Below are 144,179 nucleotides of genomic sequence, written 5' to 3'. Positions count from 1 at the left end.
TTCATTGTTTTATATGAGGCTGGACAGTGAAATGAAAGCTCTTCCTGATCCTATGCAGAAACATTTGTCTGTTGAGCATGGCATTGTCCCAACTCCCTTGGAAATGGCTAAGGGACTGAAAAATTGTCGATGTGTTGCATAATTACCTGCACCTGTCTACAGAAGAACATCTTATGCGGTGATTATGGATCTGGTGCAAACCATCATGCGTGGGGCTTTATTGTGCTTCAATTTCCCCTCATATCTCAATCTGGTCCCAGGGCTACCTTTTGGCTTATGAGAACCTCCATTCAGCACAAAATAAATTGGTTCCACTCGTGACAATTAAAAATAGTGGGAAATGTAATTCTCCCTTATTTTTGGCAACAGTGTACATTATTCTAAAGAAGCCGAAAATGCACAATAGAATGAAGGAAATGGGTCTTTCAACAAAGTTGAGTGTCTGTTAGTTAACTGGCTTGACACTGACTTTAGAAACCTTTCCCTGATTCTGTTTTTTTTTTTCTTTCTGGTGCTGCAGAGATAAGGTTGGGAGAAACATCAGTGGAAGACTTAGGCTCTCCTCTTGGCAGTAACTCTTTGCTTTCAATTGCAGAACAGAACAAGCAAGTTCAAAATCTCAGGCATTGTGACAAAGGAGAAGAGAGAATGTTCCAAGTAGAGTTGAAGCCTCTGCTTCCTAGCTTCTGCATGCTCCATCTGCCTCTTCTGAGAGCTCCCATCTCCCACTGTGTGCAGCTGAGATTCAAGCACTCCTGGCGGCATAATGACAGAGACAAAGATATTTCCTCCCATTGTCAGTGGCGCTCCTGTCCTGAAACTGTCCCAGGAATCTCATCCAACTCTTCCTCCTTCTATCCTGAATTTTTTTTTTTTTTTGTGAAAAGGAGGGAGTGCTTCATCACACTTCTCATCCAGCAACTTCTTAGTTGTAAGGACTTGGGTATTTAAACCTAAAATAATATTTTGTTTTTAAAATATGGGGCCTTTGGAAGATCTTGTCTATTGGAGCATATAACTATTCTTGTAGCCAGAAGAGGAGCTTGCTACCCAGAGGAAGAGCCATACTGCTGTGTCTGGATACTTAAAAAGACATTTGGAGGGGAGAGCATCTGCAAATGTTGATGAAAATGGGTTTGGAACATCTCCTTTGATCAGGAAATAGGTGGACCATAAAATGTCTGATGCATGATGCTGCCTGTAGCAAACCCACATTCTGAGATCCAGTCATCACATTATTCTAGAAAGCACCAGTAGCAAAAGGAGCCGGATTAGAAAGATTCCATACTTTCTAATTGCAATTGATGCACAAGTTGGTGTTAACCAAAAGTTATCACAATATTGCTCTGTAAAAAAAAGTTTCATTTTACATTTCATATTCTGAAAAGAAACCTTTATCAACAACAATGTTCAAAATACATCCTTATATCAAGAGACAAAAGTTTGTTTGGGAAATGTGCTTTATGTAATTGTGGATTTCCAAATAACAGGGAGTACCCATCAGGCTTCTTCTTGCACATAAAACCCATTCTTGTTTAATGATGGAGGTAATGTGAGCATCTCATCAATAGCAGAATCCTGGTACTACAAGGGAAATTTCAACATCTACTTTTTTTCACTTGGGTTTAGTCTCGGATTATCTATTTTAGGACCCAAACTTGACAAGTGAGAAGCCTTAACAATAGTTTTAAGATGTGAATTTGTTTTCATGATACTTCCACTAATGTGTAATGATGATGACAGTAACATAATGTGAACATTTTAATAAAACAAATATCTTGGTAGAAATCTGAAAAGGGTGGTGTGCTTATAAAGGAACAAATATCAGGTTGGAGTCAACCCTTGAGGTAGTCTTCTCATCGTAGTCATGTCTGGATAGATATCAGGGCCAGAGAAACTCTATGGGGAGTCAACTAGTCGGAGGAATATCAGAATGTGTTTGAATATCAGAATGGTACCTAGATATAAGGATAGGAAAAAAGTGCCACAAAATCAACTCATCAGGGGCTAATCTTATCAATAAGAATGTAGACAAAAGTCAGGCAGTTGTGCATCTGTTTCTATGCATAAGAATTGGCCTTCTCGCCCCACCTACAAGTGGTGGAACAGTGCTACACGTGCTACAAGTGTCCCTCTTTCTGTCCCTTGTTTTCTTCATATATATCTTTCTTTCTTTCTTTCTTTTTGTTTCTATAAGGGATGGAAATAAAGAGAGGAAGGGAGAGAGAGAGAGAGAAAGAAAGAGTGAAAGAAGGAAAGGGAAGAAGGGAGGAATGGAGAGTAGAATTCTTTGAGGAAATCTAGGTTTTCAGTCAACCCATAGTGAATAAAGTTATGTTTTCCTGATGTATATTTGCATAGAAGGCAACAAATATATAACTTCCAGACTCATGCTTGCTGAACATATTTTTAATTCTGAGACCCCAAAATTTGGAAATAGAGTGCAAAATGATTCCAAGGACCTGTCACTATGGAAAATAAGACAAAATACACACAAGTGGTTAGTTTATAGATATTTTTCCTTTTGTAAATTCTCTGGGACCTTAAAAAATTCAGAACTGTTTGTTTACTAATGTTCAGCATATATGATTATGCAAACTTTTCTCAGTGGTAACTCTACATTCTATTTTGTTAGCACAATTTCACAGCTTGGTCTACATTAGGGATTTTTTTTGGTTATATCCAAGCACATCAGAGCTCAAATTTCCTCATAAAGGGGTTCATATATTTTCTTAAAGAGAAAATCATTGCTTTTAAAAGAGTTCCAATGTAATATACAAAGGAAATCTTGCTATTATCCAACATGAGTTGGAAGCCTGAAAAAATAGAATGAGACATCAAGTTTGTCACACAGCCTAGATTCTAGAGCTGAAATTCTGAACAGACATCAATATAGAAAGAGATGGAACACTTCTTATTTTCCTTACAAAGTAAATAAGCAACATCCATTGAAGTGTCTCTTTTCATTTTCCTTACCCCATTTGAAACATGTCAGATAAAATATACAAATCAATACACAAATACAATTAACTTACAGAACAATTAGCAGATGAAAAGAAAAAAATACTTTCATTAAAATCAAATTTAATGAAGAAACATAGTTTAAAATAATAAAATAATGAAAATAAGTAGAAGCAATTTCAAGTCTTTTGGTACTCTGTAACATTGAAAACTATAAAACATTGATGAAGAAACTTGAAAAGGACATAAATAAATAAGAAGAGACCTCATGCTTATCGGCCTGAAAAGTTAGAGCTGTTCAAATTTTCATTTTAGTCAAGGTGATCAACAAGCTACACACAAAACCATAAAACTATAAAGGTGTTTTTTCCACAGAATTAGTTAAAACCATTCTAAAATTGGTGTGGAACCACAAAAGACACTAAATAGCTAAAACAATATTGAAAAAGAGCATGACTGGAAGCAACTGACTCCCTAACTCTAAAATATATTATAAAATTTTAGTTATCAAAATAATGTATAGTATTGGCACTAAAAATATACACATAGACTATGTAATAGGACAGAAACCACTACATATGTGGCCAGCTAATCTTTGACAAGAGAATCAAATATAAGTAATGATTAAAAGATAATTTCTCTAATTCATACCATTAAGAAACTTTTTTCACAAGCTAAAGATTAAATTGGAGCCTTATTTTGCACCATACATAAATGTTAACTTGAAAAGAATTAAAGTCTTATATGTAAGACAAAACCTGTAGTATTCCTAGAACAAAAATGTTAGAGGAGCTCCTTAGTACTGGTCTTGACAATGACTTTATAAAATAATTCGATAAAGAATAGGAAAGCTATCAGGGGAGGGGAGGGGATATAGAGATCAGGTGGTGGGAATTGTGTGGAGTTGTACCCCTCCTATCCTACAATTTTGTTAATGTCTCCTTTTTAAAATAAATAAATACAATAAAAAATTCATCATATAATTCATTTCTGTTTCCCTTTTAAAAGACTAGTTATTTGTTTATGAGATAAGCATATACTAAGAGAGTAAAGTACTGCTCTGCATATGTAGTACTGGGAAATGAACCTGGAACTTTCAGCTTCCCTAAAGAATGTTATGTTAACTCTCTTTTATGTTAACTGGTATGTTAACTCTCTTTTCAGTCACCAGGTTCCAGATGTCATCAGGATGCCGGCCAGGCTTCCTTGGACTGAAGACCCCACCAATGTGTTCTGGAGCTCCGCTTCCCCAGAGACTCACCCTACTAGGGAAAGAAAGAGGCAGACTGGGAGTATGGACCGACTAGTCAACGCCCATGTTCAGCGGGGAAGCAATTACAGAAGCCAGACCTTCTACCTTCTGCAACCCACAATGACCCTGAGGGATAGAGAATGGGAAAGCTATCAGGGGAGGGGGTGGGATATGGAGAATGGGTGGTGGGAATTGTGTGGAATTGTACCCCTCTTACCCTATGGTTTTGTTAATTAATACTTTCTTAAATAAAAAAAAGAGACTAATTAAAATTGATATGAAGATCAAGCATGCATACTTATTAGACAGCCATATAAAAAGAAGTTCTACCACTTGCAATAACATAGATGAAACTGGAAGAAACAAAGGTAAATGAAATAAGCTGAACACAGAAAAACATACAATATATGGTCTCATTTATATATAGAACCCAGTAAATTGGACTACAGAAACAAAGACTAAAAATGTTGGTTTCTAGAAGCTGGAGAGAGTTAGGGAAATGCCTATCAATGGGGACAAACTTTCAATTATAACATGTGTAAGTTCTGAGGATGTAATACACAGTGTAGTAACTACAGTCAATAATATCATACTGTACACATAAAGGAGTTAAAAGAGTAGATCTTAGTTTTACTATACACAGAAAGGGTAAGGTAATTGATGCTTAGTTAACTTGATTATGGTATTATCTCTCAATATGTACATATACTAAAAAATTTCATTGTACATCTTTTTAAAGTAAAAAATAACAACCAAAAAACCTTTTTCTGCAGACCACAAAAAACACAAACGGATGTATGACTATCTTCTTGGGGTTAGGGATCATTTTATTTCCACTACATCCAATTGAATCACTTTTAAGCATTCTATTTTCAAATGTGTCTATGAATACAGAGCATTTGTTTTTAATGATTTTGAGGTCTTATGTGTCAATCATAATATTAGCAGGTCAAAGTTATAGAAGTGGTAGGACTAGTGGCATTGATTCTCTTATTGCTGTATTATCTTATTTATGCTCAAAATGAGTATATTTTTTGTTCTTGTTTTATAGGCTAGTGTTCCAATAAAAGATTGTTGTCCATTTGATATTTTTCAAATGGTAATATTAATTAAATTTCTACCACTTACAGAAATATAATAATCTGTAATTCAGTTTGATGCATGTCATGGTCTTTTAAAGATGAAGAGGAAGTAAATATATCACTGAGCTCAAGAATACTAGCAGAGATTCATCCACCATTTCATTATATTTTTTTGAAAAACCATCCACACATCATTGCTTGGTGATACAGATAAGTTAGACTGCTCAAAAGAAAAAAAAATTCTTAAGAAATATTACATTACAAATTCAAACAGATTGGGAAATCTGAGATTGCTCAGTATGTATTGATAATATTAGATTATATCTCTGCATGCTGAGTAATTAGATTTTAGTTTGTGAAAGGGAATGAAAAATTATATACCATTTATTTGTTTATTATTCAAACTAGTTAGTGATTTATATTACTTTCAAGAAAGTAGGAGTAAGAAAAACTTTCTGAAGATAAGCAATATAGAGATAGGCCTTTAAACATGCAACTACCAGAAAAGAAATGCTGGAATATAATATGGAATTTGTAAAGAACTGGTCACAGCTATGGAAAGAGAGATAGAGATAGAGGAAGAGAGAGAGAGGGAGGGAGGGAAGGGGAGAGGGAGAGAGAGAAGATGCTGTGTCTCATAGCATGATCTGCTTAGCACAGAATTCTCTATACCAATATAATTTCTTTTTTTAAAAAATGTTTATTTAAGAAAGGATTAATGAACAAAAACATAAGGTAGGAGGGGTACAACTCCACACAATTCCCACCACCCAATCTCCATAACCCACCCCCTCCCATGGTAGCTTTCCCATTCTCTAGCCCTCTGGGAGCATGGACCCAGGGTCATTGAGTATTGCAGAAGGTAGAAGGTCTGGCTTCTGTAATTGCTTCCCCACTGAACATGGGCGTTGACTGGTCGGTCCATACTCCCAGTCTGCCTTTCTCTTTCCCTAGTAAGGTGTGTCTCTGGGGAAGCTGAGCTCCAGGACACATTGGTGGGGTCTTCAATCCAGGGAAGCCTGGCCAGCATCCTGGTGGCATCTGGAACCTGGTGATTGAAAAGAGAGTTAACATACGAAGCCAAACAAATTGTTGAGCAATCATGGACCCAAAGCTTGGAATAGTGGAGAGGAAGTGTTAGGGAGGTACTCACTGCAAACTCTAGTGTACTTCTGCTTTCAGGTATATATTTTGCAGTAGTTTATGGATACGTGAGCACATAAGCTCTCTCTCACAGAAACTGGTGTATATCTAGGTTATGCGGCTTTGTTAGAAAGTGAACTACCTGAGATGAAATTAGAGTGTACTATAAAAGGAAAGGTCTCACCTGAGTAATGAAGCTGAAGGGTTGTCATACCAATATAATTTCTTTGTGATCAACTCGATGGTCTGAAACTGCTTATGCATGCCTGGAAATATCTAATGTAGGATTCTTTTGAAGAAAAATCTAATACAGTTTGACCTCCAAAGAAATCAGAACTGGTCCTCATAGTTTACAATGCTTTCAGTGTCTAAGGGCTGAGTGAAAAGTTCATTAACAAAAATTACCCTGCAATTAAATCATTGCCCATTAGCTACTGAACTCACAATACTATATAATCATAGTTGGCTCTTGAACTCAATCTTAGAACCTTAATCTTCCCTGTGGTCAGAGGTCTGGGGTCAAAAGCTCCAACCCTCGATTACTTAACTGGTTCCTTTGACAATTAGTCCTTACTCTAAGTACTTGTGAAACTCACCCGTTGACATATCACTATACACCAAGATAGTTCTCAGTACTTAGGAATTTCCAAGATTTGGGGAAGTTATGAGTCAGGGACTGTGAGTGAAGACCAAATATATATCTATGAAAAATACATTTTATCTGTTTACATTTTTGGAGGGAGGACAAGAAATAACCTTTAGAAAGAAGAGGGGAGAAAGGGAGATGTCAGAAGAAAGATAGTGTCCTTTCCAGAGTACAGCTGGTGAGTTTGAAAAAAAAAATACACACACACACACACACACACACACACACACACAGTCATAGACATCAATTCAGTGCAATAAACTCTGACAGCACTTTTAAGTATAATAGCAAATCCAGTAACAAATGCTATCTAACAAAATGGTTCCATACAGCAACAACAAATAGCATACAAAAAAAACTACAGCTTGGGAGTCCAGCGTTAGCGCAGCGGTTTAAGTACACATGGCTCAAAGGGCAAGGATCAGCTTAAGGAACCTGGTTGGAGCCCCTGGCTCCCCACCTGCAGGGGAGTCGCTTCACAGGCGGTAAAGCAGGTTTGCAGGTGTCTACCTTTCTCTCCCCCTCTCTGTCTTCGCCTCCTCTCACCATTTCTCTCTGTCCTATCCAACAACGATGACATCAATAACAATAATAATAACCACAACAATGATAAAACAACAAGGGCAACAAAAGGGGAAAAAATGGTCTCCAGGAGCAGTGGATTCGTGGTGCAAGCACAGAGCCCCCGGTAATAACCCTGGAGGCAAAACAAAACAAAACTACAGGTTCTTTTTCTTTTTCTTTCCTGCATGCACCACGAATCCACTGCTCCTGGAAAGAGAAATTGAGAGAGGAAGGGAAGATAGAGTGGAAGAGAAAGATAGACATCTGCAAACCTGCTCCACCCCTATGAAGCGACCTCCCAACCCCACTGAGGGTGGAAAGCTGGAGGCTCTAACCTCTAATGGGGATCTTTGTGCTGGTCCTTACACTTGGTACTTTGTGTGCTTAACCCGGTGCACTACTGCCTGCCCCCAAAGTATTTCTATTATTATTTTCTTTAACCAGAGTGGTGAACCTCTGGTTGCTGGTGAGACTGGAGTTTGAACCTGAAGTTCTACTGCCTCAGGCTTGAGAGCCCTTGTGCAGAGCCACTACACTAGGTCAACACCCTGCTTGTTTTTATAATAATGGTTAAAGAGCAAACAAATAAAAACTATCTCCTGGCTATAATGGAACAGTTTGTAATTAACCACACTGCTCTGGAAATGACTATAAAAGCTACTGTTTGAGGCTGGAAAATAGCATAATGGTTATGTAAAAAGCTTTAATGCCTGAGGCTCTGAAGTCCTGCTTTTAACCCTTAACCTTAAACCAGAATTGAACAATAATTTGGTTAAGTAATAATAATAATAATAATAGAAAATAAAACAAACAAAAGCTAGAAAACAAGTTACATTTCAGAGGCAACAGAAAGTAGAGAAGGCACAAAAGACTTGAAAGGTCACAGTTTAGAGGGATTGAAAAGGGGTGGAAGATGTATAAAGTGAGCCCCAAACTGTATTCCTCAAGGCATTTTTGGAGCCCTGTTTTTACATTTCAAATTCCATGCATAAGACAACTACTGAGAAACTAAGATGTGTAATTTGTGGTTTACATAGTATGGTCTCAGTTCACATCCTAAATTTTAACTGGGAATTTTAGAGGTCTATACTTTAAGAGTAAAGGTAAATCAAAAAGGATCAACCTTCAAAATACCTAAAGCCTCACACTTATTGGATCAAAATGACATACTCTTACATCAGCTTCTTGTTATAAGAAAAATCAACTCCATCTTGGGAAGGTAGTCATCACCCAGATCCTCTACACTTTTTCTTGTGTACAAGTGTAAGTTGAAATAAAATACTGCATATATAAATAAAATCTTAAAATTACCTAGCAATTTCAAAAGTGAAAATAAGACTACAGCTGATCTTTTTTTTTTTCCTTTCTAGTGTTTATTTATATAAGAGATAGAGGATGAGGAAGAGAACAGCACCATTCTCCATCTGAAAAAGTTGGCCTTTTGTGAAAGCAATAGAGTTGTGATGAAAATAAAAAATAAATAATAAATAAACAGACATTCTTATCATCTAGTATTGGACTATGTGGAAGAATTTTATCATACCGAATACACTTGTTTGGATTATATTTAAAACATGTTCATCTTTAAATACATAGAAAAGGAAAAATGGGGCCATAAAATGTATCTTTACCATTTTTTTCCTAGGCTTGGTGGCTACAGTTTGCACAAGCTGTTGATTTTAAAAATAGAAAGCAAAATACAGCCATTTGTATTTTAATTTAATAAAATATTAAAGTCATATTAATATTAACACATTCAACTGTGCATGAAATTAGTACTGAGCTAGAATTTCCTTGGGAATTCTAATCCATGGCAAATTTCACCTGGAAACGGATATGCTTAGATAAGTTGGAAAGTTGACTATATCATAGTTATAAAGTGATAATTAGCAGATTAGATTTTTGTACCAATTATTTGCATCTAAACTTGTATCCTTGTGCTAAAGAGTGTATAATTGTCCTTGACTGTCTCCACTATGAAGGACTAAAATGAAGCAGATGTAGGCAACCATATACACTGACATATATACCTAAGTCATAGTGTCAACCTAAGACATTTGTTCTTGGAAACAGAGGGAGTACATTTTCTATTCCTTTTGAAAATTAGTGAGACTTGTATGCTTTTTAAAAAATATTTTGAATTTTTTGTATGAAAACATGAGTACTTTTTCTTTATCCATCATTTTTCTTTGATGTAGAAAGCCTTCATTAAGCAGTGTATGGACTGAAGAAGAAAACATATCTTAAACAGGTACTTTGTGATTACGAATTTATTACCTTCATAATAAAATGTAGTGTATTTATAAATCAGATATAAGTTTGTTTAAAAAAAAACTGCTTCTGGTCTCCCTGGTCTAAGGTTGCAGAAGATTTAATCGTTCAAAAAAAGTTATTATTAGAAATGCAAATACAACGTAAGCCTGGTGTGGAAATTCAGTCAGTTTATTAATTTGAAACCTTAAGTGCTTAGGCCAAAGTAATATATATGCAGAGCTGAATTCTATGCATTACATACTCAATCTATTTTCCCCTCTCATATTGATTAGTGATTTATAAGACTAAAAGTTAATAGGAGTATGTGTGTGTCTCTATCCCCTACAGTAGAGCTGAAAATCTACTCTCCCATCCCGTCAAAGTTTTTTACTTTGGTGAAATACTCTACACTTAGTCAAATTCTGCTTTGAGTTTCCCTTTCTGTTCTTTCTCGATTTCTGTTTATGAGTGGGACCTTCCCATACTCATCTTTCTCTTTCTGTCTAATCTCACTTAACATAATTCCTTCTAGCTCTGTCTAAAATGAGTCTGAGAAGGTGGGTTCATTCTTCCTAATAGCTGAGTAGTATTCCATTATATATATCAGAACTTTCCCAGACATTCATCTGTTTTGGGGCACCTAGGTTCTGATCTTTATAGTATATAATGTAGTTATTTATAAATAGCTTTAAATGACATAAATCATGGTAAGGTCTTGTATGGAAACCTGGGGGCTTTGCTTGTTTTCCTGTATGCTTCTTATGATCCATACCATTCGATACTTCATCTGTTGATATCAACCAAGTCAGTGCAACCAGTGCCACTTCAACATGATTCACTTCAGACAGTATCCAGAGATGCCAGACTTGGGGCATCTATCCTCTAGCTCCAATACTCGGGTAAGACCTTTCATAGCTCATAGGGTTCCTTAGTTCCATTTTGGGTAGTACACCTCCTAACAAAGTTATAGAACCTAGATTTAGACGAGGGTCCATGAGATAGGGCACATGTGCACATACATGTATCCATAAGTTTGGAGAAAATATGTATCTTAAAGTAAAAGGGCATAATAATCTACTGAGACCCAGTAAATTGAGAAAGTAGAAATATCTTTTTATAAAGGACAACATAAAGTACATAATCATATATTTTCTACCTAGATATAGATACCCTCCTCACCTACTCCCTATTTTACTTCATTCAATCACTCTAAACCTAACTCTGGTAGAGAAAGTCAGGGCTATAAAAGCTGGATAAGGACAAGAGACCTGCACACTCTAATGGTTCTTTTGGTCACCGCCAGGCCACCCCATAATCTGGGGCCATAGTCAGGGAACCCTGGGATTCCCACACAGATATGATCTCTAACAGGTCCCTCTCTACATCATCACTGGTCATATCCCACAGGAATGACATCATAAACCCTCTTGTGGGGCTCTACAGAACCTTGTGCTCAATGTAGAGTAACAGTGGTAGAAATTGCTCTACTCTCCTCAAGGGAGGCTTGAGGAACAATTTCTCCCAAAATGTGTGCAGTTTAGAATATTCCTAGCTATGACAACAGAATGTGAGCTCGGACCAAGAGGGATGCAGAGGTTACACAGGCTCCTGTGCTAAATATGAATAGGCATGGGCCCTGGGTAAGATTGAAGGGGTGTATAGTTAACAGTATTCATATACTTTTCCCATATTTGGGAGTTACTGTCTGCCCTGATCCAACTTTTTAGTCCTATTCACAACTCTGAAACAATCCTCCCCACAATACTTTTAGCCCATCTGCATGCTAGCTGTCCAGCCCAGGCAAAAATAGTAAAGTCATGGGCCTATCAGAACATACCTAAAATAGACTTCCTGGCTTCTTACAACATGAAGAACCCAAATCTCATCTGCTCTATTCTTACCTTTAGGTTCCTGATTATTAAACAATTTTTTTCTGCTTCATATCTAAATACTTTTCAGCCACCAGGTCAAAGATGTTACCATGATGACAACCTGAATTCCTTGGGCAGATGACCTCACCAATGTGTCCTAGAACCTTACCTCCCCAGAGTCCTACACCACTAGGGAAAGACAGAAGCAAGTTGGGAGTATGGATTGACCTGCCAATGCCCATGTTCAGTGGAGAAGCAATTACACAAGCCAGACCTCCCACCTTCTGCACCCCATGAAGATCTTTGCTCCACCCTCCCAGAGAGATCAAGAATAGAGTAGCTTCTAGTGGAAGGGATGGGATACAGAACTCCAGTGCTGAGAATTAAATTCATTGTACCCCTCTTACCTCATAATTTTGTCATTCATTATTAAGTCACTAATAAAATAGATTAAGAAAAATTGTGTTACCTGTGAAAAATATTCTACAGCTTAAATTTCTGTATCAGTGTAAAATGTCAAGGATTTCATGCTTGTTACCTCAGGTAGCCAGCCATGGGCATTTCAAATTCAAATAAAAATAATGTTTTATAGGTATGCCTACTTATTTATAATAAAGACATTTGCAAGCAAGTTGAGAGAGAAATTGATTATGTCCTAGGACCACCATTTTACTCTTGAGAGGGTTTGTTCTCAATGCCTTCTTCAAAAGAATTACAGGAGTCTCTGTGATTAGGTATGTCAGATACAAACTTTTTTATTACGAAGATGTGATGTAAAAGTTATGCAAAAACAATATTAGAGTGTAATGGGAAACTCCTGGTGACAGATCCTGAAGGGTCATGGAGAGTGTATAATGGCCCCCCTATGGGCCTTTCCTTCTCTTATATCTTTGATCTATATCACACATGAGACTTAGTTTCCCATTGGTCCATTGAGATCACCTGTCTTTCCTATTGGGGTTCAGTTTCTCAGATGCAGTTACTATTCTAAACTTCCTTCTTCTAAGTAAAGGTGCTTCCTTTATGCTTTCAGAAAATCGTTTTACCAGTTCCTGATGAAACCTTTCTTTCCCATTGGTATGGGGAAACATGTGATAACATGAAACAAAGTGACATGTCCTAGCTATCTGAGATTCCAGGTGTCCAGTTCCTCATTACTGTCCCTAACAAGGAGTTGAATCACTGTCTAGAATGCACATCTTAATATGAATGGGGTCCTGGGATTGATCCTTGGCACCACATGGAAAGACCACGGACATCATGAACAGAATTCCATGGATGGTGGAGAGATACATTTGTCTTCTTTCCTCTCTTATCTCTTTGTATCTCTTTCTCTGTGTCAAAAAAACAGAGATTAACAAATTGGGCTAGGAAGACTGCTCAAAGGCATCACACAGATATGAGGCCTTGGGTTTGTTCTCCAGCATTGTGTTAAAAACAAACAGAACAAAATAATGGTGATACTTCTGTGGATAAATTGCTTTACTTTGGGAATCCGGTGGTGGCGCAGTAGGTTAAGCGCACGTGGAGCAAAGCGCATGGACCAGCTTAAGGATCCTGGTCCCAGTCCCTGGCTCCCCACCTGCAGGAGAGTCACTTCACAAGCAGTGAAGCAGGTCTGCAGGTGTCTGTCTTTCTCTCCTCCTGTCTGTCTTCCCCTCCTCTCTCCTATCCAACAATGACTATATCAATAACAATAATAACCATAAGAATGTTAAACAGCAAGGAGAACAAAAGGGAAAATAAATATTTAAAAAATTGCTTTACTTTGTCTTCAGAAAGAGAATAATAAAGTTATGAAGCAGGAGTCAGGTGCTAGCGCAGAGGTTTAAGCACACGTGGCCCAAAGCGCAAGGAATCCCGGTTAGAGTCCCCAGATCCCCAACTGCAGGGGAATCGCCCCCAGATCCCCAACTGCAGGGTAGTTGCTTTGTAAGCTGTGAAGCAGGTATATAGGTGTCTTTCTCTCCCCCTCTCTTTTTTCCTCTCCTCTCTCCATTTCTCTCTGTCCTATCCGACAACAACAACATCAATAACCACAACAACGTTAAACCACAAAGGCAACAAAAGGGAAAATAAATAAATATGAAAAGAAATTTAAAAAAATAAAGTTATCAAGCATTGTCTACTTTCTGGAAAGCTTTTCTCATTTGGAAAATGAGTCTGGTACTGATATACTGACAAATAATAGTCCTGCCCTTGTTGAGTTTACACTACAATGGAGAAGAAAAGAAAATAAAGAAGAAAAACATACATTAATGCAATATAATCTAAGTAATAATAAATTCTCTTAACAGTAAGATTTTAGTTAGAACATTATCTAAGGGTGGAGGAGATAACATAAAGGTTATGCAAAAAAGCTTATGCCTGTGGCTCCAAAGTTCCAGTGTCTTTCCCAGGCATGACCATAAACCAGAGCTGACCTCTGGTCAATCTCTCTCAGTCTTTCAGTAAAATCAAGCTAATAATATATATTTTAAAAATAATAAAAAATAAAATGACATAATCTAAGGCAAAAAGTCAATGGCTATGTATTTTGAGAATCTAACAAAATATATTTAAGTTGAGAAAATTTGAACAATGCAAGAAATTATCTGAACAGAGCATTCCTAAGATATAATCAGAGATGTATAACTGAGAAATCGTAACATCAAGAGGCAATCATTTGCTTTGTATCTTTAACATGAACTCTGAGGAAAACCTCAACCTTAACAATGACTGAAGATAGAGTCACCCTCCCAATAAACATTTTCTAGTATGACAGACACGCTAACCCATTCTATACATCCCTGTATTTCACAATCACACTGGAATTTTGAGGAAAGATCAGACTGTGAAGTGAGTTTCGTTTAACTGGAGCCATACTGGCTCATTTGCTCAGACTCAGCCCGGCTTCTCAAGCGTGCCAAGGGAATTAATAAGTGATGGATGATCAGACCTGCTCAAAGTGGTGGTAATCATTTGCTACTTAAACCACCACATTTTGGCAAATAAAAAGCTGCACTGTTGCCAAATCTGTAATTACTTTACTTAACGGTGATGACATGTGTGCATGTTCCGCAAGATCCCATACTGATGCTTCTGTTACTGGCTGCAAACCACCCTGTACTTGAGATAATAACCCTGTTTCTACATCTGTCTCTCTGCAGGATGGGTTTTTAAAAGTTCTTTTCTCTTTTTTATTTTGTTTTGTTCTTTACAAGTTAAGAGTAAGACTTTGTAATGTTTTTGAGGGCTTTGTGTGAACAACTTCATCTTCTTTTCAAATACAGCTAGGGAAAAAATTGCCTGTGTAGCAACTTTAAAGTTAACAGTTAGTCTATGGACATTAAAGAGCACATACATGCAAATTCCTGAGACCCGGGGTAAGTATGGCAGAAACTAAGTTAGAAGTAGCCAATCAACAGTGGTGCCCTGCTGTGTTCAGTGAAGAAGTCTAAATATCTGGAAGCCTAAATTACAAGGAGGGAGACAGTTGGGTCATAGAATTAGTGCCAGTGAGTAAAGTCTCAAACAGAAATGTCATCACTGAGGAAAAGTCCAGACAAATTTTTATAAAACACAGAGAAGATGCTTTGCAACTGATGAAAGTGTTCACTATATATATATTTTTTATTTTCTGAGTTACTTTCTTAGGATGAAGTGACCATACTTCATTGGATCTTTATATAGCAACCTTAGGCTCTTTTAGCAAATATTTGTAAAATATGATAAAAGAATAATATGGGCGGTGGCATGCTTGGTTAAGTGTAGATATTACGGTGTCCAAGGGCAAGGGCCTGCGGTCAAGGCCTCAGTCCCCACCTACAGGTAGGGAGAGGGGAAAGCTTCATAACCCTTGAAGCAAGTCTGCAAAAGTCTTTCTCTCTCCCTCTCTACCTCTTCCTCTGCTCTCAATTTCTCTCTGTCCTATCTAATAATAAAATAGAAAGAAAAATAAATTTAAAAAAGGCTTACTGAGAAACCTATACTTTGTATTTATTTAAATGTCTAATATTTTATCAGTTCTTTATCTTTTTATTTAAATATCCATCAGGGTTATTCTTTCTTTCTTTCTTTCTTTTTTTTTTTTTTTTGCCTCCAGGGTTATCACTGGGACTCTGTGCCTGCACTATAAATTCACTGCTCCTAGAGGGTATTTTTCCCTTTTGTTGTTCATCTTTGTCATTGTTATTATTATCATTGTTGTTGTTGCTGTCCTTGTTGTTGGATAGGACAGAGAGAAATTGAGAGAGGAGGGGAGACAGAGATGGGGAGAGAAAGATAGACAACTGCAGACCTGCTTCACCATCTGTGAAGTGACCACCCTGCAGATGGGGAGCTGCTGGAACTGGGATCCTTATGCTGGTCCTTGCATTTTGGGCCATGTGTGCTTAATCCACGGTGCTACCGCACGCTGGTCTCCCTAGGGTTATTTTTTCATTCCCTCAGCATTTTTTATAGTATAGATTCATTGGGGATTACTTGTCTTTGTTTTCTGTGTGTCCACAAATTTTATTCTACCTTTAAAAATGTTTTTTAATTATCTTTATTTGTTTATTAGATAGAGACAGCCAGAAATCAAGAGATAAGGAGGTGGTAGAGAGGGAGAGAGACAGAGAGAGACCTGCAACACTGCTTCACCGCTCACAAAGCTCTCCCCCTGCAGGCAGGGATGGGGGCTCAGACTTGGGTCCTTGTACATTGTAACGTGCACTTAACCGGGTGTGCCATTAAGTGTCTCCTTAAAAACTATCTTTTAAAAGAATTTATCATTTACTAGTGAGATAGATAGAGGCATTGACAGAGAAAGAACTTCTTCTTCTAGCGTTTGCCCTTCTTCCGTAGCCAGTTAACAGTGTCAGGTTGAGCCTGATGTAAAGAGAAAGAACTAAAGCTGGGAATCAGGCGGTAGCACCGCAGGTTAAGCTCAGGTGAAGCAAAGTGCAAAGACTGGCACAAGGATCCCGGTTTGAGCCCCCTGGCTCCCCACCTGCAGGGGAGTCGCTTCAGGAGCGGTGAAGCAGGTCTGCAGGTGTCTATCTTTTTCCCTCCCTCTCTGTCTTCCCCTCCTCTCTCCATTTCTCTTTGTCCTATCCAACAACGATGACATCAGAAACAACAACAATAATAGCCACAACAATAAAACAACAAGGGCAACAAAAGGGAATCAATATTAAAATAGAAGAAGAAGGAGGAGGAGGAGGAAGAGGAGGAGGAGGAGGAGGAGGGGAACTACTAATGCAACACTCTGGTGCATGTGCTGCAGTCATTGGACTTGGGACTCATGGTTGGGTGTCCAGTGCTTTATCTGCTGTGTTACCTACTAGACCACACTTATCAGAATTCTATGGTACCCAGTAATGAAGTCAAGGTCTTAGAGCTGATCATACTGCTGATTTGCTTTCTGATCTATAATTACTTTTTTAAGTTCTACATTTCATTAGAGAGGAGAGAGAGAGGAAGTAAGAAGGCTCCCCACATGCAGGGGAGAGTCACTTTACAGGCGGTGAAGCAGGTCTGCAGGTATCTATCTTTTTCTCCCCATCTCTGGCTCACCTCCTTTCTCCATTTCTCTCTGTCCTAACCAACAACAAGAACAACAATAATAACTACTACAATAAAAACAACAAGGGCAACAAAATGGAATAAATAAATAATTTTTTAAAAAAGATAATATTTTGTGCTCTCCCAGGTGTGCCACCATCAGGCCTCCCTCATTTCTTCCTAATAGGACACCAGCAACATGTTGGTAGGTGCCTGTCTCACAAATCACTCATGTCCCCCAAGACCTTTTTCTCTCTGTTCTTCCTTTGGGGTAATTTTATTGCTCTGTCTTCAGATTCATTTGCTTTTCTTCTGTAATGTGTAGTTTGATGGCAGCTGCATTTAATGTTTTTTTTGGTAATTCCTTCAGGTATATTAGTTTTCAGTTGCTACACATTTCGTATTTACTTTAAAAAAAAACACATTTACTTTCTCATATCTTTTCTTACCTCCTTGAATCTATGGTAGGTGTTTATAATTGTATCACTGCCTTTGTATTCTCATCCCATAAATTCTAAGTCTGTTTTTATTAGTTATTTGTTCGCCTGCTTTTATGAGCCTATGAAATTTGCTTTATTGCTTTTAAAATGCTGGTGTTTTGATTTTTTAATTTTTTTAATTATCTTTATTTATTTGTTGGCTAGAAACTGTCAGAAATTGAGAGGAGAGGGGAAGATAAAGAGGCAGATAGACAGAGAGACACCTGCAGCACTGCTTCACCCCTTTCAAATCTTTCCCCCTGCAGGTGGGGACCAGGGGCTCAAACCTGGGTCCTTGTGCATTGTAACATGTGCTCTAAACCAGGTGTGCCATCACCTGCTCTCTGGTGAATTTTGATAGGTGCTAGACATTGTGAATTTTACATGATTTAGTGCCTTAACTTGTGTTCACATAATGTGGAGGATTCTATCTACTCTTTGTTAAGTTGCTTGAAATAAATTATTTTTCCACCAGATTTTTATCTTATAAATTTTAGTGTGATCCACAGCAGTCTTTAGGATTATTTTATCTTAATACTAAGGTATAAGCATAGAGGTATCACCTATATTTAATTGGTTTTCATTCTGGCTGAAGAAAATACAAAGTATTTGCATTTTTCTAAGAGTATCAGCAATGTTCTAGTTGATTCCTCTCTGTAATTCTTTCTCTGGCTTCTGGGCTGCTTTTCTCCTCTGTTCTGTTCAGCACTTAAAGATTCAAGAGCTTCCTGATGATAAGTGTCTTCAAAGTTGTCTATGTGAGGCATTCCCTGTCTAGGAATGGTCAAACTTTAGCCATGTTGCATGTTCACTTACCTAAATTCTAATCTCTCTAATCAGCTCAGCAAGGCAGCTGTTTTTTGTTTGTTTGTTTTGTTGTTGTTGACTCGTTTTTGTGTTTGTTTATCTTTTTGTTTTTCTCAGTCCCTTCTCTGCATTACAAACTGGATCAGTACTGAGGAAGTAAACTTAGAAAATCAAGGTCTCCCTTTCTTTTCTTCTCATGCCTGAGAGGATTATCCCATGATATCTCCTGCCTAGTATTTGATGTAGTTGTTTTGTGTGTTTTTGAATTTTCTCTTTGTTTAAGAATAGATTATTAGATTTGTCAAGTCTATTTAGCATGGTTAGAAGCCTCCAAATTGGGGCCAGCTAGTGATGTATAGAGTTGAGCCACATAGTGCAAAGTGCGAGGATCCCGGTTCAAGCCCCTGGTTCCCCACCTACGGGGGGTCACATCACAGGCACTGAAGCAGGTCTGCATGTGTCTTTCTCTCCCACTCTCTGTCTTCCACTCCTCTCTCAATTTCTCTCTGTCCTATCCAACAACAATGACAACAATGGAAAAGATAGCCACCAGGAGCAGTGGATTCATGGTACAGGCACCAAGGCCCCGTGGTAAGCTTGGAGGGGGAAAACAACAACAACAACAAAACACTCAGGGTTATTTCAGAATTACTCTGATGGAAAAATTATCAACATAAATCTCTGTCATTTTTGTACATAGACATAGACTTAGAAGTGACCTTATTTTAAATTTGAAAGAATTGGAGAAAGGTGCAAGTAATTTTCAGAAAATACCTTTCGCAAGTTTGATTATTTTTGTGGTTACTATGATATAAAATTGAATGCAATGGTTTTTTAGAAGTTCAATCATATGAAAGTTCTTGCTTTCTCTTTTTTTCATAGGTGTAACCACTGTCATAGGTTAGTATCAAAATCCTTATAAGGTATTTCACATGTGTATAGGTAATCATTTACTGTTGGTATTCTAGATATACTTCCTTTTTCCATCTTTACCAAATTTCTTAGGTTTATTTTGAAGTTCAATGATAGAGTTTAGAGTAATTTTTAGGCCTGAATAACATTTCATAGTATGGCATTAGCCCTATTTATTTAAGCCTGTATATTAGTGTTTAAGTAATTTATATTTTTTTATTATTACAAACACTGCACAATGAATATACTGGCAAATCTCCAAACAACAGACTAATATTCTCATAAGGCAAATGACTAGAAAAGGAATTAATTTATTTAAGGGTAAATCTATATTTTAATTTTAATAATTCAGATTTGTTCTATTAAATGCTGTACTACTAAACCAAGCATACGCATCTAATTCCCTCTCAATTTCTTCATAACTAAGTACTATCAATCTGTAACTGTTCTCATTATAATGAAAAACCTAGTGAAAAATAGTTACATAAAGATATAGTGATGATCTGAAGGGAAAACTAAAAATAACTTCATGTTTATAGTGCAGCTCCGAGTTAATGCGTTAATTGCCTTTTGTCTTTGGACATGTGACTCTTGACTTTTCATAGCTTCTTTTTTTTTTTTTGCTGGTGTGTGTATATATATTTTTATTTGTTATTAGTAATGCTACAAGACTATAAAATTACAATGTAAGTTTCACACCACACTCAGCACCAAAGTTCTGTATCCCTACCCTCCTTCCTCGCAAAGATAACTACACTAGTTCTTACAGTTTACTTGCTTCTGTTTTGTTTAAATTTTTTTGACAAGTTCATGTAAACAAGATCTTTAGATTCCACGTATGAGTGAAACTATCTAGTAGTTGTCTTTCATTACTTATTTCACCAAGCATAATCACCTCCAGTTTCATCCATCTACTTATCACTTTTATGAAACCACTGAGATCTCATATTGAGAGGAAAAACTAACCATCTCATAGTTTATTTCTATCAGAATTTGACAATCCACCATTCTTTTTTTTTTTCTTTTGTTGCCCTGGTTGTTTTATTGTTGTGGTTATCATTATTGTTGTTGATGTCATTGTTGTTGGGTAGGACAGAGAGAAATAGAGAGAGGAAAGCAAGACAGAGAGGGGGAGAGAAAGATAGATACCTGCAGACCTGCTTCACCACTTGTGAAGCGACTCCCCTGCAGGTGGGGAACCGGGGGCTCCAACTGGGATCCTTATGCAGGTCCTTGTGCTTTGGGCCATATGCGCTTAATCCTTTGTGCTAACACCTGATCCCATTCACTTTTTTTAAAAAATATTATTTTAGATAAAGACAGAGAGCATTAAAAGGGAGAGGAGATATAGAGAGACAGAGAGAAAGAAAGACACATGCAGCTCTGTTTCGCTCCTCAGGAAGCTTCTTCCTTGCAGGTGGGGACTAGAGGCCTGAACCTGAGTCCTTGAGCACTGAGATGTGTGATTCTCAGTCCCTGAGCACTGTGATTCTCAACCAGGAGAATCACTACCTGGCTTCTTTGACCACTCACTCTTTATTAACTATTTATTTATTAGAAATCTTTAATTCAGAGCAATTTTTAAAGAAGCACAAAAACCAGTCACTTAAGGCCTTTTGCACTGACTTAAGTTGTTATAATTCCTTATTATGATACCTCTTATGGGTAGGCTGTGCTATAAAGCTGCTCTCAAACTCCGTGTGCTCTGTCAATAAGGGTTAACACCAAACAGAGCAGGAAAATTAGTTTAATGTTTACACAGGCCTGCTAACAAGTACAAAGTATAAGGTTATATTTAGCTATTCAAATGTGATCTGATTTTAGGGAAATGGTGCTTTTTGATATAGACTCAGACAGAGAGATAACATTTTTCTTTTTTTTAATATTTATTTTATTTATTTATTCCCTTTTTTTGCCCTTGTTGTTTTATTGTTGTAGTTATTATTGTTGTTGTTGTTGGGTAGGACAGAGAGAAATGGAGAGAGGAGGGGAAGACAGAGAGGAGGAGAGAAAGACAGACACTTGCAGACCTGCTTCACCACCTGTGGAGCGACTCCCCTGCAGGTGGGGAGCCGGGGTTCGAACCGGATCCTTATGCCGGTCCTTGTACTTTGCACCACCTGCGCTTAACCCGCTGCGCTACAGCCCGGCTCCCGGATAACATTTTTCAATAAAGGGTATACTCCAGGCCAAACAGTGGCACACCTGGTTAAGTGCTTACATTACAGAGCACAAGGATCCAGGTTCAAGCCTCTGGCCTCCACCTTCAGGCAAAAAGCTTCATGAGTAGTGGAGCATGGCTGCAGATGTTTCTCTGTCTCTCTCTCTCTCTCTCTCTCTCTCTCTGTATATCCCCCTCCCTTCTCAATTTCCCTGTCTCTTTCTGATAAATGAATGAATGAATGAATGAATGAATGAATGAATGAATGAATAAATAAATAAATAAATAAATGGCAGGCTCATTAAGGAAATATATTTCAAGTTTATGGTCTACAAGGGCAAATTCCACAGAAATACAAAAGAAAAGAATATACTTGGAAGACAAAGATGCCATCTGAACAGGAGCTGAATCTGTATGAGAAAGGCAATGTCAATCTTATTCTGCTTTCTTAATAAAATCCCTAATTAAAAACATGAAAGTGGGAGTCGGGCAGTAATGCAGCTGGTTAAGCGCACATGGCGTGAAGCATAAGGACTGGGGTAAGGATCCTGGTTCAAGCCCCCAGCTCCCCACCTGCAGGAGAGTCGATTCACAAGTGGTGAAGCAGGTCTGCAGGTGTCTTTCTCTCCCTCTCTCTGTCTTCACCTCCTCTCACCATTTCTCTCTGTCCTACCCAACAATAACGGCAATAAGAGTAACTACAACAATAACTACAACAACAATAAAAAAAAAACAGCAAGGGCAACAAAAGGGAAAATAAATATAAAAAAAAATCATGTAAGCATTCCTTACCTAAACCTAAACTGAATTATTTAATATCCTTAATGACTGGGACTGGATGACATCTGAAAACTTTCTTTATCATTCCACACTTTGTTTAGTGGAGTGATAGACTAATCATATTCTCGGTGACTGGTCAATAGTAGATATACTTAAGCATAGTCCTACTTTGTTGTATTCAACTTGTATAGTTTGTCCCCTGATATCACTGGGTTAAAACACAATTCAACTTTGAAGTTGCTTTAGCAGAAGCTTCAACACTTAGATGAGCAAGACCAACAGCAAGGAAAATGAAAGATGACTGCTGGGACTGCATGAAGCTGAGATCTGCACAGCAAAGGAAACCATCACCAAAACAGAAAAACACTCTACAGAAAGAGAAAAGATATCTACAGGCAACACTTCACCCTTCAGGCAAAGGGCTAATAACCATATCTGTAAAAAAAAAACTCACAAAACAAGTAGAAAAAAAAACTGGAAAAGAATTGAACAAACAATTTTCTCCCAAAAAGACATTCAGCATATTCCTACATTCTTCTTTCTCCTTTTTATATACTTCCTGAATTTTTAAATCTAAATCAGGGATATAACATGCTCCTATAGACTGTTCTAATATTGAAGTAAATAAATTATTTGTACCTGGAAATAACTCACAACATCTGTGTCCAACAACTGATGAGTGGATGAGTAAGTTGTGCTGTTATACACTCAGTGGAATAGAACTCAGCTATTAAAAATGGTGAATTTAGGGGGTCGGGCAGTAGCAGCGGGTTAAGCACACATGACACGGAGTGCAGGGACCCGCTTAAGGATTTCCATTCGAGCCCCAGGCTCCCCACCTGCAGGGGAGTCTCTTCACAATTGGTGAAGCAGGTCTGCAGGTGTCTGTCTTTCTCTCCCCCTCTCTGTCTTCTCCTCCTCTCTCCATTCTTCTCTGTCCTATCCAACAATGAACGGTATCGATATCAACAACAACAATAATAATTACAACAAGGCTACAATAGCATTGGCAACAAAAGGGAAAAAAAATGGCCTCCAGGAGCAGTGGATTCATGGTGTAGGCACTGAGACCCAGCAATGATCCTGGAGGCAAAAAAAAAAAAAAAAAAAGGTGAATTCACCTTTTTCACCTCATCTTGGTGAAGGGATTATGATAAGTGAGATAATGTGGAATGATCTCACTCACAGACAGAAATTGAAAAATAAGAACAGAAAGGAAAACACAAAGTAAATCTGGGACTGGAATTGGTGTATTGCATCAAAGTAAAAGACTCTGAAGTGGGAGGGAAGGTTCAGGTCCTGAAAGATAATGATAGAGGAGGATCTAGAAAGGGTTAAATTGTTATGTGGAAAACTGAGAAATGTTACTTATGTATAAACTGCTGTATTTTACTGTCTAATGTTAATCACCAATTCCCCCAATAAAGAAAAAAAATCACTAATAAAAAATAATCATTAAATTTTTAAAAAAGTAAATTATTTGTGTATTCGAACTATAGAGGGAGTTTTAATAGTTGTTAGTATGTCTAGCATTGCTTCTTTCTTATGGGCCCCAGATCAAATTGATGGGGTTTACCATCAACAATATTTATACATCTTTTCCATATTTGGAAGCTACTCTCTTCCGTGACCCAGGTTTCTAGTTCTTTTTCCAGCCAGGCCATCATCTCCCCAGACAATAACTTGGGTCCACATTCATATCAGAGGTCTGGCTCAGGAAAAGACTAGTATAGCCATGGGCCCTTTGGAATGTAACTAAAATAGGTCTAGTATCTTCAAAACAGAGTCCCCAAATCTTCATCTGCAATATTCCAGTCTTTGGGTTCATGATTAGTCAACAGTTTGTTTGGCTTTATATGTTAACTCTCTTTTCAGTCACCAGGTTCCAGATGCTAACATGATGCCAACAGGACCTCCCTGGGCAGACGACCCCACCAATGTGTTTTGGAGCCCCAATTCCCCAGAGCCCTTCCCCACAAGGAAAAGAGAAGCAGGCTGGGAGTATGGATCCACTTGTCAACTCCCATGTACAGAGGAGAAGCAATTACAGAAGCCAGACCTTCCACCTTTTGCATACCATAATGACCCTGGGTCCATAATCTGAGAGGGATAAAGAATGGGAAAGCTATGAGGGGAGGGGGTGGGATATGGAGTTCTGGTGGTGGGAATTGTGTGAATTTATACCCCTCTTATCCTTTTTTTTTTTAAACAATACTTTTTTAAAAAATACCTATTTCCTTTTTTTGCCCCTGTTTTTTATATTATTATTGTAGTTTTTATTGTTGTTGTTATTGATGTTTTCATTGTTGGACAGGACAGAGAGAAATATAGAGAGGAGAGGAAGATAGAGAGGAGGAGAGAAAGATAGAAACCTGCAGACCTGCTTCACCACCTGGCCTGTGAAGTGAGTCCCCTGCAGGTGGGGAACTGGGGGCTCAAACTGGGATCTTTACCAGCAGCCTGACTCCCTTATCCTATGGTTTTGCCAGTGTTTCCTTTTAATAAATAACAATAATAATAATAAAAAAAAAGCCTTGGGAGTCGGGCTGTAGCACAGCGGGTTAAGCGCAGGTGGCGCAAAGTACAAGGACCGGCATAAGGATCCCGGTTCGAACCCCGGCTCCCCACCTGCAGGGGAGTCGCTTCACAGGCGGTGAAGCAGGTCTGCAGGTGTCTATCTTTCTCTCCTCCTCTCTGTCTTCCCCTTCTCTCTCCATTTCTCTCTGTCCTATCCAACAACAACAATAATAACTACAACAATAAAACAACAAGGGCAACAAAAAGGAATAAATAAATAAAATAAATATAAAAAAAAAAACGCCTCTAGGGTTAAGCCCCAGGACTTTCTCTACAGTTAAATCCTTTTTGTAATACTTTATTGTGCAATTGTGCAATTGTTGTAGGGCCCAGTGTGGAATTCAGGATGAGAAGAGACAGGAATCTTACTAATATCAGACATTCAGTAGAGAACAAAGGTAAAGAATGTTAATTCTGAAACTTCCCTGTAAGCATTTGGAGGTGATTCACTTCACTACAAAATAGCAGGTTTATTCTATCTCTTCCCTCATCAGTGAAGACACTCAGCCAAATCATGTCTTATTTATTTATTTATTTATTTATTTATTTTTATTGTCACCAGAGTCATTTTTGGGGCTAGGTGCTGGCTCTAAGCCCCAATGTTGACCCAGGTTGGGAGTGGGGTTGGGGGCAGGGTAGTGTCTCTAACCAGAATCCTTACTTTTAGTAATATGTGACCTTAACCAGGTGAACCAACCCCTTTCCCACTCTTTTTTTTAACTTCATAGTTTTTTGTTTGTTTGTTTGTTTGTTTGTTTTAAGGGAATCATGAGCAACCTCCCGCCCTCTTCTTGGCAAATATCTCTGAGTTACCCATAACAAAGGAGCAAAGAAACTACACTTGATGTTCTTATTGACATGCACTCACACATCACCTGGACTTACACTACAGTAATGCTCATTTGGGAAAGGTGAGTCATGTGTGTTTGCAGTTATAAACTATAAGCTAGTTATTTTCCAGTCTTATTTCCCCATCCAGGGAAGACATGTTTCAAATGGTCTAGTTAGTAGTTTTATTTACTTCAAAGTGTTTATTCTTTCCCTTTAGTACAACACCTGTTATTGTTTTGTTGTTTACGTTGCTGGGATTTTATCAAGACCGAAACATTTGTGAGATAATTTGCTGAGCTTCCCTTTAAAACATCAAAGGAAACCTATTGGCAAAAGTCATGACAATGAAGATAATGTTTCACTGTAGATTTGTATATTTGTAATAAAAAAAAGAGCTTGCAAAAACTGTTTGAGACTGCTTTACTTAACATTAGATTTTTATGTAAGAGTACTAATAAAAATTGATAAAATGACTCCAAAGATTAAAGCTAAGTCTTTCAGCTCTTACTGTAGAACATAGTTTTGTCTGAAGGCTTTTATTTGTCTCTTTAGATTCTATCCCAAAAAACATTATGCCTTTGAATTAAAATGGTACAACATAGTATTGGTTAAGTACGATTTCAATATAGAGTTTGTGACACGTTTTACAATGTAGTTGAATTGAATAGAGCTTGACTAAGGAATCATTTTTAATTCAGAAAAAAAATTCTTTACTAATTTGGTTCCTTCATTTATTTCTGAATGACTGTTGGTTATAAAGCAGTGTTATGAGCTCTGAGGATGTAGACTTGAACAAAAAAGGCAAGTCCTGTTTTCAAAGACTTCATATTCTAGTAAAAGGAGTGAAACATTAGTAATCTGCCTAGATACACATATACATGATGACAGGAAATTTACACATGCTGTTGCAGGATTCAAACATGGGGGCTCCAAGGGGAGGGCAAGACTATTTCAGGTAGGCTAAGGAAGGCTCGGCTACAGCAATGAGTCAATGATGCAGTGAGGAAGGCATCAGGGGAAAACGTTGCCACAAATAGATATCAGCAAGTGCAGGTAGCCTTGGGGGAGACGGAGGAGGATATACCTAGGATGAGGTTGCATCCTGAGACAAAAGGAGACACCTCTGCAAACATGGTGAGAAGGAGATCAGTAGGACAGGACATCTTAGAAAGGGCCTCCCATTCACACGAGGCTTTTAATCCATAGTGAATACAGCTTTGACTGTAGGAAAGTCCAGAGACTTATTTCAATTTAAAATAATTAAGATGTTCACTAGAAAATAGACTTAGGAGCTGGGAGATAGCTCACCTGGTAGGGAAACACACTTTACTATGTCTGCAATCTGATTTCAGAGAACCCTGGCATCACATGGAAGTAACTTGGCACAGGTGATATGCTAGCTCCCCCATCCCCCCTTCAAAAAAAAAAAGAGAAGAGAAACAGTGAAAGAAAGTCAACCCAGCTCAGAAGGAAGTGGTGAAATTATACAGGTCTAAGACTGAAGAGTCACAAACAAAAAAATAAAGAAGAAAAGAAAAAGAAAGGGAGGGAGGGAGGGAGGGATGAAGGAAGGAAAGAAGGAAGGAAGGAAGGAAGGAAGGAAGGAAGGAAGGAAGGAAGGAAGGAAGGAAGGAAGAAAAACAACAACTTGTGGGCTGGGAGGAAGATTTTCTAGGAAGAAATTGTCTTTATAGTTCAGAGGAAGAGACCTCAGTACCATTTCACAGTCTAACCCTAGGTTACAGTGACTGAAAGTCTAGTGTAACTACAGTAAAACACATCATAGTGAAGCAACAGACATTGTTGTGAGTGCATATGCTTCCAAAGGTGTATGCGTAATTGCATATTGAAATAGCTGTTATGCCTAAGCCAATGTTAAACTGATGTCTGATATAAATACATTTTAAACACATACACATTGATATTTCCATGGGGAAGCGTATGAGGGATATTTTTATTCAGTGGGACATAAAGAAATATGGATGACCTAATGTGAGTAGTCAAGTTTTCCAACAGAATGAGGAATTATGTAGCTTGGATCTCTGGGGACTTTAACACTTCAGTTATATCACTGTGAACCTCCACCATAGCTGTTTTATCTATTCATATAGTCACTATATTTTCATAAACTACAGGCAGAGAGATGCTTTTCATCAGGAAGTGATATCCGAATACGTATTCCAATCAACAAAAAAAGATGAGTCCAACTTAAGAGATTGCATGCATAGAAGAGTAAGCAGAAACTTGCAGGTCCTTGATCTCATGGACCTTGTAGTATAGAAGCACAGGTTACTCCAAACGACTTCATATATTTGGGTCATAAGCATCTGATGTAGCAAATGCAGGGTAAGATTTCTCTAATTATCTTTATCTGTCTAAACACAGATACTCCATAGCCTTGCATGTCTCCTTTCCTAGGAATACTCTCAAGAAAGGGTAGCTCTTCTTAAAAGAGAAAGGACAAGGAAGTGTCCCCACACCTAACTGTCACAAGCTATTTTACATCCCATTTGTTCTTTTTCTAATTTTTTTTTCATTATCTTTATTTACTGGATAGAAACAGCCAGAAACTGAGGAGGGAGAGATAGAAAAGGAGAGAGGCAGAGAGACAACAACAGTATTGCTTCACCACTTATGAAGCTTTCCCCCCTGCAGGTGGAGGATAGAGGCTTGAACCTGGGTCCTTGCATGTTATAATATGTGCACTCAACCAGGTGTGCTACCACCAAGCCCTACCATTTGTTCTGTTTAGACCCTCTTTTTTCCTCCTTAGAAATTGTACACTTAATTTTGAGGGTCTCGCCTAATACAATAGCGGTGAATTCTGTATTCTTAGTACCACTTTGAGTTTCTCACTTTCTTCTGAATATCTTCCATGAATAATGCAGTCTTCATTTATACATTAAATGTGTCTGGCTTATGTTAATCTGCCTCTCATTACAAGGACCATAGCTAAGACCTCAGAAAAAGAGATTATAAATCCAGACTTAGAACTTATATCACATACTGCCTAGAGATTTTTCTGAAACTTTGAGACTTTTTTTTTTCTGAAGCCATCAGATTTTTTTATCCCTATTTCCCAGTACCTGGAATTGGGGTTCTTAGGGCATATCCTCCTTTCCACAATTCAGATGAAGTCATTTGTGTGTTTGGTAACCACTACAGGAAGGGTTTCAGAAAGTAGATGATGTCAAGTGTTCAAGATGTATTCTGCAGTATCACAGACTTCTGCAAATCCCACAGGTTGAAAAATCAGTAAGTTTTTATTTTCTGTCCCTGACAGTCTAGGCTGGCCTTACAATCTGGTTTACAACCTGGGCTAAATCTTAAAGTTTCTTATGGCAGGCAGTTCACTGTTTCCCCTTCATTTGCTTATGGAGCTGCAGAAAGCCTTGAGCTAAGAATGTGCCCCAGAGAACAAAGACATTCTCATTTAGGTTCCTGATGGTTGACACCCCAGAGTCCAGAGGCAGCAATGAGCACTGTCCATCTAAAAATAGCCCTGATCTGCTGCCAAGTTTATGAATCATTTTCAAAGTTCTTTTCATTCAAAAAATATATATCTTTATTTATTTACTGGATAGAGACAGCCAGATATTGAAGGAGAAGGGGTGATATAGTGGGATAGGGACAGGGTGGGGATAGATAGCATAATGGCTATGCAAATTGACTTTCCTGTGTGAGGCTCCAAAGTCCCAACTTCAACCATAAGCTAGAGCTAAACAGTGCTCTGGGAGAGAGAGAGAAAGAGAGAGAGAGAGAGAGAGAGAGAGAGAGAATGAGAGAGAGAGAAAAACAGAAACAACACTAGTATCACTGCTTCACCACTCACAAAGCTTTCCCTTGCAGGTAAGGACCAGGGGCTCAGACCAGGATTTTGAACCCGGGTCCTTGCACATTGTAGCATGTGTGCTCAACCAGGTGTGCCACCACTTGCCCCCCCCCCCAAGGTTATCAAAAGCAAATCAAACCAAAGTAATCCAGCAGCACCAAATGAAAGTTTTGCTTTGAACACATGAAATGTAAATACAGTATTTGATAGGACTTAAATTATTTATTTATTTATTTATATTGGTTAGAGACTGAGAAATTGAGAGGGAAGGGGAAGCTAAGGAGAGAGAGAGAAAGAGGAAGAAGAAGAGGGGAAGGAAGCACTGCTTTACCACTCCTGAAACTTTCCCTTTGCAGGTGGGGATTCGATTGGGGCTTCAGCCCAGGTCCTTGTGCATTGTAATGTATGTGGTCAGCCAGCTGCACCACCACCTGGCCCAGAATTTTTTTTTCTGATGTGAGTCAGTTCATTTATTTATTTATTTATTTATTTATTTATTTATTTATTTATTATACATGAAGACAGAGAAACAGAGACCACAGCATGGAAGCTTTCTTTATTTTTTTTTTATTTTTATTTTTTTTAATTTTTTATTTAAGAAAGGATTAGTGAACAAAGGCATAAGGTAGGAGGGGTACAACTCCACACAATTCCCACCACCCAATCCCCATAACCCACCCTCTCCCATGATAGCCTTCCCATTCTCTAGCCCTCTGGGAGCATGGACCCAGGGTCGTTGAGGGTTGCAGAAGGTAGAGGGTCTGGCTTCTGTAATTGCTTCCCCGCTGAACATGGGCGTTGACTGGTCGGTCCATACTCCCAGTCTGCCTCTCTCTTTCCCTAGTAAGGTGTGTCTCTGGGGAATCTGAGCTCCAGGACACATTGGTGGGGTCTTCAATCCAGGGAAGCCTAGTCAGCATCCTGGTGGCATCTGGAACATGAAGACAGAGAAACATGAAGACAGAGAAACAGAGACCACAGCATGGAAGCTTTCTTTAATGCTGAGTTTCCCACTGGCAAAGCAGTGAGTTATTTCACCTGCTCTTGATTGGACTTTCAAACTGTCTTTTGGCCATGTTGGTAGCCTGCAGTTAGAAGTAAGTGAAAATTCTGTTTTCATTTACTTCATATTCATTCACTGACTTACCAATTGCAAGCCAATAACCTACTTAATCAATGTGCATTTCTAGCATGTTTCTCAGCATTGCATACCTGATTTTAACTTGCTTCAGACTTCCCTGTCCATTTACATAAGCAACCATTTAATAGTTATAATAATGGCAGACATTTAATATAACATATTTATAGAATACAGTCAGGTGCTTAATATAATATCAAATTTAAAATTACCTTTATGTTTTTCAAAATAACACTCTTTTGGGTACAGAATAAGATGTATTTAATGTTCACCAACCTGTTTCTTGTCTGCCTGTATGCGTGGTTAGCACTGTTCATCTACTTTACCATTTTTCTTCTGACTTGTTAGAACTTGGCATTTCTCCAAACGTCATCATATTTTTAAAGCTTTTAATTACAAAAACTTAATAAGACACCTGAAGTCTTTCAAGTTGGTTTCCCCACATATATAAAAAAGTATGCCATGGGCGTGGAAAATCATTTATTGCCACCATAGTCGTCACCCAGAATAGAAATGTTTATACTACAATTTCGTGTAGCGCAGCCTACTTTATGTTTTCTATCGACAAACTGTGGTAGTTTATGTGAATTTTTCAGTCACCTCAGTGAATCTATGCCAAAATCGCATTTCTCTGAAATTAAAGAGTACAAGGAACTAATTCTTTTAGAAGGAGGTAGGGAAGCATAAAATATCCACATGTTCCAGTAATCTATATAAAGGAAAACTTGAATTAAATTATGAAATTATGTGACATTTCACATGCAAAAAGAAAGCAAAGAACTATGGGATGGGAAAGGGCAAGGGATAAGAGGAGGAACTATTAGTTTAGTTAAATTCTTTTTTCTATTTCCTTCTTTAGACTATCATGAGTGGTGAATTATTTAATTTTTATTTTCACGTATCATTTTCTTTTCCTCTTTCTCCTTTTTTTTTTTAACCACTGTTTCTTTAATTTGGACCCAGCAGTGGTATGCCTTAGTTGCCAATCTGGCACCAGCTGTCCCCAAATATGGCCTTTTAGTCCCCAGAATCCTTTATTCCTTCTCTGTCCAAGAGCCACAGAAGTATGTACTCACTGTGACTTGGTGAGTTTGAAGACATTCTGGTCATTTTTTGTTGACTTTGAAGCTGAGTTTTGTTGCTTTTCCTAGTTGATTGGGGAGAGAAAAAAAGCAGTCAGTCAGAAGTCCAATAATTCTTTTAATATTTTGTTATCTAAATGCATTTATTAATGACAGAGGTAAGGAGATAGGGAGGGAGAAAGAGAAGTAAGAGAGACAGAGAACATTAGAGCATCTCTCAGGCACATGTGATGCTGAGGGATTGAAATCAGGACCTCATGATTTAGAGTCCAGTGCTTTATACACCAAGACAGCTCCAAGGCCCCCACAGTGATATTTTATATGCATCTTTGGCTTGATGAGGAAATTCAGATATCTTTTCATATGTAATTGATTATTTAAAATCTGTTACTGTTTTGTGAATTTCAAGTCCTTTTCTTTCTTCCTTCCTTCCTTTCTTTTTTTCTTTCTTTCTCTCTTTCTTTTCTTTAGGGGAGTGTACAAACTCAGTCCCCCACTACCACAAATGATGCAGTTGAGTTTCCTACATTTGGGGAAATGGCAGGGATCAGCACATCTGGAGTGCAATGGGTAAGCCTCGGCCTGGGAAAACCACCTTCGTGATCATTTTTATCTCCCCTGCCAGCTAAGTATCCTCAAGTCTTTTTCTATTGAGTTTTTTTTCCCTCTAGATTTCTAGGAACACCCCCCACCCTCACTACTTTTGGGAAGGTTTGGCAGTCTATCTTTTTTTTTTTTTTAATTACAAATATGTTCACATATTCCATTTTATTTTGACATGATTTGTGGCATCTTCTTTCTGTTACTATGCTTAAATTTCAAAAAAAAAATGTAGTTGACCTTTTTTTGCATAATCTGTGTAGACTTATTGATTTATATTTAAAATTTTGATCTATTTGGAGTATATGTGTTCACAGAGAGGGATAATTCCAATTGCATCTTTCCCAAAATGACCACCTACTTTTCAAAATATCAATTATTTAAATTCTCCTTGTGCTCCACTCATTTAAGATTCCTCTTCTACTTCTACTGTATATTGTATTGTCTTGTGTCACACATGGGTCTGATCCCGGATGTTTTATCTGTTTCCTCTCTTCTCTCTGCCTACTCCTGAGTCACCAGCACTTTTGCTGAGGAGTCTCATGAAATACTTGGTGGGTCTTCTCTTTGTTTTCACATTTTATTTTCCCCTGGTAGCCTTGCTGATTTATTTTTCATTTGAATTTTTACTGGGAATGCCGTGAATTTCTACATTAGACCGTGAACAATTGCTACCTTTATAATAAAATATTTTAGAAAGTTTATTTACTGGTCTCTCAGTAGAATTTGAAGTTTTCCCCCTTAGTATAGCTTATATATTATTTTTCTTTTTTTTTTTCCTTTTTCTTTTTTATTATTTATTTATTTTGCTGCCAGGGGCTTAGTGCTGACACCAAAAATCCACAACTCCTACTGGCCATTTTTTCTTTTTTTTTTTTTTCTTTCCATTTCATTAAATAGGTCAGAGAGAAATTGATAGAGGAAAGGGAAAGAGGGAGAGAGAGAGAGAGAGAGAGAGAGACCTTGCTTCACCGCTTGTCAAGCATCTCTGCTTCAGGTGGGAAGCAAGAACTTGGCAAAGGAACATATTTTCTCAGCTGTGGTGACAGATCCTCACCCAGTAGAGCATGTACCTTACCATGAATGAGATCTTTTGGCTTGAGCCCTGGCACCACATGGCAGCACATGAGTAATACCAGGGAATCTCTGTGGATGGTAGAGCAGTACTGAAATGTCTCTCTCCTTCTTCACCATAAAGTAAGACAATACGAAAGAAAATAAGTATATCATCCATAGGTAGAGGAAGAGGGACAGTGTGAGAAATTAATATTTAAGAATAAATCTCATGAGATAAATAATATAGGGGCTGGGCAGTGGCACATCTGGTGAAGTAGACATAATACTAATCGCAAGGACTGTGCTTTATCACAACTGAGAAAATATTTTGTTCCTTTGTCAGTTGGTGTCAAGGGAGATAGCTATCTTAATCCTTACAGTGTGAAGAGATTGTATTTTGTTTTGTTAAATATGTATTTATGATAAAAGGGAGAGAAAGCAAAGAGGACCAGAGCACTGCACCACTCTGACATATATTGGTGCTAGAGATCTGTGGCACCTGAGACTTTAGGCAGGATAATCCTGACTATCAGTGTAGAAATCAGCTTCCTTCTATCTCTGTATGTTTCTTTAGCATGGCCTGCCTGGCTTATGATATTGCAGATAGGTGCTTATATATATATTTTTTTTACAATTTGAAGACATTCTACAAAGATTAATTATCAGAATTTTCCCCTGCAACTGGGATTATTGACACATAAAATAGATTAAGTCATCATGTGCATTCTAACTAATCCCACAAGAATGAGTATATGAAGAGACAATTTATTAGATGGTGACAAATAATGAAGGACACAGAAAGGACAGTGAGTTTGCATCTATAACAGAGTCTTTAGATGAGAATTCTATCTTTTGTAGCTAAGAAGATGAATGAGTGAAAGTAGGATAGATACAAATAGCAGGGTTCATTACACAATAAGAGGATATTATGAGACAAGTGATGAAGATAGATTCTATTGCATGCCAATGATATCATGTTATTGCCTCTAATCTATCACTGTGTTAATGTTATTCTATGGAAACATTCAAAGAAATTAAACTACTCAAACCTGCAAATGGATCTGACAGCTATATGTAACACAAGAAAAATATCAAGATATTGCTGAAATATGTGTCATGCTTTAGCAAGTCATATTAGTGGTAGCTAATGTGTAGATAGCTGATGCAACATAAATGGATTAAGAAAACATAGATGAACATGCTGTCATTACTATTGCTGGCAGTAATGATTTTTATGTATTTATATTGTTATGCTAATTGGTGAGGGAATTGTACTTTAGGGTTTTCTGGCTTTAGTAGAAGCAACTCAGTTCAACATAAAAAGAACTTCAGTACTTTAGAAGGTGAAATATTTTGAGTTTTATAATATAAAGAAGAAATCAAACAGGGGCTTCACAAAAAAAGGTGGTAGCATTTTAAAAAAATTTTTTATCTTTATTTATTTGCTGGATAGACGCAGTCAGAAATTGAGAGAGAAGGTAGTGATAGAGAGGGAGAGAGACAGAGAGACACCTGCAGCCCTGCTTCACCACTTGTGCAGCTTTACCCCTGCAGTTGGGGGCCAAGGATTCGAACCTGGGTCCTTGCACACTGTAACATGTACACCCAACCAGGTGCACCACCACCTGGCCCCTAAGTGGTAGCTTTTTAACATGAACTGAACTTAGAGCAATGGACAAAAGTCAGTCAGGTTGATTATTTCAGACTGACTTACTGAGCAGAGTCAATGGTCAGTAAGTCAGTCAAAGTAAATCTTTCACAATGATAGTTCATGGAACTTTGAATATGAGTGATGCTATTCCCAGAAATACTTAATAATAATAAAAAAAACTGGTCATTAACTGTCTTATTAAGATCTGGTACCAAATATGTCCAAAGCAAAAGTGAAAAAGAACTATTTCTACTAGTATTGCCCACAAAGATTTGCTCAGAATATATAAATTATATTCAATTTAGCAGTTATCAGTCTAGTGCTCCTCACAAATATTGTCTGGAAAACTTTAATGGATCACAAGTATGTAATAATTACAAATATAAAATGAAGATAGAAAGGAAAATCCAGGCCAAGCAATTTCAAGGGAAAAATTTCCTCCTGGAAGTATATGCCGGGCTAGCTTCCTGGGCGTGAGAGAGACGACCATGGACTCATGGCTGAGTGGGACGCAGTTCAATCTTTATTGAGCGGGAATGCAGTGTGATCTATCTCTAATCACAATCCTGTCCTATACGTATATCTCCTGAGGCAGAAGTGTCAGGTCAGAAGAGGATGTATGTAGGATAGGGGGTGGGGAGAAGGAAAAAGCACTCTAACCAGTGGGGATTAAACCAGTGCAGGCAAAACAATGATTATGTGAATAGACCACAGAGGCAAGCAATGCAACAGAAGGGGTCTTAGAAGCAGAATTTAGAAGCAGACCAACAGTATGAACTCTTATTCTGACTACTAAGACATTTAAAAATCCACATTATCCTATAATTTTCTTTTTACTTTATGTAGAAAGGCATGTTTATCATGAAAGAATATGGAAGAGAATACAACCTTACCATTTATGCTGTTCTTTTATACTTTTCTGTTCTTGTTTTTATGTAGTGCCATGGATCAAAGTCAGGCTATTATGAATGCAAACTATATACTCTGTTGCTGAGACATCTCTTAACACTACAAAAGTTTATTTTGTGTGTGTGTCTTTGACTAAAATCCCCCACAGAGCTTAGATGATTAGTTAGTTCTTATATTCCTAGACTTTGGAATAGCTCCACTTGAAAAGAATCTGATGTCACAGTATACTCAGAAAAGGCATTCAACAAATCATCATTTTTTCCATGGCTTGTTAACAGCAGTTGAGATTGAAACACTGGCCATTGAGAGATCTGTGTGTTGGTGCACTAAGTATAATGCTTATGTTCCCATGTGCAAAGACCTGGGTTCAAGCTCCAGGTCTCACCCACAGAAGAGAAGCTTCACAAGCAGTGGAGCAGTGTTGCAAGTCTCTCTCTTTCTCTTTCTCTCTTTTCTTCTCAATCTCTTTTTGTCTCTATCCAATTTAACAAAGATAAATAAGTACATAAATAAATAAAACAAACACTAAGCATTGGATTATTAGATGGTCTGAGGAAAAGATACTATTTGGTGAGTTTATTTTTATTTTTATTTTTTTTAATTTTTTATTTAAGAAAGGATTAATGAACAAAAACATAAGGTAGGAGGGGTACAACTCCACACAATTCCCACCACCCAATCTCCATAACCCACCCCCTCCCATGATAGCTTTCCCATTCTCTAGCCCTCTGGGAGCATGGACTGTTGTATGCTTTACATTGGGTTGTTCTAGTTCTCCCCCGCCAAGAAAATTGGATCAGTCCTGCTAGTTTCGCGGGCCTGCTTGGCCCCGCCCCTAGGAACCCCAAGAGAGTGCTAGAGTTCCAGAGTTCGAGAGTTGGAGAGTTGCAGAGTTAGAGAGAGTGCCAGAGTTCCAGAGTTGGAGAGTTGGAGAGTTCCAGAGTTCCAGAGTTAGAGAGTGCTTGGTGCCGCCTCGGGGGAAAGAGGCAGCAGAGTTCTGTTTGGTGATTAGTTTGGTTTAGTTTATGAATCATTGTTCCTGAATAAAGAAATACAGCTTCCCTGCCCAGCCGTATGTCTCTGGTCGTCTCTGTTACCCGCCCGTGAAGCTAGCCTGGCCAGCAAGAGCCGCCGAATCTTAACAACAATGGACCCAGGGTCATTGTGGGTTGCAGAAGGTAGAAGGTCTGGCTTCTGTAATTGCTTCCCTGCTGAACATGGGCGTTGACTGGTCGGTCCATACTCCCAGTCTGCCTCAGTCTTTCCCTAGTAAGGTGTGTCTCTGGGGAAGCTGAGCTCCAGGACACATTGGTGGGGTCTTCAATCCAGGGAAGCCTGGCCAGCATCCTGGTGGCATCTGGAACCTGGTGATTGAAAAGAGAGTTAACATACGAAGCCAAACAATTTGTTGAGCAATCATGGATCCCAAGCTTGGAATAGTGGAGAGGAAGTGTTAGGGAGGTACTCACTGCAAACTCTAGTGTACTTCTGCTTTCAGGTATATATTTTGCAGTAGTTTATGGATACGTGTGAACATAAGCTCTCTCTCACAGAAACTGGTGTATATCTAGGTTATGGGACTTTGTTAGAAAGTGAACTACCTGAGATGAAATTAGAGTGTACTATAAAAGGAAAGGTCTCACCCGAGTAATGAAGCCGAAGGGTTGTCATTCCACATGTGAAGTCTCTGGACACAGTCTGAGGTGAAGCATGTTGAGGTGGCAATCGTTGCGTTGGTTAGGTTGTGATCGGCGGATGCAATATTATTTGGTTTGGATTGGGAGACGCATACGGGAAAGTGGGCCCTGTCCAAGGGTTCCAGGACTGGGGTAAGTAGGGGCTCTATAGTAGAGATGTGAGGTTCCTGCTGTCTTAGGGTTCAAAAAGACAATCGATAGTTAATGTTATCATCACATTATTTGGTAATTGGGTTAACTTTGAAAAGTCCTTTTGTTAGGGTTTGCTGTACATTATCCAGAATCTTGTATATAGCTGTGCTATTGGATGCTTCTAGGTGAGTTTATTTTTATGCACTAATCACTGAGTGAAGTTCCCATGCCCTTAGGTTATTATCTGAAAATAAGGGTAAATTGAATAAGATTATTTTCTAATATTTTTTTCCTCCTCCTTGTACACTGACTATTTCAGATATTGAAACAGAGTGAGATCATCATAGCACATGTTGGGGATTGGACCAAGGTCTCGAGCATAGTATTGCACCTACCTTCCTGTGTGAGCTGTCATTTGAACCTTTATTTAAGTCATCTTTATAGTTACTTCCAATGAAAACACTGCTTCCACCTAATTAAAAAAATGTTCTAATGAAGATATTAATCTGGGGACCTGGCAGTGGCACACCCAGTTAAGCGCACATAGTACTAAGTGCAAGGGCCTGATCAAAGATCTGGGTTCACTTCCGATCTGCAAGAAGGAAGCTTCACAAGTGTGAAGCAGATGTGCAAGTGTCATCCTTTTCCTTCCCCTGTCTATCTTCTCCCTTTCTCTCAATTTCATTCTGTCTTATCCAATAAAATGGACAAAATGATCTCCAGGAGCAGTGGATTCCTAATGCCAGTGCCAAGTCCAGGCAATAACCCTGGAGGTAAAAAAAATAAAAGATATTATTCTTACTCAGTATCACTTTCTATACCAACAGAGACAGTCTAAAAATCAGATATTGAAAAATACTACCATGACACCAACCTGCCTTACCTGGGCAGATGACCTCACCAAGGTGTTCTGGAACCCCACCTCCCTGAGCCCTAACCCACTATGAAAAGGTAAAGAGTCATGCTGGAGGTCTGAATTTACCTGTTAATGCTCATGTCCAGCAGGAGAAGCAGTTACAGAAGCCAGAGCTCTGACCTTACAGGCTCCAGCCACAGAACGATCTTTGGTCCCCACTCCCAGAGAGAAAGAATGGGAAGCATCCAGTGGAGGGGATGGGATATGGCACACTGGTGGTGGGAGTTCTGTGAATTGTGTCCCTCTTATCTCACAGTCTTGTCTATTAATATTAAATCAATAATAATAATAATGAAGCTGCATCATAAGAAAACAAAAAGCAGAACTTGGATTGGGTTTGTATTGCACCAAAGTAAAAGACTCTAGGATGAGGGGGGATGGTTCAGGTCCTTGGAACATGATGGCAGAGGAGGACTTAGAGGGGGTTGAGATGTTATGCGGAAAACTGAGAAATGTTACACATATATAAACTACTGTATTTTACTGTTGACTGTAAACCATTAATACCCCCATCAAAGAAAAAAAAAAGATGACATAAAAATGAAAGTGGAGTGGTGTGGTGTGGTGTGGTGTGGTGTGGTGTGGTATGGTGTGGTGTGGTGTGGTGTGGTGTGGTGTGGTGTGGTGTGGTGTGGTGTGGTGTGGTGTGGTGTGGTGTAGTGTGGTGTGTTTGCACCAAAACAAATGACTATGAGGAAGGAGGGAAAGGGATGGGGTAGAGGTGCTCTGGGTTCCTGGTGTATGCTGGTGGGAATGACCTAATCAGGAGGAGTGTTTTTCAGACAACTATTATGGGAAGATGACAGGTTGTACCTATGTGCCAACAACTGTACTATGTGTACAACCTATGTGTACAACTGTGAACCATTAAGCTCCAAATAAAGCAGTGAGAGGGCATGGAGAAGAAAAGATATACCACCCCTAATGTTCACAGCTTCACTATGAACCACAGTAGCCAAAGTATGGAATAAACCTGAATGTTGAACAAATACCTGGATAAATGTTGATAAAATACCTGGTTGCGGGGCATATATTCAACAGACAGCTGCTCAGCCATTGGAAACAAATGACATTTGGTGCAGGGCATTGTGACTTATACTGTCCATGTACAGTGGTGAAGCTAAGTCCCTGAAATCTTGTAAATTTGTCAAACTCCATTAAACCACTAATTAAAAAGCAGAAAAAAATAAACAAAAAAATTTTAAAAAGTGTTTTCCAATTGAATACAAACATGAATTCAATGGAAAATTGGTTTGTAGAATTCTTGATGCTATGGTAGCACCCAGTACTGTAAGTGATGAATCTTCTTTGCTCATGGAGTCTCTTTCTATAACATGTGTGCCCTTTAAGAATAATTGTTTGAATTATCTTTATTTATTTATTAGATAGAGATAGGCAGAAATCCAGGGGAGATAGGCAGAAACGGGGAGATAGGGAGAGAGACAGAGAGATACCTGTAGCACTGCTTTACAGCCACAAAGCTGTGTGGCTGCCAGTGGGAACTGGGGTCTTGAATACAGCCCTTGCACTATGTAACATAAATGCTCAAACCGGTGTGACACCACCCAGTCTCAGGAGTCTCCATCTGGATTCTATGTCTCATTCAATCAATCTTAATATTTAAGTTCCAGAAGTCATTTAGCATTAACCTGTAGGAAATAAATAATCTTTAGCAGCATCTTATGACACACTGCCTCTGGAGAGAGTTCTTGTGAGTGCCCTGGACACTTTGTTGCATTACAGGTGACCTCCTTCATGGGAGACACTGGAAAAGCATTTTTTTTTTTGCCTCCAGGGTTATCGCCTGCATTAGAAATCCACTGCTCCTGGAGTCCGTTTTCCCCATTTTTGTTTCCCTTGTTGCCCTAGTTGTCATTCTTGTTATTGCTGCTGTTGTTGTTGTTGGATAAGACAGAGAGAAATCGAGAGAGGAAGAGAAGACAGAGAGGATAAGAAAAAGACATCTGCAGACTTGCTTCACCGCTTGTGGAGAGACCTCCCTGCAGGTGGGGAGCAGGACCAGATCCTTGCTCTTCTAGCCACATGCGCTTAACCCGCTGCTCTACTGCCTGGCCCCAGGAAAACATTTTCTAAGGAGCTGGAACTCAGCCTCACATTGTGAATTCAATGACATGTGTAATTTGACCTTGCAGCACATGAAATAAGGAGAGCTCTAAAAATCAAACCCAGCACTACAGCAAAGAGATACAGGTTCTAAAATCACAAAGCTGGCTTGTCCAAGGTCTGGGCTGCATCCATGGAAGAGACTGCTTAGCATTACTTGGACTAGTAAAGGAAGTTGGAAAGAAAGACACAATCCACTCCTCTGGTCAGCAGGGCTTTCATAGGCTGACCTTTCATTAAATGAATTCCTAAATGTTGACCAAATTCTTTCAGACAGAGGCAGCTAAGGGCTCAGGGTACATGTGATGTACTTGTCTTTACACACAGACACTGATAAAAAGTCCCCCAGGCTGCTTTCCCAGCACATCCGAGTTGGGGGTAGGGGTTGCCCAGAAACTTTTCTTCAGTGGTTTCTTTCATGTCCCAAGAAGCATGGTCATGTGTTTTAGTTTAGCTGATACATTCCAATAAAATGATTTTCAAAGAGACAGGACAAATAATAGGCGTTTTACATATGGTGGCTGTGGATGTCACATGGAGCTAATTTTCTCATACACAATATATTTGTTATTCCACAAGCTGGTTATAATTCATTTAAGGTTCCTTTTTTATTTAATTTTACCTAATAAACTAATGAAATGGCCCAGTGAAGTCTTTATGGTCAATATAATTTGGTGAGTGACTTAGCCTGCATTTCCTTCAGGATATTAAAGCTGCCTTGTTATCCTCCTAGCTCCTCTCATGAAGCTCAAGAGAAAGAAAACATCTCAAGCCTGTGTAATATTATCAATATTGTATTTCTTAAAAATTGTTATTGATGTCATGTTTTATAGAAAGAAAATCAACTTTATTTTTCTGGTCCACTCATATACTTGCTAGCAAATGATCTCCTTCATATCTTGTAGTGCCAGTGGTAGTTATTGGTTGCTATTTGTCTATATGAAAATACTTTAAAAAACACATACATTAGAAAGTAGGAGTCAATGCCTAAGAAAATTAACCCTACAAGAGCTACCCATTGTTAGAAATTGTCTTTATGCAAAAGAATAAGATAGCTTCTATTTTTAGTTTTTGTTTTCTACCTGTTGATGAAAATATGATCAAGGATAAATTTTATATCTTTATTATCAAGTTCTGTGGCTCTCTACCTCACAAAGCAAGAACTTGATCCTCTTAAGAGGAGACTTCTCATAACTCCTTGTGAATGATGTTACCAAATTTCAGGTGAAGACACAGGACATTATTCCTGTCATGTAGAAATACACTTGTAAGACAATGGAATGCAATTGTTAACCAGGGTTCAAACAAGTTGAAAATAAGCCATTGAGTCAAAAGGGTTCCTCAGCTTAGCTGGAAGTGCCACCCACATAACCAGGGTCAAAATTTGTCCTCAACATTGCTTAAGGCTACAGGGAGACCACAGTTAGGAGACTGTCATGTCTGAAGTCCAGCAGTTTCTCTAGAAGACTTAATAAGACTTTCATCCTTAGTTAAACAAATGGAAAACCAGCTAACAGAAGCCTAGACTTATCTACAGCTTATTATGATCTCTGAATTTTGGATAGATCACTTCCTTGTGGAAGAGTCTGAATGGACAGTAAGTCCTTAAAATGGTGACTACACACACTACACATTTTGATGAATTGTAATTAATTTTCCCAGTTTTTTTAAATTCATTATACTGAATGCTCATTAGTTATGTAAAACAGAATGTGAGAAAGAAAACATTTATATTTTTTAATTATTTTATATCTGATTTTGATGACCTGTACTTAATATATAATCAGCCTCCACCAACATATTGCCAGTAGGCTATGATCTGCTAAATATTAGCACAATGCATTTTATTCCTTACTAGTTTTGAGAAAAGTGTCTACCTAGTGAGCTTAATCAATAAATGATATACAGCCACTGGCTCAGAGACCATGCTGAAGGAATAAGAAATAAGTAGTGACAAATATCTTTGAGCTCTCACTGCTTCACAGAGACCTACCTTCACCCTTCCTTTATCTCTACCACTTTTTAAGTTCAATATTTTTTTTATAAGCACAGTAAAATTTTTGTTATTGATGTCAATGCTTCAAGGACTTCATCAACATTTTCAGATAGAGACATATAGGGACAGAGGGAGACTAAATATATCACAGTACCAATGTTTCCTACAGTGCAGTGTAGACTGGATTAATTTTGGTAGTATACTGGCAAACCAGGTACACTATCCAAGTGAAAGTACACTGGGATTTTAATGACTTACTGATCAATCTCTGTCCAGCAAGATCACTTCAATTATGACTCTGTTGTCAACTAGCTCTGTGAATTTGGACAGGTAACAGTTAACATTTTTTTTCTCTGAAAAATGGAGCTTGAACTTAATGATATCTACTGTCCTTTCCTGATCTGAATTTCTAGAATTCTCCTATTATGTTACTATAGGTTTGGGAATCATAACAAATCATTATTTCCTCCAGCCTCACACTTATTCTGAGAGGTTGATGGAGAAATATGGAAGAGACTAATAGCTAGAAAGAGGCTGATTATACTGGTCATCCAAGGAAGACTCAGATGTCCACCACCGTCCATATAGTACCCCCAGCCCAATGAACTATCCCTGAACAGGAAGTACTGCTGGATGACCAAGTACACTCCTGTTGACAGAGTCTGGAGAGCTGATGGTGTTTGCCAAAAGTTCTATTAAGGGGCACAATTGGTTTATTAAAACAATAGGTTTGTTTGTTTGTTTGTTTTACTTTAGGGTATAGTCAGTGAAAAATATGAGTGGCTATTTATTAATTTTATTTTGGAAAGTTTCCTGTTTTGTTCAATATCTTCCCCAAATTTATTTCCTTAGCAGTAACTTGGGAGTGTCCTTTAACTCATGCATTCTTTACCGTAAGTGAAGAGTGACGCTATCTTAAAAATGGACTTAAAAGAGCTCTTTACTGCTGCTTTTGGTCAGATTGTTTCCTGAATAATTCCAATAACACAAATAAGAAAGTCTCATTGATAATACACATCAATGAGAGGGCTTGGCTGAAGGAATGAATATTAGACATGCCATATGCCTGAAGTTAGGTAAATATCATTTACACACTTATAATGCTATAATATAATAAAATAATTCCTTCAGAGGACTCAAAGACCCAGAATTTAGTACTGGATTTTCTATTTGTCTCCATGTAATATGAGAAAAGTCACCTGAGATCTGAGTTTATTGACGAATATATATAGTTAATGCCAAATGAGAAACACTGTGTGAAAGTAATTTGAAATTTATAATCTGCAATGTAAATGAAAGGCATTTATTGTGACATAAGTAAATACGTATGATAATGCTAAACTTATGCTAGAATGGAAACTAATTAACAGAATAAAAGACTTTATTCCTAAAAATATTTGTTTCCTCTTTTCTTTATCTGTTTAGATCACATGAAAGCAAAACAGTGGTTTCCACTGTGTGCCACCTCTACTACCTGGTTCTCATAACATTTTCTTTGGATAATTGTAATCAAAAGTGAGTCCAGAACACCTTTTATTTGATTTCACCAGACTCACAATGAGTGAAGGTAAAATTAACTCAGTTAGATGACCTCTTCAGAGTAGATCCACAGCAAAGTCCTCCTGCAAACATTGGTCATTGCATTTATTTTGGCTCAAGAAGAATAATTTTAATCAAAGTGTCTTTGTTCACTATGATACAACTATCTACTATGTTGTAATGTTATCTGGTATAATCATTTTCTTCTTAAACAAAATAGACACATGTTGCTTGTATTATGCTGTCACACAATATTGGAATTGGCTAAGTTTTATTTTAAATTTTTTTATGTCTAATCTCTAAGGGAGACCTGTTTATTAGAGAAACCAATTCTGGTACAAGACAAATTTAATTTTTCTGGAAAAACTGGAGGTTTAGTGGCATTGCAAATTTGTAAAGGATTTTGTGGTTATACTTTGAAGTTTAGCATAAGACTTTATAAAGAGCAAAACAGCTTGCATGGATGAAAGATATAATAATTTCCTGTATGAGTAAAACAGAAATTCTACTGTGAAGATTTGAGGGATATATATATATTCTTACAATAAAATGTATAAACAGATCTGCGGGGCAAGCTCAGAAGGACTGCCTAGTCCACCCCATGTCCACCACTCCGTTGGCCACCAGAGAGGTGTCATGGAGAAGGTGAGCATGGAGAATGAAGACTCTGGACACTATGGCAGAGGACTGTGTTGTTTATTGGGTTTCATAGGGGGTATTCTTATACTTGAACAAGCAGGCAGAGAAGAGGAAGTATTGCTTGGACCAGTCATTTTAAAGGTCAATATAGTGAAGAGGGAACAAGCTGGGGACAGGAAAGTTGTGGCCTTAGCAGGAAAGGGCTGGGGCAAAGGCTGTTGCAATCTAAACAGTTAAGCTATTTGTGATTTAGGTAATCTCCACACCCTTTTGCCTGCTGGGAATGGAAAACTAACTATAGTCTGTACAGCAGTTTCAGTTAACAGGCTCTCACCCTCCGGCCAGGTGCAGAACACTGCCAACAAAGCCACCTGAGGCTTTTGGGGTGAACTATTGGTCTCAGAGAGATGATCGGAGTGTCAACCCTGCTCAACCTGCTATATCCCCATGCAGATCCATTGGTAGGGATGAAAAATTAGACTTGTACCACTGTGAAGAAATATATGCTACTATGTTCACCATGAAGAAAGTAGAGCAGAATTAAATATAAAATCTTCCCATTATGTGGAGGTCTAAGAAATTCTACTTTGTTCTACTACTAACTAGAGATTCCTATGTTTTTTAGAGTGAAACAATTACTTCTTCTTTTTTTTTGTTTTTACATGAATCTACTACTCCTGGAGGCCATTTTTCCCCCTTTTGTTGCCCTTGTTGTGGTTATTGTTGTTGTTGATGTCATTCGTTGTTGGATAGGATGGAGAGAAATCAAGAGAGGAGGGGAAGACAGAGAGGGGGAAAGAAAGATAGACACCTGCAGACCTGCTTCACCACTTGTGAAGCAACTCTCCTGCAGGTGGGGAGCTGGAGGCTGGAACTGGGATCCTTAAGCCGATCCTTGTGCTTTGTGCCACGTGTGCTTAACCGGCTGCACTATAGCCTGACCTCCCAAACAATTACTTATGTGGGATAAACTATTCACTTTTCATATACTACATGACATCTTTTAGGTCAGATAGTGTATATAATGTATGAGATTTTTTAAATTTCTTTGTAATTGTCGCACCAGGACTATCAGGGCATGCAATATTTGAGTACTGAACATGCATCAAATGGAGTTCCATTATTGACTTCAACAAGATAGAATTTGGCTGGAACAACTGATTTATTTATAAAAATAACTAAACTTGGTGAATAAGCATTGGCTTTCTGCCATGAAAACATAGCTGCATGTCTTCACTTACTAGTCTGCCAACAGAAACCAAGAGATGGAACTGTTGTCCTTCATTCTTAGTTTGAAACTTATTAGGGGCACTTAACGGCTTACAACATAATAGAAGGATGATAGTGAGATTCTACAAGCCCTTTTAAATAGAGAAATCAAAATTAAAAGTGTGTTTAGTTCTTTCATTTAAGAACGTGGGGCCAAATAACTCATTTGGATACTGTGCTGTTACACAAAAATCTGTGATCAGTTTTGAGTATTACAGCTCTAAGAGACTGGGACTGAGGGTGCAATTAGGGTAGGGAGTTACACTTATTCCAGCCAGCAGGGAATCAGGTAGGACACTTGATTGTTTCCTCTGCTTTGGGGAGCAGCTTGTATTCTTTTCAAACTGGGCGTGGTGCAGGCTGATTGTTTATAGAACGAAACTGAAAAGGGTGGGTCTGATTGGTTGTGAAACAAACTGAATCAAACGGTGTGAGTGGATTAGTTACAACCAGAGTCCAAAAGGTGCCCTACAGAAACTCAGGTGCACAGATGGTTGCAGAGTCCTCCAAGATGCATGGATTGGCTATAGAGAGAATCCCTCAAGGTTTCCACTGGGGCGCTGGACTGTAGAAGTGAGAGTTGATAACTTGGAGCGGGTTTTTCTTTTCCTCCCCTTCGTTCTTTTGCCTATGAATTTTTCATGCCAGAGTGCTGCTATGTCATGTGCTCCACCTGGGCTCAAGGCCAGCCACCACTATATTGATGGAAGCTTTGGTTCTGTGACACCCTTTACTCTCTTGCTTTGTATGATTCTCTGTCTCTCTCTTAAAAAAAAGTATAATTTTAGGGATAAACTAATAGTAATCTGTTATCGTTTTCCTGAAACATTTTAAACAGGAGAAACTTAAAAAAATACTTTTTCTTTTGAAAAAGATATATGCAAATATCACAATATGAAAGTAGTTTTACTTAATTTTATCTAATTGAAATGAACAAGTCTATGCAATATAAGCATTAATAACTTTTTCTATTTTTTCCAGGTGTGTTGCTTGTTTGTTTGTTTGTTTGTTTTATTTTTTAACTGGAAATATGTCCAGGATACTCAACACAAAAATCTTCAGGATGCCCTTTTTATTTCCTCAAGTATAAGACTCACTGTTAAAGTAAACTGATGGTCCGTTTCTTTTCAATTCACACACCAATGGAAGTGAAGAAGGAAAGTAAAAAAAGAATCCAAGCCAGTTACTTAGTTGGAGCAATCTACATTTTTAATAACTTGGAGAGGTTAGGCAATGTCATTTTTTAACTGGATATCTGGCAACTCCACAGTGCCTGTTTCTTTCTCTATTTGCATAAGCAATTGACAGCTCATTAAGAGCTCATTAGGAAACAGTGAAGATTCTGTGATCTGGGGAAACAGAACAAAAAAAAAGAGCAGTGGTAAGAAAAGCCTTCATTTGTGAATGTCCTTAATATTACACAAGATATGAAATGCATGTGTTACCTAATGATGGAGAGAAGAAATCTCCTATATTTATAAGCCAGAGAGATGACAGTATTGCAATTTGTTTTTATCCTAGATGATTTGCCTTAGTAAGAAAAGAAGACATGTGTAATAAAACTAAGAACTGTAATATTAATCATAAAAGAAAACAATCTAAAACTCCCGTATTTCCAAACCAATTTTTCATTTCTTTTCCCCAAATTTTATATGATATATTTATTCATTCATCTGTCTTAATTCTTGATGACTCTATCTTAGTGAAAAAAAAACTAATTGTTTATGAATAGAATATTTAAGTGGAAAAAACCATCCAAATATGATTCTTCTTAGTAAAATATGTTCTGAATATAAATTGATTCCTTTTTACCTGCTAATACTCTCTGGAGTCAAAGTAGACAAATATCTGATCTTCCCAGAATTAATGTTTGCCTGGTACTATGAATCTCTAGGTATCACAACCCCATTGTAAAGTGAAAGACAAATTCACACTGTTGTGTGGCTATTTTTTTTTCCTTTTGTAGTGCATTTTGTAAAATGCATGAATGCTAAGCACTTTTAAACACTCAGGAGTCAACACAAAGGAGGCAGTGGGGATGCATGTCTTCCTGTTTTATTCTATTTCAGGGCTACTGAGTTTTGCTACACCAGATGCTGCTGTTTCAAAGTTTAATCTCTTCCTCCAGTGGCTATCAACTAAAGGGTGATTCACTTAGAAACCTTAAACCCCTCTCAATTCTTTTCTTTTGGGTATATTCTTACTTTTATTTTATGAGATAGAGTCCGAAGCATTTTTATGTGACCCACCCATGTCTGTGTTCCTTTATTGCCATTTTGAAGAAAATAAAGTGAGAGCCACTTTCTGTATTTAGGCCATTTGTGTGTTATTTGGGGTTTGTTTGAATGCCCAATTTGATATCAATGGTATGTCCTTTGTAACATAAAATAAAACAGGGTGCTCAAGAGAAGTAACAACACACACACATGCGATCTCTTTTGCAGTCCTAGTCATCTCCTTTTGCCTCTGCCTCTCTGTGTGGTGACTTCTCCTCTCTTTCTTTTCTTTCAGTGTGACAAGCAGCCATTGTCCCCTTGGTGAGATCTGCAATATTACTTTGACCCCAGCCCATCAATCTGCCTCAATTGGATGATGATCTGTAATCACTTTCTTTCAGGGGAGTCTATAAATTTGCCAAGGCCCCATTCTTTTCTGAAGGACTCCTTATGTTCACTCCCATTTGTGCAAATGCGCCCTCTTTTTTCAGGGCTAAATAGCCATGCACATGGTCATTCTGTGGAGAGGCATTGGGCGGGGCTCTGTTGATTTTCCACGCTCCAGCCTCTTAAAGGACTCAGAGCCTGACATGCAGGGACCTAGTGGGGGGTGGCTGGGCCAGGCCACATCACAGGCAGCCGCTTTTTTCATTAAGACTGACATACATTAGGTCACTTTATGCCATCTTAGTAATCAATGAACTAAATGTTTAATGAAAGAAAGGATTAAAAAAAAAAAAAAAACAGGAGCTGGGAGATGGAAAGTAAAATAATGGGAAACACAGAAACCCACTATTTCTGAGTTTTAGCCCTCAACTTTGGGAGCCCAGGGTCAGAAGAACCCCAGTATCATGACTTGATATATCAAATAACCCTTCCTAGTCACGTTTGTTTCCATAAAAATATGATAACACTTAGATGTTATCTTTGCTCAGCCACCTTTAGTTGTCTCACTAAGCAGAATTTTGGGGGTTTATGAGTGAGTCTAGATCTCCTTCAACTGGAGAACCATGTGGTGGGAATAACAAAGGCAGTTGGTTGGAAGTTTATGAGCATTTGGGTGACTTGGAGAGTTTTATGAGAATCTGGACTCAAATGAATTTGTGACCACAGCCATACAGAACAATGAACAACAGCACCAATGAAAAAACCTAGAATAATCTGTACTGCCCTGATTGGGAGGGTCACATATAATAAAGCTCTTATTCATATTTCCAATGCAAACAGGAAACAGTCCCTATGCTGTATGTGAGGTAAAAGGTAGTACAGTTTGATTAAAACAAGTATGAACGAGCAGAGGAGCCAGAGATGCTGTTAAATGTTGTTTTTTCAGACTACTTAAACTGACAAAGACAGTGATTTTCATGAGAAACTTCTCTCCAAATCTGTGTCTTATTGGTTTACAGGAAGTCAAGGAAGTCTTTGTTATTAGATTAGGAAGGACAGTTTGAAAAATTATAAAGGGCATCACAAAGCTATCATTGAGACACTAGAGAAAGAATAAGAGAACCATATTGAAAAAACATTTGATTTACATCATCTTAAAGGAGGAAATGTGTATATTTTAATTTATATTCCTACACTTATCTAAGAATCTAAAATATATAAAAGTTATTTATATATCTTACAAATGTGGAAGTACAACAACTATAATGTATTTTTGACAGTAATTATACATATTCCCATCACATTAAGAAATTGACAGTTGAGATTTTTTTGAGATATTAGAGTTAGGGGTTAAAAAAGATCAGACCCTTTCAGGTAGATATGATTCTGTCAGTAATCAAGGCTTTTTAAGTCCTGATAAACCCTTGAGCAGTCACCATCTGCATGACACTGTCATGAAACAAGACTGGAAAGTCAAAAAATAATTGAGTGACCTAACTAGTCAAGTTGAGTCAGGATTCATCTTGGGCTGTCTGATGACTTTTCTGTTGTTTATTCAGTCTCTTTTAGGCTTAGTGTAGGGACACCTTAAAAATATTTAGATTTTGGGGGCCAGGTGGTGGTGAACCTGGTTGAGTGCACATGTTACAATGCACAAGGACCCAGGTTCAAGCCCCGGGTCCCCACCTACAGAGGGAAGCTTCACAAGTGGTGAAGCAGTGCTGCAGGTGTCTCTGTCTCTCTCCCTCTCACTCCCTTCTCTCTTGATTTCTGGCTGTCTCTATCCAATAAATAAAGAAAGAATTTTAAAAAAATATTTAGATTTTTAACATGCAACACCAAAAACACATTTGTGCATTTCCACCTAGGTCTTCTGTGTCATGAACAGACAGAAGACTAATTTGCTCAGTTTCATAATCTACTTTAGTGTCAGTGGACTCTCACACTCAGAAGACATATTCACTTTATATATGAAGCAAATTGTTTTGCATATAGAATGGTAATGCTTTAGGTAATCTGACAAGTCTATGCCCCAAAGTCAAAGACATACTTACGAAGTCTTGCTATAGGAGCTGGATGCTGATGCACCTGGTTAAGCTCACATGTTATAATGTGCAAGGACCCGAGTTTGAGCCCCTGATCCCCACCTGCAGTCTCAGCGGTGAAGCAGGTACCTCTCTGTCTCTCTCCCTTTCTATCTCTCCCTTCCTTCTTGATGTCTGGCTGTCTCTGTCCAATAAATAAAGGTAAATAAATAAAAAAAAAAAAAAAGAAGTCAGGGGCCGGGAGGCAGCACGATGGGTTAAGCACACATGGTGCAAGCACAAGGAGTGAGTTTAAGCCCCTGGCTCCCCATCTGTTGGAGGGGGATCACTTTACTGGCAGTGAAGCAGGTCTGTAGGTGTTTATCTTTCTCTCTCCCCCTCTGTCTTTCCTTTCTCTCTTGACTTCTCTCTGTCCTATGCAACAACAATAGCAATGGCAGCAATAACAACAGCAAGGGCAACAAAATGGGGAAAATGGCCTCCAGGAGCAGTGGATTCATAATGCAGGCACTGAGCACTATCGATAAACCAGGAGGCAGAGAAAAGACGGAGAAGGAAGAGAAGAAGGAGGAGGAGGAGGAGGAGGAGGAGGAGGAGGAGGAGGAGGAGGAGAAGGAGGAGAAGGAGGAGAAGGAGAAGAAGGAGTCTTGCTATGACTAATATCCAAAGAAACTGTCTGCATTGGACCAGTTAGAGATCATTATTATCTAAAATACAAGTGTCAGGAATATCCAATTTCAATTCAGCTTTTGTTCAGAGTGTTTCTCCTGATTGAATGATAATTAAGGGCTTTAAAAAAACTGTGCAATGTCTAAAAACACATCCAATTTTCAAGACTTTTTCATCTGATGAAGCTGTTTCCTAGGATTTGATGTTTACTAGCTGGAAAAGTATAAGACCAGTATGATTTTTTAAAAAAGTTAATTCCCAGAAATCACAAAGAAATATTGATTTAGAAAATGACATTTTAGAGGTTCCTCCAGTACATGATTTTAAAACTATTCCATTCATTTTATTAGTAAAGAGAATTACTATTTTGATCAAAGTTTCTGTAAGTAACAATCACGAAAAAAGGTGTCCTCATTTAGTAAGGAGGGAGCTGAGATTCAGAGACGCCTTTCCTTATCTAAATCCATTCAGATGGTAAGCAACTAGATTAGACTTTCAAAAAATAATTGTATTTATTTATTTTTTAATCAGAAAGAGAGATATATCAGAGCATTGTTCAGTTTTGGCTTATGCTGATGCTTGGGACCTCAGGATCTCAGGTATGAAGGTCTTTTGCATAACTATTATGCTGTCTCCCCAGCCTGTAGGTTAGACTTTGAACCCAGATCAATTTATCCAAAAGGCACATATTAACATATCTTTTGTTCCCTTATTAAATTGAATTCCACATCGATATTTTCCAAATATACAGAGACATAGGAGTCCCAAATTTAAAATGAACATTTCTTTTATCCAGATCTGCAGCAAGGACAATAAGGATGGAGACTACCATCAATAGAACTCACAGTTGTTTTCCATACCATCGACCAGACCTTCATTGTAGACTCTACAATGTTTTATGTGCATTATTGTTCTAAAGAGTTGATATCTAGAAATTTGTTCATAAGATCCTCCACAAAACATTTAAAAAATATAGTTAATCAACTAAGAGTGCATAACAAGAAACCCTCCTTATTTTTCCCTTTGAAAGCTAGATTCCTATCCTATGTGTAAGTGTGTATTGCTTCATTCCTTCCTTCCTTCTTTCTTTCTTATATTATTATTAGTGTTGTTGTTACATTATTATTTTAAATATTTATTCCTTTTTGTTGCCCTTGTTTTTTTATTGTTGCAGTTATTATTGATGGACAGAGAGAAATGGAGAGAGGAGGGGAAGACAGAGGGGGAGAGAAAGATAGACAACTGCAGACCTGCTTCACCGCCTGTGCTTGTGAAGCGACTCCCCTGCAGGTGGGGAGCGGGGGGCTGGAACCGGGATCCTCATGCCAGTCTTTGCGCCACCTGTGCTTTACCCGCTGTGCTACTACCACCTGACTCCGGAACTTAGAGATCTTACCTTTCCCTGGAACTTGTTCCTTTAATGAATGTGATACTAAGAATGGTTAACTGATGAGTTCACTATCATTACACTGAACCCCAATTCCTTCCTCCCAGTCCAGCTGCCCTATGTGTCAAGTTAGCAGAGATTTCTATTAAGCACTATTGTCTTTGACTAATAGTGGAGTTCCTTTTACATTGATAATATTTATGCCTATGTCAGTTTCATAAATAAGAAGGGCTTTATTATTATTTTCCTTAAAACAGTTAAACATTCAGGGCCAGACAGTGGTGCAATCTTTAAAGTACACAAGTTACCATGAGCAAAGACCCACGTTCAAGTCCCTGGTTATCACCTGCAGGAGGGAAGCTTCAACAGTGGTAGAACAAGTTGCAGGTTTGTCTCTTTCTCTTCCTTCCTCTCTCCCTCTCTCTCTCTTCCTCCTCCTCCTCCTTTTTTTCTCTGTCTCTAGTATCATTTTCAAAATTAATAATAAAAAAAATCTCCCATATTTTCATTGTCACTGTCTTCAAGGTCCTCAGTACGTTGGGTTCCCATGTAATTATTCTATCTAGAAAGTTGTTGATAATCTCTGGAATTATTTGTCCTTAGGGCAGATGGAAAGTACCATTGCATCATTTAAAGACTATTTTTATTTATTTACATTTAAAGGTTTAGTGGTGTGTGTATATGTGAGAGAGAGAGAAACGAAAGAGAAAGAGAACTATAATATTTCAATGGAGTATGCAGTGTTAAAGATTAAACACATGGGTTTCAATATGCAAGTCTTACACTTGACCAGCTGAGTTGCCTCCTGACTTTTATTTCTCAAGAGGGAGAGAATTAATTCCAGCAGCTGTGGAGGGAAGAGAAGCATTGCTTTCCTATAAGAAGCTGTTTGCCCCTTTCAGTAATGCCTTGGACTTTTGTCTGATGGTCGATTTGTTGGCTTGTTTTAGTTAGCTGGAATTGTTCTGAATAGTAGAGATGGAAAATAAATGACCCACTAAGGTCATGGGGAATTGTTAAAGTATGGCAATTTGGTCCTACCTTTTTTAAAAATTTTTTTTCTTAATTTTTACTTCTAAAATTGAAATATTGACAAGACTATAGGATAAGAGGGGTACATTTCCACACTATTCCCACCACCAGAGTTCCATATTCAATTCCCTCCCATAATAGCTTCCCTATTCTTTATCCCTCTGGAAGTATGGACCCAGGGTCATTATGGGGTACGGAAGGTGGAAGGTCTGGCTTCTGTAATTGCTTCCCTGCTGAACACAGGTGTTGACAGGTCGATCCATACTCCCAGCCTGTCTCTCTCTTTCCCTAGTGAGGCAGGGCTCTGAAGGAAAGGAGCTCCAGGACACATTGGTGGGATCATCTGTCCAGGGAAGTCTGGTTGGCATCATGTTAGCATCTGGAATCTGGTGGCTGAAAAAGAGTTAACATATAAAGTCATACAAATTGTTGATTAATCATGAACCTAAAAGTAAGAATATTGCAGATGAACATTTGGGGTCTCCATTTTGGAAAAAGCTAATAGGTCTATTTTAGGTATATTCCAAGGGGCCCATGACTTTACTAGTTTTTGCCTTTGCCTTTGACCCAGGCTATTGTCTGTGGAGATGGTGTCATAGTTGGAGAAAGGACTAGAAAGCTGAGTCAGGGAAGAGAGTAACTCCCAAATATGGGGAAAGTATATAAATATTGATAATTATAAACCCATCAATTTGATCTGGGGCCGATATTCAGCACAGGAGCCTATGTAACTTCTGCATCCCTGCAGGTCTGAGCTTGCATTCAGTGGTCATGGCTATAAACATTCCAGGCTTCCCTAATGTCAGGACCCATCTTCCTCGGGTACTAGATAGAGTATGTTATTTAACCTTCATTCTCAGAATGGAACATTCTTTATCATTGTTGAGACACATTAAGGGCAAGGTCCTATAGGGGTCCCCCAAAGGGTCCAATATGTTGTTCCTGGTGGAGATGACCAGTGGCAGTGGTGAGAAGAATCTATGTGAGATCTAGGCCCATCATGTCTGTTTGGAAATCCCAGGACTCCCTGACTAGGGCCCAAGGTGATGGGGTGGCCTGCCTACCTTCATCCTAACACATTTGACAACCCCCACCCCCATTCCTTATGTACTGAGAAAAATATCAGCATTCTAATTCACTACCTGAGTTTCTTTCATATCAAGCCAAAATAACCAAATTAGTTGGGTTATAGTATGAGTATCAAGATACTGTGAATGGGAGATATTTCCTCAGTATCTGGAGTAGCATTAACATGTAATAAATACCATTACCCTCTGGAAAAAATGTAAAAAGGCATGATGAAATAATTCTTTTGGATAGTTTACTACTTTGACATGTGCATGACCCAGGTTTGAGTCCAGCCCCTAAAACACTGAAAGAAACTCTGATCCTTTGGTCATTATCTCTCTCTCTCTCTCCCCCCCCCCGTCTCTCTCTCTCTCTTTCTTCCACCTTTCCCACTCTGTCAATATCTTTAAAAAAAAAAACTTTTAAAAAGTAGAATTCACACAGACTGATCATCACACAACTATAAAAATACACTGTTGTACATTCTTGTACAGCCACAATTTTGGTTAGGAAAGTCGGAGAATCCATATCTCTGATAGGTCCTATGCCATTGAGATTGTGACGCCACGTTATGCGATAGCATCTGGCACATAATAATGACCTAATAAATGTTCATTGAATGTATGTATATAATTAAACAATTCACTCTATGGGTTAAAAAAAAGTACAAGGCAGATGGCAAAAGAATTCATCTGGATAGTGCACTAATTTTTCTTTCTTTTTTTCTTTTTCTTTTCCTTTTCTTTCTCTTTCTTTCTTTCCCCCATTTCTCTCTCTCTCTCTCTCTCTCTCTCTTTTCTTTTATTTTCTTTCTCTCTCTCTCTGTCTTTTTTTTTTTTTTTTTAATCAGAACACTGCTCCACTGTGGCTGATGCAGGGAACTGCTGAACCTGGGAGTTGGAGCCTCAGGCATTAGAATCCCTTTGCATAACTATTATGCTATCTACCCCTCCCCCAGCCTCAGCCCATGCACTGCTTTTCCATGAGCATGACCCAGGTGCAAGTCCGACTTTGACCACCTTTAAAGAAGTTTTGTTGGCTGTGATTTATTTTCCTGATTCCTTGTCTTCTGTTTATCTTTTTAATCACCACCAGTGTTATTGCTGGGGCTTGGTGCCTAGACAAGAGTCTGCCATCAGTGGATTTACATACACTATGTATTAGTAGTATTTATTAATATTAATATTAATTAATACATATTTGATCACTATAGTATGTTTTATATATTATTAATAGTATATGTACTATATCCTTTATATTGCTACATATTAGTATAGAGGCTGAGAGAAATTGAGAGAAAGGTCGACACAGAAAGGGTGAGAGAAAGAGGGGCACCTACAGCACTGCTTCACCACTTATGAAGTTTCCCCTGCAGGTGGAGTGCTAAGGCTTCCACCAACATGTTTGCTTTCTGTCTCTACCTGGCAAAAGTCAGGCCAGAACAGAGAAGATCCCGCTATGAATTACAATGACAACAACAGCAACGTAAATTAATTAAAATGACTTTCTTTCACATGATTAAAAAATATTCTTGGCTCCAAATTTAGAAGTGCATCATGTTAAATAATCTCAGGAAGTTTTCTTCCATATTCATGTGTGAAATGATAGTAAATGATTAATTATGAATGTCTCAGTGACAGGATACCAGAATGGAAGGAGAAGGGAATAAGAAAAAAAAAAGAAAAAATAATCAAGTCCCGAGTTATAAAAAAAGAAACAGGTGCCACTTTTAAGATTTAGATAATCAGAGCAAGAGAAAATATTAAGAAAGTATGTTAGTTCTCCGTGCTGTCATTTAAACATCTTCATTTTATTTAAATAATGATCTTTTTCTTTTGTATTTAACAGCTTAATGCACATTTAAAATTGCAATGCTATTTACTTAGGTCTCTTAGGAATTAACTTAAAGTACCAGCATGGTGCTCTGGTTGCTCTCTTTTACTCTGTCTTGTGCAAGACTCTTTTCTCATAGGTAATAAATCAACTCTTGTTTTAGAAAGAGTTACTAACTTCAGTATGCTGAGAACTTTCTGAAGACTTGTAGGGAAAAAAAGCAGATGTAGAAAAAATGCTGACAGTCTACTTAAAGGTCTTAACAGCAATTATTGTTATAGTAATAAATGTTTTATTAGGAATTCTGTGCAATTTTGTCAACATTTTCAAATGGAAACCACTTTTTCCCTTCCTATAGTTGATCCTCCTTCCCCCTCCCCCCTTCTCTCCATTCCTTTATGTTTGTATTCTTTGAGCTTTCTCAGTTTGCTGTTAAAGAACACTTGGATTCACTTGATTAAAAATAGAACTCTTGGATACTTCGCCTGCAGTTGGTGGTTCTGAAAACGTATTCATTTACATTGTCTCTTGTATTCATTCTTCCAAGAGATTAATGTTTCATAGTTTTTTCACTATATAGCCAATGTAGTATTCAAATTTCTAATAAGAAATCAGGTTTTATTTAAAATGTATCAGATCTTTAATGCCATGGTGGGGGGGGGTGGTTTAAATGGGAAAAAATGTGTTTCTTTTAATCTTGTTCAGCTGTCAGAAGCGAATTGTAGGGCTGCCATGGGATTGTCTCATTTTTTTTAACCCCTCCTTTGTAGAACTCTAGCAATTAGTTCATCACTGTTGAGAACATATTGGGGGTGCAAGGAGTTATTTCAAAAGATAAGGGACGAGTCCTTGTCTAGTTTTTTTTTAATATTAAAAACAAATAATGTTTAAAGATGGGCAAATGTCTAAATAAAAAAAAAAATCCTTGCTACAGCCAAGGAAAAAGCAGAAAGCAGATTAAATGGAATTTGATATGGAGAAAAACTCAAGGCCATGTTAAATGTAATTCAGACAGATTAGATGGTATTATAAATCCTTAAATTGATAGATCAGGTAGAATAAACAATCAACTGATATATTAGAAATCTAACCCAGAATTTGAGTTACATAAAGAAAAGTAATGCTATCTTAGAAAAGTGACAACAGTTTTAAGTAAGCAGAACTACTGCAGTTTCAAAGGATTCTAGTCTGTCTAGTATTTGTCAGAAATATTTAAGTCATTTTTACTAAAGGAAAAATTAATATATAGAAACTTGTCTAATTATAATACTATGGTTGCAAAATAGTGATTCTTCCCAAATTCAATCATTGTTCTATATTGGATTTATTTATTTACTATTTTTTGAGGCACCAGGGTATCATACATACATGATTTTAGTGTTCCTAGGCTGAGTTTTTTATTAACATTATTTTTATTTGAGAGAGAATAAAGAAAGGAGAAAGGGGGAGAGAGAGAGAGAGAGAGAGAGAGACCACAACACTGGGGCTTCTCCTGGTGGCATAACACTCTCTCATGTGACACTTGGGTTTGAGGTCATCAGCATGCATGACAAGCTAAGTATTTATAGGGGGAGCTATCTTCCTGTTCCTGACTTCTTTAAAGAACTGTTATTCTCACACCACTTCTCATTGAGGTATTTCTGTAGACACACTTGAAAATACCCTGTATATAATGTATTCTCTATTATCTTTATCAAAGTTTTGCAGATTTGAGAAGTGGGAGTCATTGAAATGAACTGCCATGCTATTTTCCATATCTTTACTACTATTGAAGCATTTCTTGCCTTTTTTTCGTTTTAAATAAAATTGAGAAAGTGAGCGGTGTTGGTGTGATACTGCTTAGATACCATTAAGCAGATACCATTGTGTCGCTAGTTCTGACATCTCCACTTGGGAGTTTTGAATGGTGTTTTCTGTTTCTCAGCTACTCTATATTATCTGCTGAATTTCACCTAACTTCCATAAATCCAGGCAAGTCTAAACCAGTGTCCATTCAATAGTGGATATCTGGCTAACTGCAGAAATGTGGCAGCTAAGTTACATCTAGGATGTGAAGAACTATCCAATGATGTCATCTCATCTCCCAGTCACCACTGATTCCTTTAACAATAAAGTACAAAAAATGTTGTCTGAGAAATACAAATGAAAACAACAATAATATACCACTTCACTCCTGTGAGAATGGTATACATCAGAAAAGGCAGCAGCAGTAAATGTTGGAGAGGATGTGGGGACAAAGGAACCCTCCTGCACTGCTGGTGGGAATGTAAATCAGTCCAATCCCTCTGGAGAGCAATTTGGAGAACTCTCAGAAGGCTAGAAGTGGACCTACCCTATGACCCTGCAATTCCTCTCCTGGAGATATATCCTAAGGAACCAAACACAGCCATTTAAAAAGATCTGTGTATACCAATGTTCATAGCAGCACAATATGTAATAGCCAAAACCTGGAAGCAACTCAGGTGCCCAACAACAGATGAGTGTCTGAGTAAGTAGGATATATATAATGGAATACTACTTAGCTACTGAAAATGGTGAATTCATCTTCTTAACTCCATCTTGGATGGAACTGATGGAGTCATGTTAAGTGAGATTAGTCAAAAAGAGAAGGATGAATATAGGACAATCTCACTCATAGAAGTTGAAAAAAAGAACAGAAGGGAAGTACAAAGCAGAAAGTGGACTGGAGTTGATGTATTGCACAAAGTAAAAGACTCTGGAGTTGGGGGCAGGATTCAGGTCCTGGAACATGAGGGCAGAGGAGGACCTAGTGGGTATTGTGGGAAACAGAAATGTTCCACATGTACAAATGATTGCATTTTACTGTTGATTATAAACCATCAATCTCCCAATAAAGAAATTAAAAAATATAAAAAAAGAAATACCTGAGATCATTAAGACAGATTACATGGCTACTTTGCCACATGTGTGAGCCAGGTTTCAGTTCAATCTCTCCAACACTTTAGGAAGCCTTGTTGCTATGGTGTCTTTCTCTCAGCCTCTTTCTATCTGTCTGAAAATACATGCTTGAAGTGGTGATGCAAAAGGAAAGAAAGCACGAAGGGATGAACAAAGGAAAGAAGGAAGGGGAAAGGAAGGGAAAGGATATAGAAGAGATCTGAATTATTCATTGGGTCTCATCTGTAACTGATGGTGATGTCTGCCTTTGTAAAAAAAAAAAAAAAAAAAAGCAGAATTGAGTCAGTATGTCCCTTTTGTCTAGCTGTGATCATCTCTATTCAGATGAACATATTTCTTCTTCTCTTGACTTTTGTCCAGGAAAAGAGATGCTATTATATTCCTTTTTTATTTTTTGTATTTATTTATTTATTTCCCCTTTTGTTGCTCTTGTTTTTTTATTGCTATTGTAGTTATTGTTGTTATTGATGTCATTGTTGGATAGGACAGAGAGAAATGGAGAGAGGAAAAGAAAACAGAGGGGGGAGAGAAAGATAGACACCTGCAGACCTGCTTCACAACTTGTGAAGCAAATCCCTCGAAGGTGAGGAGCTGGGGGGCTCGAACCACTCCAACAGGGATCCTTACGCCAGTCCTTGTGCTTAGAGCCATGTGCGCTTAACCCGCCGCGCTACTGCTCGGCTCTCTATTATATTCCTTTATTAATCCTCTCCACAACATTTTTTGATTTAGCTACTATATTAAAAATTGTGAAGGCCTAGGAGCTGGGTGGTGGCACACCTGGTTGAGCGCTCAAGGACCCAGGTTCAAGACCTTGGTTCCCATCTGTAGGGGGAAAGCTTTGCGAGTGGTGAAGCAGGGCTGCAGGTGTCTCTCTACCTTTCTCCCTCTCTATCACCTTCTTCCCTCTCAATTTCTGGCTGAGTCTATCTAGTAAGTAAATAAAGACAACAAAATTAAAAAACAATTGTGAAGGGCTATTGGCTCAGTACTTAGATTAGCATATGAATGCTATTTATAATGTGATACTGCATTCGGCCGACCATATTCTGAATTTATCTTTGTTCAAGAACTCCTCCAACAAAAATTCTTTCTGCTATCTTTTATGTGTCAAAGTATATGCATAATTAATATATTTCTAAAGTTATGTAAATATTAACCCAGCTGGTACAGTTATATGAACAGCAGGCAGCATAGACTTTAAGACAAAAAATGTCCCTAGAGATCACAAAAGATAATTCATACTCATGGAAGCAATGACTTAACAAGACTTCTAAATCCATATGCATCAATAATATTGAAAATTTTGAGAATACAGTTTGGCAGAATAAAAAGAGATAAAGTAAAAAAAAAATCATAATCCTAGTGAGAGAACTTGATATAAATTGGCCCAAAGGAGACAGTACAAGCAGATATATATTCTTAATAATTTCTTATTTGCTGCTAATAGTATGTTACATGGTTGTAAGATTTTAAGCACCACCAAAGTTACATCTCCCCACCCTGCCACCTCCCAAAGATTAACCAACATAGTTCTCACAAGTCTTACAATTTGCTTGCTTCTGTTTTGTTTGGATTTTTTTTTCCCACAAGTTCATGTAAATTAGGTCTCTAAATTGTGCATATGAATGAAACCATCTGGTAGTTGTCTTTCATCTCTTTACTTATTTTACTAAGCATAATCACTTGCAGTTCCATCCATTTTGTTCCAAAGGACACAATATCATCTTTTTGAATGCAGAGTAGTATTCCATGGGTTATATATCCCATGACTTCTTTAGCCAGTCATCTGTTGATGGGCATTTAGGTTGCTTCCACACTTTGGCTATTGTGAATAATGCAGCTATGAACATAGCAGTGCATATACCTCTTCTAATTAGTGTTTGAGTGACTACTTGATAAATACCTAAGAGTGGTATTGCTAGACATAAGTTAATTCCATTTTTTATTTGTTTAGAGACTGTCCATACAGTCTTCCAAAGGATCTGTACCAGTCTGCATTCCCACCAGCAATGATGCAGAGTTTTATCCACAACCTCTCCAGCACCTGTCATTTCCTGGTTTGTTGATTCAGGTGTGAGATGGTATCTCAGTGTAGTTTTAATTTGCATTTCTCTAAAGATAAGTGAAGTGGATCCCTTCTTCATGTGTCTGTGGGCCATGTGTATCACAGACAGATATTTTTAAAGAATATAGATCTCACTTAATAATCTTGATATAATTAATATGCCCAGAACTCTATACTTGACAGTAAAGTATTTTCCATTTTAGACCACATGGTTCAAATTCATACTGGTCATCTGCAAAGTGGTCACACCCGTTTTTGTCTGTTTTATAATTGCAATAGTCAGTGTTCTCATATGGCCATAAAAGCTAAAAGTAAATAAAATAATATTAAAGACTTCCTAGAGGTTTGGAAATGAAGCGGTATACTTGTACATAGCCTATGTGTCAAATTACAACCAACAATAAAATATGAAAATAGTATAAACTGCCCTACCTGCAGGGTGGGTGAGGTGAGCTTCACAAATGGTGGAGTAGTGTTTTAGTTATGTCTCTTTTCTCCCTCTCTCCTTCCCTCTTTCCTCTCAATTTCTCTGCGACTCTATCTAAAATTAATTATCTAAAAATAAATAAATACTTTAAGCTGAGAGCATTATAAGCAATTTTTATCACTATACCTATATATTTAGGAAGAAATACAGTTCTCTAGGTAAAAAGTAAGGTGTCAAAAGCAATGAGCTTAATTGCTATTGCACACCAAGTATTGATAAAAAAATCAAATAGATTTAAAACTTAAATGTAATAAGCAAAACAATAAAGTCTTGAATAGAAAAGATAAAATCATGTCTTCATGTTCTATGGTCTATATGGACACTTATAATTCTAAAGAAGAAATATGAGATATTGAACCACTTCAAATTAAGTTCTTTTTATTGTAAAACACTAGGAGGAGAGCAAAAGTGTAAGCTCAAAAGAGAAAGAATATATTTGAAATACTAATTTCCAGTAATGAACTCATTCTGGATCTGCAATAAATACTACATGCCAACAGAAAGATATCCTTAACCCAACTGAAGAACAAACAAATTGAAAAGATGCTTTACAATACATTAATCACAACAAATTATATATAAAAAAATACCCACATTGTTAAATACATCAGCTTATTACCTTGGAGGTATATGCAGCTTCTAGATACTATGTGGTATTGCTGTATAAAAACTAGAATAATTGTGATGATAAATCAGCTTATACTATTGCTGAGGATATGTTTGGGCTTTAAGGAACAGCTATCAGCTAATATAAGACGTTTGAAAAACACCTAACAGTTTCTACTAAAAATGACTATAGTAACATAGGATGAAGCAGCTCCACTTCTGCATTAACCTCACATAGAGAGATCTGTATAAAATGTGAGAGCACAACTATTTCATTTCACTCACAATAAAAACCACACAAAAGTAGAACAGATAAACAAATCATTGTATTGTCATGCCACAAGATGTTGAGAAAGAATAAAATACTGTTCTTTGTAACAAGAAGGATGAATTCACCAAACACAATCCTGAACAACAGTTTGTAGACAAAATTATGTGACTTGTTCTACTTGTATTACGTTAAAAAAAAAACAAAAAACAGGACAGAACATTTTATGGTGCTAAACCGCAGACAACTGGTTACTCTTGTGGAAAACTTGGAGCTTAAGGAGACTTAAATATAACTTGTTCTTTTTCTCCATCTGGCTGATGGTGTCAACAGTTTTACTTTGTGACATTTCATCCATTTCTGTAACTATTATTTGTGCAGGTTTCGACTTTATTTTTGCAGAAAGAACAGGTGAGAACTATTTTAATTGTTTTTTTAATAGGGATAAAAGCATATAGCACAGTAGAGCATCTCTTTCTCTGTTATCTGCAGTAAACACTAACATTAGAGTAACTCTACAACATAACAAAACTCAATAGGAAATACAACGTGAATCACATTGTGTCTGTGTGTCCAGATGTATTATTGTTATCTGTGAATCACTGTGTGTGTGTGTGTGTGTGTGTGTGTGTGTGTGTGTGTGTGTGCGTGCGCAAATGAGTGTCTGTAATGGGGTGACACAAAAGGTAGGAGAAAGGTTATTGTGGTATTTGCCTTTATTATGCATAATAATAGTGTTTACTTCTAGTGCAAAAACAACAAATAAAGAACATGGGTTAAATGATCTAATCTTTTCTTTTCTCTCTTAACTTTTCTTTTTAATTTTTTTTTTTACTGAAAATACGCTATCTTTTTTTTTAAGTTTTATTATTGATTTAATAATGATCAACAACACTATGGGTAAAAGGGGTACAATTCCATAAAGTTTCCTCCACTAAAGTTCTATATCTCGTCTCCTCTCCTGGAAGCTTCCCTATTCTTTATTCCTCTGGGAGTAAAGATCCATTAAATATTTTGTATGTATTAGAGGCAGAGAGAAATTGAGAGGGATGGGGGGGCGCAGAGAGAGGGATAGGGATAGAGAGATGCCTGCAGCTCTGCTACACTACTCATGAAGCTTTCTCCTATAGTGGGGACAAGGGAATTGAACGTGGGTCCTTACATGCTATAATGCGTATGCTTACCCAGATGTGGCACCTCCTGGCCAGATGACCTAATATTTTCTATTTTAATTTGTGATATATGATATTAAACTATACAACTCTATATGAGCATTAAAACTGGATTTCAAGTATAATGAAAAGAAAGAATGGTTAAGGTCAGCATAAACATATTGTTATTATGATTATTTTGTGAGACATTTTAAAATAAATTATTAATATTTGTGTAATATCTTAAATAATTTGAATTTGAAAGTTAAAACATTTTTTATACATTCATGCTAAATTCTCCCCACATTTCTCTGTTGAGCTACAAACCCAGGGTTACATGTATTCATTTAAATAACAAAGCGAATCATGGTGCAAGTTAGTCTTAGACTGATGAAGGAAAGCCAATCAATTGAGAGTAAACTTGATTGTTTTAATTTTTCTCCTCCTCCTTCTTCTTTTTTTCTTCTTCTTCTTCTTTTTTCTTCATAGGACTTTAGAGACTGTTTTTTCACAACTGTTACAAATATGTGGTGAGGCTTATAGTCTCATTGTAGTTTTGCATACCAATTTAAAATAGCATTTGACTATTATGATTAGAGGCACCATTCTCTTATTTTCTAGAAAACTGCCAAAAATAAATTTAAAAAAAGATAGAATTTCATTGCAAATATCATATTTACGCAAGCTAAAGGAACATGGGAAAAGATTGAAAGCAAAGAATTAGAACCTAAGTTGCTTACCAACACAATGTGTATTTTCACAACCCACAATCGGCATCTCTTTATATTACATCACTTCTTATAAACCAAATAATTCTTTCAAATGCTAGATCACCAGGACAAGACCTTGCTAGCCAAATGATCTAGTGGAGAAGATTGCAAAGTTGAAATGTTTAAAGGATTAACTATAAATATTCAGGTATTTGGTCCCATTGTACTATCTGCTTCTTCTCAATGGCAGTTGCTGGGTCCATCTTGATCAAATTCTCCATTTGTCTGGAAAGATGTCCATCTCCTATACAAAGGAGTATTAAACTGCTTTCTTTTTACCACTTATATGTTATTTTGTCAGGGAGTGCATTTGTTCCAAAGTGATTGGGGTAATTGATGAAGTTGTTCTGGACTGGGAAAAGCAAAGACACAGACTATGCATGCTAGACTATGACAAAGGCCCTTCTCCAGTCTCCTGGAGGCTGCCCTATGGGAAGACTAAGCTTTCTTGTGGTGGGTGGTCTATTGGAAGGTAATTGGAGATCTGCAATATGTCCACCACAACCAACAAAAGGGGACAATAGTCACTCTGTCAGGAACAGGGGGAGAAGGATCTGTTTAAATAAAATTGTAAGGTTTTCAGAATGTGAAAGCCTTTGTTCTCCAAGAGTCTGTGCATGGTGTAAGAGAACGCAGATTGAGAATCATTTGCTCTCAGACCAAAAATACAGAAAATATAAGAAAATAAGAAAACATTGTGTTACTCTGAGCACATGACTGTCACATAATAAACTCTTCTGGAAAGTGCTTCAGAATGCTCAAGTTTACATTGAGAAGATTTGCTTTTATGCTATATTCCAACATAAAAACTATATATTAAAACTGTTAGTAATATTTATTTACTTTACATTTCATTGCTGCATATGAGTGTTAAGTGTAATAAAAACCCATTAGCAAAAGAATAATGAAGTAAAATTGTCACTGATCCTAAACTCTAAAGTTTTATTAATAAAGAGAATCCAGTGTGACTGTTGCTTATCCCTGACTGTGTTTTCCAACAACATGGTGCTGAGAACATGGAAATTATGGGAAGCCCCTGGGCTCAAGTCTCTAAAGAAATTAAGTCATGGCTAAACCAAATTATGTCCTGAGAAAGTAAGAATGGAAATCGTGGCCCAAGGCAAAGCACTCCGAGTCATTAGGTTGATGGGGCTCAGTGCCACCCAGCGATTCTTCACTCAGATATTAAGAAGATCAGGAAGGGCCCTGACATTATTATGGACAAGAAAAGAAGTTTTGTGCAGAGAAAATGATTTTTTTCCTTCTGCCACAGCAAAATCAAGTGCACAACCCAAAACCCTTTGGGGTGTGTGTGTGTGTGTGTGTGTGTGTGTGTGTCCTTTCCTTTATGTTCTAGGGTTTGCGAAGTGTTTCCAGTTTCATGGGAGAGTGGGACCACTTTCCATTATGCTGTTTATTTCCAAACTGAAACAAGGAACTAAAAGTAGAGAACAAGTTGGAATAAGCAAATAAAGTCTCTTACTTCTTTTCTATCTCTAATTTTGTGATACACCAAGATTTGTTTCAGAAAACATATCTAAAGCAAAACATCCTCAATTCCACTTTGAAGTGAGGTGGTCTTCCTTTAGGTGGTGTAAATAGGATGCTGTAAACGCAAGCTGCCTATAGGGTCATAGGAGAATTTGTTCTGGATTCAATTACATGATCAGGTTGCTTTCCTTGGGAAGATATGTTGATCCACAAGGGAAATGATGTAACTTGGACAAACAGATCTTTTTGCCAACATATTTATGTGAAGGAGCATATGAAAACTTTGCAGGGTGAGAAAACTCCCATTTTTCAATTGTTGAGTAGACATCTCCTCAGAACAACTTTTTCCACCCACACATGCACCTCTTCCGTTGTGCACAGACAAGCGATGCGAGAAGATCTCCATGTCCATTTCTCCTAACTTACATTAACATCCTCCTCCCAAGACTGAATGTCCCTGGAAAAAAGAATAGGACTGTCCTGAATATTGAACAAAGTCCTTGATGTGCTAGAGTTCTGGGTGAATTGTCACTAATCACTTTCAGGATGAATTCTCATTTTTTTATTTTGATCAACTTCATATTCCTTGTAGGTATTTTACTATTGGTAAAAAAAGAGCTACATTTTTTTTTTCTATCTGAGTTTAGCCTTCTCCTTGGACTTATGGAGCATCATATTTAACTTGCATTCTGTAGCTCATCCACAATTCTCATGCAGTACGCTGCATAGTTAGTATTTTAGGCAGGATTCTGTGACGAATACCAATTGTTTGCTCTCTCAGAAGAACACTTCCCACAGAGGCCATGTGTGCAGAGAGATAACACTTTTCAGGGACAGACTTTGAGAATGCAAAGCCCTGGGCAAAGTTGTCTTGGAACCCCCTTGAGATCCTGGGGAATAAGATAACTCACATGAGGGTGGGATGCCCCTTGTACCAGGCAAGGTGCCAAGAGGGACAGAGGCAGAGGTAGAGTCTGCTTTAGGTGCAATCACAGAGCTGCTCAGAGACAACCCAGCAGAGGCACTGGCTTCTGGAGAAATGTAATTGTGCTGTCCTGCTGTTGTGGCTATGAGGCAGGCCTTTGTGTACAAGCCATGCAGCTTGGAAACAGGACTTGAGAGCACAGCCCACCTCTGCGGCATCTTTTACATTGCTTCTGTGCGGGCAGACTGTGGAGAGCAGGAAGCGGGACTGAGTTGCATTTTGATGTGGGCTTCTGCTGCTGATTACTAAAGGCAATCCCTGCCCTCACAGTCCTGACTCCTGCCCTTTGATGAGACACAGACGTGGATCCAGTTACCATGGTATGCACCAGCTTTGTTGTACTTTTCCTGCTGGCGCTGGCTTCCTGCTTCGGAAATGAGTCCCTACAGTCCGGAGTCATTCTATCAGGTCTCATAAACTTTTAACAGAAGAGAGAGCTGAGCAGGTTTGTCTCTGACACACACAGACAACTAAGAAATGGATGGGAGCTCTTTTCCCCCAACACCACGATCTTGTCAACACTCAGGTTGGACACATACGGCTTTCAGTCCAAGAGATAAATCAGGGTTTGTGCTGACTGTATCTCACTCCCTGAGCTTGCTGTCTTGAAATGTCTTAAATCAAGACATTGTCAGACTTTCCATATGTACATATAGTGTGAGTGTTCCAGACTGATTGTCTCTAACTAGATGCTGCTGTTTCCAGCGTTCAGAAAGCTATGGCCTCATCAATCTTGGTCAAAATAGGCAACTGATCAAGAAATTCAAGAGAACTGCTTGGAGGGGTTCATCTATGATCAGGCCACTCTACTTTTTCTCTAAGAGTCTTTCTTTTGAAATAACTGATTTTCCTTTTTTTGGAAAACTGTGCAGGCTGGAGAGATAGAACAACAGCAATGTACAGAGAATGTGTGTGAAAGGTGCTGGATTTGAACCCTAGCCAAAACTTAGTGTATTCCGATCATGAAACAAACAAGTGACAATAAATACATAAAAATATATTTCTGGATGGCCAATTGAAGAAGAATGTCTGGTTTAGAAATGCATTTTGTGTGTCCCTAAACTATCAAGTATAAGGTTATCTGCAGGCTTTCACCTCAATTGCCTGCCAATGGGTAAAATCTCTTCTAGAGCTGGTGATGCAGAGCAATTTAGTGGGTAGAAAACCCTATATTTTATGTAGTGTAAATCTTTTTATTAGAATTTTCAGTCATAATTCTATCTTCTGGGGAGGCAATGACAGTTATGGAAATACTATCTTTCATTCTCTTCTCAGTGAACTAAAAAAGGAATTAGTGAGATGTTTCTTCCATGTCTTGTTCATCTGTGAGGGGGCAGGGAGAATGAAGGATCTCTTTAGATCACTGGGAATCTTGTCATAAGGATGCCATAGCCAACTGTCAGCACTATGTAGGAAAAATAAATGATACAAAATTCATTAGTCTTTGGCTTCCAGGATAGAATTTATCAGATTATTCAGACATCATATAACTTTTAAGAGATCTGGGGCCGAGTGGTTGCATACCTGGTTGAGTGCATATGTTAAAGAGCACAAGGACCTGGGTTTGAGTCCCCGGTCCCCTCCTGCAGGGGGAAAGCTTCACAAGTGGTGAAGTGGTGCTGCAGGTGTCTCTGTCTCCCCGTTCCTCTCAATTTCTAGCTGTCTCTATCAAAGAAATAGTGATAAAAAAGTGATTTAGTAACTTTTAGATAAAAAGTTGAGATGCCAATTATTTAATGATTCCTCATTCATCTTGCTATTTTTCTATTGTTGAGTACTATTGACCTGGGAGCTGTTGGAGCTGTTGTTTCTTCAGGGTGTTCTTGCTTTCCCCCCTTTATGTTTGACTCTGGGCCAGGTAACTAGAGTTCAAAACATGACTTTTCCATTCAGTTATGTAACCACAAGTAAAGTCATTTACTTCTCCGACATTTACTGTCCTGAGAATCAAAGTAGAAAAATGCCCATTTTGTGCCATTCCAATGACAGTTTTTGCCATAAGTTTCTTGAGCCACATTTGGCATTGTTCATCCTTTATTCATTTATTTCCTACTTTATGACAGCTAACATGCCATCCTCTAGCACTGCTCTAATGCATAAAATGGCATCAGCTTTTTCATATTCTGTAGATTTCTCCTCAACTTCACTCCATTTAGTTAATGGCTCTTGAGAAACTACTAAAAGTCTCCATTGCAATCAAAAGTTTAGGCACTTGGTATCATTTGTTTCTATGTTTAGTATAGAGCCAGGACCTTTTGCACAAGCGGACTCAGAACTCCCATGTCGTTCTATCTATCCATATCTGTCTATCTGTCTGTCTGTCTGTCTGTCTTATCTATCATCTATCATCTGTATTTCTATCATCTATCTACCTATCATATATCTATTATTTATAAATCTCTATCTATAATCTTTAGAGATAGAGGGACCATAGGGGGCCAGGTGGTGACACAGCTGGCTGAGTACATGTGTTACAATGCACAAGAATCCAGGTTCAAACCCTCGGCCCCCACCTGCAAGGGGAAAGCTTCACGAGTGATGAAGCAGGGCTACAGGTGTTTCTCTCTTCCTCTCTATCTCCCCTTCCCTCTGAATTTCTTTTTGTCTCTAGTAAATAAAATAATAAAAGGGCATAGGGGCACCATAGTATCAGAGCTTCCTTCAGCGCCATATCACTTCCTGGATGATCCTGAGGCTAGAGAAATATCTCAGTGGGTAAGGAATATACCTTGCCATGCCTACATAATACTATCTAAGACCTACTGTTTTTGGCAGGAGTTATATAGTACCTATGAGAATCTGGGTGGGCCATGGAGTTCTTTATGTCAGAAAATCAGTCTTCTTTCTTTTCTTTTCTTTTCTTTTCTTTTCTTTTCTTTTCTTTTCTTTTCTTTACTTTACTTTTCTTTCCTCTTCTCGCTTTCTTTCTTTTCTTTTTTTTCCCTTTTCTTTCAGCTCTGACTTATGGTGGTGCAGGGAATTGAATCTGGGACTTGAATCTGGGAATTGAATCTGGGAGCCTCAGGTATAAGAGTTTCCCTGCAGGGAGTCAGGCAGTAACACAACAGGTTAAGCACATGTGGCACAAAGCTCAAGGACTGGCATAAGTATTCTGGTTTGAGCCCCCGGCTCTCCACCTGTAGGGGAGTTGCTTCGCAAGCAGTGAAGCAGATCTGCAGGTGTCTCTCTTTCTCTCCCCCTCTCTGTCTTCCCCTCCTCTCTCCATTTCTCTCTGTCTTATCTAACAACTATGACATCAATAACAATAATGACTACAACAACAATAAAAAAACCAAGGGCAACAAAAGGGAAAATCAATAAATATTTAAAAAAAAAAAGAGTTTTCCTGCATAACCATTGTGCTATCTACCCCACGATTCACTCTTCTTCCTGCAGAGGATCTGCCAGATCTCAGGAGTAGCTTCTTCCTCAGCTTCAACCATGGCCGGACTTCACTGCATTGGAGGAATCTTTGGTACTATGGTATCTTTCTCTTTGTCTATCTTTGTATCTCTCTTTTTTTGAAAAAGGTGGCACAAAGCTGTGAAACTCCAGCAACAACCATAACAAAAAGGGAGGATATAAGAAAGATAAAGACATATTTGAGAGTTAAATACGATACGTATTTGAGAAATTCAAGATCTGCAGTATATAGGCTAAGGAAATAAAGCAATTCACAAATTATAATTTTCAGATCACTATAAAATTGGATTTATTCTATAAATTATATACATTATATACATTTGTTCTATATAGATTCTGATAAGTAGTAGCCTCTTATAATTAGCATATTCTAATCTTTAGACCATGAAAACTCAGTTGAAACAAAATGACAGCCATATCTTAAGCATTAGACCCTTGGTGAAGAATAAAAGCTTCTGTAGGCATCACCACTATCAAATGTCTCTTGCCTATAGTATACGGTGACAAAGTAAAATCTATTTTAGCTATTATATGATGATGGCTATTATTTATGAAACATAAAAAGATACTGAAATACAAAAGGGTCTGAAAAGACCAGGGTAAGATCAGATAAAAAAGAGAGAGAGAGAGAGAGAGAGAGAGAGAAACAGGCATCCTGGGATGGTAACTGCTATGCCATGTAGTGACAGAGAGGTTGTATATTTTTAGAATATACTGAAAGGAATGGTGCTTTTACTTAGGTTTTTATGGTTTACCACGAGATGCAATTTTCTGGCCTTATATGCAGTTGTAACAAAAGTCAGAGACGTTTTATGATAGCTGCCACAGTTCATAACTGATGGGATACACTAAAATATTTATAGAACTGTAAAATCTTGATTTCTTTCTGGTTTAGCAGATGGGGCCCTAAAACCAGTTCCCAGATTGTCACATTTCTTCACCTTTTGATGACAAAGAAAGCTGTTATCAGTTTTCTTCTCTGGAGAACAAGTTCACTAATCTGAGTAAGGTCATGCTTTCTGTCAATTATCTACATTTGATCATGTCATTTAAGATAGTTCTAAGTAGACATTTTAATTACCCCAGACATGCATCTTGGCAGGAGACACTAGGGAATAATAGAAAAAAAAATACTCTGGGAAATATTTTTTGTCCAACCCCTTGTACTAAATTCTGGGAGAGTAGATCCCTCAATATGCTTTATCCACTGATATAAGTGTCACTCCAACATTAAGCCTAGTGTATGTAGTAGTGTGTAACTCCATGGATGGTGTACCAGTGCTTTGGTTTCTTGCTTACATGTATACTCCCTCATAAAATATGTAAGATAAAATTTGAAATGGGGGGGGATCCAGGAGTTAAGCACATGCATGAAGTCCTGGGCTTTAGCCAGGGTATCATATAAAAATAGTCAATTAAAAAAGGCTAATCTTTTTTGGTAACTGAGATAATTTACTGTTATTAGTTTTTTGTGTGTGTTTGTGTGTGTGTGTGTTGAAATAGTATGTTCTAGCACTTATGCATTCATTTTAAAAAAGTCATTGGACTCAATTAAAAGTTTGCATGATAAACAGTATTGAGAGAAGAAAATCCAAATTGATGTACTGATAATGTTATCTCCATGATTTTTGTGGAGATAACATATATCAATCACAGACACACACACACACACACACACACACACACATACACACACATATTTAGTGATGGTGCTTTTACTTAGGTTTTTATGGTTTAACACAAGATGAAATTTTCTACTATGCATTTATTGATGAAACATTATAAGAAAGGCGATTGAAATCAATTTTAGACACATAGATGAGACAGACAAGTATTAAATTTAAAACACTTGCATAATTACAATTTGTAGTCAGGAGTTTGCACATTTTTAAAATTTTATCCGGAGGGATTTTTATGAAATTATATAAAGTTGTTAGGATTAGCACTCTGAAAGTGACCAATTTATAGCAAGTAATGATCTATGTTTCCTAATGATTCCATTTTCTATAAAAGAAAATATACATTTGAAGGAGTTACATATTTACTCATAGATGGCAATGGTGAATATTTTCGTGGTAACCAGTAGTATGCAAGTTCAACAATATTATTAAAACATTCATGTCTACTGAACCTAAATCTCAGGGTGATCAGGGATGGAGAAATATGTAATGCAACACATTCTTGGGGTAATGAAAATGGTTAACTATGTCTGTGCACCTACCTCTTTGTTGCTTGATGAGTTGAGAACTTAAATCACAAAATATGTGTAGGTCAACCGCATTTTAAAATTTTATTATGTATTATTTTGTTATCCTTTGTACCATATTGTACAATAAGGTTAATTTATGGAATAATTTGAGTTAGTGTAATAATTCAAAAATTATTAATTATGAACCAAGACCCATTGTTATAAGTCAGTATATTAGCCATTTCCTTAGACATTATTTAAGATAATTTCATGATAAAAAATCATGAATTTCTTTTTAATTTTTTAAAATATTTATTTCTTTTTGTTGCCCTTGTTATTTTATTGTTGTAGTGATTGTTGTTGTTATTGATGTTGTCATTGTTGGATAGGACGGAGAGAAATGGAGAGAGGAGGGGAAGACAGAGAGGGGAAGAAAGATAAACACCTGCAAACCTGCTTCACAGCTTGTGAAGTGACTCCCCTGCAGGTGGGGAGCAGGGAGTTGAACCGGGAACCTACACCAGTCCTTCCTTGCGCTTAGTGCCATTTGTGCTTAACCCACTGTGCTACCGCCCGACTCCCTCGATTTTCTTTTTAATTTAAGCACAATTACTTTCCTTCTATCATCAACAAGGAAAAAAACAGCATGAATAAATGGGTAAACACAAGTCATACTATCCAGGACAGATTTTAGAAAGCTGTGAATAACTCCTGGAATTTAATGTCTATTTCCCTTTAGCTGATGAATTGTTCTGAATTTGGAAAACACAAATTCTTGCCAAACAAGAAACCTTTTGTACACCATAGCAAAAACAAATGAACAAATGATAACTACCGAGCATGTTTACTTGGTGTTAAGCAATCCCAGCAGTAGGCTAGGTTAAAGCCTTCATCAGCTAGGAAATCTATTTGAGGTATGTTCCAAAGGTTACATGGCTTTAGTATTTATGCCTCAGCCAGATAGTTAACATGCAGGTGAACTAACAGTATTGTCTGGGAAAATGGTGTCAGAGTTACTTCCTAACTTCTTCCCACATGAAGACGTCTTATTTCATCTGCTCTATTCTTACCTTTGGGTTGCTATTTAATAAATAATTTGTTCTACTTTATATCTTACCTTCTTTCAGCCACCAAGTTGCAGACTCTACCATAATGCCATCCTGACTTCCCTGGGCAGATGACCTCACCTCCTGGAACCTCACCTCTCCAGAGCTCTACCCCACTAGGAAAAGATAGAAACAGGCTGGGAGGGGTATGGATTGACCTGTCATGTCCATGTTCAGCAGAGAAGAAATTACAGAAGCCAAACCTTTCACCTTCTGCATCCCATAAATAACTTGGTCCATACTCCCAGAGCGATCAGGCTCAGGCAAAAATTAGTAAAGTCATGGGCCCATTGGAATGTACATAAAATAGAACTTTTAGCTTTTTCCAAAATGGAGACCCCAAATCTCATCTGCTATAGTCTTACCTTTAAATTTATGATTATTAAACAATTTGTTCTGCTTTATATCGTAATTCTTTTCAGCCACCAAGTTGCAGATGTTATCATGACACCAATCTGACTTTCCTGGGCAGTCGACCCCACCAAGTGTCTTGGAACCGCACCTTTCCAGATCCCTACCCGACTAGGGAAAGAGAGAGACAGGCTGAGAGTATGGATCTGCCTGTCAATGCCCATGTCCAGTGGAGAAGCAATTACAGAAACCACACCTTCCACTTTCTGCACCTCATAATGATCCTGGGTCCATACTTCCAGAGGGATAAAGAATAGGAAAACTTCCAATGGAGGGGATAGGACATGGAACTCTGGTGGTGGGAATTGTGTTGAATTATACCCCTCTTATCCTACAGTGTTGCCAATCATTATTAAATTAGTAAATAAAAATAAAAGTAAGTAAAAGAAGAAGTTTGTAGTAAAAAAAATGGGAAAGGGAGGCTTCCAATGGAGGGGATGGGACACAGAACTCTGGTAGTGGGAACTTTATGGAAATTCACCCCTGTTGCCTTACAGGCTGGGAGGGGTATGGATTGTTGTTAATCATTTTTAAATCACACACACACACACACACACACACACACACACACACACGCACACGCACATGCCCACGCACATGCACACACACACACACACATACACAAATAAACAAAACAATAGTAACAACAACAGAAACTTCCATCACCAGAGGCAAAAGCTGAAAGGGTTTAAAGCTCTTGATACTTCAATTGGTAGGGAGCTTGATATAATTATCCTACATAATGTTGCACTGATTATAGGGTACAGAGTTTTGTTCTGCTATATTTTTAAAAGACCAACTTGGAAATATAGTTTTCCAGTGACTTTGTTTTTTAATATTTATTTATTTATTCCCTTTTGTTGCCCTTGTTTTTATTGTTGTAGTTATTATTGTTGTTGTTGATGTCATCATGGTTGCTGGATAGGACAGAGAAAAATGGAGAGAGGAGGGGAAGACTGAGAGGGGGAGAGAAAGATAGACACCTGCAGATCTGCTTCACCACTTGTGAAGTGACTCTCTTGCAGGTGGGGAGCAGGGTGTTCCAACAGGAATCCTTACACTGGTCCTTGTGCTTTGTGCTACCTGTGCTTAACCCTCTGCGCTACCGTCTGACTCCCTAGTTTAGTGACTTTCTAGAACAAGTGTGCCATGGTCCTATTCCTAACTGGAGATTAACAATAAACTTGACACCACTATGTATCTGTGATTGTGGCTAAAAATTCATAACATTCATCCAGGCAAGTTGATGCTATCACCTAGTCCAGCGAAGAAACATCTACCAGAATATTCATCAGACAACTCATTTCAATGTATTAGTTTTCTTCAGTTGCTTTCAGAGATCATCTCCCTTTAGTGGCTATAGGTGCACAGTAAAAACTCAGTGAACTAATTAGAATTCCATTTCCATCAGTGATTAATAATTAAGCTTCAGTAAAAACGGTTAACCCTTCATATTCCTTGTTCTCATTTTTTTTCTTTCTTTCTCCTCCAACCTCCTTTAATTCTCCTTCCTCTCCTCCCCCAATACTTATAATTAGAGCACTATTCAACTCTGGCAAAGGTTTGCCTGAGATGGAAGTTGAAGCCTCCCACATGTATGTCCTGAGCATGACCAATTTGTCAGTTTTATTGAATTCACATTCACAGTAGAAGAAAGTTTGATGACTATCCTCATGGAACCAACCATCTCAACATGCTTTATTCTAAAAGGGTTATGATATAAATATCAGCACAGCTATGTACAGAATAGAATTGAAAGAACATAGAATCCACTTTGGGAGAGGGTGAAAGGTTAATTGCTTTCACATCTGCTGTATTTTGCAGAAGATATCCTTGAAATATGCTTGAACAAGAACCTTTACCCCAACAAGGAAGCACAAGCACATTACAGACTATGATATTGAACATAATGAAATTAATTTCTTTAGAAAATAACTACTCCTTAGTATCTTCAATAAAAATAAAGATTCCCACAAAGTAAAATATATTACTACTTAAGTTTTCACTAAAAGAATGCTGTCTGTTTGATAAATCACAGAAAGATGTTTATTAAAATTGGGTTCAGTTGTATGATTGAGGATGAAAACTCTAGTTTTAGTGGTAAGCAACATTTAGTATGCACAAGAATTGAAATATACATTTGGATACCTGAAACAAAAAAAAGGAACAAATCAAAAGGAAAAATAAAAGAGTCTTGGGATTATGAAAAGATCAGTGGCTGGACAGTGGCACACCTGGTTAAATGCATATATTACCAGATGCTTCATGAGTGGATAAAGTAGATATCCAGACATCCATGTTTAATTTTTTTATATTTATTTATTTATTTATTCCCTTTTGTTGCCCTTGTTGCTTTTATTGTTGTGGGTATTATTGTTGTTGTCATTGATGTCGTCGTCGTTGTCAGATAGGACAGAGAGAAATAGAGAGAGAAGAGGGGAAGACAGAGATGGAGAAAGATAGACACCTGCAGACCTGCTTCACTACCTGTGAAGCGACTCCCCTGCTGCAACTGAAATTCTTACCCTGGTCCTTGTGCTTTGAGCCACGTGTGCTTAACCCGCTGTGCTACCACCTGACTCTCTCAGGTGTCCATTCTCAAGTTCACTCTGTCTTATGCAATAAAACAAACAAACAAAAAGTAAACAATGGCTGCCTGGAATTGTCGATTTGTAGTGTAGGTACTGAGCTCTCAGAGAGAACCATGGTGGCAATAAGAGAGAAAAGAGAGAGGGAGGGAGAGCGAGAGACGGAGAGGGAGAGGGAGACAGAGAGAGACAGAGGGAGAGGTGCAGAGAGAGAGGTGGAGAGAGAGAGAGAGAGAAGAAGGGTATGGGTATTTGGGGAAAAAGTAAGATAAAGGGGAGGGGGGAGGGAGAAAGAAGGAAGGAAGCTGGGACTGGAAGGGAATCTGAAAAGAGAGGGGGAAAAAACCTGTGGGAAAGGTAGAGTCATGCAAGCACAAGTTCCACTGATAACACTGGTGACTAAAATCAGTGCCATCAGTTCAGTAGTTAAAAGTGTACATTTCTATTTGTTATTGAGAAATAAAAATTAACATTCAATTTTCTGATTTATATATCTTATGCAGAATGTAATACATTGTTTCTAAGATGAGGTATTTATTAAGAATATTTTAATTTAAGATATTTTAACTTTTTAAATGAGACCTTTTAAAGACTATACTTTTAGGGATCATTTCTATAGTTTGTTAAAATGCGACCTTTTGTGGTCTGTAGTTTAAATAGGACCATTATGGTCAGCATCCTTCTGAGATAGCTCTAGTAATTCCTCTGCTGTTGTACATGTCCCATAGGATCACTTTCTTTTCAACCAGTGTGACTAAATAGGTTGATTTGTAAGAGCCCATTGGTAAAGAAGTTACTCTCATTTATGTTACAGGAGACTCAGACTAGGGAGATTTTCCTTGCTGATTTTGAGAAAGAGCCATTAAGTAGGGAATGACTAGTATAAATTCCTTGGGTTGATAGCTGCCAAGAGACATAGTCTTACAGCAAAATCCTTTGGATATCTTAGTTGAATTGAAAGAGGACTGGACATCTTTGAGCAGCAGCACCTCTGTTTCTAGGCAGCAGAACCTTGGGTTGAAAATTAGTCAATTCTCCCCCAAACTCATGAACACGGAAAATTGTAAGGCAGTTATTTTTATAGTATCATTAATATGCTATTATATTATATTATTATGTTATATTATATTATTATGTTATATTATATTATATTATTATGTTATATTATATTATATGCTATTATTTGCTGAGATAACTTGACTGTGGGAGAAGAAGGTGTGGAAGTGAAAGTAATGTTCTGGAATTCCCAAAGCACGAGGAACTTGCTACTGAGCAGAGAGCAGAAAAGATTTCATTAAAACTCTTTTTGAAGAAGAAAATAGTATCTGCTTAAGAAGATAACTGTTTTTGAAATTTATGCTAAAGAAATGTGTGAATTTTGCAATGAAAGCCTCAGTTCCTAGTGCTCTGATAGTTTCAGATTTGAGTAAACAATAAGTAGATTGAAAAGTATCAGGAAAAATTATCTATAAAAATTGTAGAATGAGGAGGATAACTCAGGCTGTTAGGGCACCAACCTGCATACCAGAGATTCTATGTTACAGCGAGTCGGTTTTCTAGTCCTCTTTTTATCTCTCAAGCTCCCTTTCATTCTTTGCTTACAATTAAGTTTTCTTTTCTAAATCTCAAATATTTTGTATAGACTACCAGTTGTCATGAGACTACTCTTTTTCCTATCATATATGCCATTTTTTTACTATATGCATGCATAATGTAACACTTGTGACCTTTTATTGTATTTTATTATTTTTTTAAATTTTTTTTCACCAGAGTTGTTTCTGTGGCTTACTTCATGCACCATGACTCCATGATTGCCATTGGCATTAAAAATTTTTCCCTTCCTCCTTTTCACTCTCTGCCTTTCATTTTTACTTCCTCTTTTCCTTTGTGGTTGAGATAGAATAGGTGTAGGGGTGAGATAGGGAGAGAAAGACATCTACACTACTGCTCCACTATTCATGAAGCCTCCCCGCTACAACAGAGAACTGAGGCCTTGAATCCTAGTTCTCACGCAGGGTAACATGTGTTACCTACCAGGTATACCACTGTCCAGTCCTTTAGCATTTACAGCTAATAGTTTGTGACCTCCTATCTTTCCCTAGGTTTTCTCCAATATATATATATGTATATATAAATTATTTTAAATGCTTACCTAATGCTGTCAGTTGTTACTTTTCCTCTCTGCTGTTGAGGCACTAGTTTCAAAATGTTCATTACTGACGATGCAGACAACACTGTACTATATTTTAATATTTTCTTAAAATTTTACACCATGTAATAATGACAAAGAGTGGAGTTAGTATCTAACACTGCTACATGATTATGGACATTACCCTGATAGCTTAGCATGAAGGTTGAATTGCCTGTAAAACTGCCTCAACAGACATTTTCAGAACCATGATTAGTAAATAACCAGTATCTTACTCTTCCAAAAGTGTAATTGCTCATTCAGGAAGCATAGCATTTCATGCAATTGCATATGATCTATAACATATAAGTACATGTGGGCAGACAGTTCTGCTCTATGCTGATATCTATACACAGAAATACCAGAACTGCTGGATTTTTTTCTACTAGCATTTTAATTTTGAAGTATCAAAATGAATTTATTTAGTGGTGTTATTACTAGTGATAATGTAAGGAAAAAATACATGTTTATTTATATTTTACAGAAGCATATATACATTTTAAGATGTACATATGCACATATAGAAATGCATAGATAAAATTCATTAGCATTACTAAATATTTCAGAGAATAAAATTGGGATAAAATTCTAAAATTATTTATTTTCTTAGTATCTTGAGAATTCTGTAGTTTCCCTGTGATTTTGTCGATGGAATTGGTGTTTAATTTGGTGCTGTCAAGAGTGTCTGTATTTATCACTATGTTATGGACAGAGTTATTTTACTTAGGAGAAAATTCATGCACATTGATTACTGACTTGCTGATTGTTAGTACTGACATGAGCACAATGCAATACACTGAAACAGAAGAGATGAAAAAGAAGAAGGAGAATCCTGAAAAGGTGAAGAGGAGGAAGGGAAGGAGGAAGAGAATGGATAGAAACAAAAGTTTGGGAAAGTACACATTACATTTACAGAGGCAGCAAAAAGAAGTTTATTTCTTTTTTGAGGGGGACACATTACTTTCTTCCAAATCCAGAAATATCATTTATCAAGATAAGAGTCTAAAGTTTTATAGAAGTTTTTGCTACTGATTTTCTGTTGATCTCACAAAGGATTTAATAACATAATTGTAAGGATTATAGAAATGGGCATGCCTCTGGTATTTACTCTGCTGGTAGAGATCACTGACTTTAACTTGAGCCACAATAGGACACATACAGTTTACACATCACATACATTCGTGAAGTATTAACTTTAATCTCCACCCTCTTCATTTGCCACTGTAAATCCAGGGATTAATAAACTTACCTAATTGTGATTGATAATGTTTACTGCTTAGGATTTTATCTGTGTATGTATGATTCAGTGAAAGTCAACCTTCATCCCATAAAAATTATTACTCCCATACTCCCAAAGGGAAAAATTAATATGAAAGCTATCAGGGGAGGGGATGGGATAGGGAGTTCTGGTGGTGGGAATTGTGTGGAGTTGTACTCCACTTATCCTATGGTTTTTGTCAGTGTTTCCTTTTTATAAGTAAAAATTTAAAAAAAGACTATGTACTACTCTAAAACTTTCTCAAGGAACTGTAAATAACTAGATTTTATTATTATTCTATTCCAGAGGACATGCAGTTATTTACATTTATATGACAGCAATTTATTTCTTCTGTCTTTCCTTTATTTATTTATTTATTTTTTTTGCCTCTAGGGTTATTGCTGGGATTCTGCCTGTACCATGAATCCACTGCTCTTGGAGGCCATTTTTCCCCCTTTTGTGGCCCTTGCTGTTGTAGCCTTGTTGTGGTTATTATTGTTATTGTTGATGTCATTAGTTGTTGGATAGGACAGAGAGAAATGGAGAGACAAGGGGAAGACAGAGATGGGGAAAGAAAGACAAGACACCTGCAGACCTGCCTCACTGCCTGTCAAGCGACTCCCCTTCAGGTGGGGGAGAGGGGGGTTTGAACCGGGATTCCTATGCCTGTCCCTGCGCTTTGCGCCACGTGCACTCAATCCACTTGCCACTGCCCGACAACCAGCAATTTCTTTCTTATTGCCTGAGAAAGAGTTAGAAAATGGCTTTTAAGACTGAAAATTCTAGCATAGATATTTCACAGCTCCAGTATGTCCATATTGCACCATGTGATGGGCTCATCCTTGGATTATGGGTGCTCCCATATAAATATCATGTGACATCTCTGGTGCCAACAAATTCGAGATGACACTACTTAATGTAATTATTATTTACTTTGTATTGCCCTTGTTGTTTATCACTGTTGTTGTTTTTATTTTTGTCTTTGTTGTTGGAGAGGACAGAGAGAAGTGGAGAGAGGAGGGGAAGATAGAGAGGGAGAGAGAAAGACAGACACCTGCAGACCTGCTTCACAGCTTGTGAAGCAACCCCCCTGAAGGTGGGGCCCCAGGGGCTTCAGCCGGAATCCTTACGCCTGGTCCTTGCGCTTTGCACTATGTGCTCTTAACCTGCTGCACTATTACCAAACTCCCTATTATTTACTTTTGTAAGAGGTCAACAGTGAAGGTTATCTTTAAGTGAGGAGGCTTATTTAGTTTCTTGTAATTGAGTTAATTCTCTTTGAATCCTTGGTGGATAATAATATCTCAAACCTCCCACCCTTTTGTGACAATAGACAATTCCATATCATCATTCCTAAAATGCCTGTCATTTATTATTTTCAACCTGAGAAACAAGAATTCGAACTAGAAAAATTAAAGTGGTGCAGAAGCAGGTTTGGAAAAATAGCTCACTTGGATAGTGTCCTAGCTTTGTCATGTGTGTGACATGAACTGCAGGAAAAATTAGTGCTATGACGTCCTTTCTTCTTTCAGTCTCTGTTTCTCTCTTTCTATCTGAAAAAGTCAGTTCATAGCAGTGAAATATTGTCACTGAAATTGGTATTAGCATTGGCAAAAAAAGAAGCAGAAAAATACAGGCCATTTACTAGAAAAATAGTTGCAACTATATTTTATTTGGCAAAGTAAAGTCTCATATGTCCTTGTAGCATTCAAGCTTTGATTAGATTTTAGAATACACTGAGTGAAAATTTCTAAAACTGGTTCTCAAACTTTAGTTTACCTAGGTATCACCTAAGATATTCGTTTAAAATTATTTGTCCACAAGGCATCACTAGAAATAATCTGATTCAGTAGGTGTGGCAAAAAATTCCAAGAACCTGCATTTCTTTTTTTTTAAATTCTTTTTAAATTTGATTTATTTATTTATTGCTGGATAGAGACAGATAAAAATTGAGTGGGGAGAGGGAGGGAGAGAAAGAGAGAGACAGAAAGACACTTGTAGTTCTACTTCACTACTCATGAAGCTTTCCTCCTGCAGGTGGGGACTAGGGACTTGAACATGAGTTCTTGTGCACTATAGCATGTGTGCTTAGCCAGGTGCATCACTACCTGGCCCCAAGAACCTGCATTTCTAAAAGTCTTCCAGATAATGTACAAAGGTACAGTTTGGGAAATGATCTTCAAGAAAAATATAACCAGGACTTATGAATTATAAAACCTGGACAGATATATTTAATATATATGATCTTTTTTGAAAACTAATAAAGTACAAGTTGACCCTCGCATAAAACTGTGGCCAGATTTTCTGAATTCACAAGTCCAATATACTTTATAAATAGAATCAGTAAAAACAAACCTATTTGTCTGGCTGATGGCCATTTGCAGTTAGAACTTGGCAGATAACACCATTCCTCCTACAAATAGTTTTGAGACTATTTTTGTGTATCGTTTTTTAAAAGAATGCATTCATATTTCTTTTTTAAAAACTTTAAAGTTTCAAAAAACTTTAACATGCAACAGAGCTTAGACTGTAAGTGGACATTTAAAAGTAAATTACAATACACTACTCTGCTCAGTTTATCTGAGACTGTGAGTACTGAGAGTAAAATATGTGCACAAATAGCGGGTAGATATTCCATGTGTTCACTTATCCATTCTTTGTAATGTTCATGATTGTTACGTTAGTCTATATTTCAAAATAAAATGTTAACATTGCATATAGTAGGGGCTAGGAAGGCAGTACGGGTGTAGAACCTATTCTCTGCATAGTTGAAGCCCTGGATTTGATTCCCAACACAAAAAGGTGGAACAGTGCTCTGATCTCTCTTTTGCTCAATAAAAAATAAATGAACACATAAGTACCTTTAAAATGTAACATAGAGAAAAAAAGAATTATAAAAATTCAAAGTTCCACTTACTATCAGGTTTCTTAAAACCACTTGTCTTCTTTGCACTTGTAATGTATCCCTTTAAAAGGGATTAATTAGAGCTAGTAGTAGAGCAGTACCTCTTTATTCTCAGCCCAGCTACTAAACGGTTGCTTAGTAACTGGCCCAGTATGACCATTTTTCCTCTCTGCATATGCAGACATAGTTAATTGCCAGATCTGGAATTATTACAGTAATTTTCTATTTCAGTGACCTTATTGGTATAAGAATTACAGAATTTCTGAAGTCAAATTTTCTGGTCTAGTGCAGCATAGGATAATAACACAGTATTCTGGAAATGCATAAGCTACTCATTAGAAATGAATAAAAAGTATCGACTTGATCAAAGTCATTCAAAAAGAAAAACAGTGAGTCAAAAGACTTAAAGCCAGAACTATCTTCTGCCAAAAATTAGAGTGTACTATTCCACTTCAAACCATTCATACCTCAATTTTCTCTTTACCATTAATTTATTTCCTAATTTAAAAAAAACTGAATTAGACAAAAATTTCCAAGTTTCACATCACTTCAGATTTAAAAAACAGTAATGTCTTTATTACTTTTTACTGGAAGAGAGATACGGAGAGAAAAAGACCAGAGCATTGTTTGGTTCCAGCTTATGGTAATATCAGAGATTGAATGAACCTGGGACCTTAGGGCTTTGGGCATAAAAAGTGTTTTACATAAACATTAAGCTACCCAGCATACTTCAGATTATTTAATTATGATTAGAACTAAATTTGGATTGAGTCTGCCCTATTATAGACTTGTGGGTCTGAAAGAGAGGAATTTCTTAGATGAGCCTTTCTCAGAGAAATGAGAAAGAATAAATACTCATCCTCTGATGCTTCCCACTATGAATTTATTTCATATTTGTGCCAGGATTTTATTTTTATTTTTTATATTATTATTATTTCGCCTCCATGGTTATTGCTGGAGCTTGGTGACAGCACTACAAATCTCTTGCTCCTGGTGGCCATATATATATTTTTTCTTTTTTTCCTCCCTTCATTTTATTCACAGACCTGCTTCACTGCTTGTAAAGTGTCCTCACTGCAAGTGTGGAGCTGGGGGCTAGAACTCACATCCAAGCTCAAGCCCTTGTACATAACAAGCACTATGTGCATATAACCCTGTGTACCACCGCCTGGAATCCCCAGGCTTTAATCTTTACTTAAGAAACTTTGTGCATAAGCCCTTCAGACAAAATACTCATACTCAACAATTTATTTCCATACAAAATCTTATTTTGTCTTTTGACCTTTGCCTCATTGCTTTTAAACATGATTTCCACATTAAAGGAGTTTTCATATGTGTGTATAATTTCTTGATAAAGGAATATCTGTCCTACTTTCAGGTCTTTTTTTTTATTTCCAAACATTTTTTTCCCACTGTCAGCCACATTTCATCCATAGTCCCCCCCACCCCCGCCTGTTGAATTCTGAAGTCCATTTTTTCCCCACCAAAATCCAATCCCAATTACATATTCATTCTCCAATTTTTTTAAGCAGAAGATTTCTGTAACTTCTATTTAATTCTGGGTAACCTCTTCATACTTTTATGTCCTGATGGTTTCTCAAAAATATTCTTTGTACATTTCCTTAAGTTTTCAGTTTAAAACTCTTTTTATCTGGGTGTTTCTATTTTTTCTATTCTTTAGTCCTGCCAAGTATCCATCATTCTAACATAATCCAAAAAACCAAATCCTGTTCTTTGATAACATCTTCTTAACCAGTGGTTTATTTCCACATCCGTTTTCTTTTTCTTTCCCAACTCATTGCATCCCATTTGAAGTTAGTTTCATATATTTGTCTCCTGCCCAAGACTTTATTGTAACTAGAAATAGATTTCTTGTTTTCCTTATGCATGTGCCCAATTGGGTATAACTGAACTGAGGACAAAATAGAAAGGGTCAATGACTTAGTTTCTTTCTGCATTATTAAGTCACTCTATATAAACCCTATTCCATAATTCTTCATATTTGTTACAAAACAGCACTGATAATATTTTTTCTTACCTTGTTCTAGGGTCATTTATGCCCATTATTTCCAAAGCTTCTGACTCATGGGAGCCAGTCAGTGACAGAAGACAGTAGATGGTGATAGCCAAAGGTTGTTTTCTCCATATTATTGGACTTTTCAACAGTAGAGTTGTTAACCAACATCACCTCTGCTGCATTCATGACTTCTCTTCTGATTTTGGCCAATAGCTAAAAATTCCAGTACATCATACATGTGTAAAAGAATGTACACATGAACAGTGTGTAAAGAAAGAATTATTGAGACTAGTGACCCTATCTTTGAGAAAACACCCAGGACTGTTTGTATAGACACTTGAATAATGAAGCAGATATGTAAAGACTATGTTTTATCCTGATGTTTCCAATAGATTCTGAAATTCTCATATGAAACCATTTTGGTGAGTAAGGGGATAAATCCATATTATGAATGAATGTCTTTTTTTAAAAGCCTATGCTCTATGTGTAAAGATGTCACCCTAGTATATGGAATCTATACTTGGCAGAGTAGGGAGAAACCAGACAAATGACAAGGGATCTTCTTTGCTCTTCTTTAAGCATCATCTTTAAATCAGAAGCTTATTCTTATCAAATTTTCCAATGAAGAAGTGTTAGGGTGAGTGAAAATGGGGATAATGAAAATGAACATTGGTTAACTATTACCTTTCTGAAATAGCTCTACAATTTTTTACCCAAACAGGAAGCCAGGTGGTAGCACACCTGGTTAAAGACACATGTTACCATGGGCAAGGACCCTTGTTCAAGCTCTTACTTCCCAACTGCAGGGAGGTAACTTCAGTAGCAGTAAACAAGTAATACAAGTCTCTCTCACTCCTCTCGATCTCCCCCATCCCTCTCAATTTCTCTCTGTTCTATCAAATAAATAAATAAAAGGAAAAAAATGGCCGTCAGGCACAGTGGATTCATAGGACAGGCACTGAGCTCCAGCAATAACCTTAGTGACAAAATAAACAAATAAACAAACTAAACAAGAAAACTTATTTCAGTCTCTTTCTTCATTATCTGGAGGTAACCATTTGTCAAATTCTTATGCTCATGAAGTTAAACAATAAATTATGATATAATCTAGTTAAGATATATAGTCCATGCTTTTATTTGAGTTAGGATCAATTTCAATCAGGATTAAAGATAAATATTTGTAGAGTATATACCATAGAGTAAAATAGTAGTATCTTTCTTTTTATCTCTCTTCCTAGAGAACCAGTATGTACATCCTCACGGATAACATGTTACTATAACTTGATCTTGATTGTCCTAGTTAAGCATCCCGTCCTTAACCTAGTCTGCCTCTGTGTTTTAGCACTACCATTCTTGTTCTGCACTTGATTGGATTCAAGCTCAGAAATGACTGTCATTTTTGTTGTTGACCTTGTTTCTTCCTTTCAAGCTTGATTTAAACTCAGCAGCTCCCAATCTGTGATTCCGGGTAAAAAATTCACCCGTTCTGTCTCAGGTCATCACAACCATGCAATAAGAAGGAAAACATGGAAGAACACACAAAAGGGCTAGTTGAAGTTTTCTTGAAAGGAAATGTTAGAAGCAGAGAGCATGGACCTAAATGTTCAACAGTTAACAAAAGTGGAATGTCAAATAAATGAAATTTTACAATGTTATCAGGAAAGTTATGAAGAAAGACAGAAACAAAATTGCAACACAAACCATACTAATGAGATACTTTTGTAAAATTCCACGCAGGACCCCTACCTTTACAAGTCTTTCCATTTCCTTACCATCATATCCCATATCCGGATCTTGGACAACTCCTGATAGTCATCCACTTCTCCCCGCAAACTACTAAACCGCTGATGAAAGTGTTCAGTGAGTAAAATGGAAATTCTTTTGAATTTCTTTGGCACATCATTTTTAAAATAATTTTTCTGAATGTTTTTGTTTCCTATGATATTTATTTAGGTTTTTCTCAATTAAAAGATACTGTTAATCAAAATAAATAAATAACCACCCATATCTGGTCTCCTATGGTTGCTAGACTAGAACCAAAATAAAATTCTTTCACATCACAGACATACATTTAGGAAAGGACATTTCGATTCTGCAGCATTTTCTTATTCACATTTTTTTCTTTGTTAAAATTAATTCACCAATCCATTCTTTCTTGGAAAACTTCCATCTTCAAATATTTATCTAGTCTACTTTGTGATATTGAGCATTAAAATTTGATTATGGTTAAAAAGTTCTCAATGAGGTCTATTACTTTCTTCTTAATGAAAACATTTTCACCATATTCTTTATAATATAGGCAGGAATCCTATGATATGGGGCCTTCTAGAAAGTGCTTCTCCCTAACTTCATTGCCTTTGCTGCTTTGGGCCAAAATCTCAGCTAAGTATTCCCTAAAGACTTTTTTTTTTTCTTTCCACTTTTGCATCCCTGCAAAGACTGTACTCCATTTTCTTCTATAATTGAGTTGTCTTCTTTCCTTTGCTATCCAGTCATACACTTCTTAACTTTCCTATCATGGTTGTTTTGCTATAACTTTTTCCTTGGTTGAAGCTTTCTCTAAATACCTGTGATTCTGAAAGTTTGGCCCAAATTCATATGTTAGCAGATATATTTTTTAAGACTATATCTCACCTTGTCAACAAAATTTTAAGCTCTCCGAAAATATAAATTTTGTCTTAAAAAAGGGAGCCTTGAAAATAAGAGATGCTGTGGTCTACATGTATTGCTAAACAGCAAAGTAATTGTCAGTATATGATAACAGTATTTGAGATGGTCTTAAATATCCTCATAAAGAGACGCATTGGAACAGTGCATTTTTAAGCCGACAAATATTCTGAATCTTGCATGTAGTAGTCAAGTATGGTATTTTCTGTAGAGCACATTTAGAAAAGAGAAAATTCATAATAGGAATTGTGAAGGTCTTAGCAAACAGGCATTGGTGTATTGAATGTGCCAACCCAAGCCAGCACTCAACAAATGGCTATGAGCAAGACGGTATGATGGAAGGGGAGAGCAGGAGATGAAGTGGGCAATGAAGTGGAAGGAGCCACAGCTGTTTCTTTTCATTCATTCACTGAATTCTCTGTAAATATTGGTGTGGTTAGCAAAGTGGCAAACAGCATGTCTGCAAATTAAAATGACTCCATACCCTGGCAATCATACCAGAGTCGGAGTGTCAGGAAAAGCAGACAATGACATCATGCATAGTGTGACCTTTTCCTGGGGGTCTCCCAAAGAGCTCCAAATTCACTTATTTCATAATATTTGAATGTATGTTTTAACTGAGCAAACTTTATTACCTACAAAGCATTAACTTCTTGTATCAGAGTCATTTTTCTGTAACTTTCATTCTACCATATGAAATGAAGCTTCTTTACACCCTTAAAGATTATTTTGCACTCAGTTCCCTAACAGACTAAAGTCCTTTTGCAAAGCTGAAATGACACATAAGAGTTTTAATGTGCCTTGTTTATATTTGCATATTTAATTACTTGCATCACATTTTATTAGTGCACTATCAGATGAGGAAATCTGGCTAAGTAACTTCACCTGGAATTGTATGTGAGTGTATGAAAAATTACGCTTGGCCATTTGAAGAGACCAGCTGTGTATTAGAAATATTTGATCCCCATCTGCAGGGTGAAAAACAGTGAGAAAAAACAGCTGATTGTAAAAAACAGCCACTTGCCTTGTGCCCTGAAGGTATTATTATTGGCAGATAGCCTTTATTACTCCGCCTATATTCCAAACATTAACTCAGAAGTTTACTCGGGGCATCATTCACTGGGAGGACTTCCCTTTCCTTAGTTTTTGGTTTTAATTTGTAGTAATGTTGATGGAATTGGGTTCTACCATGTGCCACACTTACTGCCTTCCAGTCCAGCCCAATGCACCCAGCCAATTTCATTTGGGCCCTAGATTGTTTTGGCCTGGTTGGCAGTGGAAGCAATAAACAAAAATCTGGGAGAGCGGGATTGAGGTTATTGTGCTAAAATATAATATAACCTCTTAGAGATGCACCATGTCCTGCAGCAGGACTCCAATGCACAAGCTCTCGCTTCACCCCTCTCTGTTTCTTGCTCTGTATTTCTGTTTGGATTCTTTGTCTGCTCTGACAACAGATGGTGTTTTAATAAAGTCCAGTAGGAATATTGCTGTGAGTAAACAATGCAGTGCATGCCAATTCCATAATTGCTGGGTACTGATCAGCCTCTTACCTGCTCCATCCAAATTGGGAGGGAACCAACTGAGCCTGCACCCAGGGCAGCAGCCTGCTGGCCCGCAGCTGTGGGGGCTCCGGCAGCTAGCCTCGCCACAGTGGAAGGTAAATTGCGGCTCTGCCATGCTTCCTGGCACCAGGTCTAGTCGAGGCTGCCATCTGGCTTGTCATCAAACACGGTCATTGAATCTCTCAGAGATTAAATAGCTTTTTAAAAAATTCTTACTACTTGAAAAAAAGAAATCGTCTCGCATAGAAGGTGTTATCTTTCTCTTTACAGGCACAGTATATGCTAGAGCAACAGTGGGAATTTACTGAAGTCACAGCTTGTAGGATGTTGTTCTTTCCTCACTGATTCCCACACTCAAAGGGATTTATAATCGAAACCTATTATATGCTAATGGAAAATTTAAATTCATTGGATTTGGCCTAGACATAAATGTTCTCATTTGTTTCAACCAGGAAGGCCAAGAAGCTAGGTTTACTATTTAAAGTATTTTCGGCCTTTTTTTTTTATTGTATGCAAATATATCCTTGCCACTTTCTTATATGTATTCACAAAGGAGACTGACTATAAGTCATGAGGACTGTGATGTAATGCTAAGCTATCTGTTTCTTTCCAATGGTTTCCTTGACCTATCACCTAGAAGTTTCTGGGAAAATAAAAATGGCTTTGGCAAGAGAGAAACAAGCTCCATGCTTTTCCAGTCTGTCAAAAAGCTAGCAATGGAAAATGTTTATTCAAGGGTCACATTTTTTTAAAGATTAAAAAAAAATTATTTCCTTTGTGTTGCCCTTGTTTTTATTGTTGTGGTTATTACTATTGTTGTTGCTGCTGTCATTGGATGGGACAGAGAGAAATGGAGAGAAGAGGGGAAGACAGAGAGAGGGAGAGAGATGCCTGTAGACCTGCTTCACAACTTGTGAAGTGACTCCCCTGCAGGTGGGGATCAGGGGTCTCGATCTGGGATCCCTATGGGTCCTTGCGTTTTGCGCCATGTGCACTTAACCCGCTGCACTACTGCTCAACTCTTAAGGGTTATATTTTAAGTGATATCCAGGTCCTTCAAATATTGTTATGTTTAAGAGCAAAACCTTTTTTCTTCATGGTACCTGTGATTATAACAAAACCCGAAAGGAGTGGCAGGAAGGACAGGGCAGATTGGACAGTAAAAAAGTTAACGTCTGGGACCAGGCAATAGCACAGCAGATTAAGCGCACATGGCGTGAAGTGCAGGGACCACTTTAAGGATCCCGGTTGGACCCCACAACCCCACCCCAGCTGCAGGGGCGGTCGCTTCACAGGCGGTGAAGCAGGTCTGCAGGTGTCTTTCTCTCCTCCTCTCTGTCTTTCCCTCCTCTTTCAATTTCTCTCTGTCTTATCCAACAACAACAACATCAGTGACAACAATAACAAAACAACAAGGGCAATAAAAAAAAATTGTTTAAAATGGCCTCCAACATCAGTGGATTTGTGGTGCAGGCACTGAGCTCCAGTGATATTCCTGGAGACGAAAAAAAAAGTTAATGTCTACTGGCAGGCACTCTCTTGGAGATAATACTAGTTTTCTAATGTGTCCTAGTAAATAAAACATATTAAACTGATATAGTATGAAACAGAGCTCATGCTAATCTTCAACTGAGGTTGCTAACTCCCCAGACAGACTGATTTTGTTATGAAAAGTTAACAATCATTTCCCCCTCCCTATTTATTTACCTATTTACTTATTGGCTGTGGCTCGAGAATCTTAGTTACAGGTAATTTCACTATTCCTAAGCTGATTTTTCATTCTTTCTACATAGAGAAGGGGGAGGAGAGAGAGAGATACCACAGCACTACAGCTTTCTTAGGTTTTGTGACAATCCCATGTGTTGCTGGGTCCAGAATTTTACTGAATAAGCTATCCCTCTGCCCCTTCCGTATATTTTCAGATTAAGTGGTCTTTAAATATATATATATATATTTAAGAATTTGAAGTACTGCAAAAATGAGCAAGAATATATTCAATTCCTTTAAAACTTTATACATCCCTATTAGCCATCAGTCTAAAGACAGCAATGTCCTACCTGTACCCCCACCTCAGGCTCGTCCTTCAATTTTGTATTATTTGAAGCAAATTCACAGATACTATCAATTTTAATAATGGCTAATATCTTAAAAAAACAGACTTCCCCTTGTCTTTTTATTTTAATAATACTTCAGCCTTAAAAATAATTTAAGAATAGTGCAAGGAGTCCCTGCATACTCAACATAATAGAACTGCCTTTTTTTTTTTTTACAAATATGTATGATTTTAAATAAATACATATTTCTCAATCATTTCAGTGTAAATTTTCTGTTGCTACTGGGACATATTTCCATAAATTTGGTTGCTTTAAACAACACATGTATTACCTTATAGTTGGAGATTTATGAATGATGAGTCAGTCTTCATTCCTGGCAGTCCACTTACCCCTGATGTAGTCACTGATATCATTGGATTAAGTCTCTTCATATTCTTGCTATATGTAGTCCACATTTTTTTTTTGCCTCTAATGTTAGAGCTGGGGCTCAGTGCCAGCGCTATGAATCCACTGTTTCTGGCAGCCATTTCTTCTATTGTACTAGATAAGATGGAAAAAATTGAGAAATTGAGAGGGGAAAGGGAGATATAAAAGGAGAGAGAAAGACACTTGCAGACCTGTTTCATCACTCATGAAGATTCCCCCCTTCAGGTGAGGAAAGAAGGATGGAACCGGGATCCTTGCACAGGTCCTTGTGCTTCATACTATGCATGTTTATATGTAGTCCACTGATTTTGTTGTAATCATTGATTGTCTAAGTCTAGTTTTATATTTTCTTTGAGAATAATTGAAAACTGGTGTTTAATTTTTATCCCACAGTTATTTTCAGCTATGTTTTCTTACATTTTAAAATTTTTGCTCTTCATATTTTAATATATGACCTTAACTCTCTTTTTTGCAACTGGATTTGACATTGTCATATAAATTATTCATCCTTCTAAAACTGTTAGTCTGTGTTTTCATATTACTTTATGCAACCCTGGTAATTCTTTCTTTCTTTAACTATATGCTAACGCAGTACCATAAATTCTCACAATAAATATTATACTCCCCATAATGGAACGTCCAATATTATTGTATTTAATTTCTTCCGTTTCTCAGTTAACCTTTATCTGTTTTTTCACTAATATTTTCCTTGAAGGATATACTATATACAATATTCATATTGCAGCTTTTATTTTACCTCTTTGTATTCTGGTTTTAATATCTATATCATTTTAGAACCATTTTTACTCCATTTTATTTTGACTCTTCATTCTTTGATCATTTTTTATTTTATACCAGAAGTTACATTAAGTTTTAGTGGGGATTTTAGATTATGGTATTTCTCTTTAAGGAATGATGATTTTTGTTTTGGTAGATAATTTAATTATTGAGCAATAATTTCAAATTGCTATGCCTATTCCACTTTTTTCCTAGTGGGATGGTTTGCTTTTGAACTTAGTCACACAGTATTCCTTTTATAGATAAAGCTTCTTCTTAAAAAATGACTTTACTCTCTCTCTCTGACTATAGTATTTTTGAAGTGTCTGTTTCGGCTACTCTAGAATTTCTAAGTCTTCCATCTCTGTGTGGCTGTTCATATCATCCTAAGCATATATATATATATATATATTCCCCCAAGTTTTGTAGGGGAATATGAGAGTTGACCTAGTTGTAAACTGACGATTTTCAAATTGAGCATGAGTTGACTGAGTAAGAAATAATATATACAAACCCACAATTATTTTTTTCCTGTTCAAAATAGATATCTTAATAAATGACAGCTCTACTACAGATGTATAACCTACCAAAGAGAAAACAGCACACAGTATCATTTCATTTTCTTATCATTTTACTGCTTCACTAGCAGTTTGAAAATATTTAACAAAATACCTCAAAATAACTAAATTAAACATTTCTTTCCTATCGGTAAACTCCATGCAGAAAATGCAAGGTAAAGCCTTAAGTGAATATCAGGTAGAGGGTGATTCTTATTAAAACAACAAAAATAAAAGAAATAAAAGATAGGCAGGAAGACTCAAAGTGAAGGCATTCCAAGTGCATCTTGGCTAAGTAAAAATAAATAAATAAACAAATAAATAATTTTTTTCTTCTGGTCAGTTATAAGAAAACATACAGTCTTATAAATTATTACCTTGACTTCTATTAAAATGCTGTACCTAAATTGGATAAAAAAAATATCTCCAGAGCATCAACTTTTTGGATTACTCTGTTGAGCCATGATTAACACAAGAAAAATCTTTGCATCTTCTTATGCAAACCTTGCATATTATAAAATAATTTGTGCCATAGATAACTATCTGCAGAGAAGTATACTTTCCTAACTTATCAGTATAATTTATAGGGCTCTCTAATGACCTATAACACTATCTGTGCCTCGGAGTTAGTGACTATTCCAGGTTTTCTCATTTTGAAGCTGTTCCTTTTAAACAACTGTTTTTATTATTACTATTATTATCTTTACATTTAGATAAATCAGACTATTTTCTTATTTTGAGTACTAGTGGTCTGAAAATTCTTAGTGTAGTCTTATGATTTCTGGTCTCCTGGAGAATTGAATTTCATGTGATCATACCAGTATCGTGTCTGTTGACAGTTACAGTAATGATATGTCAAAATTTTATGAATAGTTAGCTTTGAGAAATACTCACATGCCAGGATGTGGATTTTTTTCAAGCAATTTAATGTGCTTCCATCTGACAGCAGCACAGACCTTTGTAGAAAAATGTTTTCTTCTTTCTGTATTGACCTACAGTGAAATGAAGATTTTTGCCAATATGACTTCTGATAACTGACCCCTGACTCAGGCATAGAGAGCTAGAGAAACTTATTCTTGCTCTCCTTGAAATACTTTTCAATGTAGAAATGATGGTAAATTGTTCTTTTTTCTCTTCTTTCTTTCTTTCTTTATTTCTTTCTTTCTTTCTTTCTTTATTTTTCTTTTTCTTTCTCCTCCTCCTCCTCCTCCTTCTTCTTTTTTCCCCATGAGGGTTATCACTAGCCTGTGCTACAAATTCACTGCTCCTGGCAGCCATTTTTAATTTTTTTTCTTTATTTTATTTTTTATTTTTAACTTGATAGGATAGAGAGAAATTGAGAAGGGTGTAGAGATAGAGAGGGAGAGAGAAGGACAGATAACCTGCAAACTTGCTTTCCTTGCAGATACCTGCAGGAGCTCGAACTCAGTACCTTGCACATGGTGTTATGTGTACCTAAAAAGGTCCAGCACTGCCTGTCATGTTTATGCTTTGTTGTTGTTGTTTCTAAGGCTTCACTGTTCTAAGCCAACTCTTTCAGAGACAGGAACTGAAAGAGAAGAAATGAGGGGAAATATAAAACTTTCTCAGAGCAGTGAAGGTTACGCTCAAATCTGAGGTGAGCACAAAGCAGGCTCCTTTCTAGGTGAAATATCTTGCAGGCCTATAGTTTTTTAGGCCCTCCTCAATCGCTATCGAACAGGCCATGGCCCGTGCACCGCTATGTTCCATTGCTGGGGAGCCAGAGACAACCTGAACTGCCCCTGTGGCTACAGACAGACTATGACCCACATAGTCAACAACTGCCACCTCTCCAGATTCAAAGGAGGTCTCAAAACTTTACATCAGGCTCAACCTGACGCTGTTGACTGGCTACGGAAGAAGGGCAAATGCTAGAAGAAGAAGAATTAACTTAAGATTTCAAAACTCTAATAAGGACCAAAAAGTTACCTTGTCATACAAGTGTTCAACATGGGAATGTTTAGAAATCTGACTATAATTTTGGTGACTGAGTACTAGCAATAATTTTACCAAGACTCCCTTTCTAAAATTAGTAGTGGAGTTAGTGTCTTTCTTGCCCTTAGTCAGCACTTTTGTGAGGAAGAGCAGTGTTCTATCTTGTGTGACTGCTTCACATTCACTTTCACTCTTGTCTTTAAAAAGCAAAAAAGAGGGAGTTGGGCTGTAGTGCAGTGGGTTAAGCGCAGGTGGCTCAAAGCACAAGGACCAGCATAAGGATCCCGGTTCGAACCCCAGCTCCCCACCTGCAGGGGAGTCACTTCACAGGCGGTGAAGCAGATCTGCAGGTGTCTATCTTTCTCTCCTCCTCTCTGTCTTCCCCTCCTCTCTCCATTTCTCTCTGTCCTATCCAACAACGACAACAACAATAATAACTATGACAATAAAACAACAAGGGCAACAAAAGGGAATAAATAAATAAAATAAATATTTAAAAAAAACTGAAAAAAAAAAAAGCAAAAAAGGGGATGGGGCAGTAGCGCAGAGGGTTAAGCCAACGTGGCATGAAGTGCAAGGGCCTGAAAAAGGATCTCGGTTTGAGCCCCCGGCTCCCTACCTGCAGGGAGGGCTGCTTTACAAGCAGTGAAAAAAGACTGCAGATGTTTTTCTCTCCCTTTCTTGTCTTCCCCTCCTTTCTCCATTCCTCTCTGTCTTATCCAGCAACAACAATAGTGATAACAACAATGATAAGCAACAAGGACAACAAAAGGGGAAAAAAATAGCCTCCGGGGCAGTGGATTCATAATGCAGGCACCGAAAATCCCAGCAACAACCCTGGAAGCAAAAAAAAAAAAAAAAAAAAAAAAAGGAAAAGAAAGAAACTAAGAAAGAAAAATACGTGTGGCTAATTTAACAAGCACTAGCAAGGCATTGTATGTAGCATATATATGGTTAAAGATGGTGTACTTGGCTGAGTGCACACATTACCAAGCACAAGGATCAGAGTTCCATACCCCATTTCTCACTTGCAAGGGAGAAGCTTCACAAGTGGTGAGGTAGTGCTGCAGGTGTCTCTCTTTTACTTTCCCTCTCTGTCTCCTATTTTCCTCTCAATTTCTCTCTGTCTCTACCCAATAAAATAAAAATAAATGCAAATATTAAAAAATTTAAAAAGTTAAATTCAAGATAATTAAAACCACAAGATGCTGGCTCCAGTAGCTAGACGACTGTGTTCTGATTTTAACACGTGCCTGCCCACAGCGATGAACGTAGGTGGGTCATATCTTTATATGTGAGGTCTCAGCTTTCACCTAAAGAATGAGTGCCCTTTCTTAAAAAAACAAAAATCTCTGCAGGTGTCTATCTTTCTCTCTTCCTCTCTGTCTTCCCCTCCTCTCTCCATTTCTCTCTGTCCTATCCAACAATGACAACAACAATAATAACTACAACAATAAAAAAACAACAAGGGCAACAAAAGGGAATAAAATAAAAAAATAAATAAAATTAAAAAGAACAAAAATCTCTTTAAAATTTTCCCCACTTTTTTTTTTTTTACTTCTGCACTTAGATTTTGTATTTGGTAATAAGTCTGATATCATTTAATTTTCTCAGTATAAATACTCATAAAGACAGTGAAGTCCTTAGGAACAATTGTCCTTTGGGACAATTCCTCTTCTGGGGATGTATCCTAGGGAACACAACACACCCATCTAAAAAGATTTATGTATACCTATGTCCATAGCAGCACAATTTGTAATAGCCAAAACTTGGAAGCAACCCAGGTGGCCAACAACAAATGAGTGGCTGAGCAAGTTGTGGTCTATATACACAATGGAATGCTACTCAGCTATTTAAAAAGGTGACTTCACCATTTTCAGCATATCTCGTATGTTGCTTGAAGAAAATCATGTTAAGTGAAATAAGAAACAGAAAGATGAATATGGGATGATCTCACTCTCAGGTAGAATTTGAAAAACAAGGTGAGAAGGAAAAACACAAGTAGAACCTGCACTGGAGTTGGTGTATTGCATCATAGTAAAAGACTCTGGGGTGTGTGGATGGAAAATTACATGTCCAAAAAGGATGACAGAGGACTTAGTGGGGGTTGTATTGTTATGTGAAAAACTGAAAAATTTTATGCATGTACAAACTATTGAATTTACTGTGGAATGTAAAACATTAATCCCCCAGTAAAGAAATTTAAAAAATAATAAAAAAAGAAAGACATAACAAGATCAATGTACTGAAAAGGCATTGTTTTAAGTGAAAAGTGGAAGACTTTTAAGGACTTTTGAAAAATAAATAAAATGAAAGATAGAAGTAACAAATTGCTGGCAGAATATATATGTGTGTGTGTGTGTGTGTGTGTGTGTGTGTGTGTGTGTGTGTGTGTGAGAGAGGTAGTGGGATCCGGGATAACGAAGTTGTTTTATATCTTCACAGAGCTGGGATTTTATGATAGTATATATTTCATGATAGTATATATTTTTTCAAAGCTTTCTTTACTGTATAAAGTAAAGTTTGTATTTAGCTACAACTAAATTATACAGTGAGCTAAAAAGACAGTTCACTGGAAAGGGCCAGTGCTTTGCCATATGAATGGCTCTGGCTCTGGTTTGAGACCTGGTTACAGTTGGAAGGTGCTAAAACAACATTGTAACAGTGGTTTACAAAATTAGAAAATATCAGGAATATAGTTTCATATTCTGATTGTGTGTGTGTGTGTGTGCGCGCATTTGTGTGTGTGTGTGTGTGTGTGTGTGTGTGTGTGTAACTCACCATATCTACCACCACAGCCCTGTGCTTGCTTCCATTCTCAGTCATCACAGTGCTCATTTCTCACAGAGTTTGGTTATCATTATATTTGCAATCGTCTATATTCCACATGAGTGAAACCATCCAGTAGTTGTGTTTCATTTCTTTACTTGCTTAACTTAGCATGATCAAATGTAGTTCCACTTCATCCTGAATGATACAATGCCATCTTTTTTGATTGCAGAGTATTTTTCTTAACTTTCTATCTCCAGGGCTTCAATTCTTTGGAATTTTAGAGAAAGAGAGGTAGAGAGAGCAGGAAAGACACCACTACATTAAAACTTTGTCCAGGGAGCCAGGCTTAAACCTGGGTCATGCACATAGCAAAGCCAGCACACTACCCCAGTGAGCTATTATACCTTTCCAAATATCCTTTCCAATTAGTGTTTTCTTTTAAAAATAATTTAAATCATTTTTAATCCTAAATAATAATTTAAATTATTTAAATCCTAAAAACTGCAAGAGAAAAACAAAAAGTCGCATACAGAGGAAAGCCCATAAGACTATTAGCAGTCTTCTCCACTCAAATTCTAAAAGCCAGAAGATAATGGCAAGATATCTATCAAGCCCTGAATGAAAGAGGGTTTCAACCAAGGATAATATATCTTGTTTCATTCAAACAAGATAGAGGGATCAAAACCTTCTCAGACAGACAATAGTAAAAGGAGGCAACCATCACCAAGCCTTCCCTGAAAGAGGTTCTAAAAGGCCTATAACATCACTATAATAATTGCCATATATCAGAGCAAACAAAAATTGTTGAATAATGGCACTACACTACATTAAATCCACAATATCAATAAATGTCAATGGCTTAAACTCACTGATCAAAAAACACAGAGTGGGAGGATGGATCAGAAAACATAACCCAACCATATGCTGCTTGCAAGAATCTCATTTGACCAAACAAGAGAAAAACAGACTTAAAGTGAAAGGATGGAAAACTACAATACAAGATAATGGACCACAAAAAAAAAAAAAAAAAAGGGCAGGAACAGCCATTCTCATCTGACACAATAGACTTTAAATTAAATAAAGTAATAAAAGATAGGCAAAGCTATTACATAATGATTAGAGGATCAATGGGCAAACACTAGAAGAAGAAGAGGATCATCAGCCAAGAAGACTTAACAATTACATCAATTCACCCAATGAGGGACTATCTAAATACATCAAACACCTACTGAAAGAACTTCAAAAATACATCAATAGTAATACAGTAATAGTGGGAATCTTTAATACCCCACCCTTACACATAGACAGATCAACAAAGCAGAGAATCAACAAAAAAAAAAAAAAAAAGAGAGAGAGAGAGAGAGAATTAAATGAAGCCATGGATAGACTAGACCTCCTGGACATTTTCAGAGTTCTTCACCCCCCAAAACTGAAATAGACATTCTTTTAAAATCCACACAACATATATTCAAGAACAGACTACATGTTAGGCCACAAAGACAGCATCAACAAATTCAAGAGCATTGAAATAATCCCAATTATCTCCTCAGACCACAGTGGAGAAAAGCTAACATTTAACAACAAACAGAAAATTATTAAAAGTCACAGAATTTAGAAGCTCAACAACATACTGCTTAAGAACCACTGGATCAGTGAGACAAGCAAGAAATTCAAATGTTCCTGGAAATAAATGAAAAGGAAGACACAAGCTATCAAAATATTTGGGACACAGCTAAAGCAGTATTGAGAGGGAAACTCATAGTCACACAATCACATATTAAAGAACAAGAAAAAGTTTAAATAAATGACCTTACTGCACAACTTAAAGACATAGAGGAAAAGGAACAAAGGAACTCGAAGGCAACCAGAAGGACAGAAATCACTAAAATTAGAGCAGAGGGAGTCAGGCTGTAGCGCAGCGGGTTAAGCTCAGGTGGCACAAAGCACAAGGACCGGCATAAGGATCCCGGTTCGAACCCGGCTCCCCACCTGCAGGGGAGTCGCTTCACAGGCGGTGAAGCAGGTCTGCAGGTGTCTGTCTTTCTCTCTCCCTCTCTGTCTTTCCCTCCTCTCTCCATTTCTCTCTGTCCTATCCAACAATGGCAACAACAATAATAACTACAACAATAAAACAACAAGGCCAACAAAAGGGAATAAATAAAATAAATATAAAAAAAGAAAGAAAATAAAATAAAATTAGAGCAGAAATAAACAACATCGAAAATAATAGAACCATACAAAAGATCAATGAAGCCAAATGTTGGTTCTTTGAAAAATTAAGCAAGATTGGCAAACCCCTAGCCAGAATCACTAAAAAAAACTCAAATTAATAGAATCATAAATGATAGAGGAGATATCACAACTGATACCACAGAAATCCAGAAAATCATGTGAAACTTCTATGAAGCACTATATGCCACCAAACTAGAAAATCTGGAAGAAATGGAAGAATTCCTAGAAACATATGCCCTTCCAAAACTGAACCAAGAAGAACTACAAAACCTAAATACACCAATCACAGAAAAGAAATCGAAACAGTTATTAAGAATCTCCCCAACAACAAAAGTCCTGGACCAGATGGCTTCACAAACAAATTCTACAAATCCTTCAGGAAACGGTTGATACCCATGCTTCTAAAACTTTTCCACAAGATCAAAGAAACAGGAATACTCCCTTTCACTTTCTATGAAGCCAACATCACCCTGACATGAAAAGCAGATAGGGACACAGCAAAAAAGGAAAACTACTGACCAATATATCTGATAAACATAGATGCCAAAATATTATACAAGATTTTGGCCAACTAGATACAGTGGTATATCAAAAAAATTGTTCATCATTACCAAATGGGATTTATCCCAGAATGCAAGCCTGGTTCAACATACCTAAGTCAATGTCATTCACCACATCAACTAAAACAAAACCAAAAACCACAAAGTTATCTCAATAGATGCAGAATAAGCCTTTGACAAAATCCAACACCCAATTGCTGCTCAAAACACTACCAAAAATGGGAATAGACAGGAAATTCCTCAAGATAGTGGAATCCATATATAGCAGACCTACAGCCAACATCATATTCAATGGACAGAAGCAGAAAGCATTCCCCCTCAGATCAGGGACTAGACAGGTCTGTCCATTATCACCATTACTCTTCAACATAGTATTAGAAGTTCTTGTCATAGCAATCAGGCAAGAGAAAGAAATCAAAGGAATACAGATTGGAAGGTAAGAAGTCAAGCTCTCACTATTTGTAGATAGTATACACAGAAAAACCTAAAGAATCCAGCAGAAAACTACTGGAAGTTATTAGGCAATATAGAAAGATGTAAGGCTACAAAGTCAATGTACAAAAGTCAGTGGCAAAATATATACTTATGGTGCACCAATGTGGGACCTAACGCGCCCATCCACCAGATAAGTAAATGCTGCGTGGCTACCAATCTGCCATGGGCTGCCTTTCTACTTATGCAGAGATTTCCCAAAGCTTCTACTCTTTCTTCTTGAGACAGTTTCTCTGTCTCTGTAACATTTTGCTCTGGGCCACACTTTGGTTCCTTATGACCGTGATTGAAGAGCTTGGGAAATGTGCAGAGATTTCTCCTGAGACATTCTGGACTTCTCTTCCATATTTCCCATGGAGAAGGACTACTCTAACTTGAAGAGCATTCTCAAGTACCCTGACAGTCCCCAAGAATGGAGACACGTGGTTAATTCTACCCACTTGATTTGATTCTTTCTTAGATGGGAAGATGTTTTTAAAAATGGGTGCCTGCAGCAATCCCACAGGAACTGTCAGAAGCACCCTAAATGGAATTTTGAGGAGCTTTTTGGACTAGGACGCCCTCAGGGGACTCATGATGTGACACAGTGAGATCTAAATAATCTGGTTCAAGGTGAAAAAAACAAAAACTACCTACCACTTTTCTCTTGCTTCCCCCCTCATTGTTATCTCTAAATATATTAAGTTTGCTGTCTGCTTTCAGTTGCATTTCGTAGGAGAGTGATTTGAATGACTAAATTTTTGTATGACATTGACTTTACAAAAAAAAAAAATGCTGGACACAGCCATGATTTTTAGAGACATCCAGAAACAGTCCAAAAATTGTTTTTTTCTCTTGATTTTTTTTTTTTACATCTTGGCATAAACATGAAATGTTTAATCCTGAAAACTGTATGAGTTATGGGCAGGGTGAATAGCATAATGATTCTTATTCCTGAGGCTTCTAACTATGGTTCTTCTGTTTACCTTTCCATATCTTATTGAGATTAAACTGTTTAAACAACCTTAAAATCATACTAGAAAAGAGTTCCAAAATTATAAAGTACTAAAACCAATTATAATCGATTTATCAATTATAGCAAACTTCTAATCTGCTACAATTTTTGTTTCACAAGTAAGTGAATTACAGCTGTCAAGTCTTCACATTGAAAAAGCATCTGCTCAAATGGAATCCCTGGAAATCCATTTGGACACTTGTCCTCCAACATCTTGCCCCTGAAACCAATGATGTGACCTGGCACGACCTGAAGAAACTCATTCACAGACTCCAAAGCTCACTCTCTATAGAAAAGCGGAATTACAGTGGTTGACCTTCCCCATTGACACAGAAGCATAGCGTTTCATCCCCTGGCATTTTTTCTGTGGTCATATGCTTCTGTGGTCATCTGACACTTCTATAGGACTTACTGGTACACCTCTTGGACACTTTATACAACTTTACAGCTGCTGTGTTTCTCAAAGACTGACTGCAGCAGTCCATGGACTTTGCAGCCAGCTGCCTTGGGACTCTATAGTCCATGCCCCCTCACCTGAAGGCCCTGCTCCAAAAGTCAGGAACCCCCCCCTCTTCTTCCTAGGTTCTGCCCCCAGAGGCAGGAAATGCCCTTTGAGGCATGAAACGCCCCCAGAGACAAGAGATGCCCCTAGAGGCAGGAAACACCCTTTCACCTGATAGGCCCTGCCCTTTGAGGCAGGAAACACCCCCCTCAGGCCTCTCCTTGGCATCACACTGGTTCTTGCTGCTCTTCAACTTGTTTCTCCCTGTCTTGTGCAAGTTCTTCTGAAAACTCCTGCATGATATAGGTTCTGTTCACCCCAAACTCCTGATACTATGGCCATTAGTTAAAAAGAAAGGGGGAAATATTGGTCTGCTTCTAATTCTGCTTCTAAGACCCATTCTGTTTTGATCATCACGTTAGGTTTGCTTGCATTGCTTAACGCTGTGTTCTCTTTACATAATCACTGTTTTACTTGAGACCCACCCTGCCTGCAGGGTACTGGTTTAATCCCACTGGTTCGAACTCTCTATTCACTCTGCCCCCTCTCCTGGTCACATCCTGTTTTCCACCATTTAATCCCCACTGGTTCCAGTGCTTTTTTCCTTCTCCCCACCCCCATCCTACTTACATCCTCTTCCGACCTGACACTTCCGCCTCAGGAAATAAAAAGGACAGGATTTTCTAATGAATAGAGATTAGATTGATTGCACTGCATTCTTGCTTATCAATAAAGATTTAACTGTGTCCAGCTCAGCCACAAGTCAAGTCCCTGGTCGTCTGTCTCCCACCCATGAAGCCAGCCCTGCAATATACCTGAAAGCAAAGTACAGAATAGTCTGCCATGAGTACCCCCCAACACTTCATCTGCACTATTCCAGCCTTTAGGTCCATAATTGTTCAACAATATGTTTGGCTTTGTATGTTAACTCTCTTTTCAGCCACCAGGTTCCATATGCCAGCATAATGCCAACCAGACTTCCTTAGACAGAGGACCCCACCAATGTGTCCTGGAGCTCCGCTTCTCCAGAGATCCACCCTACTAGGGAAAGAGAGAGGCAGACTGGGAGTATGGGACCCAGTCAATGCCCATATTCAGTGCAGAAGCAATTTCAGAAGCCAGACCTTCCACCTTCTGCAACCCACAATGACCCTGGGTCCATACTCCCAGAGGGATAAAGAATGGGACAGCTATCAGGGGAGGGGATGGGATATGGAGATCCAGTGGTGGGAATTGTATGGAGTTGTACCCCCTCCTATCCTATGTTTTTGTTAATGTCTCCTTTTATAAATAAATAAATAAATAAATAAATAAATAAATAAATAAGAAGGCAGACAAAGTCAAGCCTTCACAGGGCCACATCGAGGTATCCAAAGGGGAGAATCCTCAATCTTGGCTGCTCTTCACTTCTTCTTCTAGCATTTGCCCTTCTTCCGTAGCCAGTCAACAGTGTCAGGTTGAGCCTGATGTAAAGTTTCGAGACCTCCTTTGAATCTGGAGAGGTGGCAGTCGTTGACTATGTGGGTCATAGTCTGTCTGTAGCTGCAGGGGCAGTTCGGGTCATCTCTGGCTCCCCAGCGATGGAACATAGCGGTGTACCGGCCATGGCCTGTTTGATAGCGATTGAGGAGGGCCCAATCATAATGTGCTAGGTCAAAGCCGGTTGACACTTGCAGGGGTCTGTGATGAGGTGTTTGTTCTTTACCTCAGCTGACTGCCAACTCTGTTTCCAAGAGTCTGGAACAGAGAAGTTCAGTGTAGGCATAGGGGACCAGATTGGGTGACGAGATGTCAAGCTTTGGACAGGGTGGGCGAAGATATCCGCATATATTGGCAGGTCTGGTCGAGCGTAGACGTGGGAAATGAACTTAGATGATGCCGTATCCCGACGAATATCTGGCGGGGCGATGTTGCTAAGAACTGGCAGCCATGGAACCGGGGTGGAATGGATGGTTCCAGAAATTATCCTCATGGAGGAATATAATTTGGAATCGACCAAGTGGACATGGGGGCTACGGAACCATACTGGGGCACAGTATTCTCCAGTGGAATAGCATAATGCCAGAGAGGATGATAGTAGTGTGGAAGCGCTCGCGCCCCATGAGGAGCTGGCCAGTCTTGCAATGATGTTATTCCTCACGCCCACCTTTGCTGCAGTTTTTATGAGATGCTCTTCACTACTTTCCCTGAACAAACCCAGTTAGGCCATCTAGATAAATCTACAAGACAAAGAGCTTGGCAGTAAATTATTACAAATTCTTGTGACTCTACTTTTTCCGTGTGTGTGGTTACCATATAGCTTGTGTATCATTGCAAATGTTCCTCAACCTTCCTGCCTTCCATTTCATCTGCTAATCCCTTGATGACTTGATTATTAATTTAAAGATCAATTGAGGTAGGTACAAATGACAAAAGAATTTCTGATGAACTCTGTTTGAATGGAAGTTTTACACTAGGATAGTGGCAGATCCTGTTGCTGCAAAGAAGCAAAATGATGATGCTGTGTGTTCCATAGGATGACTTCTGATAAGCGAGCCCCAGAAATCTGATTAGAAGCACAGATTTCTGGCTGTTATCTGCATTTGATGAGTTGCTTAAGCATTTATGAATTTATTTGCTTAAAAAGATGGTTTGTTTATATGTTGTTCACGTCAGGGCATAATGGCAAAATCACTGTATCATCTCTTATTACTGATTCCTCTGAACCATCAGTTCCCATAGAAGCCATTTGAGAAACATTAACTCTTCCCAAAGGGAGACTCGAGGAGGAACCTGTGTTTACAGGTCATTAGTTACCTCCTGCATTCCATTACCTCAGTTATTTTTAGATAATCTCTCTAATCTGGTATTCAGGGTAATTTCTAAATAATTCAGTCTCTGATGTATTTGGATTTCCAATTCAGGCTCTTATGAAAGTACATGGGGAAATTTCAAAAAAAAGAAGAATTTGTGACTCATGCTAAAGAATTTCACATTTTGAAATATAAGAAAGTTCTCGGAGAACTGAATTGTGTCTACCCTCCTTTGACTTAACCAGCAAAAATAATTTAAAATTTCTTTAGTGTTAATTCTTAAACTCTTTACTAATTTTAAAAAAGTAAATGATATCTGTGAACATGCTAAAAAAAATAAATAGGAAAGGAATTTGAGGAAAGGCAAATATGTTCAGTCTGTGACAGCATTACATGACCGCCCCCCCCAAAAAAAACCCCCACATATATTGTAAGCTCTGAGACTTCATTTTTTAGTTTTCCCCTATACTGTGCAAATGTGTCAGTATTTCTTACTTATCCTAGTACAACTATGCCAAAAGTTTATGGCTGGACTTCTCTCAGATTATAGCTCCTATACCTACAAAGAGGAGAGAAAATTTATAGGTTCTATTTGATATGTCCCATTATGCTCCCAGAAATTAATGATGTGACAATGGGGAGACTCCAAATTACTGGTGCTTGGAATACTGCATTGTTAAAGCTATAACCACGCCTGTATACAATGATCAGATCCGAAGTTTGGAATTCACAACTGAGCACAAATGGACTTACAATGAGTTAGACTCAAGTTAGAGCTTTAATTTCACCTGCCTTCAGAAGTTGCTTTAGTTGGGGGATTTTATGCATTTCGACCCTTACGTCACTTCATACTGTGCTCCCAGTAGTCATACAAAGGCTGTTATTTCCTATTTCCTAGTGCAATGTCCTGTGACTGTCTTTTCCATGAGGTTGGAGAGTATTTTTTTTTTAACCTCAAATAGACAAAGTATTACTTTGAAGAAATGATATTTGAGCATCAACAAAATAGTGCAGATCTGAACACTGGACAATATTCCATTGCATTTAAGTCTTTTGCTTATCAATTCTTCACAATTTGGTTTTTATTTCTCTCATTAAACAAGTCCAGTAAGACTGTGTTGAACTGGGAAGATAGCACACTAGGGAAGCGTTAGTCTTGCATGGATCATAGGTCCATAATAGGACCATATGGGAGCAGCAGAGAAAACCCAGTAGAACCCCATGAATGATAGAGCAGTACTTTCTTCTTACTCTCTCATAGAAATTTTTATGATACTGGATTTCTTTTTTTTTTTTTTTTAGCATCTAGGAAGACCATGGACAATAAGCCATCACCCAGAACCTTTAGAATGTAGTAAACCTGCTTGATGTGCAGGTATCTCTGCCCATTCTAGTCTATTCTTAACATTCTATTCATATTAAGCTATCCTCAACCTTTCCTGTTTGGGAATATTTCATAATATGAGAAAACTCTGCTACATGACAGAATTTTCTGCTGTAGATTCAAGCTATATTAACCAGAACAACCATTACTAATCTTCTAAACATGCTGTACCTTGAGCACCATAAACTCCCTGTTTTTATAGTGATGGCAGCATTCATTATACCTTGATGTTGAGTTTTCTTATTTTGTAAAAGTAATCCATCAGAGCACCTCCACTTCTTGAGTTTTTAAACATTTATCAACACCATCACAAAGTTGTTCTAGTGTCTCTACTTCATTTATTATAGCTCCTGTGTTCATATCTTAAAGGAATGCCCCAGTATTATGTGTAGTCTCTAGTGAGTTCTCTAGGAACTAAGACTCAAAGGCTTCCATGTCAACACATCTTCTCTGTTCATCCTTAGAGTCCATATTGCATTATTTAACTACAATATCCATGTTACTTAACTTATTAGGATGGCCCTAGTCAGTAAGAATTTCAGAATTCCACAACATGGATCAACAATGGTAGAGAATGTTCCATCTTCCAAAGGGAAGATGGACAACATACTCTATTTTCCACGTGAGGAAGATGGGTCCTGAAATTGGGGCAGCTTAGAACGTTCCTACTCATGACCACAGAATGTGAGCTCAGCTCTACAGGGACACAGAGGTCACATAGGCTCCTAAGCTGAATATGGGCCCCAGATCACATCAAATCGACGGGTTTATGGTCAACAGTATTTATACATGTTTCCCCTATTTGGCAGCTACTCTGTTCCCTGATTCAGCTTTCTGGTCCTTTTTCCAGCCATGACATCATCTCCCCAGAGAATAACTTGGATCCACCTGCATATCAGATCTCAGGCTCAGAAAAAAATAATAATAAACCTAGTATAATCATGGGTCCTTTGGAATATAACTAAAATAGGCTCACTATCTATCTACAAAAATGAACCCCCCCAACTCTTCATACAAACTTTTCCAGCCTTTAGATTCATGACTAGTCAACAATTTGTTTGGCTTTGTATGTTAACTCTTTTTCAGCCACCAGGTTCCAGATGCTACCATGATGCCAACCTGACTTCCCTGAGCAGATGACCCCACTAATGTGTCCTGTAGCCCCGCTTCCCCAGAGCCCTGCCCCACCCAGGAAAGAGAGAGAAAGGATGGGAGTATGGATTAACCTACCAATGCCCATGTTCAGCAGGGAAACAATATCAGAAGCCAGACCTTCCACCTTCTGCACCCCATAATGATCCTGGGTTCATACTCCCAGAGGGATAAAGAGTAGGAAAGCTATCAGGGGAGGGGATTGGATAGGATTCTGCTCATGGGAATTGTGTGGAATTGTACCCCTCTTACTCTGTGGTTTTTGTCAGTGTTTCCTTTTTTATAAATAACAATAAAAATAAAGGACTTAGAATTTTGATATTTTTTTCCAAATCAGTGACAATATATTCTTATTTTTCTATAATGAAACTTAATTGTAATTATTAAACTACATGTAGTGTAAGTGGAAATACAGGACTTGTGACAGACAAGCATCTCCTGAATCACTGCTAGAAAGAAACACTGCTCAGTAGGTCACTTGGTCTTCAACCAGAGATCCATCCTCGTTCCACAGTCCATGGCAATCCACTAGTGCATCTCCACCTAAGGTCTGCTTGCTTGGATAATTCTGAAATCAGCATCTTCACGTTGGTTCATTCTTCACCAAAAACAGAGTCCCTGTCAAAAGCTGTGGGCAGCTGGTTTGTTTGATGCAGTCACATAACACAGGCAGGAAAACTGGGGAATTTCATTAATAAACTGGGCACTGTGGACAGTTTTGTGATTTATGGCTATTGGACCAACTGAGAAACTAGAGAATGACCTGCAGGTTGTGTTCTCATGGAGAGTTCCTGACATTGCAAGGGTATAACAGCTACCTACAGATCCTTTTTTAAAAAATAAATCTTCATCACTGGAAATCCAATGCACTACCCATGTAGTGCAAAGACACCATTTTTAAATATATTTTTAAAATAAATATATTTTAAGTTTTTACTAACTTTATTTATGTATTGGGTAGAGACAGAGAGAAATTGAGAGGGGAGGAAGAGATAGAGAGGAAGAGAGACAGAAAGAAACCTGATGTCCTGCTTAACCACTCATGAAGTTTTCCTTCTGCAGGTAAGGAGTGGGAGCTTGAACCTGGATCCTTGTGCATTGTAATAAGTGCTTTCAACCATGTGAGCCATGACCTGACCCCAGAACTATGACCCAGCCCCTCAATTTTTATGCTTAAATAAATGAGATTGGGGTGTGGGGACTGCTCAGCTCTGGCTTATAGTGAAGACATGTAGGGATTAAACCTGGTACCTCAGAGCCTCAGATGTTAAAGTCTTTGCATAACCATTATGATGTCCTCCCAGCTCTATTAATCCTTTTCTTACTACTCCTCAGTGTCAACTTTCTGCTGCTTCTTATTTGGGAGTGCATGACCTTAGCATGACCTCTTTCCCTTTGAAGACATCAGAAAATTTTATGTGTAGATATCAGGACAAGTAACTGAGGTAGTGTGAAAAAAATAATAACCTCCATTGGAGTAGTGAGAGTAAAAAAAAGCAAGTTACAAGAGTTACAGTTAACATCTGGATAATCAGAAAATCTTGTTTTATATTTGTATTTTTGTTAGTGGATATTTATACTTTGAGTGAAAACTAGAATACCTTTTATTTTTATTTATTTTTGAGGTTCTTTCAAGGATTTGTATATTTGAGTTCTCATTGCAACCAAAAGTACTATCGATCTGTGTAAAATTAGTTTCTGTTATGGTGAATTTATATGTGTGTATGGGTTAGATTGTTTTTCTACACATTGTGCTTAATAGGAATAACACCACAAAATGTAAAGTTTCAAGCTCTATCACCTTTTTATTTCACAAATGAGGAAACAAGTTTATATCTGCTAAATGGTTGTCATTTAATCACATATTGAATTAGTGACTGGCCTAGACATAAAGGTCTGACCATTTTATGCTTTTTTTTTCTTCGTATTTCATATTACTTGGCTGTTTTTTGTTTGTTTGTTTGTTTTTTGAACAGGATTCTCCTTCTTGGGTGACTTTACCTTCTGGGCTGCTTTTGTATTTAGAGAGGAAGAGAAAAAGGGAAAGAATGACAGTAAAAGGGAGAAGTACCACAACACTGGAGCTTCTTTTGGTGGCATGACACCTCCCATGTAATGTCAAGGTTTGAACCTGGGATGTGCACATGGCAAGGCATATATTTCTGAATTCCATGTTGTCATAAGGTCTTTTGTGCATAGAGCAGAATTCTATGGTCACATATAGCAATATACTAACAATATGATCACTTCCTAATACAGCAATTTCTCCACACACATTACACACACACACACACACACACACACACACAACACACACACACACACACACACACAAACACACACACCCCTACACTTTTGGTTTTTGCATTTTGAATTATCCAGGGTTGAATATAGTCCAAAGCTTATACAGTATTAAGAAATTTTTAAAGACAGAGAAGTGAATATATTCACACAATATTTATTGCAAAGTATTGTTGTAATACTCAATTCTGTTATTAGTTGCTATTCATTTCTTCTTGTAACTAATTTATAAGGTAAACCTTATACAAGTATGTATGTAATGAGAAAAGTGTTTATATGTATATATGTATATATATATATGATTTAATACCCTGCTTATTTCCAGGAATTCACTGGAGTTCTTGGAATGTATCTGCCATGGATGAGGGGGACAACTGTAACAAAATGAGGGTTAGTAGCTTCTCAATAATATAATTCTTATTGAATTTACTGAGAAGATTTCTCTAGGGCACCGGCAAGGAGAATTTGGGGAATAGGCAAATATATATGAACAGCTGTTCTTAGAAGAAAAAAAAAATCCAGAGAAACTAAACTCATTCCATTTTAAAATTAAATCTTTTTTCTTCAAGGCTGTTTAAACGAAGTATTCATGATGACATGAATAATTCCAGTGAGCTTTCTACTTTTAACCCAGATATACTGTTAATGTGCTTAGATGAGAGCCACTTAGTCTTATTTTCCATTTACAACTTCTTATCAAGAACACATACATTATAATTTTCCTTCTCTAGTAATTGCTCATATTTTCTTATAAACGTCTCTATTTCTTACACATTTGTTCACGCATACAAGTTTCTATATATCTAAAACTGAATATCTATGCTCTCTTACTTCTATTCCCACTGCACTTCTACTTTTATATGACATTTTATTAAGTACCATGCTAATAAAGAATGTGCTCTGTTTTTGCCCCCAATATGTGATCCAGAGCTTCAAAAGAAGACTCTGGGATGTTGGGCGGTGGCACACTGGGTTAAATGCACACAATACAGAACACAAGGATCCCGGTTCGAGCACCCCACTCCCTAACTGCAAGGGGTGAGGGTTCACTTCACAAGCTGTAAGGCAAGTATGCAGGTGCATATATTTCTTTCCCCCTCCTTAGCTTCTCTTCCCCTGTCATGTCCTATCCAATGGGGAAAAAAAGACCCCCCCCTGGAGCAGTACAGGCACTGAGCCCCAGGGTTAACCCTGGAGGCAAAAAAGAAAAAAGCCTCTGGAATTTACTGAATAATAGTCATATACCATATATATGATATAATATAATATAATATAATATAATATAATATAATATAATATAATATAATATAATATAAATTCCTGCAACACATGGATTTATGTTAATGAGTGATTCCTGGTAGGTACATAGATAATATCAGGGGAGGAAATAACTATGCCAGTAAGAACAATTTCTTAAAGGGCTAGGCTTTTAATTATAGCTCCTGGCATCCCTGGAGAAAAAAGAAACAAAGATGATTTTAAGTACAATTCAATGATTTGATTAATGAAACCCATACCTTGATAATGAATTCCAGTCATAAACTCTAAACAAAGAGGTCGTGGCTTCTTACTGCTGAAGAAGCTTATTAGAGTAGAGGTAGGTGTTATTCCTGGATGCCAGAGTGTTAGAAACATCTGTGTTTTGGGAAATTGTCTTAAGTCTTTTCCATGTGTGCTTTTTGACTTATATATCAATCATAGTAAAATTGAACTTTGATTTTTAGTTAGATAACAAAAATGCAATATACAACCTATGAAATGGGAGAAAATATTTGAAAATCATATGTCAGACAAAGGGTTAATATAAAAAATGAGTGCATGCAATTTAATAGTGAAATAAAATGGGCAGAGGAACTAAATAGACACATAAAAAATAATACATACACATGACTGGCAGGCATATGAAAATATGCTAAAGACCACTACTGATTAGGAAATGTAACCATTCCCAAAATCAGAATCAGATATAACACACCATTTAGAATGACCTTGTGAAAAAAGTTAAGAAATTAGCAAATGCCCATGAGAAAGAAGGCAAAAGAAATCCTTGTGCTAGTCATTATGGAAAACAGTACTGTAGTTCCTTAAAGACAGAGCTAGAAGGAATTATGTTAAGTGAGCTAAGTCTGAAAGATAATGATGAGTATGGGATGATCCCACTCATCAACAGAAGTTGAGTAAGAAGATCTGAAAGGAAACTAAAAGCAGGACCTGACCAAATTGTAGGTAGGACACCAAAGTAAAAACCCTGTGGTGAGGGGTAGACATGGAGCTTCCTGGGCCAGTGGGGGGTGGGAGTGGGTGGGAGGGATGGGTCACAGTCTTTTGGTGGTGGGAATGGTATTTATGTACACCCCTAGTAAAATGTAGTCATATAAATCACTAGTTAATTAATACAAGAGGGGGAAAATTAATTGTATGTCTCAAGGTTTTTCAAAACACAAACTGAATCTTTTTAATATATAGGCTGTGTAATTGATATGCAGACTCTCTCAAAAGCCTAGACCAATAGCACCTAGATCAGAAGCAACCAATAGCACAGCTATATATAAGATACTGGGTACTGTACAGCAAACCCTAACAAAAGGACTTTTCAAAGTTAACCCAATTACCAAATAATGTGATGATAATATTAACTATCGATTATCTTTTGGAACCCTAAGACAGCAGGAACCTCACATCTTCACTATAGAGCCTCTACTTCCCCCAGTCCCGGAACCCTTGGATAGGGCCCACTTTCCCGCATGCCTCTCCCAATCCATATCAAATAATATTGCATTTGCCGATCATAACCTAACCAACACAATGATTGCCACCTCAATATGCTTCACTTCAGACTGTGTCCAGAGACTTCACGTGTCAAATGACAACCCTTCACCTTCATTACTCTGGTGAGACCTTTCCTTTCATAGTATACTCTAATTCCATCCCAGGTGGTTCACTTTCTAACAAAGTCCCAAAACCTAGATATACACCAGTTTCTGTGAGAGACAGCATATGTTCACACATATCCGTAAACTACTGCAAAATATATACCTGAAAGCAGAAGTACACTAGAGTTTGCAGTGAGTACCCCCCTAACACTTCCTCTCCACTATTCCAAGCTTTGGGTCCATGATTGCTCAACAATTTGTTTGGCTTTGTATGTTAACTCTCTTTTCAGTCACCAGGTTCCAGATGTCATCAGGATGCTGGCCAGGCTTCCCTGGACTGAAGACCCCACCAATGTGTCCTGGAGCTCAGCTTCCCCAGAGACCCACCCTACTAGGGAAAGAGAGAGGCAGACTGGGAGTATGGACAGACCAGTCAACACCCATGTTCAACAGGGAAGCAATTACAGAAGCCAGACCTTCTACCTTCTGCAACCCACAATGACCCTGGGTCCATGCTCCCAGAGGGATAGAGAATGGGAAAGCTATTAGGGGAGGGGGTGGGATATGTAGATTGGGTGGTGGGAATTGTGTGGAATTGTACCCCTCCTACCCTATTGTTTTGTTAATTAAGCCTTTCTTAAATAAAAAAAAAATAACATAAGGCTGAGGAGACAGCATAATATTTATGCAAAAGGTTTTCAGTCCTAAGGCTCCTAGGTCCCAGTTTCAAGAACTATTATCATCATCATAAGTCAGACCTGGTCTGCTCTTTCTCTCTCCATCTCTCATTAATGTAAAATTAATAAAATAAAACATAGAAAGGATATAAGATTCAGCAGTTCAAATTCTGGATATGCAACAAAGGTATCAAAGTGGAATCACAAGTGCTGTCTGCATTTTCATATTCAATCTAACATTATTTACAATAATCAAGATATAAAAGCAACCTAAAATTTTATCAACAGTTGAATGGGTAAAGAGTATGTGGCCCAACGTCATACTCAATGGAGAGGAACTGAAAGCTTTCCCTCTAAGGTCTGGGACAAGACTCTCTCCATTACTATTCAATATAGTCTAGGAAATCCTATGTCATAGTAATCAGGCAAAATGAAATGATTAAAGGCATAAAGGTTTAAAGAAATAAAATCAAATCGTCACTGTTTGCAGATGGCATAGTATTATACATAGAAAACCCAAAAGAATCCAGTAAAAAACTCATGGAAAATATAAAGTGATATAGGAAGGCGGCAAACTACAAAAACAACATATAAAAATTAGTGACAATCATCTATGCAAACACTTAATTAGAAGAAGAAAAAATCTAGAAATCAATTCCATTTACCATTGATGCAAAAAACAATCAAATGTCTAGGGATAATTTAACAAGTGAAGTAAAAGATCTTTATACTAAAGACTATGAGACAGTTCCAAGAAAATAGAAAAAAGATACAAAGGAATGGAAAGACATCACATACTTCTGGGTTGGAAGAATTAGCAATGTCAAAATGGCTATTCTACCCAAAGTCATATACAGACTTAACACATTTTTTTCAAGGCCCCACCAAATTTCATCAAGAGAGTAGAACAAAAGACATAAAATTTTATGTGAAAATGGAAAATACCCAGAAAGTCAAAGGAATCTTGAGAGAAAAGATAAAAATTGGAGACATTATGTTCCCAGATCACAAAGCATGTTTGAAATGGACTGGTACTGGAACCAAAACAGACACACAAACCAGTGAAATACAATGAAGAGTCCGGAAATCCATCCACACACCCATGGGGATCTAATTTTTGATGAGAGCCCAGAAACATCAAATGGAGAAAGGAGAGCCTATTTGACAAATAGTGTTGGGGCAATTGGGTTGCAACATGCAGAATGAAACTGCACCACCATATGTCACCATGCACAAAAATAAACTCCAAATGGATTAGAGATTTAGAAGTTGGACTATAAACCATAAACTATTTAGAGGAAAATATAGGCAAAAGTCTTTTACATGTAGATTTCCTTGGAACATCTTGACTGATTCAAATCCAATTGTAAGGAAAACAAAATCAAACATAAACCATTGGGACTGCATCAGACTGAAAAGCTTCTGAACATCAAAAAGAATTAACCACCATAAGAGAGAAAACTCTCATGGAGTGGGAGACAAATTATGAAATGAACCTTATAACACAACAATCCCTATATTGGAGATATACCCAGGGTAAACAAAAATACTTATCCACAAAGACCTATGCATACCTAGGTACACAACAGCACAGTTTATAATAGCCCAAACTTGGGGTCAGGTAGTGGTGCACCTGCTCAAGAGCACACATTGCAGTGCTTAAGAACCTGAGTTCTAGTCCCTGGTCCCACTCTTCAAGAAGAAAGCTTCACAAGTGGTGAAATAGGGGTGCAGGTGTCTCTCTGTCTCTTTCCCTCTCTATCTTCCTCTCCCTTCTCAATTTGTCTCTGTCTCTATCCAATAATAAATAAGCACTTAAAAAATTAAAATATCATATATATGCATATATAAAAAAACCATTACAGCCACAGACTCGTTGGAATTTAACTAAAATATGCCTACTAGCTATCTACAAAATGGAGAACCCCCCAACTTTTCAGCTGCACTATCCCAGCCCTAAGGTCCATGATTGGTCAACAATTTGTTTGGCTTTTTATGTTAACTCTCTTGTCAACCACCAGGTTCCAAATGCTAGCATGATGCCAACCAGACTTCCTTGGACAGACAACCCCACCAATGTGTCCTGGAGCTCTGCTTCCCCAGAGCCCTTCCCCACTAGGGAAAGAGAGAGACAGGCTAGGAGTATGGATCAACCAGTCAATGCCCATGTTCAGCAGGGAAGCAGTTACAGAAGCCAGACCTTCAACCTTCTGCATCCCACAATGACCTTGTGTCCATACTCCCAGAGGGTTAAAGAATAGGAAAACTATCAGGGGAGGGGATGGGATTCGGAGTTCTAGTGGTGGGAACTGTGTGAAGTTGTAACCCTCTTATCCTATGGTTTTGTCAATGTTTCCTTTTTATAAAAAAAATAAATGAATAGATAAATGAATAAATAAAAAACAAATAATAGCCCAAATTTTAAAGCAACCCATATGTCCAATGACAGCTGAGTGGCTAATAAAGTTGTGGTACATATACACAGTGGAGTATTATGCAGTCATCAATGTGATCATCTCCTTTGAATTATCGTCAGAACTTGAAGGTATCATGGTGATTGAGATAAGTCAAAGAAAGCCCAGTATCAAATGATCTCACTTATAAGTGTAACTTATGAATAAAGGACAGTAAGGTAAAATATAAGGTGAAAAGGGGAGTGGATATGGTATACTGCACCAAAGCAAAGGGCTCTGAGGAAGATTGCAAAGGAATATGATGAAGAAACTTTGGGATCCTGGTGTGTCTCATAGGCATTTATCAAGGGTTTTACGTATGTATGCCATCAACCCTCCAATAAAAAATATAATGTCGTATATATATATGTGTGTGTATATATATGTGTGTGTGTATGTATGTATATACATATATATATATATATATGTGATGTAATATCATTTACTCATACAAAGAAAGAATATAATCCTGCCTTTTGCAGTTGTAGAAATTAACTTTGAGGACATTAAGCTGAATTAAATATATCAGAGATCAACACATAGTATATTATCTCTCCAGAATGTAGAATCTAATCAATCTGAAATGAACATAATATAAAGTAAATGGGTTGTTGCACGGTGTGGGGAGTAGGAAAATGGATGAAGATAATCAAAAGGTACAAACTGTCAGTTTTAAGATGAACAAGGCCTGGAGATATGATTTACTGCATGACTATAATTAACAACAGTGCCCTGTGTATTTGAAAGTTGCTACATGAATAGATGTTAAATATAGCATACGATTATGTTTTCTGTTTGTAATATATATTTTTCTTTACAACTGTAAAAAATGCAAAATGTAAAAAAGGCAAAGCAAGAATAGACAATTATGCAAATCTCCTGTCCACTATAAATTCTAGGGATAACAAGATGAGAAAGGAAAGTAGAAAAGAGGTACACACACACACACACACACACACACACACACACACACACACACACACACAGAAAGAGAGAGTCCACTCTGAGTCAGATTTCTCCCACAAAATAATTCACAAATGAGTGTCAATGAATTCAGAAAGAAAAATAAGGAAGAAGAAGAAGGAGGAGAAAGAGGAGGAGAAAAAAAGATCAGTGAAAGGAAAGAAAACTTTTTTTAATTAGATAGGAGGAGAGAAAATGAATGGAGGGAAGAGGGAGAGAGAAACAATCTTCCCACAATTCTTCCTACAATGGATAGGATGCCCAGTCACCTAACAATGTAAAAAGCAACAAAAGCTAATTTTGGTCAACCTGAAGAGGAGGGAAAAGGTACATGCATGTATAACAATCATAATAAAAAATACAATAAAATAAAATACCCTAACAGTCATTCTGCAGCTTGGACCACTCCAGATTGGCTGCATGCAGTCTGGTCCCATTCCTAAACCAAGCAAAGACAACCAAATTATAAGAATTAGAAAGAAAGAAAGAAAGAAAGAAAGAAAGAAAGAAAGAAAGAAAGAAAGAAAGAAAGAAAGAAAGAAAACCCTCCAGGCTAGTCTTTCCCAGGCAGGGCTGAGGCCCTGATTGGTCAGGTATTCTGTCACTCAAATAGAGCTCCAGCCCCCCTTCAAAAAGAAAAGGAAAAGGAAAAGGCTTGGAATGACATCCCCTGATGAGCCAGGAATCTTGGTAAATAAAATAGCTTCACAGGAAGCCTGCTAGGAGTAGTTGGCCAGCCTGTGGAGGCTGGTTCTGTGGTGGGGGGAATGGTGAGTTCAGAAATAGTCAAACCAAAGATTTTTCCTTTCTTTGTCCTTTTGGCCTCTGTTTGTCAGCCCAAGAGCGGGTTATAGGACTCTTTTGGTTTCACCCTGACCACTCCTTATTCATCCTTTCCACCAATGGCCCAGATATCCTACCCTCTCCAGAGATCCCAGGTTGAAAGCTGCTTCTTTTTGGAGCTCACACCATGTATTGTCTCCAAGTCGCCATCTTGGCTCCACCAGATAGTTATGTTTCACATATATATTTAGAGATCAATATGTGCATTGACTTTTGATTAGCATATATTTCTACCTTTATAATAACATGATCATTACATAAAATCATGTTTGTTACTCCAGTGAAACAGTTTATTATAGTAATTAAGGTTAGAACTTGGCAAGGTCATTGATACATTCATATTAGATGTCAAAATATGTTCTTTGCAGTTGTGAGGCAATTATGTCAAATTAGTTTAAGAAGTATAAAACGTTATTATTATTATTATTTTTCCTGTGGAGTAACATTAAGCACAGAGTATAGTAGAGGGTATAAAAAAGTGTGTAAATTAGTCAAAGATAAACAGTCACACAGACAATGTATATGCCATATTTAATATGTTTTTGGATAAAGCAGGGCAATTTAAATCAGTGTGTATGTAAATGACATCTGTGGAAATTTTATGGAAAAAAGGAAGGAGTTTTTGAGAGATAAATACATGAAATATAATATATATAGACAATGCATAAGATGTAAAATAGATGCATAACAGACGTAACTAAAATCTAAGAGGGGCAATAGCCTCTACTCTCCAGTTCTGAGTGCTTCCACATTCCTGATCACTTGCTTCCATAAGCCTACAACATATCTAAGAATTTGACATTAGATTTTACACTGAGGAAGATGAGAACTCATTGTAACCAATTCAATTTGATTCTTTTAAACAGGAGTCCTCAGGCTTCAAAGAATTTTTGGATGAAGAAAGGAAGGGGTACAGGTAAGATGCTGCTTTTGTATACAGTATATATTCATCATGAAGAATATATGAATATATAAACTATATATATATACTATATGTATATAGTACATAGTATATATTCATCATGATGAATATATGAATATATAAACTTTTAACCATGGTTAAAAGTTTGCAAAGGCTAGATCTGTAGCTTCCCCATCTCATGAATTCTCATTTGTGTTATTGTTATTTCCTTTTATTATCCTTCATATATATATAAATATATATATATATATACTTTATTTGTATTTAACAGTTTGTTATAAGATTATAATGTATAGTTCCACTCCATACCCATCAACAAAGTTTCATATCCCCACCCTTCCACCTCCCAAGTATAACCACCATAGTTCTCATAAGTCTTAGAAACTGCTTGCTTCTGTTTTGTTTGGATATGTATACATATTTTGACAACTTCATGTAAATCAGGTCTCTAAATTCCACATATGAGTGAAACCACCTGGTAGTTGTCTTTCATCTCTTCATGTATTTCACTAAGTTATCACCTCTAATTCCATCCATTTTTCCCCCAAAGGACACAATATGTTCTTTTTTCTTGCAGAGTAATATTCCATGGAATACATATACCATAACTTCTTTAGCCAGTCATCTGAAGATGGGAATACAGGTTGATTCCACACTTTGGTTATTGTGAATAATGCAACTATGAATATAGGTGTGCATATGTCCCTTCTAATTAGTGCATGAATATCCACTTTATAAATTCCTAAGAGTGATACTGCTGGATCATAAGGTAATTCCATTTTATTTGTTTAAGGACTATCCATACAGTTTTCTAAAGGGGCTGTACCAGTCTGCATTCCCACCAGCAGTGAAGCAGAGTATTCTTTTCACCTCATACTGTCCAACACCTGTCATTTCCTGGTTGGTTGATGTAAGCCATTCTCTCAAATATAAGCAATATGATGAAAGTCTGATGGTTCTGCCTTTATATATGACTTTTTTCCTTTCCCTAGCAGCCTGCAGTATATTTTTCTTGTTCATAGTTTTGGGTAGTTTTACAATAATTTGTCTTAGTGTGTGTCATTTTGGATTCAAGAATTTAGGTGTATAATCATGTTCTTAGATCTCTATATTTTGAACATTACTCAAGTTTGGAAAATTCAAAAATTCTCTGTTAAAATTTCTTTAAATATGTTCTCTACTCCTCTTTCCCTCTTTTTTTCCTCAGGGATCCCAATAAATTTGATATTCATTTTTCTGATAGAGTCTACTATTTCACTGAGAAGTGCTTCATTTTTCCTAAACCTTTCCTATCCAAGGTCTCTATATTCATAGAGTGTGGTTGTTGTGTCTTCTAATGTTAATATTCCCTCGTCCAAATGATTAACTCTACTTCTGAGGACTCTTACTTTAACCCAAACAGCATTCAAAGTGTCAGGCTTGGCAGTTTTGTTTGAGTTTTGTTTGGAGTTTTTCTTCTCCTCCTCCTCCTTCTCCTCCTCCTCTTCCTTCTTCTTTTTTCTCTGTACTTTGTAATTCTTTGACAAAGTGAGTGCTGAGTTCTTGAATCTTTAGTTTCTTGGATTGATTTCATAATGAGTTTTCTGAATTCTATGTCATTTTTTTTCTGTCTGATCATTTGGGATTTATATCATTGCTGTCTGTGCATTTTTCAGTGTCCTCATTAAGTGTGGATTTTGTTGTTGTGACAACAGGAGGCCCTGTGGCTAAATTGTTTGATTTCCCTGTTTTAAAATCTTGGGGGGGGGGGTATTCTGAGTCACCAGGATGGTTCTGTGACCTTAGTGCCAATATAGGAACTCCCTGCTGTTGTTCCAGCCTTTGTAGGGCAATAGCAGTGGCAACTCAAGAAGTCACAGCTGTATATTGGTGAGTTTATAGGTGACTTTTTTTCTTCTTAACAGTTATTTTGTTGCTAGACTCAGACCCAGAAGTGGTGTGTCTCAGCCACAGATCTAATTTGGTGCCTGCTGTCTCTGAGCAGTTTTTATTGTTGGGTTTTTATTTTTGGGAATAGCTCACTCACCCTGCTTCTTCCCACAAGCCATATGTGTCTGTATGCACCTATGGCTTAGGTAATTTTCTTTTTTCTTCTTCTTTTTTAAATAATCATTTTATTTATTTATTTATTTATTTTTCCTCCAGAATTATTGCTGGGGCTCTATGCCTGCACCACGAATCCACTGCTTCTGGAGGCTATTTTTCCCCTTTTGTTGCCTTTGTTTATCATTGTTGTTATTATTGTTGTTCTTATTGCTGTCATTGTTGTTGGATAGGACAGAGAGAAATCAAGAAAGGAAGGGAAGACAGAGAGGGGGAGAGAAAGATAGACACCTGCAGACCTGCTTCACCACTTGTGAAGCGAACTCCCTGCAGGTGGAGAGCCAAGGGCTCGAACTGGGATCCTTGCTCCGGTCCTTGCACTTTGCACAATGTGCACTTAACCCTCTGTGCTACTGTACGGCCCCCTAATGATCATTTCTTTAACTTAGACCTAGAAGTGGTATACCTCAGCTGCCAGATTCCAACTCTGAACCCAGATTTCCATAAGGTCTTTCAGTCCTGGGAACTACTTGTTCTCCCATTTTCTGTCCGCAAGCCACATGTGTCTATACACAACTGTGGTTTGGTGGGTTTTTAAAGAGATCCTGGTCGTATTTTGTTGAGTTTTCAGATGATTTTATTGCTTTTCCTCGTTGATTGGGGAGAGCAAATCATGGCTGCTGCTACCACATATCCATGCCTCCAGAAGTTTAAAGATTTATTTCTTTGTTTATGATAAAAGAGAGAATGAAAAAGAAAATCAGAGCTTCTCCGGGCACATGAATCACTTCCTAGGTTTGTGACGTTATTGTTTGTGATGTTGTTAGTGAAAGCTAGAAGTTTTCACATTAGGGGTCACACCTTCCCTTTCCCTATTCTCATGGTTGCCACAAAAAGCTGAGAACAGGGACAAAGAAAGAACTAAGGATGAATCTAGGGTTGGCACCCAGGTTAGTGTCATCTGGCCCCAGGGACAGCCTATCCTAAAATGCAGGATTTGTAGCCCACTGGCAACAACTCAGCTGCACACCCTCAGGAGTGCCTACTTAACATTCATTCAGTTTGGTGAACCCTTCTTTCGTCCTGAAGGACAATCACTTGATTGCCTCTATCTTTTATAAAAGAAAACACTTTGAACCTGAGGTCACATTTCATTTCTTTCAGTTTCTAGTGATGTGCACTTGGGGATGTTATCTCAGACAAACTCCTTTTACCTGCTAGACAAGGTTCTTCAAAGCTTTTGTGAAACTGTCATCAAATGACAAATGTTTATCAAAACAGGAGGGCCACAGTTGAAGGAGGATACTCTTGCTACTACTGTTTTTTTAAAGCATTTTTTTTTTAATTTTTTATTTAAGAAAGGATTAGTGAACAAAAGCATAAGGTAGGAGGGGTACAACTCCACATAATTCCCAACACCCATTCCCCATAACCCACCCCCTTCCCTGATAGCTTTCCCATTCTCTATCCCTCTGGGAGCATGGACCCAGGGTCGTTGAGGGTTGCAGAAGGTAGAAGGTCTGGCTTCTGTAATTGCTTCCCCGCTGAACATGGGCGTTGACTGGTCGGTCCATACCCCCAGTCTGCCTCTCTCTTTCCCTAGTAGGGTGTGACTCTGGGGAAGCTGAGCTCCAGGACACATTGGTGGGGTCTTCAATCCAGGGAAGCCTAGCCAGCATCCTGGTGGCATCTGGAACCTGGTGATTGAAAAGAGAGTTAACATATGAAGCCAAACAATTTGTTGAGCAATCATGGATCCCAAGCTTGGAATAGTGGAGAGGAAGTGTTAGGGAGGTACTCACTGTAAACTCTAGTGTAGTCCTGCTTTCAGGTATATATTTTGCAGTAGTTTATGGATACGTGTACACATAAGCTCTCTCTCACAGAAACTGGTGTATATCTAGGTTATGGGACTTTGTTAGAAAGTGAACTACCTGAGATGAAATTAGAGTGTACTATTAAAGGAAAGGTCTCACCCGAGTAATGAAGCTGAAGGGTTGTCATTCCACACGTGAAGTCTCTGGATACATTCTGAGGTGAACCCTAAGACAGCAGGAACCTCACATCTTCACTATAGAGCCCCTACTTCCCCCAGTCCTGGAACCCTTGGATAGGGCCCACTTTCCCGTATGCATCTCCCAATCCAAACCAAATAACATTGCATCTGCCGATCACAACCTAACCAAAGCAACGATTGCTACCTCAACATGCTTCACCTTAAAGCATTTTTTGTTAATGATGTGACAGTTCTTTATAATATTACAGGGCTATAAAGAAATAATTCCACATCAAACCCACTACCAAAGTTTTGTACCACCCCCCACCCCCAGCAATAACCATCATAGTTTTCACAGAGTCTTAGGTCTTAGACATAGTTTGGCTGCCTTTTCCCTTGCTCATACAACTTAAAAGTAGTTTGACCATAGCTTAGGGGTGACTTTTCCAAGACATGTCATGGAGCACTTGTAAATGAAGATGAAGATGAATAGATATAAGGACTGTCTTTGATAACTTTATCTTGACTCATTGAAGTAAGTAGTAATACAAAACAGTAAAAAAAAAATGTTTGCTAAGTTTTTAAAAGCTATTTCAACTTATCTGCATTGAAAAATATGAGTCAAGCAAACACAAACCCCAACAATAATCCTCAGAGCAACCTCCAATATCCCAGGATGCCTTGCCAGGAGTGAGACACATTGGAATCCACTGGTCATTGATTATTGGCTTTTTCATTCTCTGTTTAATTGTTCTATTGCTTCATGATTCAGGGAGCAGTGATCTCACTTTTTTTTCTCAAGTTGTCTCACATTATGTGAACCGAATTATTTTCAGAGTAACTATTCTCCTCCCTATAAAAGTTGAACTCATGTTCTATCCTACTGATCTTTTTCTTATTGAGAGTCAAAAGAAACCAAAGTAAACACAGACTGTCTGAGCTCATGCCATTCGAATTAAAGGCCTCACAATCTATTTTAATAAAATATTTCAAAGTGATGTGTCATGAAACTTGGCTTAGTTTTGAACATTTTAAGAACTGAAAATAAATTTAAGGATTTTTTTTTCTCATTAATATTTCACTGGTCTTCTGTCTAAATCTGGGTATACCAAAATACTGCTTTTTGATTCCTATGTTCCAACACTTAAATTAGAAGGCCTTATGTTCAGTTGGAAGGATACATGGCCCCTCCCTTATCCCATGGGTCTTATGCATCATGACAAAGACCTTTAGAGTTTTGATAAAATAACTCAAAGATTATTTCAAAACAGTCTAAAGTCACACTTAATAGAATATTACCCTGTGCATTCAACCAGCTTGTCAAAAATCTATCTGTCTTTATTTGTATGCAGGTAAAAATTAATGTGGATTATTATAAAAATAAAATTTCAATAAAATATACAATTAATTTTATATATAATAGGCTGGATCATTTAATGAAATTGTAAATTTCCTGAGGTGACATAAAATTTGTAAAGAAAAAATAACCTTATTTAGTAAAAAAAAATAATAATAGGTCATGGAGATATTAGTTGCTCAAAGTGGATATATAAAAATCATTGATTGGCTCCAGGACTGGGGGAAGTAGGGGCTCTATAGTGGAGATGTGAGGTTCCTGCTGTCTTAGGGTTCAAAAAGACAATCGATAGTTAATGTTATCATCACATTATTTGGTAATTGGGTTTAACTTTGAAAAGTCCTTTTGTTAGGGTTTGCTGTACAGTACCCAGTATCTTGTATATAGCTGTGCTATTGGTTGCTTCTGATCTACTTGGCCTAGGCTTTTGAGAGAGTCTGCATATCAATTACACAGCCTATATATTGAAAAGATTCAGTTTGTGTTTTGAAAAACTTCGAGACATACAATTAATTTTCCCCCTCTTGTATTAACTAGTGATTTATATGACTACATTTTTCTAGGAGTGTACATAAACACCATTTCCACCACCATTGGATAGGGCCCACTTTCCCATATGCCTCTCCCAATCCATATCAAGTAATATTGCATCTGCCGATCACAGCCTAACCAACACAAGGATTGCCACCTCAACATGCTTCACTTCAGACTGTGTCCAGAGACTTCACGAGTAGAATGACAACCCTTCAGCTTTATTACTCGGGTGAGACCTTTCCTTTCATAGTATACTCTAATTCCATCTCAGGTGGTTCACTTTCTAACAAAGTCCCAAAACCTAGATATACACCAGTTTCTGTGAGAGACAGCATATGTTCACACGTATCTGTAAACTACTGCAAAATATATACCTGAAAGCAGAAGTACACTAGAGTTTGCAGTGAGTACCCCCCTAACACTTCCTCTCCATTATTCCAAGCTTTGGGTCCATGATTGCTCAACAATTTGTTTGGCTTTGTATGTTAACTCTATTTTCAGTCACCAGGTTCCAGATGTCATCAGGATGCCGGCCAGGCTTCCCTAGACTGAAGACCCCACCAATGTGTCCTGGAGCTCAGCTTCCCCAGAGACACACCCTACTAGGGAAAGAGAGAGGCAGACTGGGAGTATGGACCGACCAGTCAACACCCATGTTCAGCGGGGAAGCAATTACAGAAGCCAGACCTTCTACCTTCTGCAACCCACAATGACCCTGGGTCCATGCTCCCAGAGGGATAGAGAATGGGAAAGCTATCAGGGGTGGGGGTGGGATATGGAGATTGGGTGGTGGGAATTGTGTGGAATTGTACCCCTCCGACCCTATGGTTTTGTTAAGTAAGCCTTTTTTAAATAAAAAAAAATTATAAAAAAAAAAATCATTGATTGGAGACGATGGGTGGGGGAGAAAGTGTTGATTCTGCATACATTTGAGTATCTATCTTGCCTTTTTCTAATTGCAACATATTTCTCCAAACCTCTGTGAAGTTCACCAGGAAACAAAAAAATATAATTCTAGTTAGCTTATTTACTTTCTGACAGCCTTGAGAACTTTATTTGAAATTTCCATCATGGAACACCCATTATTTAATGAACAATGCATTAGCTGAACAAACGTTTCTGTAAAAATAAATATAGATCTGGTTATATTTGGTGGGTTTAAAAAAGCACTCAAATTCTTAGACTAAAATCTAATGTTTGGTTTTCTTTGTGTTTCTTTTTCTAGTAGAAGTCCCCTAAGAACACTTGACATATATCTAGGATTTATACTGATAGAGGAATTTCAATTCAATTTTTAAAAATATCTCAGAAAGAGAAGATATATTAATATTTTCCATAAACGTGTATCCTTTATATAACAATATAATTATGCTTCTTACTATCTTAAGGACATACCCTGGGCAATTTTTCCTGAAGTGGTGATGAATTCGTAGCTGAACCAGAGGTATACCTTCATTTTTATTTTTACACATTAAAAACATTAATAATTTTTGCCTATAGACTTTCATGAGAAATACTGGCTGCTCATGTCACAAAGAAAAAGACAAAGGCCTTGTCTAGGGGAATGCCACAGTCCAGAGCAAGACAAAGAAACCTTCAAATAAAAACAAACAGAAAAACTGTCTGAGAACAGTGACAGAAAATACTAATTAGTTTACATTTTGACAATTGAGTATCATTTTGCCAAAATGTGAACAGGTAGAACACATGATAGAACATTGTTTGTTCTGTAAAATAAAGCAGCTCATCCTCAAGACTTAAGGGTACAAGTAAGTTCACAGGATAAAAATCTCATGAGCATGTAGAGGGACGGCACCTTACTATTTTGAGCATTTCAAGTTATACGGAATTATGTTACAACCATGAGAATGCAGCTAGACCACAAGTAAACCAACTAAAAAGGGATCCACTTGATAACCATATGCTCTAAGTCTTCAAAATAAATCAATAAATATTGGAATAAGAGTAATCACACTGAGATTTGAAAAATCAGAAGGCAAAAGAAAGATGCCTAGGATTAAATTGGTTGATCAAGTATGAAGAGGTCATGTTTTCAAAAAAGAAATCTTGTAAGCCACTATTAAATAACTAATAAAAGATAATATTAAGAAGAAAGACAAAGGTTTTTTTTTTCCATAGGTCTTAGATAATAAATAATAGTAGTTGATTTTGTTTATTCCAAATATTGGAACTTATACTTTGTATACTTTGAGACCTTAAAAAAAGATGTCTCCTTTTTAATGTTTCTCCCTTGAAGACTTTCCTTGAATGGTTAACTTAGTTAAAAAAAAAAAAAGAGAGAGAGAGAAAGTGGCAAACAGTAGTGCACTGGGTTAAGTGCACATAGTATGAAGCTCAAGGACCCTCTCAAGGATCCTGATTTGAGCCCCTAGATCCCCAGCTGTAGGTGGGGTGGTTTCATAAGCAGTGAAGTAGGTCTGCAGGTGTTTTTCTTTCCCTTTTTATCTTCTCTTCCTCTCTCAATTTCTCTCTGTCTTGTCAAATGATAATAATAATAATAATAATAATAATAATAATAATAAAAATGGAAAAAATGGCTACAGGAGCAGTGCATTCATAGTTCAGGCACTGAGTCCCGGGGGGGCGGGGGGAGAAAAAATGCAAGAATATATAACTATGTTTTTTTTTTTTTCTCCCAGTCACAGCAAAAGTCCTGAAGAGTAACTATAGTTTCCCTGAGGGTAAAGTGATAGGAGGAAGAGGATAAGAGGGCTCTGATCTCCAGCCCCATCGCACCCAGAGAGAGAGAGGAGGAAGGAAAAGGAGAGAAGCGTTTGGATGTAGTAACGGTGTCATGAGTGGCCTGGAGGGGAAGAGAGGAGTGAACTTGAGAGAAAAAGTGAGAAATTGTGTACAAATGTAGACAGATAGTTGTGGATATGATGATTAGCCCATGTCTGTAACCTTAGGAGAACTGCAGAGGCTTGCAGTAGGGGGGAAGGAAGATTCAGAATTCTGGTGGTGGGAATGGTGTGGAATTATGACCTTGATGAGATGCAATTTTCTAAATCAATATTAAGTCACTAATTTTTAAAAAGCACACTATCAAATCCAACATTTATAAGAAAAGGAAATCAAATAAATTTATCTTATATTATAGCAATTAAAATGATCTTTTTCTGGCCTTGAAAGATAGCTCTCTGGGACACTGCACCTGTTCGACCAGATGTACAACATTGCCTTCACATCATTGAAGACATTTTAGTACTATGGTCATTTTCCCCTCTTTCCTTCCTCTTTTTTATTTGAAAAAAAAAAAAAAGTTGGTCAGTGTGATGAAGTCCCATCATTGACAAAAAGTTGTTATTTTTCCCAATACCACTAGAATCTAGTAAAATCTATAATGTCCTGTTAAAATACCCTTGGAGACATACAAAAGTAAAAACAAACAAACAAAACCTAGCAACAGCTTAATAAAGAAAACACAACAAAAGGGAGTTGGGCGGTAGCACGGTGGGTTAAGTGCACATGGCACAAAGCACAAGGACCGGCGTAAGGATCCCCACCTGCAGGGGAGTCGCTTCACAGGTGGTGAAGCAGGTCTGCAGGTGTCTATCTCTCCCCCTCTCTGTCTTCCCCTCCTCAATCCATCTCTCCCTATCCTATCCAAAAACGACGACATCAACAACAATAATAACTAAAACAATAAAGGCAACAAAAGGGAAAACAAATAAATAAATATAAAAAATAAAATAAAATAAAACACAACAAAAAGTTGTATGTCTAGGTACATTTAAAAGCATTTTTTTCTTTGTGGTGTTGGTGACCATATATATTACCTCCAGGGTTATCTCTGGGACTCGGTTCCTGCACCATGAATCCACTGCTCCTGAGGGCCATTTTTTTCCATTTTGGTTGCTGTTGTTGTCATTGCTGTTGTTATTGTTGTTATTGCTGGCGCTGTTGGATAGGACAGAGAGAAACTGAGAGAAGAGGGGAAGACTGAGAAAGGGAGAGAAAGATAGACACCTGCAGATCTGCTTCACCACTTGTGAGGTGACCCCCTGCGGGTGGGGAGCTAGGGAGTCTAGCTGGGTTCCTTACACCTATCTTTGCCCTTCTGGCCATGTACTCTCAGTCCATTGGGCTACAGCCCACCCCCCCACCTATGTTTTTAAGGCCTTCCCCCCCATTCATCTAATCTTTGCAACATTTGTTATTAGAACTGTTATTTGTTGTCTTTGTTAGTATTATTCTAATCACAGAACTTTTAATTTTTTTAATTTCTTATTAATGGTTTAATATTGATTAACAAGATTTCACAGAATTGTTTAGAATATGGGTGGTACACATGAACCACAAATATGTTAAGCTTTTAGGGGTTTAGTCCTATTTGTTTGTTTTAATGTATCACATTTAAAACAGAAAGTTTCAGAGTATTATACATGTGACATCATGGAAGAAACATCCATGTATCATGTAATCATAATAATTATTGTTATAAGATCTGAAAAATTATTAATTTAAGTTGTCCCCAGGATATCCTATAAAAATTGTGCCTGGGAGTCAGGCGGTAGCGCAGCAGGTTAAGGGTAGGTGGTGTGAAGCACAAGGACTGGCTTAAGGATCCTGGTTCAAGCCCCTAATAATAATAACTACAACAACAATTAAAAAACAAAGGCAACAAAAGGGAAAATAAATAAATATAAAAAAAATTGTTCCCATGGATAAGACGTGCATAAAATTGCTAGCAATACAGGGTAGCATGGTGAATTACTTTGATGATAAAATTGGGCTCTGACATGTTCTCAGCAAGCTTGGGTAATGATCTAATCTAACAAGTTCAACTGAAGTATAAACAGCATCGCTATTTGAGTAAACTAAGTCAATAGAGTTTGTAGCTGTTTACCAATAGCACTTGTTTAAAGGTTCTATATCAACTTTGTTGAGTATGTATTTTTTTTAATCTACAAATTAAAAAAAATCTTGACAATTTCACAGGTCCTGGAAAAACCTTGATGTCATGCTGGAACTTTGTCATTTACATGTGTATGATAAAATTGCTACATAATGTAGTTTATTTTATTATTTACTGTTTTGTGTACCACTACTTAAAAAAATAGTAATGGATTTGCATGTAAAATAACCATATGAATAATGATCCAGTGGAATTTTCATTTCCCTGCAGAACATAGTAAAACTTTATGTTTAAGTTTTATATTATTTATTTATTATTGGATAAAGAAAGAAAGAAATTGAGAGGGGGAGAGGGAGATAGAGAGGGAAAGAGGCAGATAGACACCTGCACACCTGCTTCATCATTCTTGAAGCTTTCCCTTCTGCAGGTAGGAACTAGGGGCTTGAACTTGGATCATTGTGTACTGTAGTGTATGCGCTTAACCAGGTGTGTCACCATATGCCTCCTCCCCCCCTTTTTTTTTATATTAGAACACTGCTCAGCTGTGGCTTAGGTGGTGCTGGGGATTCAACCTGGGACGTTGGAGCCTCAGGCATAAGAGTGTCTTTGTAAAATCATTATGCTGTCTCCCCAGCCCAAATATAACAAAACTTTATTTTCTCTTTCTCTCTTTGGATTTCTCTCTCTCTGGATCTCTCTCTCTCTGTGAATATGTGTCTAGGGAGGGTTTTCTTTTAATTAATTATTTATTTATTTACGAGAAAGATAGGAGGAGAGAAAGAAAGAACCAGACATCACTCTGGCACATGTGCTGCCAGGGATCAAACTCAGGACCTCATGCTTTATCCACTGAGCCACCTCCTGGACCACAGGGAGTTTTTTTTTTTTTTTTTTTTGGCTTTGCTGTGTCATAGTGGATATGTCTGTTGGATAATGTCCATAATTTGATTTGACAGGCAAATATCATAGAAATTCTTAGCTTAGGGAAAAACTCATACTGGTACTTTATTTTGAAATCATCATTTTTTTTTTGTAAATGTGATTGAGATCATAATGCAAATGAATTTGTGATCTAAATATATTTGGGATAAGAGATGCCTGTTTATTCCCTCTTCTGCTATCAGGGATCTCATCCTGCTCAAATTTGGACCTGCACTGGACCAACGTTAGTACTCAGCAGAACTTCCTCAAGAACTTATTAAAATGCATATGACTAGAGTCTACTCCCACAGCATTCTGACTCAGTATATAAAGGGTGGTACCAATGACTAAGCAATTCTTTCTTTTTTTTTTCAAACAAGTTTACTTATAGACGTGTTTATTTATTTGATTGAGACAGAAAAAAATCAAAAGGGGGGTGAAGAGAGGGACAGAGAGACACCTGCAGCACTACTTCACTGCTCGTGAAGCTTTCTCCTGGCAGGTGGGGACCAAGGCTTGAACCCAGGTCCTTGCACACTACATGTATATGTATGCTTAACCAAGTGCTCCATCATTCAGCCCCCAAAGCTAAGCATTTCTAATGCTATACTAAGTGTTAATACTGTCAGTCACTGGTCCACATTTAGAGCAGCCAAGTGCTCGACCTATTTATTAAAAGCCTTTCTTCCATTTATATAATCTCTGATGATGATGAACATAGATACATTTATGGGTTATTCATTTCAGGTCAAATATGCACCTATCATAATCATTTGTTTGAGATGCTTTAAGTAAAAAGTCAAACTAATTCTGGGAATTTATTTTTCATGGAAGTCATGTATTTGGGAATATTAAGACTCATCACTTCAGAAGTCACTACTAAATGCAAGAACATCGGTATGTAAACAGCAGTGGTTAAGGACATTTAAAAAGACTAATTAAGATGAAGTAATATCTACCAATATATCAAAAAAGTTTAAAGACAGCAGCAACAAATGCTGGAGAGGATGTGGGGACAGAGGAACCCTTTTACATTGCTGGTGGGAATGTAAATTGATACAGCCTCTGTGGAAAGCAGTCTGGAAAACTCTCAGAAGGCTAGACATGGACCTTCCATATGATCCAGTAATTCCTCTCCTGGGCTTATACCCCAAGGACTCCATAACACCCAACCAAAAAGAGGTGTGTACTCCTATGTTCATAGCAGCACAATTCATAATAGCTAAAACCTGGAAGCAACCCAGGTGCCCAACAATAGATGAGTGGGTGAGAAAGCTGTGGTATATATACACAATGGAATACTATGCAGCTATCAAGAACAATGAACTCACCCTCTCTGACCCATCTTGTACAGAGCTTGAAGGAATTATGTTAAGTGAGCTAAGTCAGAAAGATAAAGATGAGTATGGGATGATCCCACTCATCAACAGAAGTTGAGTAAGAAGATCTGAAAGGGAAATTAAAAGCAGGACCTGACCAAATTTTAAGTAGGGCACCAAAGTAAAAGCCCTGTGGTGAGGGGTAAACATGCAGCTTCCTGGGCCAGTGGGGGGTGGGAGTGGGTGGGAGGGATGAGTCATAGTCTTTTGGTGGTGGGAATGGTGTTTATGTACACTCCTAGCAAAATGTAGACATATAAATCAGTAGTTAATTAATACGAGAGGGGGAAAATCAATTGTATGTCTCAAAGTTTTTCAAAACACAAACTGAATCTTTTTAATATATAGGCTGTGTAATTGATATGCAGACTCTCTCAAAAGCCTAGACCAAGTAGATTAGAAGCATCCAATAGCACAGCTATATACAAGATACTGGGTACTGTACAGTAAACCATAACAAAAGGACTTTTCAAAGTTAACCCAATTACCAAATAATGTGATGATAACATTAACTATCGATTGTCTTTTTGAACCCTAAGACAGCAGGAACCTCACATCTCCACTATAGAGCCCCTACTTCCCCCAGTCCTGGAACCCTTGGATAGGGCCCACTTTCCCATATGCGTCTCCCAATTCATATCAAATAATATTGCATCCGCCGATCACAACCTAACCAACGCAACGATTGCCACCTCAACATGCTTCACCTCAGACTGTGTCCAGAGACTTCACGTGTGGAATGACAACCCTTCAGCTTCATTACTCGGGTGAGACCTTTCCTTTTATAGTACACTCTAATTTCCTCTCAGTGGTTCACTTTCTAACAAAGTCCCAAAACCTAGATATATACCAGTTTCTGTGAGAGAGAGCTTATGTTCACACGTATCCATAAACTACTGCAAAATATATACCTGAAAGCAGAAGTATACTAGAGTTTGCAGTGAGTACCTCCCTAACACTTCCTCTCCACTATTCCAAGTTTTGGGTCCATGATTGCTCAACAATTTGTTTGGCTTTGTATGTTAACTCTCTTTTCAATCACCAGGTTCCAGGATGCTAGCCAGGCTTCCCTGGATTGAAGACCCCACCAATGTATCCTGGAGCTCAGCTTCCCCAGAGACACACCCTACTAGGGAAAGAGAGAGGCAGACTGGGAGCATGGACCGACCAGTCAATGCCCATGTTCAGCGGGGAAGCAATTACAGAAGGCAGACCTTCTACCTTCTGCAACCCACAATGACCCTGGGTCCATGCTCCCAGAGGGATAGAGAATGGGAAAGCTATCAGGGGAGGGGGTGGGATATGGAGATTGGGTGGTGGGAATTGTGTGGAATTGTACCCCTCCTACCCTATGGTTTTGTTAATTAATCCTTTCTTATATTTATTTTTTTGATTTTATTTATTTTTTCCCTTTTGTTGCCCTTGTTGTAGTTATTATTGTTGTTGTTGTTGTTGTTGGATAGGACAGAGAGAAATGGAGATAGGGAGGGGAAGACAGAGAGGAGGAGAGAAAGATAGACACCTGCAGACCTGCTTCACCGCCTGTGAAGCAAACCCCCTGCAGGTGGGGAGCCGGGGTTCGAACTGGGATCCTTATGCCGGTCTTTGTGCTTTGCGCCACCTGCGCTTAGCCCGCTGTACTACAGCCCGACTCCCTAATTAATCCTTTCTTAAATAAAAGAAATTAAAAAAAAATTTTTTTAAATAGTGAAATAAAAAAAAGTTTAAAATAAATGCAGATAAGTACACATACATTATTTTCTTTTAAGAATATTTACATTGGGGGTTAATGGGTTATAGTACAACCATACACTGTTTTCTAGCTATCTGCAGGAATATTCTGCTTTTCTGGAACCTCAGGTATTAGGGATATGTAACAGATGTCAGATGAAATGACAGAATTTAGGATGATGCTCATGAATTAAAGGGCAGATGTCATTTTCCAGTGACATGTTTTCTGTAATCTACTGTCTCTCTTTGTTTATCCTTCAGAGACAATCTATAAAGCAACTGTTCATCTATTTAGTCTTGGGTAGGAGGTAGAAATGCCAGTGAGATCTCAAATTTAGTTTGTTGTTTGCATTCTTGAAAGAAGATGTGATTTATGTTTATAATAAAGTATTTGAAATGTCATTTAATAGGAAAACAAATGGCAGTAGATTTCTCATGAGCAGAAAAAACAAAGGATGGGGTTTGAAACTTTAAGTTTGACATTTTTATCACATCACATTTTTAAGCTATGCATTTTTATTGTAATTGTAAAAATTATCTCTCTTAATATATCTTTCCCACTATTTTTTAAAAGTGAATTCATCAGCTGGCTTAATGATGACACAGAATTTTAATATATGCATTAAACATTTAAGTTTTAATATGTTAACATGTCATAAGATGTGAATAATAACAATGTTTTATATATGAAGTGAAAACATATTTTATGTGTGAAATAGTTACAATGCCTGGGAAGTGACTTATATCCATAACAATTTCATTTAAATATTGCTTTTGCTCCCCATCTATCTTAGATGGAATTTTATAGTCCTTTTAAAAAATTCATTTCAGTGTGACCTCTTTGAGGCCGAAACTTAGAGCCTCTAGCCTATATAATCCAATTGCACTGCACTTGCTCCTATTCAATTACCTTTTAACATGCAGAGAGAAGAGAGCAGGTAGGTTTGAACTGCATTTAACATTCTGAAACTCTTCAAGAATTACAACTTTGGTTCAGTTTCATTGCAGTATAAAGAAGGATGAAAAAGAGTCTATTGGACAGTTTGAATATTATATTCCATGCACAGATTTAATGGCCTGAGTTTGAGCTCTTACTATCCCCCTAAAAGGGACTTCAGAAACTTTATTCTGAATAGTATGGAATACACTCTGAAAGATAACTTTGAAGAGTCTGTATGGTTCTCACACTGTGGAACAAAGAGTATTGCCTGAATGAAAAAGGAACTATATAATAGGATAGAGCCAAACACCTTCTCTCCCCTCAAAAGTTGACTTTCATCTTCAAATTATATTGTTAAAGGTAGATGATAATGATATCTTCCTTTATAAAGACATGATAATAAAACAAGTAAATATATGAATATGGTGTTTAAACAGATGCCAAGTATTAAAGAAAAGAAGGAGAAGGAGAAGGAAGAGAAATCTAGCCATTATTACTAAAAGGTATCTACTGTGAGTTAGATTTTGGTTTTGTTACACATGTCTTCTACAGTTTAAGTTTTCAGTGATAATATTTTCATGCAATTCTAGGACACATAGCTTTAAGTGGAGTTACATTGGTATCTAGTTATTTTCTGACAATTTTCCCTTTCAATGGGAGAAAAAAATGATGAAATTTACTCATGAAAACATGAATCAAAATAATTGTGCCAGAATGTATCCAGTCTAATTTTCATTAGATTATAAATAACTCAACCAACTGCATAACTCCTTTAACATATTACTTTTGGCATGACTATGGCATGGAAGAAAGTTTCTTTTTACTATGTATCACTTTTAATTTATGTAGATAAGACTCTAGACAAATAGAGTGTGTGTTTAAGGATTTTTTTCCATTTTCTTGGGGGCAGGGGTAATGGTTTGCAATATGGTGTTGAGACTTGGGTTCAGTTTCTCAATTCCTCAAAGTAAATATCTGCAGAACACTCTTACCCTCAACTTAGGTACTTTTCCATCATTATGCACTGAGACCCCAAGGACTTATAAAGCATATTTTGATTTATCAAAAGAGTAAAAGTGATCTTCCCCAATCAAAGCTCATGATACCTTAAAAAAAAAAAAGAAAAAACTGAGAAACTTGATCACTAATACTCAATGGTTGAGGATTTTTGTCTTCCTTTTCCTCCGTTGACTTGAATTGTTTTACACCCCTAATTATGGATTTCCAAACTTCAGTGTGAGGCTGCTTGAAGACAGAATATCAGGGTGAACCAAGTTCTTGATATCACTCACAAATTATCTGCTTCACCAGCACCATGGCTAAGCCTTTCTCTTGTATTTTTCTTGTATTCTTCTACAACTGTGCCTACTTTTTTTGGCTTCCAGAGTTATCACTGGGGCTTGTGCCAGCACTATGAGTCCATGGATCCTGGTGGCCATTTTTTTTCCGTTGTTATTGTTTCTGTTATTGTTGTCACTGTTGTTGGATATGACAGAGAAACCAAGAGATGAGGGGAAGACAGAGGGGAAAAGATAGATACTTGCAAACCTGCTTCACCACTTGCAAAGTGACCCTTTGTAGGGAGCTTGTGGGGATGTGGTGGAGCCTGGCAGGGCTTGATCTGAGAGGAGAGTCCCTCCTGGTAAGTCTCCCTCTCTACAGAGGGGTTGAGCAAAAGGGGGATACATGAACCTCAAAAGGTTGTCAACCATTTTAAGTTTCCCCTGCCTCACAAAAACATTCTGCATCTTCCCACTTCTGGGAGCCCAGCATTACTTAAAACATCAAGCCTGCTCCAGCCTACATTCCCTGAACTATGGCCTGTCCTTTCATTATCTACATAACAATCTTATGCTTTGTCTTACAAATGACTAAAGGTCTCCTTCCTAATTCCCTGCAGGGTATTGCTAATCCTACCAGTTGAACACCTAGCAACAGTTGCTGGGGAGGTCCATACCATTTCCGGCCCCCTTTGCCTTTCTCCACCCCTTTCCTAACCATCTATGGTATTGTCAAACCACTTCCGTTTCTTTCTTGTCTCTTCCATGTCCCTAACTGGAGGAGAGCAGGGGTGCAGAGCTGGAGGTTGACTCCGGTCATTGTGGTTTGCACCAAGGGGCTTAACCAGGTGTGCTACCACCAGACTCGAAGGAATGAATAAAGATTTAAATTGTCCTGCTGCCACAAGCTTGGTTCCTGTGTCATCTCTCTCTCTCTCTCTCTCTCAACACTAGCTCGACAACCCTTCCTTGCAGATGGGGAGCCAGGGGCTCAAACAGGGATCCTTGATCTGTCCTTGTACTTTACACTTAACCCAGTGTGCTATTGATGGACCCATGCTGTGCCTACTTTGAATTGTCAGTGATTGACACAATACAAAGTTTAGTCTGAAAGTGCTCTGTCGCTGAAGTATGCCAGGCTTGCTTCTCCTAAGAATATAATTGTTCTGTGTGAAAACATTGTCATCTGATTCTACCCAATACATGACTGTTCTTTTCTCTCTATATCTTTTAGAAATATCTTATTTTATCCTTGTTTTATCACTAAGTGGAAAACAATTTTACTTGCATTACTACCTAGAGGAAAAACCCTGCCGTTATGGACTCTTCTTCTTGATTTAGTTATAAACCTAAATCTTCTCTTTGAACAAATACATGGGTAACGAAGTTATAACCCAAATGTCTTTTGATGGCTTTAGGTCTCTTCTTTTTTGTTTGTTTGTTTCTTATTGTTTACTGCTGTACTCAGAATTTTATGTTTGTGGTGAAAACATGTTCAGGAAAGAGAGTGAACCAATGGACATCACCTAAGATAATTCTCTCCCAGATTATTTTTAATAGCCTAATTAAATATTATCCACAGTGTTTTATAATAAGAACAAAAATGCCATTGAAATACTTCAAATGATTTCCATAGGACTTTAAATATCAACTCAAAGCAACAATGTACTTTAGCAACTTTAGAAGTATTGAATAAGAAAAGACATGCCAATACTTTTTCTTAAAAGTAAACTTTGACTTCAAAACTAGATTAACATTAAACTTTATAGGAAAAGAAAAATAGCTGACTTAGAGAGTGCACTAATTTATCATGTGTGAAATCCAGTTTCAAGCCTGGTCTCCACTGCATTGAAGGACATTTCAATGTTGTGCTCTCTGTCTCTGTTTCTAGTTGAAAAATATCAGTCTGTAGTGGTGAAGCCTCAGAGATGATAAAATATTAAGTCGGGGGAAAAATTGACCTGTTAGGTTATCAAGCTAAAGTCTGATTAATAATTCAAGATATTAAATGCATTTAAAAATAATAGTTTTAACATATGAACTAATTAGAATCAATTTTACATATTAAATTACAAAGAACAATAACTGCAGTAGTGAATATTCTTATCTCCGACTTTATAGAAGGAGGTATCAATTAGCTTAAAATAGAGTGTAAGCAAAAGTAAATTGATTTTATTATTTTAAGCTGTGAACATGCTTAGTCAATGGAAAAGCCTTCATCTATCTATGATTTATTAGTATATTTTACCTCTACATGCTATTTACCAACAATTTTTATCACATGCAGTGACGTTTCATCATTTAGTGTAGTTCCTACACATGTTGTGTCTACTCAAAAATATAGAAGTATCTTATTAGAACCACAGACCTTGCAAACTGTTGAGAGGTACTAATACTTTTAGTGATTTATTTATAAAATTATAAGATATTAGGGGCAGATTTACTTTTTTAAAAACAGTTCTCTTTAACAAAGACATTTAGGATTTCAATCACAATAGAAAATAATTTTGTTGGGAGTCGGGCGGTAGCACAGCAGGTTAAGCACAGGTGGCTAGAAGGTGACTGGTATAAGGATCCCTATTAGAGCCCCTGGCTCCTCACCTGTAGGAGAGTCGCTTCACAGGCAGTGAAGCAGGTCTGCAGGTGTCTATCTTTCTCTCCTCCTCTCTGTCTTCCCCTCCTTTCTCCATTTCTCTCTGTCCTATTCAACAGCAACAACATCAATAACAACAATAGTAAAACAACAAGGGCAACAAAAGGAAATAAATAAATATTAAAAAAAGAAAATAACTTTGTTTTATCTAAGGTTTATAAAAACTCTATCTTCAGATTTTATTGTTTTATTTTTATTAAACCTTATTCGGAATCTTCCTTAATAGAGAATTATAGCCTACAGTTTGATTCTTAAAAGGTAAAACATCATACAAATTTTATTCTGGACCTGATGGCTATATTGACCTGAATATTTTTACCCGGATATTACTTTGAGCCCACCATCTTTACTTAAAGTCTAAGATACTGTATCTCATGATATTAGCTTTCTATTTTTATCAGCAAAGGGGGAGTAAGAGACAGAGAGAAGAGGTGAAAGTCAGGAGAGAAGAAAGGTGGAGAAAAAAAAAGAGATAAAGGAAAGGAAGAAGGATAGGGGCAAGTAGTAAAGGGAAAGGTTATTGTCTGCGTTTAGACTCTAACATAAAAGGATTTTTTTATTTGTTCACAAACTCTGTGTGTGTGTGTGTGTGTGTGTGTGTGTGTGTGTGTGTGTGTGTGAGAGAGAGAGAGAGAGAGAGAGAGAGAGAGAGATGTTATTTGGGGACCAGTGTTCCATGTTCACATTTCTTTATCTCAGTAAACAACAGAATAAGAACAATCATATAACTTATTGATGTTTTTGTCTTTTAATATCTTGAATTTTGTTGTCAAAGAAAATTAGGTAAGATGTATCAGTTTGATTTTATAAATTAAACTGTATCCTTGAGACATCTCATGCTCTACTATTATTTAAGTCATGTTATCAAATGTCCCTGTAGTCCCTGAAGCTGGAATTCATTTTCTGAAACCAAATCTGATGCAGGTAGAGACAGTGGATTCAGTTTGGACTAAATAACTTGCTTTATATTTTCCTCATGACAACAAATACATGCATCTCTTCTTTATGAATAGTAATCAAGAAATTGATTGTAATTAGCTGAATACTTTCTATAACTTCACCAAAATAATTTCCTATGAATATTCTCTGCCAGCATAGCAATCTTATCCAAAAATTTTCCTTACGATTATTTTTCAGCTTGATATAAATTCTGTTTTAGGTTGGTCAAAGATAACTAACTACAGACAATCCAACCATCATTCACATGGTACACAGCACCTCTACCTTGGATTTCTAATGACCTCTCTTACTGTTGCACACTTCAGAGCCAGCTACCAAATGGAAGAATATAGAAGAGGTAGGAAAAAAAGAGTGAAAGAGAATATGGGGTCTTGGTGCATAATAAAATTATACTCATGTAGCAATGACTTCACTTTAAAGCATCAATCCCTCAATAATAAAAAAAATAGATGTTTCAGTTAATTTAATGGGAATGAAATAATACAAGTACATTCTTCAGATTCAATGAAATTAAAATTAGAAGAACGGGGATATCCAAAGGGAAAGAGACAGAGATACATCTGCAGCTTAACCACCCATGAAACTTACTCCCTCAGGAGGGGATTGGGGGTTTGAACCTGGGATTGTGTGCACTGTAATGTGAGCACTCAACCAGGTGAGCCACCACGTGGCCCCTTGTAGTTTTAAATACTTAAATTAGAAAACTAACCTTTCATAATAATAATAATAGTAATAACAACAACAGTAAAATAATAGAAAACTAACACCAAAACATACAGAAGGAAGAAAATAATGACTAGAGCAAAAAAAAAAAAAAAAAAAAAATCAAAGAGAAAAAAATGAGAAGAGCAATGAAAACAGAAGTGGATTATTTGACAAGCTCAGATAAAAATGACTGCAGGTAGAATAATAAACAATGATAATGTGCGTATTATCAAGGTTGAGAATTAAGAAAGTGGCTACACTAGAGATCCTATATATATTAGGATCACTAAGAACAGCATTATAATAGCATATTAGATAGAAAAGGATGACCAATATTAAGAGACACAATCAACTAAAATCAGCAAAAAGAAAGAAAACAGGGGATGTGGATATATATATATTATAAAATAAATTTAATAAGTAATTAAAACATCTTTTCATGGTTATCTAGCCACCTATCAGATGCAATACAAAGAGCAGTACGCTGAGGAGAAATCATAGAAGTTATACAAAAGATTTTAATGCCTGAGGCTGTGAGATTCCCAGGTCTAAGCTCCATCCCCACCATAAGCCATAGCTGAACAGTGTTGGTCTTTCTCTCTTTGTCTTCCTCTGTGTCTCCCTATTTAATCAAAATATAATCAATATATAAACTACGTATATGATGAAATATAGTCAAATTAAATAAATGAAATATATAAAAAAGAAAGAACAGCTATTTCCATTTAAGAACCCTCAAATAAAAAATAATGTAAGATCTATAATCTTGAGAAAAGGGTAAGTCCAGAGGTTAAGACAGGTTCAGATTTATACCATGTGTCTACCTATTTTGCTTTACAAAGAAGGCAAATTAAAGTAACCTTAAATTAACTTGAGAAACACTGGGCATTAAATACATGAATAGAAAGGAAAAGCTACTCATTTTCCAAGACATATATTTTATTTATTTATTTATTTTGGTAACAAAAATTAAAATAAAGCTCCTAATTACATTCACACTTCCTTTTTTACAGACAAGAATTAACTGTGGAGGCAGTTTCTGAACCACAAGAGTGGTCTGGCATATGTTGAGAAGACTTAGAAAAATTGAGGGATTAAAGAGAGATTTTTCAACTCTAAACCAAAAACATTTTCTCCATGATGCTATTTAGCACAAAAAAAATCTACAATTTGAGGTGACCTAGGAGTTGGGACTGAATCACAGTTTTGGCCAACATTGCAGGCTGCCCTTACGATTTGGAAACACTGTCAGACAAAAGTCACATCCAATGGAAGTTACCAGGAAGTTGGCAGAGGGAGAAATAAGGGACTCCTATTTAATATACATAGAGTTTCAGTTTTGTTAGATGAAAAGTTTTGGAGACTGGTTAAACAACAACATGGCCTAAACATTCAAAGATGGTTGAGTTCCAGGGAGATATGATAGTGATTTATGCATCAGACTTCATGCCTGAGGCCCCAAAGGCACCGGGTTAATCTATAGCAGCACTGTAAGCCAGAACTGAGTAGTGCTCTGCTCCCACTATCTGATAAAAGTAGTATTTTTAAATTATTAGGGCAAATGTTATGCTTTTTAAAATTTTATTGCCACTAGGTTTATCTCTGGGGCACTACCACTCCTGGTGCCTTTTTTTTTTCTTTTGTTTTCTTTTATTTGATAGCACAGAGAGAAACTGAAAGGGAAAGGAAAGACAGAAAGAGAAAGAGAGAGAGAAAGAGAGAGAGAGAGAGAAAGAGAGAGAGAGAGAGAGAGAAAGAAAGAAGGCATCTGCAGACCTGCTTTGCCACTCCACTCATGTAGTGTCTCTTCAGCAGGTGGAAAGTGGTCTTGAACTCAAACCCTTGTGCATGGTATTGTGTGTGTTAAACCACATGTGCCTTCCCTGTTAAGTGACTTTTATCATAATTAGCAATTTATTAAAGTCCAGTGTTTAACTTTATCCTAGTAGTTCTTGTTTTACCAGTAGTTCCTAGTAGATCTCTCTGAGAGTACTGACATTTCAAGGATCTGAGGAAGATTAGTGAAAGAGGGGAACAGAGGGAAAATGGTCACATTGTTGATGAAAATAGAGAGTATTTCCAGAAAGGAAAGCAGGGACAAGTGGGGACCAGGTGGTGGTGCACCTGGTTAAGCACACACACCTGATTAAGCACACAGCTCAAGCCCCTGGTCCTCACCTGCAGGAAGAAAGCTTCACAAGTGGTGCAGCAGGACTGTAATTGTCTGTCTCCCTCTTTACCTTTTCTTCCCCTCTCAATTTTTCTCTGTTTCTGTTCAATAGTAAACAAGTAAAAAAAAAAAAAAGAAGAAGAGGAGAATAAAGGGACAAGATAGCATCCCTGGGAGCAGAAGCAGTTAGTGTCAAGTGTTTTACTTGTCTTGGGTCCTTTACAAAGCAGTTTTCCAAGTAACTAGATTCAGACATTGCTACTTTCAAAATGCTTATAGTGCATTACTACGGGGCATGCAAAAGCAGATTACTTTCTCACTAGTCTTAAATGCTGTAAACAAGCAAGTAATCAAATCTCTTCTATGCCAATAAGCACAGGTCATAAACCATTGTGTTTATCCCATAAAATCAAGATGGTGGAGACCGTGCACTATGAGTCAGCCTGCAGTGATACCCACTCACTTTCACCTGTGCAAATCAAGAGGACTAAACTAGCCAACACAAAGTATGAAAAAACCCAATATGGGCAAGTGTGAACTGGACTAAAATGTTTATAAATCAGAAACGCCTCAGTTTAAAACAGAATTACTTCCTGCTCACCTTTTCTTTTGTAAAGCTGTACTATCATTTTAACTATGTTTAATATTAAATTCCTTGTTCTATTATCTTTTCCTTTTCTCTAAATATATATCCCACCCCTTGCGGAATCTGGAGTCAAGCCTTTTTTCCCCCTTCATCACACTCCCCCATTAGTGAGTGTCTTTTCTAAAAAAATCTATATTCCTTGCCAGACCTGGGGTGCCCTGTGAATTATTTCTTGGGGTG

At 37.5% G+C, this 144,179-nt stretch overlaps 1 non-coding gene across 1 annotated transcript; it reads right to left on the bottom strand.

Annotated features, from left to right (window-relative positions):
* Positions 1 to 32,365: 32,365 nt before the first annotated feature.
* LOC132538357 (U1 spliceosomal RNA) lies at positions 32,366 to 32,530 on the bottom strand. Its single transcript, XR_009549753.1, has one exon. It is a non-coding gene; the product is annotated as a U1 spliceosomal RNA (small nuclear RNA).
* Positions 32,531 to 144,179: the final 111,649 nt, after the last annotated feature.

Source organism: Erinaceus europaeus, chromosome 4, assembly GCF_950295315.1.
Source record: "Erinaceus europaeus chromosome 4, mEriEur2.1, whole genome shotgun sequence".
Taxonomy (NCBI): Eukaryota; Metazoa; Chordata; class Mammalia; order Eulipotyphla; family Erinaceidae; genus Erinaceus; species Erinaceus europaeus.
Note: the sequence above shows the minus strand (reverse complement) of the source record. Positions and strands in the feature narration are given on the sequence as shown.